The sequence below is a fragment of the Sinohyriopsis cumingii genome, chromosome 8, assembly GCF_028554795.1.
Source record: "Sinohyriopsis cumingii isolate HCF-2022 chromosome 8, ASM2855479v2, whole genome shotgun sequence".
Taxonomy (NCBI): Eukaryota; Metazoa; Mollusca; class Bivalvia; order Unionida; family Unionidae; genus Sinohyriopsis; species Sinohyriopsis cumingii.
The window spans coordinates 104,139,325-104,277,540 of record NC_142968.1 but is presented as its reverse complement, the minus strand read 5'-3'; the positions used below and the strand labels follow the sequence as shown (position 1 = coordinate 104,277,540).

General features: G+C 37.0%; 2 protein-coding genes and 2 long non-coding RNA genes across 9 annotated transcripts; 2 read left to right on the top strand and 2 right to left on the bottom strand.

The window, feature by feature from the left end:
• Window positions 1-17,936: 17,936 nt before the first annotated feature.
• On the bottom strand, window positions 17,937-128,884 carry LOC149794287 (ammonium transporter Rh type A-like). Of its 3 annotated transcripts, XM_089968442.1 has the most exons (12): window positions 128,803-128,884; window positions 125,959-126,133; window positions 56,266-56,458; window positions 54,148-54,298; window positions 52,800-52,944; window positions 48,240-48,400; window positions 36,747-36,884; window positions 33,832-33,965; window positions 31,220-31,392; window positions 29,237-29,360; window positions 25,278-25,371; window positions 17,937-19,197 (listed from the first exon to the last, which is right to left on the bottom strand). In XM_089968442.1, the coding sequence occupies exons 2-11, from the start codon at window positions 126,104-126,106 to the stop codon at window positions 25,311-25,313; spliced, it is 1,428 nt and encodes a 475-aa protein (XP_089824568.1). In that variant the 5' UTR covers window positions 126,107-126,133; window positions 128,803-128,884; the 3' UTR covers window positions 17,937-19,197; window positions 25,278-25,310. The 3 variants fall into 3 exon arrangements, with proteins under 3 accessions (XP_089824568.1, XP_089824569.1, XP_089824567.1); XM_089968443.1 differs by lacking the exon at window positions 128,803-128,884 and having other exon boundaries at window positions 25,334-25,371; window positions 125,959-126,537; XM_089968441.1 differs by lacking the exon at window positions 128,803-128,884 and having other exon boundaries at window positions 125,959-126,536.
• LOC149794290 (uncharacterized) lies at window positions 71,845-77,490 on the top strand. The gene is made up of 3 exons (XR_016422621.1): window positions 71,845-72,096; window positions 72,667-73,397; window positions 77,202-77,490. It is a non-coding gene; the product is annotated as an uncharacterized LOC149794290 (long non-coding RNA).
• LOC149794289 (P2X purinoceptor 7-like) lies at window positions 88,282-96,101 on the top strand. Its single transcript, XM_089968440.1, has 3 exons — window positions 88,282-88,603; window positions 89,486-89,640; window positions 94,268-96,101. Exons 2-3 carry the CDS (start codon window positions 89,635-89,637, stop codon window positions 94,523-94,525), a joined length of 264 nt encoding a protein of 87 aa, XP_089824566.1. The 5' UTR covers window positions 88,282-88,603; window positions 89,486-89,634; the 3' UTR covers window positions 94,526-96,101.
• Window positions 95,640-101,376, bottom strand: LOC149794288 (uncharacterized). Of its 4 annotated transcripts, none has more exons than XR_016422989.1 (4): window positions 98,708-101,376; window positions 96,821-97,877; window positions 96,157-96,399; window positions 95,640-95,776 (listed from the first exon to the last, which is right to left on the bottom strand). It is a non-coding gene; the product is annotated as an uncharacterized LOC149794288 (long non-coding RNA). The 4 variants fall into 4 exon arrangements; XR_016422991.1 differs by having other exon boundaries at window positions 96,821-97,869; XR_016422992.1 differs by having other exon boundaries at window positions 96,821-96,922.
• Window positions 128,885-138,216: the final 9,332 nt, after the last annotated feature.

Here is a 138,216-nt window from a genome sequence, read left to right as displayed (position 1 = left end):
GAAGAGAAGCTAACTGTCATATGTACGTGTATAACAATGTCTGAGCAGCAGGGAGGGCGAACAAGCTCTAATTGGTTCACCTGTATTTCGCCAAAATAAGCCTTCCTACGAGATCACAAAAATCGTTTTAAAAAAAAATGCGATATCCAGCGTAAGACAACTCCGTCGATGAAAAATTGGCTTACCTGTTATCGCCGATATGTTATTTTTTTCTTTGCGATAACCCGAAAGAAAATGCGCGATCGTGTCGGTGTCAAGTTGAGAGCGTCGCCCTCCCTACTGCTCAATTAAAAATTGTTGTATAATAATATGGTGCATTCGGAATCTTACACAGCTAGACTAGCCAGAGAGCGAGAAGAAGCACTTAAGAAATATATCCCTGTAAAAGATGAGTTCAAAAAAAACTTGCAATCGCGGCAACAAGCACAAGTTGAATTCGCGGCTGGCACAGAACAATTATTTAAACCCGTTACAACAGCTACTGAAAAGGCCGCGGCGGTCACTGAAAGAGCTATATTGGGAGATATTGAGGTCGAGGAAAGAAAAAAAAGGTATTCTTTCAATATTAAAACAGACCGCTGAGCAAACTGAAAAAATAGCAGCAAGAACCAAAAATACAAGAAAGATTTTACGAGATCTTCCAGCTGACAGCTGCAGCAAGACCGCCCGGAGAGGTTTTTATAGATGCGTCAGAAACTCCACTTGAAGTCGATCCGTCGGAATACGAACCTGGTAAAGCAGAAATCAAGGAGGAGGTGGCAAAAAATATTAGGTTGAAAAATTACGAAAACGCGGTTGATCTTGTAGGTGAGTTTAATAATTATGAAAACTACCTGAAGCCGGGTTCACCGTCGTTAGAGTATGACCAATGGGAACGGTTGGTGTTTACTACACATAAAGGTATCCAGCGGGTCTCAAAAAAGTAAAAGGATGAGTTTGAACTATTTAAGAAAAAGGTTCAAGAAAGGATCGTTGCAAGCCCTGTTGTGACCGCAGATCTGTCAAAGCCGTTAAAAACAACACCGATAACAACACAGCCGACTAGCATAAAAAAACACATCTGGCAAAGGTTTGGGGAGTGGTTTTATTCCCTGCCCTGATTACAATTCAATAACGTTTCGCGGTTATAAGTTCTCATAGGAGGAAAACGAGCTGGAAATAACTTACCAGAAATAATTAATGAAGTAGCTGATATCTGTCGGCGATTGTTTCAAGGCGGTGTCATGGATGCTAGTATTTACCAAGAACTCGTTGATGAACTCGTTGATGATTACAGCGATTAAACAGTAGCAAATAACATAACATGGTCATATACAACATACATTATACACCCGTGCAGGTCAGAGCAGTAAACTCACGATTATCAGTCTATAGAGCAACCTACGGAGACGGACTCGGCGATGTGGTTCAGGGTTTATTTGTGGGGTTAGCGCCAAAAGTTGGCCCTATAGCAAAACAATTATCAGTAAAAGCCATTAATGTTGTTGGTGAAAAAGCTCCTGGTGCAATTGTTAGTTCTGCTGGTAAGGCATTCTCGGCAATCAAAGAAAGACTAGCACGGTTAATAAGACGAAAATCACCACCGGTGAAATTACCAAGCACCGCATTTATGTCCGCGGATGTCAGTAAGGTGATAAATCAAGCTGCAAATCAGAAACTAGCAGCGTTAATAGATCATGAATCTGACGCACAAAGAAATATAACAGCGAATTTGATAGCAGGAAGTGGACTTCACGTGCGACGATAATGATTACCATTTGAAAAATAGGCAATTGTATAACATGTTCAAACGTATATCCGACCCAGCATTTGACATAGATGCGCCGGTTCAGCGAGATAATTCAGTGCGTGATTATCAATTTTATTCCTATGATGCAGTTAAACCAGGTCAACGAGGACGTATTGAACTTCAGGTTCATGATACGAGTCGATATTTCCTGCCCGCTGAGGCGTTTATTGAAGTAGAAGGTGAACTTGTCAGGGCAAATGGTGCTGTATACGATCCCAATACACGAGTTGGTTTTGTCAATAATGGAATTATGGCACTGTTTAGTAGCGCCACATATATGATTGATGGAAAAATCATCGAATCGATTCAGAATGATGTCGATGTTGCTACAACAATAATTGGTCTAGCAAGATATTCTGATGATTACACAAGATCAGCTGGTCCATCAGTGATGTTTGCCAAAGATATTACCGACAACGCCGATCATATTCAGTATATTAAGTTACGGACACCACGAAATAATGCATCTGATCCACAACCAGCTGACCCTGGATACGAAGCTAGACCAGGTGATGTTTTTGATATTATAAAAGGTATTAGTGCGACTTACAACGTGGGATTTTTAATACGCCAAGCAATGTTGTCAGGAACACGAAGAAGTTTTTCGTGCGCGATTTCACTTTCTCACATCTTCGGATTTTGCAAAGATGTTAGAAAGGTCATCTTTGGAGCTAAACACACAGCTGTGCTTCATAGAAAAGGTGATGATAATGATGCGATCTGGCGAGGGGCTGGTGTCGATGGTGGTATGGTAAACATAACAAAACTTTCATTGTGGATGCCGGTATTAACTCCATCGGTCACAGAAGAACCGCGATTACTCTCTTTTATTAATCAAGGCGGTAAATCACTGTTATCGTGGTTAATAGTAACCACAGACGCCATCCAAAGTTCCGTCAGAGATATATTTACTTGGCATATAGCATCACAACAAAGGGTTTCTGCGCCACGGCATATTTTTATTGCGTTGCAAGATAATCGACGGGTGAATAACCAGGAATATTCGCATATGATATTTGACAAACTCGACGTTACCGAGGTTTCGTTGAGGATAAACGGGCAACAAGAACCGTCTGAGGATATATCATTAAGTTTTACACAAAATCATGTGGCGCGCGCATATAATCCTGGCTGACGTTTCTGTCGCGTAATATAAATATATATACTGGGACTCAAATATCACAGTTTGATTTTACAAATTTGTACCCGATTTATTACTTTTCGCTGGAGCATCTTGATTTATCCAAACAATCTGTCGTTGATATACACTTCCGAGCTCGCGTAGGTGCATTACCTAAAATTGCAGATGATCCGGCAATTGTTTATGGCCCCTATAGAGCAATCGCGGTCATCCCCAGTGACAAAGCAATGTTACTTGAAGCCATTAGTGGTCCAATGAGAGTCGTTGATGTACCGGTGGAAAACATGTAGACAATTAGATCAATCGCGTTTATTATAAAATGTCATACAGTCACGTTAATGTCACTCTGACTCCTGGTCAGGCGAAAAAATTACAATAAAAAACGCGGGTGTATGTGGGGCAACGATAACACTAAAACAAGATCAAATTGCTAATGGTGGCCCAAACAAGCTATCGTTGACTAAAACCCAACTAAAATATTTCAATAAAGCGAAGCAAGCTAAAACTGGAACTCAACTTGATTTCGCTCCAAAAGCCATCAAGGATATGGTTAAAACCGGTGGTATATTTCCTCTCCTCGCAGCGTTACCAGCAATAATAGCTGCTGATGCCCCAGCTGTCGCAAAAGCAGCCGCGTTAGTAGCTGTTGGAACAGCTCTGGAATGGCATTAAAGAAAGCAACTGGTGGATCCCGCGGATCTGGATACAAATAAAGGAGCGGGTCTAAGACTTCCAGGAACTCCTCCTCATGGTATCCCAAACACCGTTATTGAAAACACAGAGTGTTTTAACACCGATGTCAAATTTGATTTGCTCGATGCCGCTAAACAATTAAATATAAAAAATTTCAGAGGCGTCTTTATGCGAGATAAGTTACCGAGACAACCGAATAATCCAGAAACTGGAATTATTAATTTTGATAACAGCGATGGTCCAGGAACTCACTGGGTTGCTTACGCGATACATCCACGTGGAATTATTTATTTCGATTCGTATGGGTTAGCACCGCTAGTTGAATTTCTCAAATACGCACACAAAGTGAAAAGCACTTTCGTATGAAGTACTCCAACTTCCATTCCAGTTTGGTACTCAACTCTGCCAACACGAACACTAACTGATCCGCCAATATGTGGCCGTGACGTATTAAATGTACTTGACGCGATACCAAAATCAACCAAACCACCTCACAAAGTCGTGCACGAGTATACAGCGGGTCGATTTAAACAATCCCTAAAGAATAATGGTAGATATTTACGGAAGATCTCGTGATGATATATATATATATATATATATATATATATATATATATATATATATATATATATATATATATATATATATATATATATATATATATATATATATATATATATATATATATATATATAAACACGCGACGATGTGGATTTATCAAAAGATGCGACTAAAGATGACGTTAACAATCTTTTAAACTTATCCGGGGTAGGGCCAGATGAGGTTGTTATTTTTCAGGACCAGTACGGAAAACTAAAAACCAGCGATATCAAATGGCATGAAATAATTCGTAGGGTTATTGGAGCTACTCCGGGTAACATCCCTGTGTTCATTGACAGCGGACAAATCAGGGATTCACTGATATCAATTGCGGTGTTAAGAGATGATACGCAGAGAGTTGCAGGGGAACGCGTAAAAAAAAGTCCGGCGATACAATAACAGGTGAACTCAGCATGAACGGAAACAAAATAGTGGTTTTAAGAGATCCAACATCCCAGGAAGATGCCGCGACAAAAAAGTATGTTGACGCGCTATTTACAACCGTCGGAACCATATTTGCTACTCTTTTAAAAAATACCGGCGACACAATGACAGGTGAATTCAACATGAACGGAAACAAAATAGTGGTTTTAAGAGATCCAACATCCGACGAAGATGCCGCGACGAAAAAGTATGTTGACGTCGTTGACGGTAAATTATCCACGTTGCGGGCCGAGTATGACGTTCACTTAAACGCGTTTGCAAATCTCCGTAGAAACTTTAGAAAAATTAATGAAACCGCGGAGGAATTCTTTGGTACTCCGCACACCGTTGACATAAAACTTGCTGCTATCAAAACTAACATCAAAACAATCAAACAAACACAGCAAGATGTCGTAAGTGGAATTCCTGAGATCGTTAACAAAACCAATTTGATTAAAATACCACCTGGAGTTACTCCCGGGCATATTACCAACATAGCATACACAGTATCACATGGTCTAAACAAAATAATACTATCAAATATACCGCAACAGTCACTGGAGTGTATAGACTGTGTTCAGTGCTGCAAAATTTGAGATATTTACAACGTATCCCTGGCGACATTCCACCGACAAGTTTTCCGGGCTTGTGACTATCATATTAAATAGCGGGACCGAAGAAACATTTATACTGGAAGCAGCTAACAAGAAATTAACCGCAACATCTTACTGGTGGTGTTTGGAATTTGTAGCTGAAACACCTCAATTAGTTACTGCGTAAAATAATAAATGGCGTTGACAGCATCAACGACAACATTAAATGCGCAACAATATAGATACGATCAAGTGCGCGAATGGCAGTCAGAGTTAAAAATACCATCAACGAGTATACGCTGAAAGTAAAAAAAATACAAGCGGCGTGTAATTGTGTTAGATGCGTTAGTGTACTCGGTATCCGCGTTAGTTGCATCCACCAGAGTAGTATTATCAGCGCTAACGCCAGTAACAACTGCAATCGCAGTAACAACTGCAATCGCAGTAACAATATGCGTTTCATCATCAGCGGCAATTGCAGGTTTTTTTAATATAATCGCGAAAAAAATATCTTCATGCACGAGCACAAAATTGCACGATTATATCATACAACTAAACACAGCAACAATCGCATATTCAAAATTATCGTCGCTGATATCATCAAGTATCAACGACAAAACAATATCAGATTCCGAACCCTCCATTTGAAAACAACAAAGATAAATAATGACGGAATTACTTCATCGAGCTCTGCTCGACATAGTCGAAAATACAAACCCGAAGAAAACTTCGATGATAACAGTAAGCTCGACTAAACCAGAATTTAGTATTAATTTTCCAACTGCAATTCACGCAAACGAGATCGCGTTAGCACAATTACGAGTATATCACAGTTGGTCCAATATCAGATCAAAATCATTTGGTGGATTACCAGCGAATAATTCGTTTGTGTTTGCAAATAAAAATAAACAAGATGGCACTCCCGACTGGAACGTCATTGGGATACCAACTGGGTCTTATTATATTGATGAAATCAATGAGGAATTACAACGTCGAATAAAAATTATCACAGGAAAAGAATCCAAGATAACAATAACTGCTCATGAACCAACGCTGTCTTCTACCATCGAGATAAACTCTCCAGACTATGCCGTGGATATATATCAATCTTCGGTCAGAACAGTGTTAGGATGGCCTCAAATTCCACCCGAAGCACCACCGATACCACCTGAACCGAAAAAGTCCGATTATATCACAGCCAAACAATCATACCATGAAGTTGAACCACGTTACAAAGAAGGTATGGATTACATGAAAAGATCAAAATTGGGTGATATATTTATATTTTACGGAAAAGATAATATGATATGGAATTTTACTTCTGAAAAAGATCCCACAGGAGGATCAGCAAGTATTTCGGTTGTTTTAGCTCAAAATGATAATTTTTTAAAAGTCTTTTATCAAGAACACAAAACACAACTGCAACAACTACGGGATCGCTTCCAAGAACATCTTTTTGATATAACAAGTTCACGCAGCGAAATCATTAAACACATAGAAGTATTAAATCAGATTGTATCCGACGTAGAACATAATCACCGGCGATTACTTTGGGCAATAATTAATGACAAAAGTGGCAATAAACAACGATTTTTGGAAGCATACTCGCTGACAGAATCTACATTGCCAGATTTTAAACTCCCCGGGTATAACGCAATCGAACTTAAAAAATCCGTCAATGATGTCATCGATGAGTTCTTTTCTGATATACTCGCACAGTACAAAAAAACACTACCACCGGCAACTATTCTCCGGCACAACAATGACCTAACAGGCCAAGGCCGACATGTATCCCCGGAAATCGTAAATATAACCGGGTGGTCGCGGTCAATCTCGTGTGTGATGTAATCGATGGCAGCTACAGCACAGACACGACAGTATCGAATCAAGCCTAGCAAGGATTTGTTCTTTATTCATTCATGCCAAAAGAACCACCTGGATATCTGATTGTGCAAGAGCCGATCAATCCGGTTTATCTGCGGTGACATAATCCGCTGTTATCAAGAATAAATTTCAAACTGACAGACCATTCAGGTCACTTGCTGGATTTACGAGGTGAAACGTTAAGTATAAATCTGTTAGTAAAGTCTTAAGACTTTCATCCTAAGGATTTCTCGATTCGGAAAGGTAATTAAATAGTCAAAATCATGCGAAAGTAAAAAGCCAAAAATCTGCAAGAAATTTATTTTTTACTGACAGACCCTGATTTCTAATTAATCAAGCGAGTAATTATATAATGTACCAGCACGTGAAGGTTTTCATACACGACAAGCAAGTACTTGAAAACTACATCAAAAAAATATTTACACAGTTTCTAGTCGGCCCAGTTGATCTGGTTATTGATGTGTACGGTAACGAAGATTTTTTATTGACACAATCGCAGTTGGATAAACTACAGCAAGAACGTATTTGTATGGTCACGTGTGATAAAGATCAGGTTCTAAATTACGCGCATTCCTGCATGAAATCTGATAGGCTTAAGGAAATATTATCTGTATCAGATTGATACAAGTAAAAAAAAATATTATCTATATCAGATTGATGCAGGTAAAAAATATTTTTTGTTTACTTTCGATTTCATTTCCACGTACTTGACTTCCATTTCCCAATCACCTAACTTTCGATCGTTTCACAATCTGACATAAAAATTTTTAGTTGCCTTACGCGAGTACTAATTATTCTTTTTGATTCGTATTCCTGAGACAATGCTGATCTAATTTCGATCTTGACAGACTAACCCCTGACTCGCGGAGACGAGCCCTGACTGATCTGATTGATATTATCAGGGATGCCAAAAAAGAATTTCGTGATGATGGGGCATCTCAAGTGTGGTCTACATTCAAAATTGTACGCGTTGACAGAGTCAAGGACGATGTCAACGTCGACGAAGTTATTGGTGCCACAATGAGCGATGCACGAGCGAAAACGATCATCGATTACCTTGATATTCATCAAAGTGATCAGAAATATCATTTCAGAATAAAGTTTATTGTGCAAGCAGATTCCGATACGTGGATTATCCGTGACAAACGTGACCCTGTCCTTGCTAATGAAAAAACCGAATGTTGACTGGGACTGACAGACCATATTACGCTCGATCGTATCCTGGAATTTATGGAATTTATCAGCTAAATGATAGACCCAACATTAATGATCTTGCCCCGATGAGATTTTCATCCTTGACTTTGTCAAGGTTGAATTGTGTAGCCGAGCGAATAATGGAACATTTTAAAAATGCGGTTTAACTGATTTGCGACGTGAAAAAATAGCGAAATGGGCTGAATCGGTCAAGGATTCAGGAGCGTCAATAAACGATGTCACTAAGTTATCAAGTAAATTAAAATTTCCGATGGTAGTAAAAACATTAACCGGAGAGGTCTTATATGAATCAGCGAATAAGGGAAATGGAACACCAATTGAAATTATTGATCATAACGCTCACGCTTGGACCAACGCAGTAACAATATTTCCACGAAATCGTGTTGTGAGATATTACTCGTCGGGTGGAATGTTCGATGCTATCAGCCGGATAAGCAAAAACGACCCCGTGTCGGTGTGGTTGTTTAAAAGTTCCGAAGATTGCGAGTATGATCAGTTTGTAAGACCCAACGGCGATTTATATCGTAAAGAATCTCTCCACGAAGAAATGAGAAAACTCGCACAGAGATACACAGAAAATACTGAGCAGTTATTAACTACTTGTTTTACAGTTCCGTCAGTTGCTGCCCACGCCGCGAGAGAGAGAAATTCATGGAGACCAACACGCGCTGAGTTCCTTGAAGATGTCCAGGATAGTTGTATCGAGTACGGACATGGCGGTTTGTGGAACACCGAGTATAACCACAAGGATATCATTTCTGTGGACATGGTTGCATGTTATCCGGGAAGTTTTCTCGGGATGGGCGAGTGTGCTGGATATTTTAAAAGATTTGGTCATCGTTGTCATGAGATGGCAAGGGTATCAATTAATGGTCCATTACCCGATTTTGATCTGACAGGATTTGCTCGTGTAGTGTCGTTTGAATTCGCTGAAAATCTTCATCCTTGCTGTTATGTTTGGTTTGGCAGACACTTCTCGGAGAAACGTTGGACGCCAATAGTGTTATTACGATATATGCTTGACAGTAAAATATTGATATCGTTGGTTGTCAGTGAAGCAATTATATCATATCGGCCGCAGACTTCGGTTTGGTTACCAACACCGGAGCGTATCAGTCTCGATGAAGTCATTGAAGAATATGCGCGAGAATGTCCAAACGTTTCTGCTGATGTCATTGTTAATGATGCTCCTAATATTCTTAAGATTAAACTCAACAACAGTGAAAAAACAGCAAAAGATCTTGGTAGAAGAATAATCGGTAAATTTACTCAAGGTGGTGCATTATGATCATAAACGGCATCACTCACGATTGATTGTGGATGATGTTGAATTAGATTTTATAATGATGCCGCTGCGAGAAATATATTTTGTAATCGGGAAGACGCTTACTTGTCTGACGGAACACGGTTGGGCACAATTGTTAGTTACATTAATGGAGAATCACCTCAGTACACACATCTAAGATCTTCGATGCTGGCTTATGTTTGTATAAATTTGCTATCGGTGATAAACAGATTTCCTGACACTGCAGTTAGAGTTGCTACGGATTCATTTTATATCGATAAAAGATATTCAGAATTACTAGCTCGTTTCACAAGCAATGATGAATCATGGGGTTCGTGGAGAATAAAAAAGGAAATGTTACATTGTTATTGTGAATCCGCTGATGTTGCGATTAAAGATAGTTATTGCAAATCAGAATTATTAGAATTGTCGTTGGCGCCATCTGTGTATGATCCAGTGTCCAGACACAAAACCGTTTATTTGAACGGGCCGGGAGGTTCTGGTAAGACGACTCGAGCGATTGAATTATTTCTGAATTCAGATATGATCATGTTAACACAAACACACAGACTTGCCAGGGAGATGAAACAACGAGGAGTCAATTCTTGTACTTATCACAGCTTTTTCAAATACAGCGGTGGTGTGTGGACTCCAGATCGAATGGGAGAGAAATATATTCCAAAAATTATTATTTGGGATGAAGTGTGCACAGTGCCGTTAGAAACATTAAAACATTTCTTGATTGGCTATTAACAAAAAATACTGCAGTAGTTATGTGCGGCGATCACGGTCAGCCACCTCCGTTTGTTGGACCATCTCCACACGATTGGTTGAAGAATTTTGTTGATTATTACGAAGTAGTGACTGATGATCACAGATCTCTTGATGCAGAATTAAAGGAATTTAAAACGTTAATCAGACTACAACCGAATAAAATTAAATGTGAAATTATGCGTAAAATAATTTCAGAAACTTCAGTGAACGACTTTTGGAAAACGTGGAAACCAAACGATTTGATAGTGGCAAGTAGAAAGATAGTCAGGGACACACTTCAACAGCAGTTATTTCAATTACACAAGAAAAATTTCCAACACTGCCAGTGCCATTGTGTTATAGACCAGCTGATTCGCGGTTACAGAATATTGACGTTGATATACCAGGACAGTCAATGAGGAAGCAGAATCCCGTATTAGATGATATTCTTGCGGTTGATGTCAATGTTGTTGAAGATGCACTGCGCGCTGGTAAATCCCCGTGGACGCTAGGATACGCAATGACGATACATTCATCACAAGGAATGACTATCTCTGATACAGTTGTTTGGATCGTTGATGATCGAGTAGTCAAACTTAGTTTATTTGGTTGTGTCCAGAGCCAGAAGAATATCTCAACTACGGAGAATTGTCATGGGCTCGTCAGAAACCATTAATGATGATATTGACAACGATATAATAAGAAAATTATTAACTTGTTACAGAGTGACAAAAAAAATAATCGAGAATTTGACCTTGATGTTGAATTTATCATGACACTGAAGCAACAGCAGAATAATCACTGTGAGAGCTGTAATTGTATAATGTTGTGGCAGTATTCGAGTAATAATCCAATACAATTCACCGTAGATAGAAAAGATAATAGTCGCGGTCATACACAAGAAAATGTGATGCTGACCTGTCTTGAATGTAATCGACGTCGGGGTGCTGGCACCCTTGGTGCTAGTTAAGTGATCTGGGCGGTGATTGTGTGTCCTCGGGAATTACTTGTAATTGTTCACGTGTGAATCCACGTTGAGGAGCAGTTGAATCCAGCCTGTAGATTGCTGGTGTACCAGTAGATCTAGTTATGTTAGATATCTTGTGTGTCGTGATGTTCCAGGTAGGATCAGTCGCTCTTTTTTTACCATCTTCGAGTTCACCTGCTTCATATAAATATCTCACGGTGACATTGCCCAGTAATGGCTGTGCTGAAAAATCACGTCGCTGTGGTATATGTTTTTTGGTAATTGCGTTAATAGGTTTCATGTTGGTTGTTCGAGTAATTTCATTATTTAATGCAGCTATCACACCTGGTAATCTTGCAACCCATTCGCGTGATCTCTTGTCCTGAATGAATTCCTTCGCGTATTGATATCCAAATAACCGCTCAGCAAGTGTTCGATTAAATCACTCAACAATTGCCTGATCACGGTGAATTTCAGTATGTCCTCGTCTGATGTTGACATTATGTTGCTTCATCAGCGATGATACTGCACCCTGAAATTCTTTGCCAGGATCAACTTGTAACAGCTGTGGCCATTGTACAGGACCTCGTTGATAAATTTGTTCAAAAGCAGAAGCAACCTCAGATGCTGTTTTAGTCGTTAACGGTTCTGCATCTTTGTATCTACTTGCAACATCAACTACAGTTAGCGCTTATTTGTATGTAATTTGACGTCTTTGGATTTTAACGGTATCATGTGGTAAAAATAATATATCAGCTTGATGAACTTCATTAGGAACACTAGCACTGAAATGTGCAAAGTGAATTTGTTTAGGCGGTGGTTGGTAAATTTACCATATTGCCTGTTTGGATAACCACATTTTGGCAGTAACGCGCGTAACTTTTGCTGCTTCAGCGAGTTTACTAATCGCTGCGCTACCCCTCCAGTATCCTCTTGGGGAATAATAAATCGACTCCATTATAATTAATTACCAGCACCTAGCGCTAATTTACCTTTCATTGCGGATTTTATTAACCAACTAGCTAACCTCTCCTTGAAAGATTTATCAGTGATGGAATTTAACGCGTGAATTAATTTCACATCTGCGAGATGCCTATCTTGTAGATTTTTACTTTTATAAGTTACATCATGAACATGACACGCCTTATCAATATCGTTTATCGGATACTCACCTGGTTTTGGTTGATCTTGGTCATCAAGTCCGATATCAAGTCGGGTTCCAGGACGACAGTAATTATATCCTGGAAGATGTTTTTCTCCTGGGTATTTAGCCCACAGAGTTCCAGGTAGTTTTGTTAAGTTTGCTGCGATGTCACCTCCGTGCTGCTTTTTTTTACTCGACGCTGGTTTTGACTTTGGCTTTGGTTTTTCACCTGACTGCACTGACTTGTCAGTGGAGATAAATTTAAATTTCTTTGTACCGCATCGTTCACACTTGCCCGTAAGCGCTGATCTGTTATTTTTTGTTGTAATAGTTGTTAGATCACCTGTTGGGGTACGCGTCCTGCATTTCGCACAATATAAATCCATATTATTTTATACTATATCTAATGGAAATCAATGACTTTTCTGCTACAAGGAAACAAGAACCAGTTAAGCATCACGCAGCGCTACCAAATTCTGTTCGTATGATTATAATTGGACCATCTGGGAGTGGTAAGACGCAGTTGTTACTTAATTTAATAATGAAGTGGATGAAGTGGGACAATATGTATTTGCGTAGCACCTTCAGTTGATGATCAACGATGCTATGAAATGTTAAAAGATTTTAATGAAAGCGCAAACTTTTTAAATGAAAACGGTGATGATGTTGTTGAATTTATAACTGACATTGATGAAGCACCAAGTATTGATGATATTGATGGATTTATTAATAATTTAGTTGTTTACGATGATGTGATGCTGGACAAACAGTCCAATCCTGCTAGGATATTTTCCAGGGGCAGACACAAAAACACTGATGTGATTTATGTAACACAAAGATACACTCAAATACCAAAAGTGATCAGAGATAATTGTAATATTCTTGCTGTGTTTAACGGAGTTGATACTCACACGTTATAAAATATTCGTCAGACTTGGTGCAGCGGTGATATGGATATAATTAAGTTTAGAAATTTATTTAGTCGTACACAATTAACTCCACACGGATTTATAACAATAAATTTACATGATCCTCGAACACGATATCGAGTAGGTCTTAATACGATTTTTGGATAATAGCAGCAGAGGGGGCGACGATCTCAACTTGACACCGACACGATCGCGCATTTTCCTTCGGGGTATCGCAAAGAAAAGAAAACATATCGGCGATAACAGGTAAGCCAATTTTTCATCGACGGAGTTGTCTTACGCTGGATGTCGCATTTTTTTTAAACGATTTTTGTGATCTCGCAGGAAGGCTTATTTTGGCGAAATACAGGTGAACCAATTAGAGCTTGTTCTGCTGCTGTCTGTATTGACGTGCGACTTCTAAATAGATTTGATGAAAAAATAATTCAACATTTCACCTCTATGAGTGAGTTTGAGTCTCAGGCTCGACTAATGTGGCAAGTGAAAAGGCTTGGAAGTAGCTTCCCGTGGGTCGGTATTTCTTACCTGGGTCTTTCCAGGTTCTTCGTCCATCAAATATATTGGCCGCCATATATAGAAAGAGACCAGGGTGTTCCGAATGGCTTACGTTGCTGTTAATGATAATGTGTCATGTGGTAATGCATGTGAAGTTATTATGATGTTATTACAACCATAGGCTTGAGGGCAGATTAAAACGACCATTGTTTATAGCCGATGATTCTTCCAGCATGAGATGGAAGAAGCCAAAGACGTTCTTATTGGTAAATGATTTTTTTAAAATACAAAATATGATATATATATGCATGTATATATATTAACGTAAATAAGTAGTGATGTGCTAAAACTTTGTATTTTTCTAAACGAGAATATCAAATAAAAATACAGAATTGTGATTTAAAAAAAACACAAATGCCGAAAATTCTGTGCATCTAGTTTCGCATTTAATTTATACTTCTTCGCTTATAGAAGACCCAAGAATTTGCAGGATTTTTTAATTAGAACTAAACAGACAGAAAATAAAAAAGACACTTTTCGTCATCTAAATATAACAGACACCGGTCCTCTCAATGTGCAAACAAAAGAAAAAGTACTTCTTTCAGTAGTGCTAAAACAAAACAAAAAAATATTTTCTCTACGTGATAACACTAACTGCATATCAACTGATGTGATTTATTTAATACCCTGTAAAAATGTAGCATGCAATATATTGGACAAACACTTCAACACGTTTCTAAGAGAATGAATAATCATCGCTTTCATATAAAAAAATTATAGAGATCCTCAGTTTTCCTCTAATATTTCAACACACTTTAACACGAATAATCACTCTCTACTAGATTTTTCTTTCATGCCAATATATATTGTGCATGGTGACATGAATAGACTCATAAAAGAAACTTATTGGATTCATAAGTTATATACTTTGTATCCTAATGGACTTAATGCCAATGCACTATATAAAATTGTATAATTTAAATTGATATATTGTATATCCTTTATAACAATATGGTTATATGTATGACTGTTTGTCTCTATTTTATTATATTATTTTTCGATAAAACACACGACATCTTTGGTGCATTTTTCTGGTCGACTTTCCATTCGTCTCTAGACGTTTTTGAATGTATGTGCACGATGAACTTTATCCGGTATTAACGCATTTAACATTTCTTAATATTATTTATTATATACCAGAATATATTATTTATTATATACCAGACTATATTATTTATTATATACCAGACGTGCTTATGGATCAAAGCTCTGAAGATCTCATTTACTCTTCAGCACAAAACCCCTTTTTCCTAAGTTGATCTCAATTTTAATTGTATTTATTCCCCCTGTTGTTTTTTTAGATAGAGAGAACGGTCAATTTGGATGGACATAATAATTGTAAAAAAAAAAATAATATTTGACATTTTTTTAAACTATGTGACATCCAAAGTACGCCCAGTTGAAAGATGCAATACAACCGGTTTCTCAAATAGAACATGTGTATTTTCCGTCAATTGGAGAAAGAAACCTAGGACGTAATTCTTCGCCGTTGAGGACTATATTCGGAACTACTTTTCTTGTGGCGTCAGTCGAAGCAACCTTGGCATTTTCGATCAAGTCGAGAAAAAAAACCATCAGATATAATTCGTTGCCATTGAAAACTATATTCTCAGCTACTTTTGTTCACACGAAACCATATGGCAGAGGAAAGAGACTAAATCAAAATTGGAAAATGGTTGGCCTCTGCTGTCGTAATATATGTGATGCACACTCTCATAGGCGAATCTAACACATTATATATATATATATATATATATATATATATATATATATATATATATATATATATATATATATATATATATATATATATATATATATATATATATATATATTCCTACAACTACTTCTGGAGTTATTGCACCAACTTGACGGAAATGTCGGAGCGATGTTCCGATCCAAAATTGGCGGAAAAATGAGACATAGTCACAATCGGAGCGTTGTCGGACTTTTTCTGTCGCATCATACGTGATGCACTCCAGCGGAGGCGAATGACCAAACCCATCAAGCCGCCAATATGCAATCCTACGACCACTGCTAATGTCATCTTTCCGACCTGAAGTTTAACATTGCTGTCAAGGTTATTAAAGACACATAATTTCCTCAGACGCAAACAGTGGCGAGTCAGATATCTTCGGCAAAAATAATTTCTATGCAAGGTCATGCGGTTTGTATTTATTGCTCAACCTCGCAAATTGCTCGCTTTATGTTGCTGCGAGTATACTTTCTAGTGGTATATCCAAACGAGCGTCGCATGATACCGTGAGAAATTTGGATTTTCACATGTGAAGATATAGGAATGAAGAGTTCGGCCAAATAGTTAGTCAAATATGTTCTATATTTTACACTCAAGTACATACCATATATAGATTACGGGAAAAAAATATGCACCTTCCTCGGAATTTTGCGTTGAAATTTGCCAAGTCCTTTGTTGCCTTTTCTACAGAGCGAAAAATAAGCGATACTTGGTATTTGTTACTCTCAATGAGCGCCATGACACTTTTGATCTTGATTGTTTTCAAACTCGAAATGAGATTTAAAACACAGCTCCTTTACTTCAGCTAAATATTTGTATGATACTAAACACTCATCAAGCACTCACACTTACTTAGAACCCACGTTGATATCTAGGCGTTGTTGTTCTCTTTTTGTGTCTTTCCTTTCCTATGAATAACGCGATTGGTCTAGTATTTTATGAAACATTTACGGACAAAGTCCGTCTACGTATTGACAAATATTTTCTTTTAACAAAATAGTTTTACAACTCCCTTCATAATGGTTGATAACAAATCCCATTATTTCACATATACACCAAACAAATATGGATTCCAATTGCGTATCCCAGAGTAGTAAAGTCATCAACATTTCAACATTTTGTGTTTTGCACTGATGATGAAATACGTTCGAAAATAATACGCAGTGAATTTTAAACAATTTATTTGTTCGTTTATTTTTTTATTTTTATTTAACAACATTTATTATTCCGGGCTTGCAGGTTCGAATATCGGAACTAATTGACATTTTACCCCTCTTATTATGTAGAAGAGTTTCGAAAGACAGCTATCTCAAAAACTAACACTTGAAAGGAAAATGCTTTACTAGTTTGGAAGCATTTGTCATCATATTTCGTAGATAAATCCTGATGAATAATGACAATAATATAAAGTTTGAGGTAAAATTTTATTTATGGTTTACAAGTGAATTCGCATAAAAATAAAACTCCTAATATAGCACGTTGTATTACATGCTATGTACATTTAACTTTTTGTATTGTTACTTAAACCCTGTGAATTCTGTTTATGATATCTGGTATATACTGCTCAATTCTTTAGTAATACATGAATGCGTCTTATGAGCACGTATATGATCGTTTTAATGGGACAGTGGTGGTTGTGGGTATAGGGACAGGGATGGCTAAAATCTGGGACATACAGATTTAGATGTACCCCGTTATATCGTTTATTATTTATGGAGCAGAGAACAAAATGGTTATATTTTCATGAGGTGCTTGCTCTCTTTTTAAGGAGGCAAAATGGTGAAGGTAACTTCATATCGTTGAAAATTGTAAAGTATTTTTGTTTTCAAGTTCTTTGTAAACAATTGTAGACAAAAAAATTAGACCAACAAATAAACCATACACGGAAAAAAGAGCGCGAGTGTGTGCATTCCGATAAGGAAAGATCTTCCATTCTTGTGGGAAAGAAAGAGAGTGTGTGCATTCCGATTAGGAAAGATCTTCCATTCTTGTGGCAAAAAAAAGAGTGTGTGCATTCATTGTTAGGAAAGACCTTCCATTATTGTGGCAAAGGAAGAGAGTGTGTGCATTCAGATTAGGAAAAATCTTCCATTCTCGTGGCAAAGAAAGACAGGAGATATAACTCGTACTTTAGCAGATTTTATTTTTAAAAATAACCACAACCATCTACTAATTAAGTATCATAAAGACAAAAAAGAAATAATACAACTGTTTTATTGCTATCGTTTTATTGTATTCCACTAAAAATATAATTTGATACAAAAGTGTGTGCAGTGTACAAAGATTAGCAGATATTTTGATTTATATTGTTCGTATTAACACAACATTTTCATAGCGGTTCACTTACTGTTGATAACAGAAGGAATCAGAATGACATCTTACTGTTGTGAACAGTTTGATAACAATCAGCATTTTGTCTTGAGCCATTTCTGATCACCACTCGCCACGATACAAAAAAATATAGACAAGCAATATATCATAAACGTATTATAAATTCAAACAAAGTTTATAAACAAAGTACGCATTACAAATTCAGATTAGTTATATATTCTCTGCAGTATACTTATTTTTCTTTTCTTTTTTGAGGTAGGGTAATACATTTATGACGAGATACAAATCAAAACAGAACATTTCTATGTATTATACTCATCGATCCTTTAAGTGACCTATCGGAAAAATAATAATGATGATCCTGCAACTTATTAGCATATTCCTATTTTTAGAAGCGTTTATCTTTTCCTGATAGATAACAGCCTTTGGAAATCGGAAATGAAAAATTCGATACTATGAAGATTTTATATCATTTATGTTATTTTATGAAAATTGACTGGGTGATCCAATATCGATCTTGTCCGACCGTCAATACTGTCACTCAGGTCCTACTGGGTAACAACTTGTACTGGTCAGCGGTCAAAAGGAACAAGAAGCTTGTTTTAACCTTTCTTTAAAGGATTGATTAAAACAAAACCCGTATGACTGTACTGCAATTACTTTCTTTTTTACTCACGTGATTGACTCTTTACGTTTAGCTTATAAAGTGATTAATGTTGACATATAAGAAAAAGTATGTGCATACATAGCGTCCCCATTCTGCCTGGAATTCCTGAATTATTTTCAAATTTGTCATGAAATGTTTGAATCCTCTGTCCACAGGATGCCAGCTCATTCTCTTTTTATATTGTAAATACCAAGAACACACACACACACACACACACACACACACACACACACACAATATTTAGCATAGCAGTATATAATTATGCAGTCACAATATCATTTTGTCATTTATCTTCTAAATCATACATAAAATAATATTTTCAATACACATATCGTATAATAATAATGTATTTATCAATGGGAGTTGAACGAAATTGAATATGATGATTTAAATGTTAGCTTTGATTATCACGTGATCACTTTGCTATGATGTGAACTTTTTCCATTCGGTCGCTCCTGAGAGAACTAGAGAACTGAAATAAACAAAAGCAGATGAAAATGTGAGTGATTTGATTTCATGGCAAATATATATATTCAAAGGAAGATAAACAAGCACTCTTGTTACAATATCACCTGTCTCTGTCCCTGTTACCTACTTTGTCCCGAGGTATAGGAGAGCCACTTTAACTGAACATGATTTATACATGATATCGATGACATCAAAACATACAAAATCTACCAACATACCCAAGAATAAGATCACTAAGCAGTTGCTGATTGTTTGATAGATCTGAATGCATGGGAAATATAAACTCTGAGGCTAACATAAACTATGAATATATATTTAACCCGATAAATCTTTGGTAAAATTGCTACTATTAGTGTAGGGAATCGGCTGATATGTAAAGATCAATGTCTGGTTCATCATAAGCGATCAACCAACAGTTTCAATATTTCTGTACTTTTCTCATGAATGTCATAGTTATATTGCCCGTGTCCATTAAAGTCGAACGGTTTTACCTGCACCTTCTATTAGAATGCATGTCATAGAAGAAGTTTTGATATTTCTTAATGCAGACCAGACTGACATCGCGTCCATTCGTAAGTATGTAAATCAGCATTGAAGGCTTCTTGATGTATAACAAAAATGCAAAGGTAAAACTTATTTCTATACCAGTGTGCGATTGACATTAGTTAATTGAATGTTTATTCTGTTAATGGATACAACGTTTTATATGTTACGTTTGACTATACTTTTCTTGGCTAAATTCTTATAACTGTGTTTTTCATTGGCTTTGTTATAACGACCCTTTGTCACGAGATTTAAGTGGTTAGATTGTGTGATGTTTGTGGTCCACCTGAGAAAAATCGTTCAATTATAACGTTTCATCGCCTGACGCGATAAAGTCAGATAAACAATGGCGATTATTTCAAAATCAAAACGTCATAATCAGACTTCATCTACAATTGGTAAATACCAAAGGCATCACAAAGACAATGGGTAACAAAGGCGTGATAAACCTACCTTACTCGTAATTGGTACTTTAGAATCACAGATTACTGGTTTGATGCAATCAAAGTATGAAAATAAATCTTTTTGCTTTGCTTTTTCTTGACTAAATAATTCAGAAATATTTCTCTACTTCTAGTTCTATATCTACATGCTGACTAGACGAATATACTCAGAAATAAATCTCTTGTATTCATTTTGAATTTTAAGTGTTGTGAAAATGACCGAAAATTCGCGCGTCTAGTTACAAATAAAATGTACGAGGAGTACAGTTCAAAGAACCGAAGTTCCTATTCCACGCAACAGTTTCGTATTTTGCACAAGTGAATCCTAACCATTTCGAACAATAGGATCATATGTCATTTAAAATAGGACCCAGGAAAGCTTATGTTAGTGCGAATCACTTTTGTTCGATAAGTTCAGTATAAACCAAATGATGCAGCTATAGCTCAGTATGATTGCCACATAAATAGAATGTGAAACTATGCGCTCAAAGTGAATGCCCAGGTTTAAAGTGACAAATGTGTATCAAATATTTGCAGATGAAATTGCAAACGTTTAACCTGTTAGATTTTCTTACACTTTTGTACGTATAAAGGCAAATTCAGGGACATCTTCTTGCACGTGTAGTTGCAAGAAAATGATCTGTCAGAACAGGGACAATTGTTATAAGTTCACAGGCTGAATATCGACAGGTTTGGAATAGTTCGGACTTACAATATGAAAAAAAAAACTTAATATAGACAGACATTAAAACTATTTTGAATCATTGTATGTGAAAAAGGTCCCGGTTTTTGGACAGATGGATTAAACATTATCTAGATTATATACGTGTGAGAAGGTGACATTGGCAAAAACTGTGAAACATAACCTAAAATACTTTATTAATTAATATACTTATCGCCTTGATGCGGAACAATCAGGCGGCCTACTTGTTTTAAAAATTGTATTACTGTATTATAGAGTTCTTAATATTACAAGCTGGCAAATTAATATTTTGGAAAGGTGTCAGTGTTTGGTTAAAGGAAATGTGGAAAGACTTATATAGAGATCAATATGATAGTATTACCAATACTTTAATCTGATACTTGTTATTTATATTTAATTTATATTTTTGTTATTAATTTTTTATAAAAAAAAAATTCATTACATTCTATTGCAATGTAGCATTATATGTTGGACTTAACCTTGTCCAAAATTTAAATTACTAGGATCTGTGTCTGTTATTCTTGGATTATTTTGGGATTTAATTCGCAATACCGTAAGTTCTTTTTTTAAAAAAATTTCACTTTATATTTTAGAGAAATAAATTACTTGTTGAAGTTACAAAGCTTGCTGCCTTTTACTCTTTTCTGTTGCATATTTTAATAGCAAAGACTCGTAACATTATGATAAGGTATATACAGAGATTATGATACTAATATTGCCAATAATAAAATCTGGATAAATATGGATTAGAGTTATATGTTAAAAAGCAAGCAAATAAAGATATATACAACTAGGACAAGAAGATCAAAGACTGGAGAAATACACCGTGAACCCCTTTTAGTCAAACTATTAGGTACATAATTTCGTCAACAAAGCTACAAGACACAGACCAATAACAGAACAAATTTTGTCGAGTGAGGCCACACGATAGTGAAATTCATTTAGAGGGAAGAAAAATAGGGACCAGGAACGATGATTATTTTCCTATCCTGCTAAAAAAAATGGGGAGGATTCTATTTTTCAGCAAGAGCCAATCATTCTTGTTCATGTTAGCTTCCACTACATGAAAGCCAGTTGCATCTCAACGCCAAGAATGTCAACTGAAGGCGTGGTTCAAGGAATAGCTGTATAACGTGCTATTTTTGGCATCATCTCGTACACGAAATTATTACACTAAAGTATTTGGTTTGGGTAACTTTGGTGTTTTATGGCACATAAACTCAAACGGGTTATTAAGTACCAAGGCTATTGGAATAAATTGCTTTGCCCAATGACACACGACAAGAGCCGAGCCTGCCTGATCCAATGGCAGGATTCTTGACGGCATATTTTTTTGTGGCGAGTCCGGCACGATAGCCACTAAGCAACCGCGACTCCCTATCTAAAAGAGTGTGTGTGGTTGAAGTTAGCTTGCACGCGAACATTTCTACCATTAGATTGAGAGAGAGAGAGAGAGAGAGAGAGAGAGCGTTATCAAACTCACAGTCAAAATCAGTTTAATAGAATCTTTCGTATGTATCTGTGTAGGGTCGGAAACTTCCACCCGAGGGTCAGAATTTAGCTCCAGAGACTCGGCAAAACTTAAGCGTCGTAGTACAGATTCTGTTCCCGTGGAAGAATATTCCTTTCTTACACCAATGCATACTGAATGATATTGTTTTTACATTCCTATCCGATAAGTTAGTTCAATGTCAAAATGGCTATTGTGAATATAGATGCAACTCTAAAATAACAGATTCCCCATAAAAAAATTGCATCACCTTACGAAAGCATGTAAAATGTTGTTGTTGTTGTAGGGTTTAACGCCATTTTTCAGCACACGATACATGGCGGCCAGTATTAACGGTGGAGGAAGAGCCCGGGAAAACCCCGGAAAGAACCACCGACCCACGAGAAACTACTAGCAAGCTTTCTCACATATCCACATTAGCCGAATCCGAGACTCGAACCCACGCAGACAGAGGTGAGATGGCAGTGATCCGTAACGAAGAGCGCTTTAGACCACTCGGCCACTCGGGGCCCCCATGTAAAATGTAAGGTATCAATTAAGTGTAAACTTTCAATTATCTTTATCAAGACAAAGTAACGACAATACTCAGCATCCGAGCTTAGTATTAAACGATAGCGAACGCAGTGTTGGAAATGTAAATGCATAAACAAAAATGTCCATACAAAAATAATGATATATAGTTCTCAAGCCAAAAATATGAGAAAATTATTTTAAAAACAAAACGAAACAATCTGTAGCCAGAACGCTCAGTGCAAAATGTCCTGTTTGCGGATTCTTACTTCATCTTACTACGAATGTTTAGGATTTAAATGTGTTGTAAAGATTTGTCTTGATTATCCTGACAGAATGCTTCAACTGATGATGAAAATCTGAGAGTTATTGTCAGTGTTTGTGTGATTGCAGCTGGAAGTTATATGACGAAAGTTACAGATATATTTCATATCGTGTTTCTCCACTGGAAAATAAACATACGCAGGACTGCGAGAAAACGGTCTGGTGGGTGAGAACATTTTATCGCTCGAACCCTGATTAGGACTTGTAATATCGAAAATTGAATGAAATCATTAAAGCTTTTATTATTTTATATTTAGAATAATCTGTGTTAGTATTAAGTGGCAAATCGCTAAGTTCCACCTATCTGCCAATATCTGTCTATTAATCAATGTTAGATCGAAATAATAAAAGACTGCAACAAAAATGACGAATCCCATAACTACAACTATCTAATACTTGATGTTTGTCAATTGTAGATTCCAGTTGTCCTTTAGTCACTCTTGTCCCATGCAGACTGAAAACAAAATCACGTTATGGCAATGTTCTCCTCCTGTCCGTCTAAGACGATGCAAGCCACCCAAACCTGGCCCAAATGTCACTGATATAAGTTTTGAAATTTAAACTCTAGACTTTAATAAGTCGTTTAATTTGTCTATTTTGGGTCAGATTTAAATTTAATCAAAGCACCTGTTTGAAAAATGAACTAAGTTTAAGTTTGGTGAAAATATGCTTGGATTGCTTCCGTTATAAAACATTTAAATTCAAATTTATTAATTCCATCCATTTTCCGTGAAATTTGCATTATAAACTGAATACGTCCCTAAGAAAGATATAATTTTCAAATTAGAAACATCCGTTGTTACTGAAAACATTATCTGAATCAGCAGGAATGGCTATCTCGACTGTGGCGACTTTGTCCATCAAGATCATGGCTAATCATTTTTGCTAATCTCACACCTTAAGCCGCTTGAATCATCATGGTCCCATAATCGTTAGATATCTATGCATTTTTCACTAAATAGATATGCACAATGTCAATAATAGTACGATCTAACATAGAATTTTCGTGAAATTCGAACTAAGAAAGAACATTTGTCCTTAATATATACAGGTCAGCCAACGATTTTCCGGCAACAGATGGTCCGGCACCTCTTTTAATCCGGACAAAATTACGAGACGCCATTTGAAATTCCCAACACCGCTAAATTAGTTTACTGTGCTCGCACTCACTTTGATTGTGTTTGCACTTAAGTTGTTGGTGGTGATACTTGTATTTTGTGCGATTCTTAGCTTGTTTCACTTACATTTAACCCAAGCTATGGCTTCTTAAGAAAGATGCAAGTGTCAGTTATGGTGTCAAGCGTAATCACCAGTCAATATCGAAACAAGATAAAGTAAAACTGTTGAAAAAAGTGGACCGTGGTGTTTCCGTGCGAAAGCTGTGTGACACATGGTATTTGTTTCAACTGTTTACGATATGAAGAAGCACAGGGACAGACTATTGAAGTTCTATTCAAACAGTGATTCCAGTAAGCAAATGAATATTAGATAAACTATCAAAGATGGTAAGAGTACTGAGTATGACCGAGTGATGATGGAATGGTTTCGACAATGTCTGAGTGACGGAGTGGACTTGTCTGGCAGGATGGTAATGGGCCAGGCTCAGTTGTTTCATAAAGGAATTAAATTAGAACATGGGTGTGACTATAGTGAAGGATGGCTTCAAAGGTTCAAGAAGCGTCATAGAATTTCCATGCATAAAGTGTGGGGAAAAAACGGTCTAAAAACCTGGAAGGAGTTGCCGAGTTTTTGGACAAATTTCAGAAGCTTGTAGTTGATGAGCACCTCAGTCCTGAGCAGGTATGTAATGCAGGTGAAACTGCATTATACTGTCGATGCGTGACCTCGGTTGGTCAGGCAAAACTCTCAATCCGGCAAGGCTTTGGAACCAAGGGTGCCGGGAAATTGGTGGTTTACTTTTAGTGGTTTTCATTTTAAAAATAACTAAAAAATATACTAAAATAAATAACGGCAATGAAAAAGAGTGGCTGTGTCACTTCTAGATATTCGTCAATTTTTCTTTTTATGCCTTGGATATAGAAATATATTACCATGCAATGTTAGTACATTCATCAAGGTTGCCGTTATAATCTGACGTCCACCCTACCATTGGGTTCTTCCGCTTTCTTGAAATGTTTCATCTCCCTGCGTAATACACAAGTAAACATATCTTTAAAAAAGATGTAGCTATCGTAATAATAATAATAATAATAATAATAATAATAATAATAATAATAATAATAATAATATATTTAAAAAACAGTTGCTATCGTAATGATAATATAACAATAAAAACAGCAATGCTAATGGTAATAATAATGATAATAATAATAATAATAATAATAAGTACCTGAGTACTTCTGACACGGGAATGGATACACTGGACAACAAATTTTTACAAAAGTCATGTTACTGAAATAAAATTAGTCAATTCTTATCAATTTTTATGTGCTGAACACGAATATGACAGTCAAATTGCAAAATTGGCTCTAGTTTTTTTGTAATCTGCAAGAAATTAATGTTTACATAACGAAATGCATTCCAATAGTAAAAGGTCAACTGTAATAGCCTACCTATAAAAAATCAAGTCATTGACTACATCTTAGATTTCTTCGCCTGTCTCTTGTACAGCTGTTCGGGAGCATCACTGAGGAGTGTCCAGCAGTAGTCAGCCAGCATTGTAGTGGACCATTTTCCCTGGTATCTTTGTTCCATTGTTGCGATATCTTGATGAAAACGTTCGCCGTGTTCATCACTAACAATACCACAGTTGGAAAGAAATCCAAATGGGAATGAAGGAAGTGAATCTTTAGAGACATATTGCAGCCAAGTTTCTTATACTTCATCAACATGTCTTCTACTAGTTCCTTATAGTTTTCTGCCCTAACATTTCCGAGGAAGTTTGTAGAAACTAGGCGAAAAGCATTCCATGCTTGTTTCGCGTCACCTTCCAGCAAGTTGTTGAACCGGTCATCTTTGAAAAGCTCTCGAATCTGAGGACCCACAAAAACTCCCTCTTTAATCTTTGCTTCGCTGAGTCGAGGGAATTTTTCATGCAGGTATCGGAATGCTGGCAAAGTCCGGTCAATGGCTTTCACGAAGTTCTTCATCAAACCTAGTTTGATGTGAAGGGGTGGTAGCAAGATTTTCTGAACCTCAACCAGAGCTGGGTGTTGGATATTCTTCTCTCCAATGGCTACATTCTGCCTGTGAGTCCATTCCTTCCTCATGTAGTGCATTTCCCTTGCTCGGCTATCCCACTCGCATAAGAAACACATGTATTTTGTATATCCTTGCTGCAGTCCCATTAAAAGGGCAACTACCTTCAAATCACCACAGAGGTGCCAGCTGTACTTGTTATACTCAATGGAATTCAGTAGCTGCCTTAAGTTATCGTATGTCTCTTTCATGTGGACAGCATACGCTACTGGAATAGATGGAAGAATGTTTCCATTGTGCAAAAGCACAGCCTTGAGACTCAGTTTCGAAGAGTCCACAAATAGTCTCCATTCTTGTGGGTCATGAGTGATTTTTAAAGCATTCATGAGGCCCTCAATATCGGAACAGAATATCAGATTACTTTCCTTTCTGAAGAAAGGCTCCAAATGCTGGTGGCGCTTTCGATATGCAGTAATTGTGACATCTTCTTCTAGAAGATTCCATTGTTGGAATCTTGATCCTAGCAATTCTGCCTTGTTCTTTGATAAGTCCAAATCACGAATCAGGTCATTTAGTTCTTCCTGTGTTATTCTGTGTGGGGTTGATGATGCACCACAGTGAAAATCTGGATCACTGCATGCTGATGGACCAGGAGAAGAACAGGTCGACTCACCTTTGTCTTCGTCAGATGAATCAAGAGAATATTCTGCTGGAGGTTCTGGAATAGGAAGTCCCTCACCATGTGGAACTGGTCTCAATGCAGACGGAATGTTTGGGTAGACTATTCTCGACTTCTTTCGCTTCGTTATTCCGCCGGAAAGAGGAGGAACCAAGCAGAAGTAACAGTCATTTAGGTGGTTGCTTGGCTCTCTCCACACCATTGGGACTGCAAACGGCATTGATGACCTTTTGCAATTCAACCACTGTGAAAGCTGTGTTGTACATGTAGCACAGCATATATGCGGAGCCCAAGGCTTGTCTTGGTCACCAACATTGCATCCGAAGTAAAGATGATATGCCTTCTTCACTTGAGAATTGATACTTTTCTTCTGGTTGGCAAATGTCACTTCCCCACAAATATAGCAAAAATTGTCCGCGGTATTAACACACTTTTGAGGCATTACTGTTCTTTATTGTACGTAAATGGATAAAATAATAAGTTTTATGTAACAGTAGCTTGAACTGTCTCGCACAACGTCTAAAATATTTTAAATGCTGAACCTATCTGATTGGGCTTTATATAGTACACTGCTTACGTCAGCTTCAGCAGCCGCCTGGCATTAGTATAATAGGCCTACACATGTATAGTACACTGCTGACGTCAACTTACTTCAGCAGCCGCATGGCATTAGTATTGCATTGCATCAGAAAATGATGCAATCAACTGTGGATGATGTGAGCATGATGGTATTATGCAATGTTACATCATTATTCCGGATGTTGCTGCAGTCCTACTGGAGAAATTTACACAGTGAAACATAGAAAATGAGGTATATGAATATCTTCAAAACGAGAGCCAATACAAATTTTTCACGGTTATATTCGTGTTCGGCACACCAAAATACTACAGATTAGGGCCTTTTCAAGTCAGTAATGATTTCACTGTTGACCAGTGATATTGTTTAGATTCAGACATTATTGATGAAAATTATTTTCAACACCTCCTGACACCTAAGTACCTAAATATATTTCTGACAATAGCTCAAGACTGAAAAATAATTCAACCTTGCAAATGTTAGCGACCCCGGTGAAATAAGCCGAGAATTTTATGTAAGCACCACTCTTTGAAGTAAATAGCAGTGAAAAGTTGTGTTCCTTTAGTCTGAATGCGTGATGTTGGACACGTGTAAGATAGGATTGTTATTGATATTTTACCGATTTTGCTGCGATTCTTCCTCAACTTGATGAAAAATGAAATCATTCAAATGAAGGAAATGTGTAAGTGTTATTTTTCCATATTTATCCAATAAAATATACATGCAAGAACGTGTTAACTTTAAATTTAAAGATATAACTCCCTCAACCGTGTAAACGGAGCTTTTCTAGTTAATTATTGTGGTCTTGCTTGTGCGAAGGATTAATCTAAATACAGTGTATAAATTGTCCTAACATATCAACTAGTTATTCTTCCATTTTAAATACAGTGCCTAAATTGTCCTAACATATCAACTAGTTATTCTTCCATTCTAAATACAGTGCCTAAATTGTCCTAACATATCAACTAGTCATTCTGCCATTCTAAATACAGTGCCTAAATTGTCCTAACATATCAACTAGTTATTCTTCCATTTTAAATACAGTGCCTAAATTGTCCTAACATATCAACTAGTTATTCTTCCATTCTAAATACAGTGCCTAAATTGTCCTAACATATCAACTAGTCATTCTGCCATTCTAAATACAGTGCCTAAATTGTCCTAACATATCAACTAGTTATTCTTCTTTTCTATATAAAGTGGCTAAATTGTCCTAACATATCAACTAGTTATTCTTCCATTCTAAATACAGTGCCTAAATTGTCCTAACATATCAACTAGTTATTCTTCCATTCTAAATACAGTGCCTAAATTGTCCTAACATATCAACTAGTTATTCTTCCATTCTAAATACAGTGCCTAAATTGTCCTAACATATCAACTAATTATTCTTCTTTTCTAAATAAAGTGGCTAAATTGTCCTAACATATCAACTAATTATTCTTCCTTTCTAAATACGGATTTCAGCTGTAGATCGGAAATGTAAACAATATGGTTGGCCTACTTTAGTCCTTCCTTCTGGTACCAGAACAGATATAAAATGTTTTCAAAAATTAAAAAGCATCCGACTGCAAGAAAGCACATTGATAGCTCACATATTGTCTGCGTTAGTCTCTCCTTCGTCTCCAGGAATGCCAGCCGGCACGTTCCACCAGTGATGATCATCAAAGAGTTCGTGTTCTTGGGGCTCGTCAAAAATTGGTATCTTAAGAACGAGACCTGGGGTTAAACAAACACGTTAAGTTAATGGTTCTCGTGTTTTAAAATATAACAATTCGACAACTCAACAGGTACTCATACGGTTCCGTTATTTTGCATGTAGAAATGGCGATGTAAATAAAAATAAACAAGGAAATGTCAGCATATATATAAACAGATCTTAGTAGTGCAGCAGTTTGTACTAGAAATTTACGGAAGTTTGACTAATCCACATTGAAAATATCGTTCTTCAATCGAGTATGACTATGTTGAAAACGTAACTCAGAGTATATCCCCTTAGCATTTCATAAGGAGAAGTGCGTAGTAAGTTGTGACCCAACAATCTCAAGACAGCTGAGGACTTCGACGTAATTATTTATTTATTTACACAGATTTCAAGATGGCATTGTGTTTGCGTATTAGAAACAGTAAACTGACGTATCAGCAAATGAATAGACATTGTGGAACATTACATTAGTAAAAATAATATTTTCTATTAGCGGTCATTGCTTACCATAGGTAACATTTTAACCAATTCAAAAGAAGTACAAATATACGGAATAATAATTGTGTCATACAACACGATGTGTCTCCAATTCAGATTCGTCTGGAAGTAAAATATCTTTAAGACAGAAAGACCTCTAACAGCTTCACGCGAACTAAGAGCATTAACTTTAGCAGTTGTTATAGTATGAAAATAAATTTGCCAGAATAGAAACAACTAGCTTATGAAAGTGAAATAAATGAATTATAAAATATAAAAATCAAAAAGGTTTTCAGCAAGTGATTTTCTTTTCAATTTTCCTCTGAAATCCACGAAGTTAAAATGACCAAACGGAGATAGCAATTTGTTTTAAATGCGTAACAAAACCAAGGCCATCCTGAACGCTGTATGACCCGAATTACACCCATCAATCATACGCCAATGTAAAGGGAGTTAAAAGTTGGTATAACAATACCTAAGATAAGCAAGGTCTTTTTTAAGTAACAAGAATTACCAGTGAGAAAAATCTCGAATTACTTTTCCTTACAAATCATACCCTGCGATAAGTACGAGACTGTAGAGCGGAATCATGCACTTCCTCAAATAAACGAACAAAATAACTGTTCTTTTTAAATTCAACTGTGCTTTGTTTTAAGCACGAAGATTTTAATTTCAGAATAAAATAAAAGGACAATGTTGTGATCACTGGTATTATCACATGAGAACAAATTAATCATGCTAATCGTGAATCGAAAATAAAGCTTACCGGTTAATATTTTAGCTCCAACATCAGGAATGACTAACTAGTAAGCAAGTATGTTCGATATGTAAGTTGCAAGTTACAACTGTGTGATGTAACTAGCAGTTTCTAATGGCAAAATATCCTTTCAGGTGTGAAGATTATATAAAAACAGGTATTATACAATATTTAATATTTAAAAAAATGTAACACGGAATATCTCTTTAAATGGACATCAAATGAGTTTATTTCAATTATAACTTAATGAAATGCTTAAAGTTACAGTTTTGGGTTCAAATTAACTCGAACATATAATCTGTGGAATATATTCATCCGTCTATCTATAATTAGATATATTCGTGAGGAGAATTTTTGCGCTGTGGAAGTACGCGATCGATTGATTGGAAAAAAAATAAAGTTTAACTTTAATCTTCAAAAAATCAATAATATTTTAATGGTGAATTTAATTTTATAGACATTCATTACTCATTAAGAACAACATTTAATTCTAAACGAATACTTATTATGTTACAGAATCAACCAATCAGTGAACAAAGGCGACATATTTCCCTATCTCTCTACATACCTAAGTTCGAAAGCATTATGCTGTACTTGTGTTAAGTATGTACAACCTTGCCACGAAACTAATTGCCCCACCTGTAAAAATCCCGCTCCCAATCGCCATGGCCAACGTGACGCCCAATGCGGCTATCTGGTAAGCGCCCTGTTCCCCAGCACTTCGCCCTAATCCCGGCTGGTAAGTGTTGTTCAAGCTCAAGAATTCTGTTGTGTTTGCTGGAGGAACCATTTGGGAGAACACATCGAACCGGCTATAATAAGTATACAGTTAAAACAAATATGAACCAGTAAAAACGTTATCTTCAGAAACACGTAATCGCGCAGTAAAGTTGAAGAAAACAAAATGTTAGATGGAGAGTTTTACTACATTATGTCCCAATGAGGGCTACTGCTGTGCTTTGCTCTAGTTTTATTAAATATCTCAAATCGTCTTCATTCTCTTTACATTTCTTTAATATTACGCTTTGAAACATTACCTGTCGATGTCACCAGATAACCACCAGTGTGCTGATGTGCCATGAATGCTACTAAATGTAGAGACATATTTCCTTGACGTACTGGTAACAATGATGTTTTTATATGTTTATTCAAGAGTTAGTAGCCATCAAGGAGTGTTTTCTATCATACATGTAATCTTTCTATTTGATAATAACCTCAATATGATCTAGAGTATCCAAAGGAACGAAATATAAAAATAATTTCAATCTGAGATAACATTAAGAGAAAGTAGTGATTGATCTTGCAGACAAAGCCTAAAAAAGAGACCTTTACAAGCTGCTAGAGTCGTTTTTTACTGATTATATTGTAAGGAAAAGTGTTAGACCTAAACAGCCAATAACGGTACATCACAGTGAACTGACTCTCTCTCTCTCTCTCTCTCACACACACACACACACACACACACACACACACACACACACACACACATATATATATATATATATATATATATATATATATATATATATATATATATATATATATATATATATATATATATATATATATATATATATATATATATCCATCCATCCATCCACCGACCCTCAAACCCACCCATCCATCCATCCATCCATCCATGCATCTATGTATCCAATCAAAATATTTATCATTATTATATGCTCACTTTTTTCTCCGTTAACTTTGCATTGTCAGAATCGTTCAGTATTTTACGATATTGCACACCTTCATATTGCATTCACGTGCATAAAGGAACTACTTTATATTGTAAACAAACAATGGATGCAGACGCCAGCACTTTTGATTTGTAAACAAATCATGTACACTCACGTAGTAGGCGCTTTACGTTTTGGTCGATGAAATTTGTTTCTGAATGAACTAAAGCAGATATTTCGTGGACTGCCATTCCGCATGAACTTTTTTTTATACAATGTTTAGGATTTAGGCTAGGTATACAGTAGACGCCATACTGGGTCCTTACAAATAACATGCAAATGACAAGGCATAAACTTTTCTTTAGCTGGTAACAAGAATGGCAAAAAATATACTTACAGTTTTACATCCTGAATTTCCTCAAAATGTACTCTCTTAGTTCTGGAAATCCGAATTACATGAGCCATGTCATGAGTTCTCAAGCTTGATTACACATTTCGAAATTTTACTGTAATTTCGACTATATTCCAAGTGCAATTACATCCCCCTTACTGCACTCAAAATGAAATAAACATTAAATTCAATAGCGTCTTTTTTGATAATTGCAATTGAAGGACTTCATATTTTTCCCACATTATGATTTCAAATAGTCAATGACAGAACAAACACACCTGCAGATGTCAACACGCTTCTCCCGCGCTGCTTCAGTCCGATGTATTTCACGTACAATTTGCGCCGATCAATCCAGTCCATAATCACGAAATTTCGTATAATCGACAAAAATGCCAAAATCTATTCATTCCAGATCAAATGGAAAAACTTGTTGCAATGCGCATTCATTCACAATATGACTCCAAATTTCAATTTTAAGTAGACAAATACGCCATTTTTTTAAAAAAATCTTATGTCTAGCGCGCGACAAGTTCAAATTTATCTGGGCGGAATTATGTGCGCCTTAATAATGTTGTTGTTGTGTAATGATGAATCTGCGCTTGTATATTTACTTTGGAATAAGGCATAAATTTATTTACTTTGTTTCTTGAAGTGTATTTTATTTATATAATTAAGCCTTAGGTAGAATAAGAAAATGAGCATATAGTAAAAAGGTTACTGCATTTGTATGGGAAAATATGAACTCGTTTTGTCGGATGGATATCCTGCACTCCCAAGGTCGTGCAGTATTCCATCCGAAAAACTCGTTCATATTTTCCCATACAAATGCAGCAACCTATAAATATTTGTTTCGTTTTGAGGGATATTGTAATGCTTGATGTACTGTACATATTTACCAGTAAGGACAATATTTATGCTCAACCAATCAGACCGAAGACATTGACAAAGGATTCAGTAGCATATATCTACGGGGAGTAATTCCAAGTGGTCTCAACATCACCAATTGATATAACCAATATTTACTTATCCTATAACTTGAAAATATATTTTTGAAACAAAATATTTCGGATATATTAAGATGGCATATATATGGCTTGCAAATAAAATAATTAATGCATAACGTACGACTGTAAATGGTCAGTCTCCTTAACAAATCGGATCTACAAGAAAGAGCTTTCACTTACCTATTGCCCCACACGTCCTCACTAACCAAAGCGGCAACAATGGAACCTGCGACTCCCGCCAATATTCCGGGCATTCCATGAAGATTATTGACGCCACACGTGTCGTGGATCCTCAGATACTTCAGAAGGAATGGCTGCAATGGAACAAGTTGGTATAGTTCCTCCAAACGTTTAGTCTGCACAGACACCAAACGTTTAGTCCGCACATATTCCAAAAGGTTAGTCCGCACATACAGCAAATGTTTAGTCCGCACATATTCCAAACGTTTAGTCCGCAAGACCACAAATGTGTATTCAACACAGACTCGAAAGGCGTGTATTATTACGGATATGTGATATAAACTTAAGTAACAGAAATAATTTAAACCAGCAAGTTTATAAAAGTCAACAAATAAAATTTCTCTAACTTACAAAGTGAAAATGTTAGAGGAAGTTACGGTATTGTGAATCCAATCCCAAATAATCCTAAAACTTCTATTACAATTACACAAGTAAAGAGTGTCCTGAATTATTTTCAGTAATGAATGTGCTGATGTAATAATTGTCCTGGATAGAGTGATGTACCAACAGCCTAGATATTCTAAACCCAAATTAAATGACTCTAAAGACTGATCTTATGATATGAATGAATATTCGTTCTACCACAACCTTATATAAAAACCAAATACACAATAATAAGACAAGGATGTAGGCCACAATTACAAGAAACGGAGAAGGAGCTGAACTAATATACACTTCCAAGTGTTGCAGAGCCAATATCCAAGCCAAACTTCCTTCTCTCGATTGTGGGATTAATTTCTCTGGTGCTTGCTTAGATTGTTCTTTACAGAAAAATGACAAACTGGATAATCCACATCATTTGTTTCTTCTTGAATCAGTACTCCATCAACACCTATATCACTTGTATCAACATACATTTTAAGTAATTCACTTAAATTTGGAGTTGAAAGAACTGGTGAACTCTTAATAATAATCAATAATTTATCAGAGTCTCACGACATTTATGAAACCAATGGAACTTGCATTTCTTACTCAACAAACTGGTTCAGCAATTATGGAATGAACTGAGCAAACTTTCCGATAATATCCAGTCATATCCAAATATCGCTCCAGTTGCATTCGACTACAAGGAACCAGGAATTCAGAGATAGCCTTGACCGTAACTTCTAATGATTTAACTTGACCGTGCAAAACAATATGGTCAAATAGATTAATCATGGAATCTTCATTTTAATTAAGTTTTCTTTGAAAAACTTCAATGGTCCACGGACTGTATATCCAGAAACTAGTTGAAAAGGACCAAACCGTACATAGTCTTGAACTGATTCTCTAACAACAAATAGCAGCCAATGAACACCCTCATCCCAATGGTTTCCTTTATCAAAAATAATGTAACCGACTAATATTCTTCCAAATTTGATGAAATTATTAAAAAAGTCCTTAACTTTCAGGGCGATAGAAGATTTAAAGTGAAGGAAGCCTAATTCGTGCATAACTTTATGGAAAATTCCAGACATAAAATTGGACCCCTGATCAGACTGGACAGACTTGTGAAGACCAAGAAATTTAAAAAAAAAAATTTTATCGTAGCTTTTACTATGGTTTTAGTTTTAATATTTATCTCTATTTGCCTGACTTGGTCTTAGGCAAGAGACCGACACGGTCTATCATTATTCTGCTAAATGGTTCGTCAAATGCAGGAATATATTGCAGATTAGCCGTAGGTATATTCTGATAGGGTTTTCCTACCACTTTACAACTGTGTCAAGATCTATAGTATTTAGAAACATCATTATTAATGTTCGGCCAATAAAAATGTTTCAAGATTTTGTGATGAGTTTTAATGACCAGTCAAGGTAGTTTCGTGGGCTAGACTAAGAATTCCCATCTAATATGACTTAGGAAAAACAATCTGTTTGCACACTGACCACTGGTCAACAGCGGGTACCTTAGATGGTCCCCATTTTCTCATAATGACCCCATTTTCCACAAAATAACAAACTAGTACTTTTGTGGGTTCAAGCTCGCTAACAGCACTCCGAAACAAATAAGAGATCATATGATCTTGTTCGACAACGAGCGATTGTCTTTTGTCACCCTCATTAGAATGGAGAGAATGAGTAGTATAAAGAGAATAACTATAGTCAATGTCTATTAACTGATCAATACCAAGAGCCAAAGTGTCCTCGTCAAAAAAAAGAACATACCAAAAACCCCAAGTTTCATTGTATGCATCTATCGGATTTATAGGAACATCAACTGCTTTCTCGACAGAATTTCGTGTTCTGTGCATTCCTATAGTATTCCAGTATGAGTCATTCTATAGCTTTCGAACCCATCAAACCTTTTACATGTTTCCTATGGAATTTTACTTTAGGTGGATTTGCGATGACAAAATCGGACTAAACTTTCTATCTCTTCAGTTTCAGAAAAGTTGATCTCCCACTGCAGCGTAGTTGTTTCAAAAATATCGAATTACTGTGAACGGCAGTTGAGAAGTAAATCTTTTTCTAACTGAAATTCCCGGGGCCCCGAGTCGCCGAGTGGTCTAAAACGCTCTCCGTTACGGATCACTGCCTTCTCACCTCTGTCTGCGTGGGTTCGAGTCTTGGAATCGGCCAATGTGGGTATGTGAGAAAGCTTGCCAGTAGCTTCTCGTGGGTCGGTGGTTCTTTACGGGGTTTTCCCGGGTTCTTCCTCCATCATTAATGCTGGCCGCCATGTATAGCCTATCGTTTGCTGAAATGACTCAAATACCGAAGCTCATGGGACTATATATCATATGTGTATTATTAGTTGTAACTGATTTCTGCATTTTTCTTACGGATAATCCCTCTTTCTTCGTGTGTAAAGGGTAAATACGACACGGTAGTTCTGGGCCTATGACGTATGATATATGCAACCAAAAAGAGCACCTGAATGAAATGGAATCCCAGGGTAGACAGCATTCCGGCAGCTAACCCCATCAAAAGTGCACCCCATGGATGAAGGACCATATGTGCTGAGGTCCCTACGGCAACTCCTCCAGCCAACGTAGCATTCTGCACGTGAACCTGCAAAATTATTTTACATGTAGACGGATATGGCTATCTGTTCACAACATAACGTTTTTAAAGTCAATGATTTTCTTATGGAACTTTGCATTCGTACTGCTGAGAATCTACTGAAAGTTTTGACAAACTTTAGGAGAAAAAAACATAAAATAGTTACAATAATATAAATTTGCAAAAAGTTGTAAGGGTAAAACTACACAGGAGTCTGAATGACGTCGGTGTTTGATAGTACGGTCTGGTTAGAAAAAGTTTATAAAGAGTTTCCGAAACAACTACTATTTCTGTTTTGGTTTTGGTATTGGTGTATATGTCTACCGTCATTTTATGTTAGAAATATTCTGAAGAATATATATCAGTAAACATCTTGCTAAACCATTATGTCAGTTTTATAAAAGAAAGTCGTTTTTGATTCAGTCAATCACATTGCCGGATTAAACACTTAAATATAAAATTAGCTTCTCTTACAAAATCGTGGGCAGCTTTTCATGCATACGAATCATTTCGACGATACTCTAGTGAAACTTTACTTTTATAATGGCACGCATTTCTATTGTACTGAGTGTTGACAAGTTCTTATGAGAAATATTCGGAACTGAAAACTGAGTAAAAGTCTAACGCATTGGGAAGTATGTGACTTTTGGGTGGAACTCAAAATATAGCTGCAAAGAAAATAGTACTTATATAAATTACAGGTTTTTCTAATATACGTGCAAACTTGCTCTGTAATCTGTTCATGCATTCTTTAGACATACGCCAATGCTGTTGAAATTAAAAACGTGCATTGACCAATTACGGCTAACCATGCGTATTTATACATATTAACTGCACGTGCTGTTATGCATTTTCAGAATCAGTTGGTTAAAGACAGTTTTAGAGTCATATACATCCATATATTTATGTACATAAATCGATCAAACAAACAACTTTACAATCGGCTAAACAAATTTAGGCAACAGAGAATATGCATCATTTCGAGGCAAAGGAGTGGCCCTGCAACGGGCCTGTTTGGGTTTCTCCTTCTTCTTCTACTACTGTTTCTTTTCTTCTTCTTTTCCATCCGTTCCTTATCTTCTTCACTTCATTTTTCGTCTTCTTCTTCTCTTTCCCCCTCTTCCTACTTCTCCTCCTCTTTTTTGTCTTTTAATTTTCTTCCTCTTTCATTATTTTTCATTGTACTCTTTAATCTGTTCTTTCTCCTCCAGATCCTACTTTTCTTCTTTTTCCTGTCTGATGAGTTCCTCCAGTCTATCCTTGGCCTTCCTCAAATTGTGGATTTCCATTTTCACTCTGTGAGGGCTATAACATCCATACTCCGCTTTCACTAACAGTTCGTCCATCATCCCCAAATCATCGATTACTTCTTGTAGCTTTTCAAGGTTGTTCGTTGCCGTCTTGGTTTATTCAGTGTTGAATGGCGCAAGTGGCCAACGCTATATTTTATATACCTTTCACCAACTACCCATATCACATACCCAAAAATCCCATAATAATTTGAGTGCTAATCAATAATAAATTTTATACAATTCAACACACTTATACTAACAAATAAATTTATATTTTCTACCATTACAAAGTGGAGAAGGTAAGCTTTTATTGTTTTAAAAACACACCACTACCTACAATCACACCAGCAAATTAGCCAGTGTTTATAGTCACACTACTTCACATTCTACCAAAACAAACACTCATTCGAGTAGGGACAAGGGTTTTTGTTATGGGGAGAAAAGACACACACACATACGCGAACGCACACATACACTATCAAAGCAGTAAAGGAGTCAGTGATTCTAGTCACACTACTCCACATTCACACAAAACAATCACTCATGAGTGTAGTGGTTTTTGTGTTAAGGGAAAGACATATACACTGACAAATACAAACACTACTAACAAACACAAACAGGTGATTGGCAGCTTGTTGTTATTGTTGTTATAGGGTTTAACGCCATTTTTCAGCACAAGATAGGCTATGCATGGCGGGCAGTATTAATGGTGGAGGAAGAACCGGGAAAACCCTGGAAAGAACCACCGACCCACGAGAAGCTACCGGCAAGCTTTCTCACATATCCACATTTGCCGAGCCCGAGACTCGAACCCATGCAGACAGAGGTGAGATGGCAGTGATCCGTGACGGACAGCGCTTTAGACCACTCGGCCACTCGGGGCCCCGATTGGCAGCTTGATCAGTCTCTCTTTTCTAGATATCTGGCTAGCACTTAGAATGGCTGGGTTTTAAACTCCAAATACACATGTTAATGCCTGCACCTTCCAGGTCTTGCCCCACACACGTAACGGTGGCTCCAATCATTTTTCCATTTGACTGTTGCTTGAGTGTCCTCATCATCCCAATTTTCACTTTGAGGGATAGTGAAGATTTTTTCTTCCCTCCTTCTTCTATTCCAAACCAGTGGATGATGTTGTCTTCGTTTTTTCTGAGGACGCTGAGGCACTCACTCTTGCCTCTGCCTCTCCAATTCTTCGTCCCAATTTTCTATTTGAAGGACAGCAGGCATCTTTGGTGGTGGTACTGGTTGTGGCTGTGGCTGACGCTGTGGTGGTGATGGAGTCCTCAATTCTGATTTGACCTCACAGTAGGCGGCTACCCAGTGGGTTCCTTATAGATGACTTTCGTCCGTGCTGAGAACATAAACTTGATGGTCTTCAGGTTTGCGATGAGGAAGTTCATCTTTAGCGCACATGACATGATTCCAAGAAGCGGTACACGAAGTATTGTTTTTCTTCCAAAAGATAATAAAGTTCCCAGGTATCCATTTTGTTTTCTTTTTTCTTTTTTCCACAGGTGATAATAAGTCATCAATATAATTCTGACTCTTTGCTTGAAAATCTCTTGGCTTTGTTTACCTACTCTGTGCCAAGAGAGTTTCAATGCGATGGATCTCCAGATCAGTCACTGAAGGGGAGGAATGGCCACGCAAAGCTTTCAACCACTGATGGAACAATGCTTCTTACGAGATCAGACCCCAAGCGTCCTCCAGATACTCGTCCAATTTTTCTTCTTGACTCATCATCATACATTTATCTTGTCGAAGTTGATTGGAATTATCGTTTTGACATCCATAGCAATCTTTCTAGGTCAATTCCATAATTGTATCCGACGGGTGTTTAGCAAAACAGGAAACTAAATAGTCTCCTTGTTCTGGACATCTGGACATCACCATGTCTTCTTCGACTTTGTCTTTTTTGGTGGGTGGTTCTGCTTCCAAGATATCATCCCATTCCATTTCCAAAGAGGCTCCACCAGTCAAAGAGGAATGAGAGTTTTTCATAACTTCTAATAGTTTAGAAAGACTTCTCCCAAACTGTTGATTTTAGAGTGTTATCATATTCAGCAAAGAGGATGACGTTCAACGTCTCGGGCAGATGTTCTATAAACTGAAGTTCCATACGCAGCTGCCCGGATTGCATAGGGTGGAAATGTCCCTCGTCGCTGACTTGGTCTGGGGTGATATCAAAAGCCCACAGGGCATAACCTCCTGCATAATCGTCGTACTAAATACCGTGACTGGTGTTGGTCCCCTAGCGGTCCAGTACCTTCGTACAGGGACAAGTACGATCTCAAGTAATTCTTCTATGCAAAGATAGGTTCGAAGGGTCTGGTAGACACGGTCTTGCCATCAAGACGGACTTCAATCTTGGACACATTGATGTTTTGAAACTCGAAAGGATTTTGATTGCGGACTCCATTGAAGGCTGCATTGCGAACGATACCAATGATTACACGTTTGGGTACATATGATCTTCAATCATCGATCGCTGGTTAACGGGAATGGAGAAGGTTTTCACTTCCACTCGTAGTATGGGATACTTGGCGTTAGTTCTGCTCATAGTGTGACTGATGTCGTTTTCCACTTTAGTTAACACTTTCCAAGTGTCGTAGGTAGAGTCGGGCTTCTTGGATCATGGTTTTGTAATGGGTAATATCAGCCATCCAGTGGAAAACGGTACTGATGAAATTCAGTCTTAGGCGGACTTTTACGCCGTTCAGCAAATACTTCTCTTGCAACCGCATGTCCAAATGCAAACGACCCATCAGTTCTAAACTTCAGCTTAGCTCGATTTTCTTTTGACGTTCATCGAATCCTTTATGGGTGCAATCTTTAACTGACAGGTTTCCATAACACGCAGGCTTCCATATGGGTGCTTTTGGCTTCTCTTCCGCACGTTAAGAGATTTTCGAGGTAAGCTTGATAAGGGTAAGTATCCATGCTGCTGCTGCTGACCAGTTTGTTATTCAGGTAGAAATCCACTTCTTTGAACAAAGAATGCATGATATCGTTGACGGGCCCTAATGCTTCATCCGCGTCTAGTTTTCAGTCGTCTCAGATTGATGCAATATTCGGGCTGTAATTTGATTGCAAATTCGATGGGAGCTGAGTCCTTTACAGAGGAGATCAGATGAAATTCTACCCATTGAGGTTCTTGCATTGTCATCATAGTGGGTGGAATTGCAAAGAGATCCAGTTCCGATTTGGAACAAGCGCAAGACTATCTGTGTATAATTTTTCTGTTTGATAATCAAAAACGTCTAATTATCTGACGGTTCTTCTTTACTTTGTCTTTCTAGCTCAGTGTGTGCGAGGTCCTCCGGAGTAGTGTCCTCGTCGTCTTTTTCTATCTTGATTTTGCTGTGGCGTCAGAGAAGCATGATTGCCTGACCGGGCAGCGTCCAGGGCATGTATAGGAGTTTCTCGTCGGCCCACAAATGTCTTTTCCGGTTTGAAACAAGACATATTTGTCTGCTCTCAAGACGGCTTCTTTGGGGTTTTGTTTGTCGTTGATGTGGTTTTGGATAAATTCTTTGCCTTGTGTCAAAGCGGCATCTTTTAAGGCGTGCAAGCCTTGTGTCACTATCGGTTTCAAAACTGGGGCAACCGAACGAAACGCAGATTTCAGCATATCTCCCAAACCATGACCTCGCTGTCGAGCGATTCTTCGATACACAAGATACATGACTAACAAGTCGTTAGAGAATCGTTTTCAAAAATGGAGTTCCACTGTGACTTTCCCATTGCTGAATATAGTATTTTTCCCAGATCTCCTTTTTTCATGTTGACACTTTCGAAATAGGAATTACTGACAGATAAATAATGAGGCTGTATAAATTCGCGGTGAACGTGATAGATGTTTCCACATTCCTCGTTAATGGTCGTGGCAGAATCCACTTTGACAGGAATGACTCGCAGTAACGGTGTGGACGTGTGTCCCACAACGTTGTACTCCATCACATCAGAGTACGAAAATATCAAATTTAGTATTTGGGTTAGTTCTACAGGGGATCGAAACACTTTGCTACATTCAAGTTGTTGGCGATGGGAGGTGTGGAACCCTTTACCATATTGAGGTCTCCACCCAAAATGTCAAACAATTTGGAACAATATGTAATAGACAACATTTTGGCATCCGAAATTTTCATAAACAGGCGACGAGCCACTTTATGATACTCGAGGATATTCTTCGTTTCGTTTTGTCAATCGTGTCCAACAGATGTTGACCATTAAAATAATAGCATGCAGGGATTTTCAACAGATAGATGTACCGTGGAGTGTCGGGTGATACTGTTCGTTTCACAGAGGAATCTACAGTTTCGTTTTCATTCAAGTATTGTTGCACTTGGCTATTCAAAACCTCGATCTCAAACATGTTTTGATTTTCAGTGATGTTTCTAATTTGTGTGGGGTGAATGATTTCGACCAAAGCCACATCCCAATGGGCTTCGTGATCCAATTGGATGGCATAAAGTAATTTGGCCGTGAAACAACACAAAGTGTTTGGTATTGTAAAAGTGCCGAAAATAACTTTTGTCCATTTCTGTCATTCCAAACGTTTTAAGCATTCGACTGAAAGGAATGGCCAAGTAATTCATCAAATCTTTAAAATGCACTTTCCCCACCTGTGCGGAAATGAGCTTGGCTCCGTTCTAAGTGAAAATATGACGTTCGTTGCTTTGTGCCGTGTAGTATTTGAGAAGGAATTGTCCAGCGTATCCCGAGCAATTGTGAGCCATCACCGTGTCATAGCGTCTCCATAACGTTCGATGTCCTCTTGTCCTTTCGTCGATACGGTGCAAGAATCATTGGGCAAATTTGGTCAGCGTGTTAGGTCCTAGGAAGATTTTGTTCACGTCCTCCAGGAATCTTGCTATAGCAAGGACAACTGACTAATAATATGCTCTCTGATTCACTTCTCGCACGCTCGATAAGACACGCAGAAATTAGGAATGTGAATGACGGTCTCTTGCATGCATTCGAAATCGGAAAAGACAAATTGCTTTTCTTCTGGTCATTTTCCTCCTCCTTCTGTTTTGAATGGTATTTTTGAATGTAGCATTTGTGTTCCAAGTCCACGATTTGGTAACAAATTTGACATCGTTTCTTTCCTGAAAATACGGGTTCCTTCGTACTGTTGCCACGTATAACTTTTCCACAGGTCGGGCATAATCGGAGGAGTTGACAAGCACTTCTCTTCTGTGAACCATGCGTCTTCCGATGTTGCTGGTAACAGGTTGGACTGACAAATGTTCGCTAACAAGCTGAGCAATGCACTCATTTTTGTCCTTCACCAAGAAAGAGTTTACAGGCCGAACATCCCTCACATTTCGATTCACAGCGCTTGTTTTGCTCTCGATTGTTATAGCCATAGTCACATTTCTCACAACAGTAAACGTATCCCATGATTGCGGTGATACTGATAATGACATCGAAATGTTCATCGTGATGATGAACGTGAATGTATTTTCCGTCTTTGAAATATTTTCCTCGAAACACCAGAAGTCCGCGCACTTTTTGAGGGTGCACGTGCAAGGTGTATCGTGGAGTCAATACATCTTGTAATGTTTGCATTTTAGGAATGCCACGGGTGTGTCTTTAGACAGGCCCGTTTTCTGTAACAGGAGTTCTGTTTCTCTTCGTTGTTTGGCTTGGTTCGATTTTCGAATAGTTTGCCAGGCTCTTTTCCAATCTGCTGTGGCGTTTTTGACAGCATACGTTCCTCCCACCAGGATATTACGGGCTAAACACATCTTGTCTTTAGGGTTGTTAATTCGGGCGAGACTGTGTTTGACTCTACGAAGGACGTCTACCAGTACCACGTGGGCCATGTACAGTGTCGCTTTTCCATCAGTGATGTGAAACTTGTCGTTGGACACATGAACGTGTTGAATCTTGTCGATGAGTTTGGAGGCTGTCAATTCTGATGGTCTGATTAACTCGATCCAAACGGGGGACTTTAAACTGTCGTGATAAATGGAAAGTGTCAAGTGATCGTCTTTGTTGGCTCGATATTGCCTTTTCAGTGTGGTTAGCAAAGAATCCTACAAATCGGTGATGAACCCCTCTGTTTTCCGTAGCGGTACGTCTGACTTTTAAATCTTTATATTTCACCGTGTACATGTAGGCTTTGGTTCAAAATTGCCTAGAGGAGAGTTTATCCGTCTCTCGCACGTGGTAGTAGTAATCAGGTGTTATTTGTGGTGGACTTTGGTTTTGACGAAGACTCTCTGGGTCTGGATTCTGGCTCACACATGTCATCTTCAAAATCGCTGCCATGAATTTCAGCCAAGATTTCAGCTACTGTGTGAGGCGAACGGTCACGTTCTGCCTCTTACTTTATTCTTCTTTCTTCAAGAAATGGTGCGACAGTTTGATCTTAATTGCAAAATGTCATATGACTACATTTTAAATGTCATGGTCTCCTATCTATCAATGTAAGGTGAGTGTCTTCCCTATATAAAGGGTCAGTGTCTTCTCAAAGTATTAATTTCACTCTCAATCCTACAAGAAAGATGGAAGAGCCAACACAGATTAAACTTCTGATCAGAGCGTTGCGAGGTGTCATGCGAAGATTTTCTTCAGAGAAGCCAACGGACTACTCCCCCCCCCCCTTTTTTTGATATAGCAGATACTTGCTATATCTGTCAAAAGAAAAAGCAATGTTCTTCTGAATGTCCACAACATCAAAGTAAGACAAGCGTCAAAAGAGACAACGGTCAAGATACATGTTATCACTGTCACGAGAATGGATATTGGTCTTCTGACTGCCCTAAAGAAAGGGAACCGATCCAAGAAACAAGAAGAGCAGGAGGAGAGGACTTCAGAGCATTAAGAAGAACCCTGCGAAAAGGAGGATGAACCCAGACCCACCCAGAAAGAGAAGAAAAGAAATCGAGAAGAAAGTGAGGAAGAAGAATATGAGGAAAACCAATGAAAGTAAAGAAATTAAAAACACGAGAGAGTGAAAGGCAAAGAAGAAGCTAATGAACTTTTTAAAGTGATGTTTTGTGCAGTTGGATTGTAAAGTTTTGCAGAGAATATACCAGAAATAAAAAACATAAGTGTCTCTTGGTTTTGACTTGTATAATCATAATAAGAACCTACACTAACGCACTCATATACGTCCATCATGGGGAAAAAGGGATTTGAGTTTTATTTGACTCTGGCAAACATTGAGTAGTCTCTTTTCGAGAGAGGTGAGTGGCCCTGAAAAGGACCGTTGGGTGTTGTTTTTTGTTTTTGTTTTTTTGGGGTGGGGGTCTTGTTTGTTTTTGTTATATATAAAAAAACAAGAACGGGAAATGATGCTCTTTAACAGCCTTATCCCTTTGCCTCAGCCAAGACCTACTTCTAGATCTGCTACTGTCAATAATTTGGTAGAAATCACTAGTGTTGGTATCTCAGCGTAGTGGGAGTGTGGATGAACTTGAACTGTTAGGCCCGGGAAGGTCTTTTTCTCTTGGGTCATATTAAAGATGTCTGATACATTTGTTTCAGACTCCTTAATTCTGCCAAAATTTCTAAGGGTACAGTGACCGTCTGACTTTCACTGTCCTTCTTCTCTACTAGAACTTGTTTCTTCTCTGCTTTTTCTTCTTCCTGTCGTATCTTTCTTGCCACTTTTTCTTCTCGCTGGTGCTGTTAAATGAGAAAGCCTTGTTCTGCTTCTCTCTGCTGTTGCAAAATTTCTGCAATTCTTCTCTCTGCTTCTGTTTAAAATCCTCGACGTACGGTAAGGAAGGAGAAGGCGGCGAATGTACCGGAACAAATTCTTGTGAAGAGAGGAAATTCGCTGAATACCAATTATAATCGTTCTCTTCTGGAAGTAGGACTTTGTTTGCTTTGGTAGCTGTGTTATGCCATCAATTCTCGTCTCCAAAGTCGGTGCACCCCAAATCATCGTCTTCGTAGTTTACGTCATGTTTTAACTACGTTGCATTGATTTACTGCGCACAGACGCTAGCGCACTTATATAGGAAATGTGACGTCACAGGTTGCTGTCTTCGGATTGGAAGACAAACTCCGCACTGTAACTGATTTTTGTAACGTGTATTACATCACAAGATGTGGACAACGTATAATCGTCTACCCCATAGTCGATGCTGTTCAACCCGGACTATCCCATGTATGTCAAATCATCATGGGCTATCACCCGGATCACCGACACGTCCCTTTGGAAACAAAGGATCTATGTGGAGAGGCAAGACTGTCTGAAGCGAGTCATAATCTACGGTACATATGTCAGACGAAGTTTGAGGAAGAGAAGAAGATCCGTGCCATTTTTTCTATGTTAACTGAATGGTGTTAATAGCAAAAAACAAAGGCTCTTTTCAGGGCCCCTCTACTGTCTCGAAAATATGCATATTCTCTCTTGCCTAAAAATTTCTTTAGTTGATTGTATAGTTATTTATTTGATAGTACATAAATCTATGTATGTCTTTGTCTCTGTCTATGTCTCTAAAGCTGTATCTAACCAAGTCACTATGTCCATTTCTCTATTTGTCCCTAAAGTAACGCGTCTTTAGGTCAGCCCCTTGCAACACTGTTCCGCCCGATTGAGGTCAGCCCCTTATAACATTGATGCCGTTGTTGTCCTAGTTTCCAGTATCGTGACGTCGCCCATGTTAAATTTATCCCTTGTCCGTATATCGTCCCAGGGTGTATTGTAATGGTAATTCCCATTGTCCGTATAAAGCTTGTCCGTATATCATCCTAGAGTGTTTTTTAATGGTAAGTCTAACTGTCCGAATTAGTCCCCATTCACTACTTTTATGCATCAGTATATAATGCGGCGTACTTCTGTTATACACGGTTTCCAATGTTTTTCTCTTAAGCTTTGCCAGTATCAGCTCATTCCAACATCACAATAACACCAACTCAACTCTCCTTTACCCCACTGTGATTTCAGCTCAAATTTGCAACATCCGACAAAATTTCCGAGTAGAAGTCCAAAACATTGCGGCTGAAAGCGACCGGTAGCCAAAGTGGTTTGAGCGGTAGCCTCGGACTCGGGAGGGCGTGGGTTCGAACCACGGTAGAGTCATACCAAAGACTTACAAAAATAGTACTAGCAGGTACCTCGCTTGGCGATCAGCATTAAAAGGTTAGTGTTAGGACTGGTCGGCCTGATGCCAGGATAATGTGACTGGGTGCGACATATTGCTATGTCTGCGGCATGATACCCCGGTGCTAGACATCACTATAAACTACCACACTATAGACATCGTAGCAATATGACCTACAAAACTGCTAAAATTACGTTAAAAATCCAAATCACATACAAACACACGCAGTTGCAAGCCCTAACTGTACCCGAACATTCGTCCTTGTAATCCAACAAAACACATGGTAAGCTTAAAGTGTACATGTACCTTCAGCACGGCAGTTTTGTTTGCCATCGTGTTACTTAGGGTCATGGTCATATCACGTAAGAGCAGAGGATCTCACTAAACAATGGAACCAAAATTTGGGAAATAAAGGTCGAGCTGCATAGAAAGCAATAACAACGAATGCTGAACTCAAATTATATTTGCTCAATTAAAGATAACCCATATCTAGCGAAAATGAGGCTATGTATTCTGGCACAATACGAATGGGCCAATAAAAGAACAAATATACTAGGCTAATAAAATAACAAATAGACTAGACAAATAAAAGAAACGTAAAAGCTACCTAAATTTGAATGCGATGCTAATAGAATATGCTGATATGACTATCAAGGCGAAGGAAAATTTACTTAAAACGATAGAATGATCAAGGCTGTTTATATTTCGAAGCGTACATTTTTACATAATCACTCACGAAGAATGAAGACAAAATGTTGATACAAGACCTACTAAAAATCACCTTTTAGTAGCATTCCCTAACCCCAGTATTGTTATTTTATCAAAACATCGCACCGTGATGACGGGGGGGGGGGGGGGGGGGGGCGGGGAATGGAGGTGTTCAAGTTTGCAACTACTGAAGCATGGGATTGAAGCTTTCTCTACGGAGTTTTATGTATTTTTAATGTCCATCATAACTTCGAAATACTGTTATTTGAGATAAATTTATATCGTTAACTTACCATTTCAAATTTTCCTTTGTGTAACAACCCCGAAAATGCAAACGTAACCACTGTACATGCTGTAAGACTCAGGTAAGTATTTATTATTGCACGGTGATGCTCGTCACCTTCGAACGGTCCAGAATTAAAACTTGGCCAGTACATCCATAGAAAGATAGTACCTAAGAAAATAAATACATGGGAATTAATCCAAGAGAATACATTATTCGTGGTTTGCTTCTTATTTTCTTTATTAGTCATTTGTTTTGTTCGTATGGTGAATAAAACAGAACGGATAGTTTTAAGCTAATTTTATTTGCCTTGCCCTACGTGGGCCATCTTTATCCGCCATCTTGTCAACATTTTATAACATTGCCATTGACGGACATGTATATCATTAAAATGTGATATGACAATATTATCAAATATTTACATGAATAAAGTTTAAATGTGCAACTTATAACTTTACAATTTCGAAACTTTCATGGAGAAAACTAAACTTCTGCTAATGACTGATTATCCCTAAACTTTACCCCTCAAGCTGGCAATGGAGACAATAATGAACGGATATGACGTCATACTGACGTAAACATGGCTTCTTTATCGAACTTCTTACTCATCAAGTACATGTGCATATAGCATCATGATAACAATGCTTGGAGATAATACATAATCAGTTTTTGTATGTACAGGTATTTAACATTGTTATTATTCTTGTCATTTTAACATGTTTTAATTACAACTTCCTGTTATATACTTAGTTCAATATATATATATATATATATATATATATATATATATATATATATATATATATATATATATATATATATACACACACACACACACACTCATGGTTTGACGTTCTGATTTTAATTTGTTTGATTATTTGTTTATTTTGTGCTATTACAACGTAATTAATAAATGGAATCATTAACATGCATGGAAAATCCATTGTTTTGCTGTCACTTGAAAGCATTGGAGAGGCAAATTCAATTATGAAGGTTTGGCCTGTCCATCTATTCCATTTGTATTTGACCTTGACCCCTGGCATGCATGACAAATGCAGATACATTTGTCAGCAGTTGATGTAATTCTTTTTGCAAATGTGTTCAGTACTGGAATAACTTTATGTCGTCGATAATACATATACAGCCCAAACTCACGTTGTTTTGGACTCTGTGTGAATGCTAGAAACACTATTAATTTCGGTCCAAGATCAGATATGTGTCGGATTTCGGACCTGTAAATTAGTCTAACCTAAGCGAAATGTATGTATAGTATCCGACTATCTTGGGGAATGGGTGACGGCACTATCTATCATGAGAAAAGTCAATCCGAAAAAAGGCAACTTTCTTTGTAATGTAAGATAAGACGATAGACGCAGGATAAAGAGTTAAATGCATAGAGCATATATGCATATATTTTTGTTTTGAGAAAGATTCAAACACAAACAATAACCTTTAATATATATATATATATATATATATATATATATATATATATATATATATATATATATATATATATATATATATATATATATATATATATATATATATATATATATATATATATATATATATAAGGACTTGTACATTATCATTTGATTTCTGATTTCTCAAATATATGACTTGAGTAAATATATTGGCTTATGTGTCACGAAATTGTTTTCAATTTCACTGATATTTGTAATCTATTTTTAAAAGACATGCAAGATTTCTTTTTTATTAGGGAAATACTGAAAATAAATTTGGTACAACACACACATTAGTTAGCCAGTGTGATTCACCATATTGATTTTCAGTTATTGATACTGTATGAAAATACTGGAAACAGACTCATATAGAAGGTGATAGGATGCATACGTGACTAACCTGTAAATAGTTTCCCAGTTACTGGAAAATCACAGGCCACAGATGACTATGATTTGATTATACAAAATGTATGTGAAAATATTCAGCTCCTATCTAGATTTTTTTTAATACTCTTTTTCTTTGATGCGCAGTGCCATTTTCCACTTCTGAAATACTAGATTATTTACCTTGTTATTGGATCCAAGGTGATGCTGCTTAATGATATGAAGTACGTGATCATATTCCTACGTATCACGTCGTGCTTAATGATATGAAGTACGTGATCATATTCCTACGTATCAAGTCGTGTGCAAGACATACACAGTTTGGAATAGAATAGACCCTGACTTGCCGTCATAGAATATATATGCTTGAGCAGACCAGGATGTATACAATTAGATTATAAGTTACTGCTCAGTCAATCACAGGCTAGGTCTGCAAACATTTTTATCTTTATTGTTTATATGACTATAAATATTAAATGCCGACAATCCACGATCACATATCCAAGTAAGTTACAAAAAATAAGCCAAGAAAAGTTCAAAACAGAGGATTCTACTAAAATAAAAGTATAAATGTCACAAGTCAACAACATGGCACATTGTAAATCCAATATCTGTTTAAGTCTGAAAAACCTTACCATATCCTGAAAAAAATATTTAGGTATTTGTTCGAAACAAAGATACTGGTACAATGTTTGACCGTCTTACGACATAAACTCACTACACCTCTCATTCGATAACTCGCGCACAACGTGGTCCACAAACACAGACTTCACTATAAGCGAGGGCGCGACTTACCAAGGATCCTCAAAAACAACTGAAAAAATTCGCTTAGACATCGCGTAGGCGGTGTTAGGGAACTGGGCTGTTTAATGACTGAATCCGCATTTTACAATCACGTCAATAATAATTTTTAATAACGCGCCTTTTCTAATGAAGTTGTTCGTTATTCTGTTTAAATAACATTTATTTTCAAAATGTTCAACATGTCAAAGATCGTTGCAGCTGGTTTCAACAACCATCATATGTACGCGAAAAATCCGTATATTATGTCACTGGTTTTCGTTCTCTTGATGAGTCTGGTTCCAGGAATTTAATCGTATCCTGCTCAATAGAGAATCAAAAGAGCAGGGAACTAGACTAACTGTTGATAAACCACCAAACAAGATTCCCTTTTTTCAAAAACTAGCGACAATTATTTCGTAAGACAATCCTCTACGTCGAAACTCAATTTTTGTATTGTTCAGTTAGTACAATAATGATGTCGTGATTTCATTGGAAGTAATAATGAAACTTCTTATCATCCTTGAGGATATCTCTAAGTGCCAGTTCAATAATTCTCTGAATCTCGCTTGCCCACAATGGTAGGTATCTGTGAAACCATGCTCTTTATTTTACAAGGTATTCATTTCGCTTGGTTGCCTTTGATCACTGCTATCTTTGATCACAGTTATGAATAAGTAGTTTATGTTACATACACAATAACATGTATAACAGAGTTCGATTGATCAAGTGGTGTGAGTTCACCCGACATACGACACAGGCCGCTAGATTTTAAATTTGTAGGATTTTCGTGACTTTTAACTTTTCTTTTACAGTATTCAATCTACGTTATTTGATTCAAAAGAAATAAAAACCGTGATAATACAAAGGAGGTCAGCTTTTAATTCAGTGCAACAATATAATAAATACTTCCTCAAGTCAGTTATCAATACACGGTCGGCACTTAATTAGGTTCTCAGAAAAACACTCGCGAACATAGCTGTTACGGTAGATTATAAGAGGGCACATTGCATTTATGATGATTACGTTTAAAAGGAACTAAAAGATAAAACTTTGAACTCAAATTTCAATTGATTAAAAAAAAATTAAATTTGTATTCATTTATTAAAGTACTGCCTCCACTCGGCGTAAGTGACATTTTCATTGATCGAAAATTCTTTACACATCGTTAATTGCAGTGTACTTAAAATATCATTGGGAAAGAAAATGTAAAAAAAATGTATAACCTATTTTTAAATGTGATATTTTATATGTTGAATAAAATTTCCAGGTCCTAGCTACCGTTTTAGATAATCAAAGGAGCAATATATCAAAGATTCCGTTACCAATTTTGATCGCGATTTTCTTCAAGTTCAACAAATAGGGATACATTTTTGGGGTATTTTCTGCTTTAAAAAAATAAGATCCAGGCCTGACCCCGCGTTACAAGGGGGTTCGCGAGTTATCAGGGCGCGAGTTATCGAGGAAGTGGTATATTATGTCGATTGTTTATTCAGATTTCAAAAGATTTACCATACTGGAAAAATTCTTGCGAGTTTTTGGATGGCCATTTGGAAAGACAAACGGACGATTACCACTTGAAAAGACAAACAGACGTACTGATGCGACGAATCAACAAATTCCCCAGCTAGAGAAATCATAACTATGATTGAGTGCATCACTATTAAATTTTTTACATGATGCATGATTTGAAAAATCTTTGTAAAACGTATTGTTAAAATATTTTGCTTTAAGAAAGCAGGTATCCGAACAAGAATGTAAATGAACATTTTATATTATACTGAACATAATTTCCTCGTTGAAGAACCAGTTTTTGTTTGGGGTGGGGGGTAAATGGTTGCAGTAGTTAGAGAATAGCTTATGACAGCTTTAATTGATCCTGACTACAATTAATTGTTAAAGTGCGATAAAACGAAAGACAGACACACATACATACATACCAATAATGGAGAAAAGATCTGAATTATAAACAGGACCGTTTTTCTCGCACTCTTTAGCGTCTTTCCTGTACATTACTGTGGCAGTCGCTAATCCGAAATAGGCCCCGAATGCATGGATGTACATCGACTCCCCGGCATCAGCAGCCTGAAATTGAAACGATACAAAACAAACATGCTTGTATGTATGTATGTATGTATAGATGGATGGATGGATGGATGGATGTATGTATGTATGTATGTATGTATGTATGTATGTATGTATGTATGTATGTATGTATGCATGCATGTATGTATGTATGTATGTATGTATGTATGTATGTATGTATGTATGTATGTATGTATGTATGTATGTATCTGTAGGTAGGTACTCATATATTTGTATTACACGAGATGACGAATACTTTATACTTCAGTGGGACGCAGTTCTGACTATTATATCAGTATTTTTGTAAATATAATCCACTTACAACTGAATAGCATGTACTTGTATTAGTCATATGATTAAACATTAAAATTAGCTAAAATAATGACAGCTTCCCTGATAGGTTCTTCTTTAGTGTACCTTTATTGTTGGATGTGTGTGTGTGTGTGTGTGTGTGATTTAGACTATTAACCTAGTTTTAAAAAATTTTCAGTCATATTGCTATGATATCGGCAGCGTGGCAGTTTATTTGCTGTTGTTGTTGTTGTTGTAGGGTTTAACGCCATTTTTCAGCACACGATAGGCTATACATGGCGGCCAGTATTAATGGTGGAGGAAGAACCCGGGAAAACCCCGAGAAGAAGCACCGACCCACGAGAAGCTACTGACAAGCTTTCTTACATACCCACGTTAGCCGAATCCTAGACTCGAACCCATGCAGACAGAGGTGAGATGGCAGTGATCCGTAACCGATAGCGCTTTAGACCACTCGGCCACTCGGGGCCCCCGTGGCAGTTTATAGTGATATCGAGTACCGTGGCATCATGTCGTAGACATGTAGCATCATGGCCCATCTCAGTCACATTATCCTGACACCTCCGACCAGTCCTAACATTAACCTCTTAATGCTGAGCGCATAGCGAGACAGCGTTAGTGTCATTGTTATAAGTCTTTGTTATGACTCGGCCGGGGTTCGAACTCACAACTTTCCGCATTTGAGGCGGACGGTCTAAACACTATGCCACCGGAGCGGCCCATTCTGGACGTAAAAATAGTTATGAAAATGGCAAAGGTGAAGATAGCAGATAATAGTTATTGTGTTTAATATTGAGAGAGAGAGAGAGAGAGAGAGAGAGAGAGAGAGAGAGAGAGAGAGTCAGACAGACAACAGACAGACAGACAGAGACGGAGAGAGACGGAGCTTACATGAAGAATGTCCTCACAGATGTATTTGTTCGTTTGAGCCAGGGCGACCTCTATCAGTGCCATGACAAGTAGTTGTAAAGGACTCGTTTTTCCAAGAACCGCTCCGAAGGAGATTAGGCACGTGGCGGAGGCAAAATCTGCAGCCAGCATCCTACAGCACACAGTGAGTCATTTAACATGAAAATGTAACAAGTGTTAACCCTCCATGAACTTCCATTTCTTTAAACAAAGATTGCTATCAATCAACCTGGCTAATTATGCAATTAATATCAAACGATTTTTCATTTCTACAGGTATCATTGCAAAAGTAAGCGTAAGTGACCAAACTTATATTTGGGGTGAGGATTTGTTTTGCAAATGCACACCATATGTTATGCTCTATTCCTTATTTATGTATTTGGTTTCACAAAAAATGAAAATGTTCGTCACAGATTAGACATGATGGGTATTTGAAAGTTTAAATGGAAAATTAACTGAAATACAGATATCTAAAATTGTATTGCAGGCCCTCGATACAATGGTGATTGCCCTTATATTTAGACTAAGTCGAGTTAGGAGAAAAATAATCGTTTTTTTTATTTTATTGTATGATTGGTTATATGATAAGATGAATAAATTAGTCGTCTCATGGTCAGTGGACAAGCTGAGTAAGGGCGATATAGGGTTATTTCAATGGTATCAGTACTGGCATTAAAACGGCCTAGCCATCGAGATAACAGACCAAATGCGGTACTATAGAATTATCGAGCAAAAAAGAATCCTAAACAAACCACTCATGGCGTGGGAGAGCAGCTATGACCACTCCTGTCAGAAGATGTACTGTCTCTGCAAGTTTGCGCAAAAGGGGTAGAAACTTTGGATTGTGTACGCACGAATACGCCACACATATCCGTTCGGATCAAAAATATAATGACATATAAACAAAACTTTGCAAATCGGACTTAAAAATACTTTCCTATTAATAAATATTACATCGGGTTTCATGTATTGCTAACAACAGGGAATTTACAGCCTATTACATCTCGTCAGACAGAACAGTCTGACCGCTAATAGTATGACAACGTTTCTCGTGCTGAATAGTATGACAAAGTTTCTCGTGTTGAAAAGCTTGGATAGGTTACGCTTTGCACAAATGTCAGCTAATGATTTTTAACTTGCTTCATCGTTTCTCAACATTAGAATGTACGTTTTGTGTATGCTGAGCAATGGACATGCATGCGCATAACATGCAGATGCGTACGTTGCTTTTTATGCCTAAATTAAAAAGAAACATGGCCAGTGTTGGATGATGGGAATGACTCAGGTGACTGAGTCATCGCATAAACATATAATTTAATTTCAAGTCTTGACATGATCTTAATTTTATGACGATATCCAGCAAACAAAGGATTGTTCGATCGGAACATAATAAAACATCATTCTGTAATATTTTTGTAAAGATTGCTTACCTCATCACATACCGACGTGAACAACGCCATTTTCAAGTTAATGTTGGCTCTTTTGTGACTTTCGCTACAAACAAATATTCCCGTCATAGTCATATAGTGATTTGATCAAAATAAAGTCATCTATTGTAACATTATTGTAAATATAACCCTTGTCTTATTTCCACTACCACATACACATTTTAACTCATCACTGGACACCACGACGTCACTAATATCCACTTTTTATTACCTTATTGACCACTTGTCACTTCTACGACAGATTTGAAATCACCTGCAGATACTGGAGTCTCAGAAACAAGACGCAGATCTTTTCTGTAGGGGTTGTGTTACTTCATGATGACGTGGCGGACCTGGTTCCTTGTCTAACTTGAATTTGTACATTTTGTTTCTAAATTCGACACAAGAACAATATGGGAGACCCACATCTATACGTTGCGTAGAGAAAGGCAAACATTTAGAGCAAAAGTAAATGGAATCGGTGATTCAATAACGTGAAATACAAATCTTATTGGAACATTCAATTCTCTCTCTCTCTCTCTCTCTCTCTCTCTCTCTCTCTCTCATTTCAATTTTGCTTTTGTGTTTCAAGTCCTCAGATAAAGTGGTTTAAAAAAACAAGATGACGTCATAAAACCTCTCGTTCCTTTCCTTCCTTATACTGGCTACCTACTCGTTAACATTTAAATGGAATTTCGCGCCCTCCAGGACTTTGTTGTGTATAAGGCCTCTCACTATTAACGCCCACTGGATGACGAAGCTACCAATTAGCATGTTAACACCGACCGCTGTGTAGCCATAGCGCTTCAAAAACGTCATCAGGAATCCGAAGCCAATAAATATCATCACGTGGACATCTTGGAAAGCTGAAAAGATAATTAAATGAAACTGTTAAACATTTATTTACTGACAATAATTATGAATTTTGCTTCTTACCAGAAGTGAAGACAATAATCGATAAGTCATTGCCAAACGAGACAGTTGTTCGATAAATATGTCAATCAATTCAATTAATTTGTAGCGGTGCTACTGGTGGTTTGGTATTATGAGGTTGTACCTTCTTACAAGGTATCCACTTTATTTGGCTAACGTTCTCTAGAGGGTGCTTGCCCTCGGTATTGCTGCCTAGATCGAACAAAATATTAAAATGAAGTGTGAAACTTATAGATGGTATAAACAGAGATCTGAACAGATATATAGAACAGAATGACACGAGCTCCCGTACATGGAAAAAACTTTTTTTTAATCAGTTACATAACCAACTGTGATAATACATTACATTAGGAAGACACACTTCTTTCTGAAATAAATCTTTCACCGAATTTCAAATACAAATAGATTTATATCAATATCCAATCTGTTTTAAATGATATAATTAGTTCATCATAGAATCGAGTGAACGATCGAAGTCATTGCCTTGTACAACTTCATAACCTGCTTATTCCGGTCCACTCCAACTTCGCTATGGTGGTTCCTCTAGGTCCTTTCGCTTATTTTCCTTTTCCGACCTCCTTACATTCTCGCCTCTTTTCGGCCCTCAAACTTTGTGTCGGTAGGTGGATAAGTAAGTACGTAAATAAGTAGATACTTGGATAAGTAGGTACTTGGATACGTCAGTGGATACATCCGTGGATGCTTCTTTGGATACGTCCATGGATACGTCCCTGGAGCTTTCTCCCCATGTCCTTTCAACCTTTGTTCGCTTCTACCGCCAAAATTGTGTCCATTGACTTTCCAGACATCCGGTCGTTTTGACCAATGTTTTACGAGAGTATTTCTTCCAAATTCAATCTCGGAGTCCCTTAAATTTTCACTCTTGCAGGAAATATGCAGACTAACTATATTTATTTCGATGAGGGCAATTTAACCCCAAGAAATTCCGTGTGGGAACTAAGCCCGTTGTTTAGCGTAACCAGTCAGGATTAAATATATTTACCGCCTTTTATAAAAATGCACCAAAATTGTGGTCAGAATGACTTACAGAATTCTAAACAACAGATCTGGAAAAACTCCGTTTCTGGCAGTTCTGATATAAAATCGAAGTTAACCTTCCCTTTCTAGTCGTCTAAACGTTAAATAAACGAAGGCTTAATCAAGAATCACTTCCTCTGCCGACACAGACATTAGAAATCATTGCAGTATAGCGATTTAACAAGCACCTGTCCCCATAAATCTAAGTAATTGTTCTCTGGCCCCAATTAATGTGCCCTTCATAGATCGACCGCAATTTACATCCTTATATAATTATTAATTATCCTCAATTAAGACAATTATATGTATGCTGTCTTTGGCACCATTTAAATCTCCTCTTGGTACTCGAACAAAATGAAGAACTCCAGTATGTTATAGAAAACGTATACTTAAAGCCATGACTAAATCGAATTTTAGATAGCTTATTTCCAGTTTTATCAGCCAGTGCGGGATTAAGTGGGGACGCAAGAGGCTCGTGCCCAGCCGCCGCCTCCACTCCTCAATCATGAGCCTCCAACCCCAGTCCCGGTTGCTGTGATAAAGTTACATGATTTTAAATAAACCATATATTATATAAATGGTCTAATACTTTACCTAATATAGCTATAATAATTTTACACTATTTAAGGACTACTTGCAAGGTGTATTTGTACATCTATATCTTAATTGCCCTGGACCTAAAGCTTAAGTGCCTCCATCCACCCCCACCCCGCCTTAATCCGCTCCATGTTGTCAGCATTCTAAATTTAACATTTTTACTGTACACGAATATCATCTTCTAATTCCGTATTGAATTTTCCTTTCTTATTTCCACGTACAAATACTTAGCAGCCATGTAGTAAAATAGAAAATAGTACATAATTGCTTTGCCCTTCTCAACAAATTTTTTGTTGTTGTGGTATAACTGATTTGCCCTTCTCAACACAATTTTTGTTGTTGTTGTTGTTGTTGTAGGGTTTAACGCCATTCTTCAGCACAATATAGGCTATGCATGGCGGTCAGAATAAATGGTGGAGGAACAACACAGGAAAGAACCACCATCCCACGAGAAGCTACTGGCAAGCTTTCGCACATATCCACATCGGCCGAGTACTAGGCTAAGCCCCACGCAGACAGATGTGAGATGGCAGTGATCCGTAACGGCGAGAGCTTTAGACCACTCAGGCACACACAAATGTTGTAAGAGAAATTGTAAACTAAATTATGAATAAGAGATTAAACGTGAATATGATTTAAAATGTTTTCTTTCATAAACTTAAAAAAATTACACTGCTTAATTTGGATAAATATTTCGTTGTAAATCGAAAATGATAGTGACATTTTCTTAGCTGCAATGTCGCTTTAAGCTTTGTACTTCATATCTCATGAAAACACATACTCCATATTTTTTTCGTTAATGGAATAATATATCCAAATGAACTGATAATGTTTCTATGATCTGGGATCTTCATTATGGCGAACATTGCCACTCTAGGTCGGTGTACGTGTAGTTTTCGTTGATGTTCCAAGGGTGGTGTGATAGCATAATTTATTTTTCTGTATTATGGCTTTGACCCTATTCGGATATCACCGTTTGTCAAACGACTAAATTTTCCTAATTTGCATACATCTGAGGAAGAAAAAATTACTTTCTATTATAACAAACGATAGGCTGTTTGTGGGACCTAGGTTTCAAAGGAATGTTTAATTCTTTCGAAGTGAAAACTGATATATCAAGTATTTGTTCGTTTGAAATTATATGCTAAAAAACTGAATTATGTATACAAAAAGAAAAGAAAGAGGACGCCGGAGCGTAACCAAATATGCATTTTTTTCTTCATTTAATATGATACGTAAAACCAACTACTTTGCTCGCAGACGGTCAGAAGGCAATGGACATTTTTCATTATACTGTGTCACCGGGTGGAATCTATATTAATGAACCGGAGAACGAACCTTCCAGGCTACACAAACACAACACATAAAGCCACCCTAACTCTGCGGGAGAGAATACAAAAAGTTTCAACTGCTGTCTACTATTGTTACGTTGAAGAGAGGAAACTTGAGTGACAACAGCCAATACCGCGAATGTGGCGCACCCAGTTGTAAATGATGTACAGTCTGTCGTCACATAGTTCTCTGGTAGATCAAGGTTTATGATATTCGTGTGAACCATTAATAAGAAGGGTAGATCGTGATATACGTTTGGTCTATGCTGTTTGTATTTTGGCATATTCGGCCAACATGGGTATGAGAAGTCTTGCCAGTAGCTTCTCGTTGGTCTGTGGTTCTTTCCGGGGTTTTCCGGGGTTATTCCTCCACCGGCCGCGATGTATAGCCAATTTTGTGCTGAAAAATGGCGTTAAACCCTGCGACTACAACAGCAACAACTTAACATAGCAAACACGAGGCAATGGCTAAATATTGGTCTCACTTAAATATATTTGCAATAAAAAAATCGTACATGTATTGCTGGAGGATGTTATATGTAAGATAGGGATTCTGGAGTTACCAAGGAATAAAAAGAGTAGAGTCAAAGACCTTAAAATAATTTGATGACAAGTCGAAATACGTCCGACAGAGGAAAACTGACACTGCTGTGATTTACGGGATAATCAACTATTCACCGAGATACAAAGTAATGAAATTATCACAAAACCGACAAAATCCGCACAGGACATAGTACGAGTCTTTAATACAGCTTGCGTCCTCTGTGTAAATTTAGTGTTTTATAACTTCAAGCAAGATAAAAACAAAACAATTCAAACAATATCTATCACACAAGCTCACCCAAACATAAAATCTCTCTCTCTCTCTCTCTCTCTCTCTCTCTCTCTCACACACACACACACACACACACACACACGTAGAACCACGGTGGCTCAGTGATTAGCGTGGCAGGCTCACAATCAGTGGGTAGCGGCAATGAATCGTACCAGGACGAGTCATGCCCCTTCAGAGGTTAAGAGACGCCAGGGCCACTTCGAGAGTTTGCGGCCCATAGGTCCTAGTTATATTTCAATCTGGAAATGAATCTAATGTCAAAACAAGCCCATATAATTTACTAATATAAAGATTTAAAAGACAACTAAGTACGCAAAGAAAGTATTTAAGAGATATAAAACTAACTGGTAAAAACCGAAGCCTCTTAAGAGTTGAGGCCCTGGCAATATCCCTCCCCCCCCCCCCGGTCAGTTGGGCCTGGAATCAGCTTTGGTCGGTAGCAGAGGTGTCTCTCTGTAAAGCAACTTACTCCTTACCCATCTGTTCTAAATAGCATGTCATGTGATGATATGCTATGAAACTCCACACAATAAATCAATTAACATAGACATATAATTAAACACGTCATGTCCAGCTTATTTTCTGAATTATTTACATATTGCCTTGCTTGTTTGTCTGTAGGTATTATCTCTTTGTACTATATCTTTTTTATTTCTGTCCTTTTTCTGTACACTTCAACTACGAATTTGTGGCAGAGTACCGTGTCTATGCAATTTATTTCTTCAGTGTTTATTTACTAATAATTCTCCATACACGTGATCTCAGCACCATAAAACATCTGCCTTGCCTCTATGGAGCTGAATCCGATCTTGAGGGGCCCAGGTCCTAGGTACTAATCTCCTAAGACATATCGAAATGTTTCAAGAATCATTCGCAAATGGTATGAGAGAGTTGTGGTACACACAAACTAATGTTCTAGCATTCATATGCACAAACAAAGTTACAGATCTCCTTTCTTAAAAAAGAACAAATACTAAAATGAAAAAGGATCAAAATATACTAATATTTATTCCCTATTCCAAACAGGCATCGATGCTATTTTGAGAAAAGGCACAATGGCAACGGGATAATAAACCACATGAGGTGAACTTCAGAACTTGAATAAACATAAACAAATCATGTTTAAACTTTGCAAAGTTCGTTGCAATCATACGTTCATTTTAAAATTTTAATCTTCTAAGAGCTGTCGTATATAAGACACATTTCAAATGCAGTAGAAGGAAGACTGAATGAAAAATTTAATTTTTGTTAGTATATTTTTATACTTTTATTCACAAAAATAATTTTTTTAAAAAATTATATGCATGCTTCTTATGTGGTTGAAATAGTGTAACGTGATGTATGAATTACATGCATGTATCCGTTATATAAACATTTTTATTTACCACCCGTGTGTTATCCGATAATGACAGAAACACACTCATAACTTAGAACATATCATTACAGTAACAATGTCTTTGATGCCTATGTCATCTGAAAACCATCATTACTATTTCCAAAGATCATTCAATACATCCTTGACCCGGTCCTACATTTTGATTTTGTAGCGCATATAAAAATCATAACAAGGACGAGAACAAAGAACCAGACTAAACTGTGGTAGCCCTCACGCGCTACAATACTATGTCGGTAGTTTCTTCAAGTATATTTACATTCTACCTTCCCAAGTTTGTAAGCCATGTGGTTCTCTTCAAGTAAAGAAATACGGAAATGGTTCATCTGTCCTTTTCCATAAAATAGTATCGTTCTGAACCAAAGCAACGCACGTGAAAACGTCAAAGGAGCTTAGATTTAATATGAAAACATTGATGAGGAGTACAGTTTGTTGGCACTTTCATTTGGAATACTATGGACTAATTTTTTCCATGGTGTTTAAATATTCATAAGTGATTACTACACACCAGGAATTTTATGACCGAGCGAACAATGAGTCTTGGAAACAAAAAGACCTTTGCCACACTATATGTTAGACAAAAATGTTATCCTTTCGTTCAAGCAACAAACCACTTACATGAATTAATTCACAATATTATGTAAAAAACAGAATAAAGGAAAAATTAAACAAGGTGCTCATACTGCAATAAGGATAGTCAATAACAACGAACGCTTCGTGCCCTGACGTGATAGACACCATTGTATGTATTTTCTACGTCATAGTAGAAATTGGTTCCCAACCGCCTCATGACCTCGTTTTCACATTTTGACAAGTTTTGCCATCCTCCAATGAAATTACTGGCGAATCTCCGCGAGCCTCCAGAACGTCCTCGCGATCTGATTTGGGTCGCAGCCTGGAGCTGGGAACCACCTTTAGTAGATGGTTAATTTAACATTAACAAATTACATAGGGGCCCCGAGTGGCTCAGGTGGTCTAAAGCGCTCATCGTTACGGATAATTGACATCTCACCTGTGTCTGCGTGGGTTCGAGTCTTGGGTTAGGCCAATATGGGTATGTGAGAAAGCTGCTTGCCAGTAGCTTCTCATGGGTCGGTGGTTCTTTCTGGGGGTCTCCTGGTTCTTCCTCAACCATTTATTACTGACCGCCATGTATAGCCTTTCTTGTGCTGAAAATGGTGCTAAACCCAACAACATCAACAACAACAAATTACAGAGATCTGCACTTTATTTTGGTGATAACCAGTCTTCTTTAAACCGGAAGAAAATATCGGCAATAAAGGTATAAAATCAAGAAAATAAATATTTATGTAAAATAGAACAAACTTAGAAAAGTTGCATCTGACGCCTTTTTCATGTTGCATAAATCCCTCATTTTTCGAAATGTCAAAGGCTTCAGCTTTGATTATCTTCCCTTGAATATCTTTTCTGCGCCGGTCAAAATAAAACTGATCTACTGCACTTTTACTTACAGGAACCACTCATATTGTGATTTAAATGGTACGATACAGACTGTAAATTACTAAATTTAAAACTTTATAACCCTGAAGCCTTTGATGTTACAAAGAAAGTAAAAACCCAGAGGAATTTTGCCACATGAACAGGCACCAGGTGCAACATTTTCGGAGCTTGTTCTATGCTACATTTGTCGCATCCGTCTGAAACAATTTTTGTTCAGGTTCATTGTCTTGAAAAGCACTTCAATATCTGATTAATTTATTATTATCTGATGGTAGGTTGCAGGTTGGGTGAGGAATTTAGGCGTAATAATTTAAAACACCTTCATCTTTTAACTGGACCGACTGATCACGTGTAGTTTTTTTTCTTCACGATTAGTTCCATGTAGTTCTAAATAAAGATCTATATTCATACACAACGAATGGATATCTATCTATCTATCTATCTATCTGTCTGTCTGTCTGTCTGTCTGTCTATGTATCTATCTATCTAAACCTACCACCTACCTACCTACCTACCTATCTATCTATCTATCTATCTATCTGTCTATCTATGCCTATGCCTGTTTACAAAGAAATCTACCAATGAGACAACTTTGTTTACGATATAGTGATGATGTGAGCAGTGCTACAGAATTTATGAAAAGCTTTCCAACGGAGTTAAGAAAAACAGCAATATGATCCTAACACAGTCATAGGTCATGTTACAATTTGATTTATGTTGGGGATTGGTGGCAAGTTAAGGTAGTAGCGTTTCACAAATGCTAATTTAGTGCCAGTAGTATTGAAGATAGAACCTGTCAAATTCCCATCGCCAGTATCTCCAACAATACGAGAATGTAAGGCCTTGAACTGCTTACTACAGTGTTGGTACGTGAAATATAAAAACGGTATAGTATAGATTACATAATGTGATTGTGTTAAACGCACGTGTTTCCACCGCGCATTAGAAAAAACGTTGGAGCTGAAATCAAACACCTTATTGACGTCATGGTAATTTCCAATGTATGAAAGTGTGTCTCGACAATATGCTCACGGTTGTCACATTTATAAGCTGAGATTCTAGATCCTAAACAAAATATATGAGTGATCAAAGAAAATTTTAACAACAGACTTTTTGTGTGTTTGACTATTAACTTACTAGTTTGAAAATAATTTCACAAACTGAGACCAGTATTCCGCTTAACGCTTTCTCGCCAGCAAACCGTGCTATGATGTACGCTCCATGTAAATGAGTTTGGATTAATTTTACTCAGGTCTTCTTAACAATCATACCGTTGTAAAACAAAATATTAATGCTGATGAAAAAAATAAATAAAAACCAATCAAAAGAAAAACAACAAGAATCCAAACAACAAAATGAACAGTAATGCCGCTCATATAATTTGTCTTCTACTTCTCTATTTTCTCACACTTCGGTGGGTGGAGTTTTGCTGCCATTTCACTTCGAGGACTGACGGCGGCCATATATCACAAGCAACTATATCCTCTGACTGAGGGAACCAGTCTTCTTCTCACACACCACCACATTAGAACCTCCTACTCACACCCATAAGATACCGGGTGCGATTCAAATTCAGGTGTCTGGGGGTAGTTTCGCAAATTGGCCCCTCTCATATTTCTTAAATTAAGGCTATTATTTGACTTTTTGATGTACTATTGTTGAGTACTTTAAGATATGGATATATTTATGTATTAGGTGTGTCAGGCTTGCATTGTTCTAGAAAGTGATGTGAGGCACGTACACCTGCTGTAGTCACTTCACAGAATGTAGCCACTGAAATACCTATGGTCGGCTAGGATGTAGAGCTAGCCCCTCGTAGCAGTAGGCACGTGGGTTCGAGGCCAGTAGAATATCTCAAACAACTGCGTAGATGACAACTATTTTGAATTGCATCAAGGTATAAAGTACACAATGCTTATCAAAATTATCACACAAAGATCTTATGTTTCCACTGTGAGCATCGCATGCTGTCAGAATTGGCCCTGAAAAATACATGTATAAATTTGGGATTGGTGTGGATAATCTTTTCATGCTATGATTTTCAGTTGACTTGTCAGGTCAAGTGAATGGTAGGCTATTCCTAAGTTTTGCTTTTTTACCTGTCCAAAAGTAACGACCTTATTGGCCTCACTCATGCAGAACAACTGTCCCTTGCGTCCTCATTAGTGTTACCTCTTATACGTCTGTAGAATGGTTTTCTACACGAAAAATATACCTCATTTAGAGGTCTTGTGTCCTATGCCAGCAGAACATTACATTTCTTACAGGATGAATTTTAACACAAGATGAGTGATTTTTGAAAATTAGCCCTGCCTATTGCCACGAATGGCATATTTATTCAGTGAATGTACTTCATATGTCTGCAATCAGGGCCTAAATTATTCTTTTAAAGGATTCTTCCTAGTTTTATTTATGTCGTTGATGCACTGAGATCTATGGAGTGTATAAAAAAAGCTTCCTTCGCTATGGAAGAGTGAGCAATACTTGCATATTTAATTCCAAAATAGACGTGCATGTTGTTACACGCAAAAGGTCCAGTACCGAGGGAATCAAACACCTGCAAGGACCTCAAGACAACAGTAGTTAGCAACTGAAAGGTTCTAAACCGCACAAATACTACAGTAATTTCAATCCAATCACCTAATGATCATACGTAACGAAACTCTAATTTCACGCTCACAAGATTCTTTTGCTTCACATCGACTGATTCATTAGTACGCCTTTCTGAGCCGAAAATTAATATTTTATATCATGCAATACAAAACATGACCTAAACACCCAATACAAAGGAATATTTCTATATCAAATAAATAAACACGCTAATCTAAAATTATTCAGAGCATTCCATAATTTAAGAAACCGTGGATGGTCTATTTTACGAAATCCGCGCTGCCATAATGTCTCGTGAATACTGTACATTATGATCCGCCCCGGTGGTCAGAGCGTCCGCTGTACATTATGGGTAATTACTCTGGTTCAGAAATATCTTCTCAACTCCGATTCCCCATAAGCGACATATAATAACTAGAATCTGACAACGCTCTAACGTAAATACAAATAGTACACACCCTAGGTTTATTACGATATATCATAAAGTATACAGCTAAAAATTGTATGCAAATGAATTGCATCGTCATGATTTTCCACACCATACATTCAACAATTTTATTTTTTGTTAAACATCGTACGATGTGGAATCTGATGATATTCTTCTCCGTTTTCAGGAATCCGATACTATCAGCACCATATTCACATTGAGAGAGTTTCTTTTTTGATATAATTTTGGTAACATTACACTACACCATTGCGTAAATTAAATTGCTGCACAACCTGTGAATGATTGTTTCTGACTACAGCCCTCTTTACTTTCTTGAAAATGTATTATGAATTTACCAAGTATTGTCGTGCCTCCACTGGTTTCATACATTTGACAAAAGAAGATTTATGTAGGAAGGAAATAAAGAAAAATATCCATTCATTTGTATGGAGTGTATTATGTAATGAGACTTTTGCTCATTAGTGTTTATGGAACTAATTGGCCACTTTTAGTTAAATGTAGTTGTAAAACAGTTTAGTGTTAAAAGTTATGCAAATTATAGCTATTGCACCTAAATTTACCAATATCAATTTTGGGACATAAGAGACCACATTGGTACAAATATTGATAATTTTTATTAGCTTTTTCTGTTTTCCTGTATCAGTTTTGTTTGATTCTTTCATTACAATTAGCGGTTTTTCAACGTATTTCCGCAAATGTTAAAAACGCGCACACACACGTGCCATGCACATCGAAAAAAGTTCCTATCACATTTGATTATCAATTAAAACGGTTATCTGACGATGGTTGTATAGCAAATTGATTGTGTAAGAGACATTTGCATGGCATAGTTATGCTGTAATAAAATCTAACTTACATATTTGTTGGAAAGAAAAATGGCTTTTTGGTCAGTAGCGTATCAACTGCTACTGGTACGCCAGCAATTGCTGGAGGGGACGCCCATGCCCAGTGGGGGCCATAATTCTCATCAAACATGCGAAATATTCTTCGAGAAGGCACCATAATTAAGTGATGTGGGGAAGGGGTAGATACGTTCTTGTTACGCTACTGTATGTGAAATTTCAATGCCTTACCCGTTCTGTGAGAATCATTTATTATTTTTTAAGTTGAAATAAAAGCTCTGAATATTCTTGGTTTCCAAAAGAGTGAAACGTTATCTGATCCCTTTCTATTTGTATGGTGAAACAAGGTTATTCTAGTAGGTCCCATTCCGTTGAAAATTAATAAATCTAACGACAAAAGAGGCTTACTCATTTCTCTTGTGTATAAAATAAAATTATTTTTTCAAAAGGTGAAATAACAGCAACTCTTACCACAATGACGTATTAACATCATTATCACTCCACCCTCAATTTGGAATGGGTTTTATTTTTTTAAATTAGAGAAATCTTGATTCTATACAGTTCCTCCGTTTTCAGTTTTAGAGCATTATTCTGGAGGTTCTAAATTTTAGCCTCTATTAACTGCGATCAGATAAAAATACAAATGAAACATTAGTTTGTTATGCAATTTAGTACTCAGAAACTACCTCAAAGGAATGCATTCGATCCATTAGTTTCATTCTTGACAAAAATACTGTATTAGTTGATTTAATTTCTATTAAAATGCATTATAACATTTCTGATTATTATACAAGTGTGTTGGTTATCCAGACATTCCATGCCAACGAAAATGACAATGCTAAAAATGGAGTGGTGGGTGGTCTATGAATTTGTTAGTAATAAAAGTTATTCTTTATCAGGTGACCACTAATTGTATGCAAGAATCATAACTGATATCCAACAGCAGGTATACGTACAAGTAAAGTGTAACCTTTTCACCTGCTTCACAGAAATCTGAGATAAATTTCAAGGCAGAGTGAGGAATGGACTGAGACAGGAAATTTAACACTTGTACATGCTTTTAACTGAATCTTGACAAAAAGAAGATGCACTGACTGCATTTTCCTCTTTGCCATTAGAAGAACTTTAGTGTTTTATGTACGGTTTTGTGTATGTATGTATGTATGTATGTATGTATGTACGTATTGTATGTATGTATGTATGTATGTATGTACGAATGTATGTGCTTGAAAACAGACTGGTACAATCTTGGAAGAAAATAAATAAAATTAACCCAGGAAAATGTTATTTATGAAAAAATTTAAAATCTATGTACAGTTTTAGTAACTATGCTAAAATTAATTGTGTAAATTATGTACCTTACAATGGCTTCCTGTTTTAAGTACTTTTGTAATTCGTTTTTGCGTTATAATGTATTTATTATATTTTTTTTAAGTGCACACAGAGGTGGGTGGGTGGAAGATCCATGGACTAAATAAACAAACAGAAATTAACCTTTCCAGAACGAAGTTTTATAACTGCTTAAATAACTGTACATAACAAGACCATGCTGGAAATAGGAGTGCTCTTATCCCTATCAAGTAAAAAATCTGTAAGGCACTCAGCAAGCTGGAAACGGAAGTGCTTCTCACTCTATATCAAGTTAAATAACTCTATGGCACTCCAGCAAGCTGGAAATAAATGTGCTCCTTTCTCTATCTTCACTCAGATTCAGACCTATTTTCATCTTTTCCCCGTTCGTTATTTGGAACATTATATTTAATCTGCTCTATATAGAAATGATGGTGCTGTTCAAAGTATCGTTAACCCTCAAATTCCTAAGCTTTCATCCAACACCATATAGCCATGAGTGTGCACAGGATCGTAGAGAGCGATCACGGGCCCTGGGCTAAGAGACACGCGGGCCTCTCCTAGTTCTTAATCAGACAACTGTTTTAAAAATAAAATTAAAAAGTGTTGTTCGGCCCGGACACCCTTAAGGTTCAGGGTCCCGGGTCCCGGGGATATATCTCCGCTTGCCCCCCCCCCCCGTCTTGTCAGACATGACCTAACCTTTATTTTCTACATCATCAGTTTCCAACGGTTCGGTGTTGGAAACAATTCTGAAATAGGTTTTCAATGGAAGAAAGCAACACGTCTGTTTTTATATTCTAAGCTTATGCGGGAAATACATTTTGAATTCATTTGTGCTTCCTGCATGTACATGCGAAACATTTGACATGGACTCATAAAAGGAATGAGCACCTCGCTTCATACACTACATGTCCTTAAACAGACTGGGATAGGTGGCTTGTGTGTTTACTTAACAGGAACCCAGTGGTAACATTGATCCTTCACATTTCACAATTTTTAGTGCATTCCCAGGTTTCTGTACTTGATCTGTACCTGGCCACCCGATACGTCTATTTTTTCAACCTGCAAGCCTCATAGTGTTTCTAACTGACAACGCCTTCGACACTCAACGACGTATTGTTTCGTACAGTGCAGTATACATTATGTCGTTGTCGAACCATACAATTGTTTTAGAATGTTTTTAGAAAGTTATTGTTATTGCTTCTAGGCGTGCTCCATTTAAGTTTGCTTGTTACGAGTGTTGACATCGTAAGTATAGCTTTATTCCGTTTCAGCACATGGCAAGAAATTATTTTTCATATAACGTTTCAAGTGTGTTAAGGAAATATTAGGATAATAAAAATACCAGCATAGTATAAGCTGCCCTATGGGCTTGACACGCATATTCTCCATTTCCAATGCGTAACACACTGCTAGTGTCTACTCTCACTTTGCAATCTGACAGTGGATACATGTGGAATAGACATTGACGTGCGTGAGCATTGAAAGCATTAACTAGTTCAAGAATTTCGGGCTTGTATGCTGAAACAATAGACGGATCGGCAGACCCGACAGCCCACATAGTTCTGTTCATTTTTTGAGGAATGGGTGATCCTATTACCTTCAGGTCGGCTAGCGTGGGTATGTGGGAAAGCCTGCCAGTAGCTTCTCGTGGGTCGGTGGTTCTTCCCTGGGTTTTCCAGGGTGCTTCTCCACCAGTTATACTGGCCGCCATGTATAGCCTATCTTGTCCTGAAAAATGGCGTTAAACCCTAGAACAACAACAACTACCTTCAGGTCAATGGCTACCTGATATCTCCGCTTGCAACAGAAGAGGTATTTAGGATATGTTGTAAGAATTTGTAAAATCAAAGGAAATTAAATCAGGTACCGACACTACTATTACTGCTGTTGCTGCTGCTGCTGCTGCTGTTGCCTGTACTCCTACAATTACAACTGCTACTTGTTTTACTGCAACTACTCTTTTGTGTTGATAGTTATGCCAATGATGATATGTACCGATAGGATTATACGTTTATGTTTAGTTATATTACATCATTTACGGTACTTGCAAACAATGTCTTTGAAAGGTTATGAAGATGGGAGCCAGGAAGGTGGCACTATAGCTTTGTAACTTGGCAAGGTTAAATGTTTTCTAAGTTTTAACACATACTGATGTCAGTTTTCTTGGTGCCCTTTCCATCTAATCACTGCTCTAGACATGTCAATATATTTCCCCATGGTGACCTTTCTATCGAGTCACTACTTAATACTTGTCAGGATATTTCCCCATGGTGACCTTTCCATCGAGTCACTACTTAATACATGTCAATATATTTCCCCATGGTGACCTTTCCATCGAGTCACTACGTTGTTATTGTTGTTGTTGTAGGGTTTAACGCCATTTTTCAGCACAAGATAGGCTATACATGGCGGCCAGTATAATTGGTGGAGGAAGAACCCTGGAAAACCCCGGGAAGAACCACCGACCCACGATAAGCTACTGGCAGGCTTTCTCACGTACCAACGTTAGCCGAGGCTGAGACTCGAACTCACGCAGACATAGGTGAGATGGCAGTGATCCGTAACGGTGAGCGCTTTAGACCACTCGGCCACTCGGGGCCCCGAGTCACTACGTAAGACATGTCAATATATTTCCCATGGTGTCTTTTCCATCTAATTCCTGTGTTAAACATGTCAGTGTAACATTCTTCTTATCAAAAGTATTTTTGCCACGTGCTTATTTCAAATCCCAAACATTTTCATATGACCTAATTTGAAATCATCTATTTATCGACTATATACACCCCAACAATTATATAAGAGGTGAGTTTTTAATACCATCACAGGGAACCTCTTTGATATGAGTTCACCACAGATACTCAGTTTTAAGGTTGGGTTACATGCAGGGTCTGTAAGTAGTTATGGTAATGGTCAGATGAAAGAATTGGCAGATTGGATTGGTTTAGTTGGGTTGGGCTTTCGTCACTTTTCAGCACATGATACATGGCGGCCAGTAAATTCTTGAGGCTGAAGAACTCGGAAAGATCCCGGAATGAACCACCGACCCACAGCAGGCAACTGGTAAGCTTTCTCACATACGCACGTTTGATAGATTTGGGGTATTATAATGACCGTAAAGTCATCCGAAACATCATAGAAATATTACTGACAATGATGAGTATGATGAAGATTACGGTTTGTTGGTCCTGGTGACGTTGACGATAGCATCTATCATCATCGTCGTCGTCATCATCATCGACAATATTGTCGGCGTCAGCATAATCGTGATTAAGTATTCATGAGAACAACACAACTGTACGATATTAAAAATATTATTGTAGACACAAATGATGATGATGATGATGCTGTTGTTGTAGGGTGTAACGCCATTTTGCAGCACAGTATAGGCTATACATAGTGGCCAGTATAAACGGTGGAGGAAGAACCCTGGAAAACAAAGGAAAGAATCACCGACCCACGTGAAGCTACTGGCCAGCTTTCTCACATAACCACACTAGCAGAACCCGATACTCGAACACACGCAGACAGAAGTGAGATGGCAATGATCCGAAACGGTGAGCGCTTTAGAACACTCGGATGGGATGCTCGGGGACCCGTAGACATAAATGAAGTGAGCTATGTGATGAAACTATACCTTTCAAGATGTGTAGGTACAACAAGGTCAGTGTGTGTGTGTGTGTGTGTACACTGTAAGTTGCTTGGGCACATATTTATTTATTTATTTATTTATTTATTTTATTATTGCGAGCCTTATTATTGAATTTCTTTAAAATTAGTAAGTTTTGGTGGAAAGACAAAACGAAACAGGTTTGTGAATGATAGGCCAACATACACATTTTCTGAAGAAGATATATGAGTTACGTCCCTTTGCAACAGGTCCGATGTCCTTTGCAAAATTGCATTGTGCAGTGTTCATTCAAATGCAAAAAAAGTCATTATCGTACAAAAACTGCAAAATTTTGGTCTCATTTCATAGTAAACATAAACTTTTACACAACATATCTAATAGTCTGCATTATTTCAAGGTATAATTACCGAAATTGCTTTCTGACGTAAACCGTCTAAACATTGATCTCCTAAGCCAGATAGTATTTCCGTTCGTCAACATAAATACAAAGGAGCTCCAATAGGAATAATTTACTGATACAGACGTGTATGGCCAAATTAACCTAAATTGCTCGCCGGCAGAATGACAACAGTGGTGTAGCTACTCTTTCTCCTCTTTTTCAGCCTGTGAGTCAGGCGATACAGAAAGAGAAACCAAGAAAATGAAAAGCTGAATAATAGAAAGAAACATGCAGAAGTTGTGAAACAGAAGCAAAGCCAACTTTCGTTGCAGCAACACCAATCAGAATGCAATATTATCGTTCCAGCAAAAATAATTGTAACAAACGTATGCAACTGTAAACGGAATATTATTATTTCGATGCCGACAACCCTCTTCTGGTACTAAACATGCACATTTATTTTGTGTGCATTATCTCTTTACATGATATAAAACGTTTCTTATTAAATTACTTTGATCCTGACTGTCAGAAGAAGTTATCTGGATCAAGGCTGTCAGAAGACGTTAATTTTATACAGATTGTCAGAGGATATTACTTTGATCTAAACTGTAAGAGGATGTTACTTTGGATCTAGACTGTCAGAGGATGTTATTTGGATCTAGACTGTAAGAGGATGTTACTTGGATTAGACTGTCAGAGGATGTTACTTTGATCTAGGCTGTCAGAGGATGTTACTTTTATATAGATTGTCAGAGGATATTACTTTGATCCTGACTGTCAGAAGAAGTTATCTGGATCAAGGCTGTCAGAAGACGTTAATTTTATATAGACTGTCAGAGGGTGTTAGTTTGATCTAGACTGTAAGAGGATGTTATTTGGATCTAGACTGTCAGAGGATGTTACTTGGATTAGGCTGTCAGAGTATGTTACTTTGATCTAGACTGTCAGAGAATAGTACGTAAACATCTTAGTTTCCAAAAATTTATACTTAAAGTTTTGAAATTTAGACGAATAATTACGATAGTATTAGACATGAAACAAATATTTATATTTCTTATTTATTCTCCTCATTTAAAATTGCTCCTTTTACGACAAGTCCTCTAAATTGAGGGATATTCTGTACAATTACTGATTCGTTAATACGATTAGATGCCTGTAAACGAGTTTAGTCACTATAGAAAGTTGACTGTCTTACATTTACGGTTGGCTTTCTTTGTTTCTTTGACCTGACATCAAAGATGTATCCTTGTAAGGTAAAACCTAGGTAGCTGTCGTCTTGATTTCACCTGATTTATTTTTGTCCAACCATACTCGACTCCTTGACATTGTTTTCGTTAAAAGAAAACTAATAATCCAACCGAGATCTGTCTATGGCTATTGGCCCGAAAGCTGATATCGTAAGTGTACAATGGACTCGGAACTGTGAACTCTTATATAAACATATTTCTTTTATCAGAAAAACGGATTTCGTTATTCCTAATTTAAAATGTAAGTTATTTCAAAGTCATCTGTCTATATTTAAATGTTTCCAACACCTCACTACAATGTACTCTGAATCGGTGTAATGTAATAAATTATTCACCATCCTCCATAAATGTATTGTGTTCATTCATGTACGATTGAAAATTTATACCATCATAAATATACAAGGGGCATTTTAAAAGATCTTAATATTTTTCTGTTGTTCAACAAAGTATGTTATAAATAAGCTGTGCATCAGCGCACCCCAATGTGCGCCGATGCATTGTCTTGGAGGAGTACATTGATATTTCGGGTACCATTCTATTTATGGGAGGCAAAATTTTACCTCTGATGTATGTCGGCGCAGTAATTTACTGAAAATAAACAAATTTGTTCGCGGAAATTTATTCGCAAAAGAAAAGATCGCAATCTATTCTGAACACATTGGGTATTTCTACAACTGAATTGACCGTATGATTCACCGAGAAGTTCCAAATGAAAATTTAGTTGGATGCCATTCGCAACTTCTCGGGCAATCCTTGTTTCGTAAATAATAAAGGCTGTCCGAATGGCAGCAGTAGGTACACGATCCATAAGACTGACCTCGAATTTGCGAATAATCGGGTGCACGTGCGCGAACGCGCGCTTCGATAGTGCTCCACAACTTTTCAAAACACTTGGGAGGCATATAAATGCCAAGTGACACTGACATAATCAGCCACATGTACGTGGACGACCTGGCCTTTTTGCATTGAAAACATGCGCATAAAACTATCTCTACAGTTCAGTAATTTGGGGGTTTGCTAGTTTACTCCAATCCAAACTTTATATTTTCCCTTGGGTATGGTTAAGAAAAGTAAATCCATGTTTCATCACGTGTGACAATCTCATACAAACGTCTTTGGTCACTCTTTTCATATATTACAGGTAACTGTTTTGCGTTTTCAACCTAAGTCTGCTTTTTATCAGCCGTCAACAAATGCGGGACACATCCTGCACAAAGCTTTATGGGTTTTAAATGATTCTTTAATATATTAAAAGTTAGACAGAACTGACGAATAATAGTAAAATATAATCTGCTACGTGCTGAGTATCTTAACCAATTACATCCCTCGCTGCGTCCACTTTCCGCTCATGAATCGAAAACGACGGTCTGCCCGAACGTGGGACATCTACCATGGATTCGCGACCATCGTTAAAACGATGAAAGCGCCTCAGAGTTGATTGATATGACAGAGAATTACATCCATAAACTTCATTCAAGTCGACCTTAAAATGAGTCGGAGTGTGCCTTAAGAGCCTCAGGATTTTGCAGCATCCTATTTGCTCGGTATCGTAATCTTTCTCCTTCTCCGACATTTGTACGTCACTGTCATTTACCTATGTTATGTCACACGCATAAAGCTGCAGGTGTTTGGCGTGTTGCACGTGAATATAATGATCATTTTCAACAACGTTATTTGTTTTTCGATCCGTGCTAAATTTACGGACAAGTTAAAAGAGGCAAAAGAAAAGTTATAGAAAAAATATTCAAATCTTTTTAAATACTGTTCGTATCTTTGTTTCCAGCCAGTGTCAACTGAATTAGCTATGATTTATTTACAAGTAACAAAATTAAATCTCGGCACACCTTACTGTATAACATTTACACATCGATGACGCACACTCATGCAGTTTCAATAGAATGATGCAAAAGTCGGGGAGTCATATGAGTGCAATTTTACTTGAGCATTGTCCGTCTATGATACAAAAACGAATAGCTTACACCTTAAGTGGAAAATTATGCTAAAGAGAAATATACCGCGTGCCTATTTTACAAATTAATGGACCGTGTAGTCTTTTGAAAAATGGCAATCACATAAACATTTATGAAAAACGATGTCATAAAATTACGCATGTATGTTCCTTTACAACAACATAAAACATTATGAAGAAAGGAATGTCCATGACATGTATAATTAAATGCAAATCAGACCATGGCATTGCGGCAAATTATGAGCGACACCATCTCGTATCACGAAAGATAAGAGACAGCGTGTTGAGTACGATAAGCAAAGTCTAATATGAGGGGGCAAATACAATCAGACAATTCGTGAGACTTCTTTGTCAAATGATCAATATTAGAGGAAACTTTGACTGAATAGTTTAAAATTTCAGTCGGGAAAAAATGCAAGAAAATTAACTAATCGCTTTGCAATCGACCGGATAGAGCCATTTTCTTAAAACAATTTTTCATACATATTTTATCGTACTTCTGGCGTTCATTTTGAGTCACATTCTATTAGTATAAACAAAATTTTGGTCGGGGATGAAACATTTTAAACTATGTTCGGAGCAACGTTCCCTCTAAGCTGCGCGTACGCGTGGCCGCGCAGCTGCTCAGACATCTCCGCGCAGCTGAATTGTTCTCCGCACAGCAGATCAAAATTACCAAATATTCTATTCAACATTAATGCTCAAGTCACCGTAATGCTTCCACTATGCAACGCGCATAGCGCGCACATCTACCATTCACTTAGAGGGAACGTTTGTTCGGAGCTGTCGTTGCATTATCGTTCATGGTAAATAACTGAATATCGACGTTGTTCCGCGACTATTATATACAGGAGCTAATTAAAAAAAGTTTAGAAAAAAATTCAACATTCTTGAATAACATATTCCATACAAACAGTTCATAAAATTAACAATCTGGAAAAGCTAGGTTTGGTTGGACTATACCACGTTTCTTATAGTTTACGCGAAAAGCAAATGATTACAGCTCGCATCCATATTGGACAGCAATGGGTGTTCAGTTCCACTCCACGAGTTGGTCTCGCTACTTATTGGAGCAGCCCATGCAATCGTAAATTACCATCTGAACTGATAGCCATTTTTGTGCCAGAGGCCAATGCAATGTACTTTTCTAATTATGGATACTCTTTCTTACTGCGGTCATCATATCGGAAAATACTAATTTGAGGGTTCATACCATTTTTTTACAACTGGAATTACTGTAGGTAAACATGTTTATTGCATCTGAGTTTAGGAATTTAATTTTTCAATAGGAAATTCCTGATCTTGTTTGCAACTTCGAAAGCTCTATAAATGATTTATTTTACTTTAATCCTATTGTCACTTAGGTTTTTATATAAGAGAGAACTAAACAGAATTATTCACTCATATTTAACATAAGACTTTTACTTGTGTTTCGGTTAATTTTTGAGAGGATTTATTTATTAAAATTATTCACTGGCATTAAAAGTGCTCAATATTTTCGGACTAAATCACTATTTTGAGATTATTGTGAATTCCTTTCAGAATACTGTGGATTATATCATTGTGATGCGTCAAGACTGCTGGCACACTATCACCTTCAAGACTACTGGCATATCAGCACATTCAATATTGGAATTCATTCAGAACACCATTATAATTCATTTGTTTGGACTTGTGGTGGAATTTTTAGGATTGTCTGGGATTTGATTGATAACACTGTAAGTTCATTTGGTGGAATTTTTAGGACTATCTGGGATTTGATTCATAATACTGTAAGTTCATTATAATTTTTCACTTTGTAACCTTGGGAAATAAATTAATTGTTTCACTTTACAAAGCTTGTTGATTTTTGCTCTTTTCCGTTACTTAGTTTAAGACCACAGAGTCGTAAAGAAAATTGCGGGCTCGTCCCAGGATACGATTTTTTAAAAATATTTAACAACGCTTCAATTTATTTTTAGCAATTTAAACAGACGCAATTAGACTTAAGATAACTTCAGTTTCAGAATCAAATGATGCACATGAAGAGAGAGAAATAGAAATGCAGAGAGAATAATACCAATGCACAAAGAGAGAGAGAGAGAGAGTCTAAGGCAGAGAGAAAAAGAAGCAAAGGAAATGGAGTTGAAATTAAAGGGATTAGAACTGACACGATCTTCCACTTTACACACAAGTTCAGGCTTTGATGTTATCAGAAATATCAAGTTAGTACCCCTTTTCATGAAAAAGAAGTTGATAAATTTGTCTTCATTTGGAGAAAATTGCTGAAAATTTGAAATGCCCAAGAACGCAATGGATTTTGTTATTACAAAGTGTAATTATTGGCAGAACTCGTGATAACTACATTTCACTATCATTCCAACAGCGTGCTGATTATGATGTGGTTAAGGGATATTGAAGGATTATGAGCTGGTGCCTGAAGCATATCGACAAAAGTTTAGGAATTGCAGAAAAGAAACTGACCAAACCTAAGTCAAATTTTCATGGGGGAAAAGGGTGACTATATTGCTAGGTGGCGCCCAGCCAAGACAGTTAATAACCTCAGACAGCTCGCATTAGTTGAAGAGTTCAAGAATTCCATCCATTACGTCAAGACCTATTTTAACAAGAAAAAGGTCGAAACATTAGAAAACGCTGCTCAATATTCCTTGGCACACAAAGTTTCATTTGTCAATATGTCTTACTCTCAGCAGACCGCTACATGTCTGCGGCATGATGCCCCAGTGCTAGACATCACTATAAACAGCCACACTGCAGACATCGTAGCGATATGACTAAAAAATTGTTAAAGCTACGTTAAAAATCCAAATCACACACACACACACACACACACTCTTACTCTCAGCATATATTTTTGTAAGCCGCAATCTCAGGCTCATGCGAGGACTTCCAAATCTCAGTCTGGGATACTCAAACTGATAATAAGATTGACACAATAATCGTAATCTCTTCATACGTGCACTTACTGCAAAATGAAAGGACACATCAATTCTGATTGCTACAGACTGACAAAAAGACAACATATTGCAGACAGAGCTATTCCAGATCCAAAATAAATGGCAACAGTGGTCACATGCCCCAGGTTCCACTAAGTGATTACGTGTAAACTACCATTCAGTAGCAAAAAAGATTACAAAGGCATCGATAAACAACTTTATCCCCATACACCTTCAACATCACCAAAAATAAGATTATTGTATACGTATATTTGTTATAAAAATGTAGACTTTTAAACTTCAACTGACACCAATTATTGCTGACAAAGTAGATCTCTTTCTTTAGCTCAGTATGCTCATGAGAAAAAGTGATAAAATGATCTACGGCAGCTTCGAATATATCAACCTAAACCCAAGCCCAGACGGTGGACGAAGCTGCGGTAACTCAGTTATAAATAACGTAATTTCGATTGTGAACCGAGTTTTGCAAATTTAAAATAACCACTCCAGACGGCATTGTAGATGGCGTGCGGTGACCCCTGAAATACGGCCTGTGCATGGCCACTAAAGTCGCAATACAAATACGAATTACGACACAAATGTTGTGAAAGTGCGAAAGACGATACACGTCTAGTACTAATTTCAATACAGACTGCCTAACTGACTTTACTCTCCTGTCTTCAAAATATATTCCTATTGAAGCCCTTGCATTGGATCACTCTGAATAATTTTAACGTGTATTTCGTTATCAAAACAGGAACCCCGGCTGACCGAGTGGTCTAAAGATCTAGCTTTATCTCTCACTGCCATCTCACCTATGTCCGCAAGGTTCCCAATCTCGGGCTCGGCCAATGTGGGTATGCGAGAAAGTTGCCAGTAGCTTAACGTGGGTCGGTGGTAATTGAGAAATAGCATTAAACCCAAAACAACAACATTACCAAAACAGTCCATATATAATAAAACCTTTTGGAAATGATATGGAATGACATAATATAACTAGTTTGCAAATCCTGTAAAGTTCTTCTTTGTATGTGTCAGCCATTTTGCAAAATTGCATAACTGCAGATTGTTCTCGTGTAGTATCCGTACTGAGAGGGTATGGATCTGTCCAATGGACGCCCGCACATAGGGACAAGGGGGAGGGGCAAGTGCCGCTCCACAGCACCCCGATTTAAACATGATACTATTTATATTCACAATGGTGTCATCAGCTTTTGAGATTAGTTCCGAAATTCAAAAGCGCCTTTTATGAACGCTTTTAAACGTTTACAACAGTTCTATATTTATGGACCGTTCCGGTGGCCTAGTGGTTAGAGCGTCCGCCCCGGATGCGGGAGGTCGTGGGTTCGAACCCCGGCCGAGTCATATCAAAGACTTCTAAAAATGGTACTAACAGGTGCCTCGCTAGGCGCTCAGCTTTAAGAGGTTAGTGTTAGGACTGGTCGGCCTGGTGTCAGCATAATGTGACTGGGTGGGTCATCATGCTACATGTCTGCGGCATGATGCCCCAGTGATAGACATCACTTTAAACTGCCACACTGCAGATATCTTAGCGATATGACTGGAAAATTGTTAAAGCTACGTTAAAAATATAAATCATACACTAAATCATTTATAGTTATGTTCAGGCCAATTGTGGAAATAAATACCAGTAATAAAGTCCTAATGTGCTGGTTATGCTACGATGCTGTGATAATTAGTGGTTTGGAATTCTTTGCTGAGGTGGGTTGACATTTGTCTGGTGGTCTAAAGCGCTCTTCGTTACGGATCACTGCCATCTCACCTCTGTCTGCGGCGGTTCGAGTCTAAGATTCAGCCAATGTGGGTATATGAGAAAGCTTGCCAGTAGCTTCTCGAGGGTCGGTGGTTCTTTCCGGGGTTTTCCCGGGTTCTTCCTCCACCATTAATACTGGCCGCCATGTATAGCCTATCGTGTGCTGAAAAATGGCGTTAAACCCCACAACAACAACAACAACAACGACATTTGTCTGCAAGACTGGCAACTTGAACATATTCAATATTGGACGTATATCTATGCAAACATGTAGAAAATTAATCCAAACACCTTATCTGAGCGTTCTGTTATGCAATGAACGTTTCAGGTTGGATACAATCTAACCTGACCCAAGTTATCGGATAGCCTCGTAGCCAAGAACACTTAATAAAGTAATTAGCATGTACTTTAATTTCAGCTGTATTTAACTATTAGTGGAGAAACTGTCCTTTCTTTGTAAGGATCAATGGTTACAAACAGCATGAACCTCTCACTGTGTACATTACATGTATTCAATGTCACAAAGAGATTCCGAGATAAAAGATCTACAATTATAATGGTTATCGGTTATCGTCTCCAGCCTATTATGTCCCAAACAGAACAGGACACAATACCAATATTTGTCTGCTAACCAAAGTGGCAAGTATTTACCATAGGACTATTCAATTTACCGTAAGACTGGTATATTTCAATTATTCGAAGTTTGGAAACCATTCCCATGATGGTCTGTAGTGATCTGTCATTGTAACTCAAAGACAAAGTTTTTTACTTTTCTATGATTCAGTATAGATGCCCATTTCTTAAACAAGTTGTACATCATTTATTGGTATGAATTAGTGTGTCACTGTAATCATGGGCGCCCGCACATACGAGCAAGAATTTCTCTTCTAAACATGGTTTGGCCTACATCCGTGAAACTTAATAGCTGACCACTACATGTCTCCCCCTCCACCCCACCCACCCCTTGGCTGTAATGTTAATCCACTTTTTGAGAAAACTAGTAAACGTATGGCGGACAATTCGATTTTGAAATTAGCTCGTGCGGCAACCAAATATTTATGTAAAATTAAGCATTGATAATGAGTACATTTGTTGACGTTGTCTATTGAACGAGGGGTCTTATTAAAACGCACATTTGGCAAATTAAAAAGTTTCTTTTAAGAATTTATATAGGAATTGTTGCCATGTATGAAACAAAAGTGAATGTTTGACAATACAATAAAGCGTGCCCAACTGATGTTATATCAGCTATAGAGAATATAAAAGGAAATTTTAATAATTTAACATTAACCCATGAAACGTTTCTGATAATGCCAAGCTAAATTTTTAGACAGTTATGGATTATATCACGAATAATGGAAAAACAAACTGAATTTACAAATGATCAAACAAACACAATTCTTCTTTAGAAAATTAAAAGGTATGCTTTGATAAAATTCATTGCAAAACCAAAATGAAAATTACACAAAGAAAATTATAAATAATTATTAAATCCTATTGTTTTTTATGTGCGACTATTTTGATTTTATAATGATGCCGTTAGAGTAAATACGTGATGTCACCTTAGATCAGGGGTCTCATAGTCAAACAATCCAGAGGGCCGCATGAGTGCATTTTCTGTAGCCAAAGGGCCGCATCACCTTTGTTATCTCTCATGACACCTTGTGACGCTAATCATTTTGTGGGCCACAGGATACGGCTTGGCGGGCCACATGCGGCCCGTGGACCGTGTGCTTGAGACCCCTGCCTTTGATCAGATGTTGCGATTATGATAACACAAACCGAAAGATCTGACATTGCAGGAATGAATTTTTTACAGTCTTTTGTAACATTCATTTTAGATTACTTAAAATTACATCGTATGACGCAGAAAAACTGAATGTTAATATTTCATGACCTCAGAAAGAAACCACTTAAATATTCATGTGTGCTTCAACAATAATTGTAAATAACGGTTAAACATATACTTATTTTATTTTCGCTTTTGAGATTCGTTATTATTGTTATAACTAATTTTAAGAACTGAACTTCACACTTTACATGATTCATGAGACACGAAGCTTAAAAATTGAGCACACACTATGCATGATTTGTCGTAGAAAAGCAGAGACTGTTCATGCATGGTGTGTAGTCGATTACACAATGCATGAATTGCCGTATAAAAGCGGATTATGTTCTTGCATAGTGTGTAGTCGATTACACAATGCATGATTTGCCCTAGAAAAGCGGAGACTGTTCATGGATGGATTATAGTCGATTCCACTATGCACGAATTGCCGTGGAAAAGTGGAGACTGTTCGTGCATGGTGTGTAATCGATTACACAATGCATGAATTTCCGTAGAAAAGGGCACTCTTCATACGCAGTGTCTAGTCGATTACACTATGCATGAATTGCCGTAGAAAAGGGCACTCTTCATACGCAGTGTGTAGTCAATTACACTATGCATGAATTGCCGTAGAAAAGCGGAGACTGTTCATGCATGGTGTGTAGTCGATTACACGATGGAGTGAATTGCCGAAGAAAAGCAGAGATTGTTCATGAGTAGTGTGTAGTCGATTACACTATGTATGAATTGCTGTTGGAATGTGGAGACTGTTCATGGATGGAGTGTAGCCAATTACAATATGCATGAATTGTCGTAGAAAAGCGGGGATTGTTCATGAGTAGTGTGTAGTCGATTACACTATATATGAATTGCCGTATGAAAGCAGAGACTGTTCATGCGTAATGTCTAGCCGAGTACACTATTAATAATTAGCCGTAGAAAAACAAAGACTGTTCATGCGTAATGTGTATGTAGTATGTTAGTAGTAGTAAGTCCATTGCACTCTAAATCAATTACATTAGAAAATCAAAGACTGTTCATGCGTAGCGTGTAGTCGGTTACACTATGCATGCATTGCCGTAGAAAAGCGAAGACTGTTCATGCGTAGTGTGTAGTCGATTACACAATGCATGATTTGTCCTAGAAAAGTGGAAACTGTTCATGGATGGTGTATTACACTATGCATGAATTGCTGTACAAAAGCGCTAACTGTTCATGCATAGTGTGTAGTTCATTTTCAAGCTTCAAGACTTCCTGATACCTGAAGAATATGAACTTCAGTTCCTAGTTGAATATTCACTGAACTCAGGACTGAAAACAATTGAATGGTGGAGATATTGTGAACACGCCTAATTTACATTTTGAAGTGTAAAATTTACATAATTAGGGCAATGATTTCATGAAGTGTTTACCATCTGCCACTTACAGAAAAGTCAAACAGGTGATTTTTTTACTTTGATTGTAAAGGCTGCATGCAAGTACTACTGTCATAATTCTTTCCATGTATATTGTATTCTTCGTTGATGCAAATTGTACGTGGCAGTTTGCAAGTGCTACTTTTCGTCTGCATTATTGTCAATGGTTGCTTGCAAGTGCTTAGATCTAATGTCCTTAGACCTCACTGTATCTTGCAATTTGCCAATTAATGTACTGAATTGATTCTGTGTGTGTGTGTGTGTGTGTGATTTGGATTTTTAACGTAGCTTTAAAACTTTTTCAGTTATATCGCTACGATGTCTGCAGTGTGACAGTTTATAGTGATGTCTAGCACTGGAGCATCATGCCGCAGACATGTAGCATGATGTCCCACCCAGTCACATTATCCTGACACCAGGCCGACCAGTCCTAACACTAACCTCCTAATGCTGAGCGCCAAGCGAGGCAGCTGTTAGTACCATTTTTGTAAGTCTTTGGTATGACTCGGCCGGGGCTCCAACCCGCGACCTACCGCATCCGAGGCGGACGCTCTAACCAGTAGGCCACCGGAGCGGTCTGAACTGATTCGGTTTATAAACTTGCCATATTACAATTACATTATTCCAACTGCTGTTTTCACACAGATTTGGCCTTGCAACCATTATCAGTATCGTCTTTGTTGTCCAACTCGTGTCGCCATCTGTTGTCATAATGGCGTACTTGCGATTAGCGTGTCATGATGACAACAAACGGCGCTATAAATTTTTAAATTTTAACTTTACCAGAAATAATTAATACTCCCCATGGAACTTTACGGCATTCATTTTACATCGATAAACAGTGACTCTTTCTGTCCCTTTTTAAGGTCTACGTTAGCAACGAAATTTTAATAGTTCTCTAAAACCATGCGCTTTCTCGAAGATCCAAGTGATTTATAGCACGCTACAAAAACAAAAACGTTACGGATCACTGCCATCTCACCTCTGTCTGCGTGGGTTCGAGTCTTGGATTCGGCCAATGTCGGTAAGTGCGAAAGCTTGCCAGTAACTTCTCGTGGGTAGGTGGTTCTTTCCGGGGTTTTCCAGGGTTCTTCCTCCACCATTAATACTGGCCGCCATGTATAGCCTATCGTGTGCTGGAAAATGGCGTTAAACCCCACAACAACAACAACAAAAACAAAAACGCATACATTACATTTGGGTGGTCCATCAACCCCAGTTTTGACGCACTTAATTACTTTCACCGTGCAAGAAACCTACTTCTTAGTGATGTATCTCATTACTTTGGAAACATTTATTTTAGCAAAGTAAGGATCAGAAATGACAATGATATATTCCCTCGTACTCTTCTTAACGAGCTTTCGTCTGACGACCCCTGGTTGTAAGGATCGTATTGTACGTCACCCATTTTGACGCACCTCACTGACGTCTATCTTTACCTGTCATGCTATTGTACATAAGCTCCTGGCAAAAATAATATATTTCAGAACAACATCAATGGCAGATAAAAAATTATAGGCAAAATTACATTAAAATATTAAGCATTCCTAAAGGTTTTCTTATTCTTGTCACAATCTTTATTTTGTCGCAAAAGATGAAATAACCAAATTGTGGAAAATCATGTTCGTATCACACGATAAAAATGTTTACTGGCGATTAGAATTATTAGATTTAGTGTACGATTGTTTCTCCAATACGTAATTTTAATTGTTAATGTACAGAGTCTCAACCTTTGAATGTACTTTTTTTTTTAAATCTTTAAAACTGGCTGGCATCCATTAAAACTTTGCCTCTAAAAGTGGAAATAATCAGAGACAAAGGACATAATCTTACAGGGGATTTAACTTTTATTGATTGTAATTCTTACCATTATCCAACCAATTAAAATTAATAATTTGGTTCAAGAATTTTAAAAATATAAATATAGAACCCTTAGGTTCTAATTATTTAGCTGCTCTTTTTTTTTGTAATATGAATGTAGTGACGCATGAATCCGACTTATTAAGTGTGCTGAGCTTTGCAATATAAAAGTAGTTGAGGGAATTATCTGTTCTCAGAGAGAGAGAGAGAGAGAGAGAGAGAGAGAATGCACCAAAACAGCCTATTTCATGGTGGATGAGCATGTTTTGGGATATTTTTTGTGTCTTTCCTTCAGTAAGTATCAACAAGAAAAAAAAACTCTACTTATCTTATTCGATAATTATACAGGGTCACTGATCACTGTCCTTTTATTTGGTTTGATTTTATTTAATAGCCTACATGTATAGAAGAGTGTTTTTGGGACAGTGTTTTGCTGTTTTAGGATAGTCATGGGGTCTTTCATTTGGTGATAATTACTAACATGGGGAAAAAGCTCTTCTGATCTTACTCGATAATTATATACAATGTAGGAGTTTACTGGTCACTGTCTTTTTCAAGGCTTGATTCATTATTATTGTATACATGTATCCTGGGTAGGTGAGAGTGTTTTCGGACAGGAATAGGTTGCAGATGTGCCTTAGCCTCGTTTCCTTTAAATGAAACATTCATACATCTAGTGGTATATCATTTGTACATCCCCTCCCCCCACCCCCCCATATATATATATATATATATATATATATATATATATATATATATATATATATATATATATATATATATATATATATATATATGCCATATAAACATTAAAAGATAATATCATAGGGATGAGAGATTAAACAGTCCTCATTTCTGTAATTTACTCTCTCTCTCTCTCTCTCTCTCTCTTTTGAATAAAAAAGAAAGAGAAAGTATGGTCTTTAGGTGAAATTATCTGCAATTTGCTCAAACCCTATGAGGTCTTTACTGATACAAAAGCAGAATTTGCACTGTACTCTAAAATAATAAACATGCTCTAAATTGACAACATTGTGAATGAGAATATATAAACAAATTAGGACCTTAAACCTTGCTTTGTAAGCGGCTACCCTATTTTGCCACAGCGCGGCAGTGGTAAATTCAACCCACAAAATGTCCAAATAAAAATGGAGTGGGAAGGGTCAGCGGAAATATAACGCCGTGTAAATACATCTAATTGTATATAATTTGATACATTTAATTTGTTTTGTGCTTTTTGCATGCCACATCTCTTCCGAATGTTAATACTCTGAGAAATCAGCTGACTGTAATGCGGTAATATAATTCGAATGAAATTTTAAATACGATGCCCCAAACATGCCGTAAAGCGATATAACCTATTGTTGCTAGGATCAGGGGAGTAGTCGTATTTTAAGAAATTGACGTGTCACAGCACCATCTGTTGTCATAATGAGGCATTATGCTAACTTCCGTGATACTAACTTGCAACGTGCTTGATTCTACATTAAAGGTGCAATGTGTGTAACTTGTGATATAGCAAGTTTTTACTAGAATAGTAAAACTTGTAATAACTGAAAAGCATTTGCCATAGAAAAAACCACAGAATCAATTCAGTAGCTGGCAAATTGCAAGATACAATGAGGCAGAAGGAAAGTAGATCTAAGCATTTGTAAGCAGCCGTTTACAGCTTGCATCAATGAAGAATAGAAAATTCATGACTAGAAGTATGAATGTAGCACTTGCAAGCAGCCATTGACAATAATGCAGAAGGAAAGTAGCACTTGCAAACTGCCAAGTACAATTTGCATTCATGAATAATAAAATATACATGGATAGAATCATAGGAAAAAAGCAATACTGGCACGGAGGCACCACAACTTTTATTGCCAATCATGGAACTAAATATGCCCTCATATATGTTATTAAGACTTGTACTTATATAATTAGGCTTGATTAGTTTTTATTTTTCTCTGGTCCTTTTCTACCCTCACACGCCTCTATCCCATCTTCGCTTGTCAAAGTCCCGATATGGTAACCCTATCTACACCTTGACGGATCGAGCAGATATTTTAGTGCTTTGTCCTGGAGAAGTCTATTGAATTTCACGAGTTGCCTACCTTAGTATGTAATGCCAACTAACCAAGACCGTGTGACAGCCGTGCATTATACGTCGGCAGAAAATGATTGAGGCAATTGACTTCAAAAGCATACTTTGTAAATTTAACATCAAAAGTATTTCTTTCTTTACCAGAGAGAAGCCATTACAGGAGTATTATCTTATGTACGAGTCCATTCAAATTATGTATTCCCTTGTCTCGATTATCTAGGAATATTGTTTAAATTAGAACAACTTAATTTTAATTGGATGCGGTGGCTTGCCATGAAATTCACAGACCCGAAGCACAGAAAGATCTGCTTGATCAGCACAAGGTGTAGACAGGGTCAACATTCCAAGACATTGGCTAGCGAAGATGGCCTCTCTCCAGAATAAAAATAAAAATTATACGTTTGTAGGCTCTTTAGTGTGTAATCAGCGAGGAGGTGTCATCAAAAATGAACTATAAACAACTAAAGTAGGCTTCAAGTATAACTCCGTAACAACAAAATATTTTTCAACACGAATCACGCAAATTATCAGCGACTGAACTTTCATAACCGGTTTCTAGTCGCTTTTCAGTGTTAGCCATACAATATCGTATGGTTGTTACACTATACAATAAACGGTACAAGCTTTCAGGGAAAACTCGTGATTATATGTAGTCATAAAATTGTTTACCATGCGATTTTAACTCCCATCACAGTCTTAAAGGCACAATAGTGCAGCTGAGAGTGAATTTTCTTGCAAAAATGTTGGGACATTTATGTATATCAACTGATTAAATACTATTTAAAAGGCAATTCTGGGGTAATATCAAGTACGTAGGGGTTCTCGTTATGAAATACGAGCTGTCTGAAATCTTCGTACGTAGAGTAACGAATCTATCGTCTCCATGTTGAAATCCCGCTCGGCAGTGATCGGCAGATCCCGAATGAATAACACACATATTCCGGTGACCGAAATTTGCATAATTATAGGCCACATTGTAAACACTGAAGATGATGACGTAAAACACAACCACGCTACGAGACCGCCCAAAATGTCAACAACGGTGAGTACGATCTTCTTCTGATCTCGTTCTTTCTTCTTATCCTTTTCCTTTCTAATTTTAATTTTGAGAGGAAACAATGAAATGTATGTAGAACTACTTTTATAGTTATATTTCAAAGCTTTTTGTGGTACGAGAATAATTTAAATCGACGTGCTCTGTACAGTATTGCAAAAACCCACAGGTACTCACTCTATTTCTTGCCCAGTAGAATTCATACTCCCTCACGTCCCCACCACTCAATTTTATAAATGAAAAGCATCAGGGATATTTAAAAATGCTCAAAAGTGAGTAATTTCATTAATCAATTTATAAATTCTAACCACATTGTCACCAGTGGACCCCTAACACCCATCTTTCTGACGTTTTAAACAAAGCGGAAAAGAATTTGTGTGCTTCTCCAAGTTAATACTTTACATACACAAGGTTTTAAATAAGCTTTTTTCTTTTTAAATCTGTGACTAGAATATGGAATCCAGGTTCAAAACTCGGTGACAGATCATAAAAAGTACACACACACAAACGTACAGTCACTTGTCAGCTGAAGTTTGACCACAGCTTTATTCTTGCACATGTTTATTGGGTATTGTGCACACTGAGTAAATAGACATTTAGACTTTGCTTTGGTGCCCATTAGAGGAAAGTAGGGGCCATTTTTAAATTTTGGATCCCCACCCCACCCAACACTTGACCTGATCCAGCCCCAAAAAACTTCCATCAAATCACAACCTCTCATGTATTAATTTCTGATCCAAAGTTAGCACTATATTCCTATAAGTTTGATAAGTAATCATGAATATATTAGTTGTCAAATTATGAAATACATTTACATATTAAAATTCATTAGACAGACTTAAATCAGCTCACTTTCAAGCTCAATTCTAGAGCGGCCTTTAAGAGGAAGAGGGAGAGGAAGGATGAGGCATGGAGCAAGAAGTTGAAAAACCAGATGGGGGAGAGGAGGAAGACATGCTGTGCAGCCTAAAAACTGAGCTGACCAAGCTCTACACAGAGTTCAGACAAGGCAGACAAGAATGAGGGTAATTGTTTAGTTATATCTTGCAAAACAAGTATTGATAGATATTGAAAACTGTTTGGTACTAAGTAACTTGGCAAAGACTCTAATATCTATGTCAGTAGTGTTTTGCACAACTTAGAAAATGCATACTTGTATTAAAGGATTAGTTATTTTACCAAACAATGTATGTTTAAACTGCTTTACTTTTTGTTTCTACTCAACACCCCACCCCAATATGATTTGATAAAGGAAGACCATGCACATAAACCATAGAAAATACAGAGGCCACCTCATTTATATGGCCACCTTATATAATACCAAAATGGTAAAAGTATTATGGAGACAATCTCATAGAGTACCCCATTGCATGATGAAATACATATAATTGATATGAAACTAAATACAAAAGGTTTTAACATGGGTCACTTAAATGTACAAGGTATAGTGGAAAAAATAGAACAGATTAAGTTAATGTTGTCTTCCAAGGAAAATAATATGCATGTTTTAGGACTCACTGAAACCAAATTAAATGCTAACCACAATGATAATCTATTTCACTGTCAAGGCTACAATAAACCATTACGCAGGGACAGAGACAGCGGGGTGGGGTCTTGTATACATTACAAGATGTAAATGCAGAAAGGCGACCTGACTTGGGGTCACATGAAATTGAGAGTATTTGGGTGGAAATTTCTCAAAATAATGCAGAATCATTCCTAGTTGGTTTCATTTATAGGCCACCTTCCTCCAAAGCAATTTGGAATGATAACTCTTTGAAACAAATAGAAAATGTTCTTGCACAGGAGAAAGAAACATATATACTCAGCAGTGTAAATAAGGACCTACTCAATACTCAGATAAGGAGTAACTGGATGGAATTTATTGAATCATTTGTCCTAGTCCAGCTGGTAAATGAGCCCACAAGTGTAACATAAATATCAAGCATTCTTATTAATCACATTTATACCAACCTACCAAACAATGTGGCTTATATTAATGTACCAAATGTTGGTATTAGTGACCACTATCCTACTTTTTTTACAACAAAGGTTAAATGCAACAAAAATAGGAAAAATACACACAAAACTATCACTTACAGATCTTTCCAAAATTGAAGTAAATAACAATTTCAAGATGACCTATATAAAGTTCCATGGAATATTATCCAAAATTTTGATGACATAATGTGAAGCTCTAAAAGTGTGGACTGATTTATGAATGTAGTCTCTAAGCATGCACCACTAAAAGTACATGGAGTAAAGTATGAAATCCAACCTAACTGATTTACTACTGAAATCCTAGATACTATGAAGACACGAGACCAATTGAAGGCCATGGGAAACCATGCACAATATCAAATATGGGGAAATAACATAACAAGTATGATTGAAAAGGCTAAAAAAAACTTTTTATCAATCAATGCTTGAAAACACAAAGAGCAACACAAACTCCATTTGGAAAGTCTTCAGTGAACTCATTGGGGTAACACACAAAGATCAGACAAATAAAATTCACTCACTTCTGGTAAATGACACAAAAGTCACTGATGACACTGACATTGCAAATGTTTTGAGTGATTTTTTTTCACTAACGTTACCACTAAGTTAAAAGAACCAGTGATAGAAAACAACTATAATGAACTGAAAAAATCCATAAAAAGGTATGTTTCTCTATACCACAAGTATAAAAAGACTGCTAAAAAATGTCTCAGTAAACTTGATATCAAGAAAGGTACAGGACTTGATCAGATTGGTCCACCACTCATTAAAACTTCTGCCTCAGCTATTTCAGATAACATAACATTCATAATCAATTTAAATATTGCAACCTCATCTGTCCCCAAAATATGGAAAACTGCAAAAGTAATGCCTATGCACAAATCTGGTTATAAGAATGATGCCAATTTCAATACAACCAAAACTTGTCAAAATTGATTGAAAAACATGTCCATGACTCGTTCATGTCATATTTAACGAAACAGTTGCTGTTACACCCTATTCAATCAGGCTTTAGACAGAAACAGTCATGTGAGACTGACTTGATCTCTCTAACTGATAAATGGCTTCAACCACTTGATCAAAGTTGAATAATAGGATCTGTATTTGTAGATTTTCAGGAAAGTTTATGGGTTGGTGTACATGAAATTCTTTTGAAGAAACTGAAAATCAACCAATGTGATGAAAGCACAGTTAGATGGTTTACTTCAAACTTAAGTGAGAGAACACAACATGTTTATATAAATAATGTTCTGTCGGAACCTGGAACAATTAGATATGGAGTACCACAAGGTTCAATTTTAGGTCCATTACTATTGATACTATTTATTAATGGCCTACCACTTTTTACTAAGGGACTCAATTTCATCTAAAGATCTCTATGCAGATGACACAACATTGTCAGACATCCAAAACACAAATCACAAACTAGAAATTTATTTACAGGATGCCCTAAACAAACTGGACAACTGGTGCACATGCAATGGCATAGTGGTAAATACTGGAAGAACTAAAATATTACTTATCTCAACATGGCAAAAAAGAACAAATCTTGGTAGTGATCAATTATGTCTGACATGGAAGGATACAAATTTGCAAATGGTTTGTCATGATAGACTACTTGGTGTTTTGGTAGACAATAACCTATCATGGACTGAACATGTCAGTAAAAAGGTTAATTCAAGTTTATGGTTTTTCAGTAGGATAAGGTACAGAAAACTATTTTATAACAGTTACATACAACCCTATTTAGACTACTGTAACACAGTGTGGAGTAATTCAAATGATAAAATCATAGCAAAGCTGGCACATCTTAAAACAAGTGCATTCAGGCTACATCAATCCAGAAAGTAAGCAAGGAAAATTTTAGCTGGTAAGTTAAAATTATTACCTATTAAAGACTGAATCCGGTTGAGAAAAGTCAAATTAATGTACATGATATACAATAATAGTGCTCCTGAATATTTACAATCACTATTCCAGTATAGGCTACCTGGTAATACTCCACACTTGTGATCCATGTCTACCAAACAGTATAAAATTCCCAAACCAAATAAGGAATTATTCAAAATATGTTTCCAGTACTCTGTAACTTTGTTCTGGAATAGTATTCCAGTTGACATTAGAAATGCCAATTCTATTTCCTTCTTCCAAACCAATATATACAGCGGCTTCAGAGATATACTTAAAATAGATAAATTCCTTTGTATGAGGGCCTAAAGGTAGATTAGCTAAAATCATTTCATATATAGGTATTAGTGATCTACGTCTGTGGCATACAAACATTCAATACTATTAAGGTCAACTTGCTCTTTTTTTAATTTAATTAATAAACCAACTTAAGTAATACATTTATTAATTTTATTTTTAAAAAATACAAAATGGTAACAAAAAGTCTATGCAATCTTACTTTGGAGTTCAACAATTAGACCTGACTAGATTGCAGTCTTTTTTTAAAAAATGAGACATGTACAGAATTCATATAGCCATTTAAGTCTTGTAAAATAAATGCTACACTTTTATTCTCCTGTCTTAAATATGATGCATGCCTTAATGTGTATTTCTAAAGCCCCAAAATATGTTAAGATAATACTATATATGCAATATCATGATAAACATAAGGACTTAATAATCCTAAATTGTTTTATTTATCCAGAATTTAGACTGACATGAAGGCTTGCAAGAAACTTTTTTTCTTCATATCTGATCTAACATTTTTGGGTAAGAATTTTAATTGCCCAGTCTGCTTGGCATTCAATGTTTCCACCTTTGAACTGGTGATTACTGCAAAAGGGTTTCTGTATTACAAATTTACTCGATTCAATGGCAATTTTGAAACTTCTTTAATTCTTTCAATAAATTTTATATATTCCTTGAGCGTGTTATTGCCACAGCTTAAAATTTTTATGTACAAAATGTATATCACAAAAGGTATGAATAACTTGACAGGTATGTTGGCTACATTACAGAAAACCTCTTTCTGTATACAGGATATGTGTAGCACATGCCTATGAATGTACAACTTGCACTTTGTACCAATAAAATCAAAATACTGCATCAATTTACACACAGAATTAAAACTTTGATAGTTACTCTTACAATACAACATTTACAATGAATTCCATTTCCAAGGTGGACTCTCAAAGATTGATAATTGATGTACATACATGATTGTTGTAAATGCTATTTCTTTGCAACCACTGTGAAAGAATTTTAAAATTGTAAGCCGTCCAAAAACAGACATGCATACATATGCAAATGATAAGGACTTTGTTTTAATTTACAACTGATACTCATCGAGTAGATTCTTTTCATTACCTGATTTCAATGTGGGTACCTCACTATACTAAACAAATCTAAGCTGCAATCAGCCATTCCTATTTGATCCCAATGCAGGAGTCTCTGACTTCTAGAAATGCTCCCCAAAAACTTTGAGCTGTCCGTCTTAACATAAACTATCAGTTCTAGTTGCGATGGAACTCTCAGTGTTCATGTCAAAATAAAAACCATGTGCAGTTTTGATCCACGTGTATTTCACAGTGGAATTTGCTGATCGATGAAAAACATTTGAATAAGCGCATGTTCCTATTATTTCTTAAAATATATTTGTTTACATTTTAGAAATAGCATATTACAATTGGAATAATTTTTCAGATTTTTCAAGATCTAATCCTTAATGAGGCTGTACTTGCCTTGTCCAGGATGTACAGACGAAATGTTCTTGTCCTCAACGAAAAAGTTGGCTTGATGAGTGCCAACAGTCATGCTACCTATAGGCAGTTCATACTACGGCAACATGGAAAGCTTGGGTCTGGACGGAGACATGTAATTCCCTCTTGCTGTTTCTGGCAGATACATGACAAATATCCAGATGGACAATACACTGGCTTCATCCCCTCTAGGCTTGCATGAACTTAAACACTTTCTTGCATGTATGAGTTAGTATATAAATGAATACAATTGATTTTATTCACTGTTTTCTTATAAATGCACATAATATTGCATCAAACAATAATGCTTTCAGATTTTTTTAAACTCCAGTCTATTTCTGCCTGTAAACAATGTGGGCACGAAGATCATAAATAATCAAAATAAAACGTTTTCAGCAACTGCAGATACAATATTATACATTATTTTATTTTCAACTACTGATATTTCAGGATATTATATAAAGTGTAACCTGCCTTAGATGAAACCAGTTACCTCCATATATCAGACACTATTTCATACTTTACATAACTAAAATCAAGAGATCTCCTTCACCACACCAAAACTAGAGTTGATGGTGGTTCTTGGGGTGCCAGGTTTCTACAAATTCTCCTGGAATCATCTTCCTTTAGTTCTCTTCTCCTCTGCATTCCCTCAAATTGACAGATGAGGGCTTTCTATATAAGCTCCCTGATGTGGGGATGTTTTCTTTTCCTTGCAAGGGCAGATGGACCATCTGCCGCTTTTTTTGTCGTAACATCGATGCCAGTTTTAAAGAAAATTTTATTTTCTTAACATGTGTGACAAGCATCCCCATGCTAACCCAAAATACTATGTGAGACAGGATGCATCTTTGCCCATTCCTTCAGAAAGCAACATGTTTTCATGAACAGGTATTAGCTAGTAATCATCATGATGACAGCATCTACCCCAAACGTCCTGAGGATATTCCATAAACCCCATATATCCTTAATAAAGTGTGTCAGTCCCCTGGGAAAGTGCTATACATATCACTGGATCTAATTATTAGACTTGCATTGCTCAAATCAAAATAAATATCCACTAGAATGATAACAATACTAATTATAAGATCTGTATGCATGAAAATATTAAGATTCCTTACCACAAATATGAATGTGTGCCGATTGTTGCAAAATGACTTGTATCTAATACAAAGTTTTCATGACTTGTACATGTGAATAATATTCCATTCGTCTGATCTCCAGGCAGGGATCATAATGTACAATCAATATATAAAATTATTTCTAATTTCCTGTAGTGAAACAAGCTTACACTATCTCCCCTTCTTTGTTTCTCATTACACCTCAGCCACTATGGATATTGTAATCCAAAAGCAGCTCATTCCTAATCCTGTACACAGGAGGGATGTATGAAAATCTCTTGGCACTGTACATCATGATCTGCTGATGAAAAACTTCAAGCTCAGCAGTGCTTCTGCAATTATCAAAAAAATGTATCTTGTAACATGTGTTATTTCTAATCTGCTAACAGATTAATACAATTATTAAATAATCATTACTGTTGGTAATTTTTGCATACATAAAATCTTTACTGAGGTGTTTATTGATAGAGTGTAATGGAATTGTTTATACCTGATGTGCATGTATTATACCTGAAATTACCAAAGACTTGAGAAGGAGAGTCACTATACATGTATCGTGTGCACACATCTTATGAATTCTAACTTATTCGGATCTTCAAATGGTAAATATATACAGTAATTTATTACTTAGTTGAGAATAAAAACATTTAAAGTGGTCTTCACGTTTTTCTTTTAAATACCATGCAATTGTTGCAATCCTGAAATGGCATACCTGAAATTTAAGTAATACTCCACTCTCTTTAGGAACCTTTGGTCCAAGAGCACCTGTGCCAAGGTTTTCAGCACTTTGGCTTCCTTCTTGGGATCAACTTCATCAAGCCAAGGCTTTGTTCGCTCTTCATTCTCCAGGTAAAGTTCATGAAGACATTTATTAATGCCTTGGCCATGAGAGAGGATCTACTCATGTGCATTGGTGATGTGATGTGATGTGATGTAGGACACTCCTCAAGATACTCTGAAAGAATGCCACAATCAATACCTTTAGCACCCAAAGCTGGTCTCTTTTGTTATGGTGACCCCATATTGATAAGACAACTTGATTTATATCATAAAGCGAAAGCTACATTGTAGAACTGGCTAATAGTTAACGTAGCAGGATTCAAATTTTCCTCAGATCATTGTTCTTTCAATATTCCACATTACTCTGACATTTCAGATAAATTACTTTTAATAAACTACATACCTAGAAGATTTGGTGATGAATATATATATATATATATATATATATATATATATATATATATATATATATATATATATATACATTAAAAGAAATCAGAAGATAAGGATTATGCACTGCAATTTTGATTTCATACAAAAGTATACAATAGCAAATGTTTACATATATGTTTCAAATAAAAGGACTGAAAACTCACAAAAACTTGTCCATAACTGCTAGCAGTCTTGCATGAAAACCAAAACTGGTTCATGTCTTGGGACCATTGTAATAAAGCCATATTATCGATTTGTTTGGCAACCTTGAAAAGTAGGTAGATAAAATAAAATTAAAAATGCATGAAGAGCAATCATCAAAACAGAAACAGCTTTTTAATTCCAAAGGTTTTATAACAGTAAAGAGTGAAAACCAACAAGTCCTTAAATTCCCAAGAATAAAAAATGAAATTTAAAAAGAACTTACAGTATTGTAAACTAAATCCCAAATAAGTTATATCACCAGTCCTAATGAATAAAGTTCTAATGAACTGCCAGTGGTATCAAAAAACAAACTTCAACTCTTATCTCAGTATTTTGTTTTTAAATTAAATATGTCTTATGTGCATTCATCATGAGCTAAGTGGATAGATGGGAAGAGGGTGTTAGCAAGAACTGCATGTGGGACATAGATACATGTATAAATGGGAAACGGCATAAAGAAAGCATATGAGACATGTAAACACAATTTCAATATACAATCACTGGTCCTCTAAGTATTGAGTGGGGAAAAAAACAACAGCTGGGTTAGCCAGTACAGTATACTGGAACTTTTCTGCATAACCAAAACAATGACAGTTCAAATTATGCCTTTTTCTATGCATCAAGTGGCACAGTTGAAATACCCAACCCTACTTCTGAGAAAGCTAAATTCAAGGTTTTTTTTCGAACTCAAACTAAAAAAAGCATGAAGTGGGAACTCAACCTGCTAGCAGTTATAATAATGTCCTTTATCAGCATTGCATTTGTTACCTCATTGTTTTCAGCAGAATGACAATTGTAAGACAACTCCCACCCACACAAACAAAAAATCTGCAAGAAATTTGTCATTTTTAAATTCTTGATTCAATAGCAAATACTTCAGATACTGAAGGTGTCTTCATTCTCTCAGTATGTTGCAAAAGCACTTGGCCAGGTGTTGATGTGAAGCATGAAGATCTATTGGCCATCGGTTCTGTATGCTTGGGTTCATCTTTTGCTATATTCTTTGTAACTTTGTAACTAAAAATATGAATTAAATATTCATTTGTATTATAATTTATGTTTTAAATCTGTTTCTTTGTGCACTGTGTTAAACACTTGGAACTGAAATACTTCATTTAAGCAAGAATACATAATAATAGATCTAAAAAAAATTCACATCAATAAAACTAACTTGACTGCAGCTCAAAACTTTAACTGATAACAATCTGCCAGCCATATATTCTGGTAGCACTACAACATCCTTTCCTATCATGACTAGAGATCCTTTTGTAATTGTAGTCAATACAGTGCTTTATAAAAGATTTACTAGTAGTTGAAAGATGTACAATAAAATCTTATTATTTGTTCCATCACGTTTACATGATAAGGTTATTAAACTTTTATGCAAGTAATGTGCATGTCACATTAACCTAAGGTGTGTGTGTGTGTGTGTGTGTGTGTGTGTGTAAGAGAGAGGGATAGAGATGATATAAATAATGATAACGCTTGTAAATGTATCTAAGTTCCCTCGCCGAATTTAAAAAAACCTGTCTCACGAAGATAATTGACAGGTGTACAAAATGACCTTTATGAGCACGCTGTTATAAAAAATAAAAAATATATTCCACCCCAACATACAATACATACAATGCAGTCACCGAGTGAAATATTGATCAGCCGATCACATCTATTTTGGGCATATTACAAAGCAAGTCCTTGTGCAAACATTGTATTAATAAAACTGTGCTTTCAAACATACAGTAGGAACAAGATATTGAAAAATGGAGAACACTTATACATAGACATCACAGGCACTTGATTCTGGGGAAACTAATGTGTATCACCATATAACACAGACATTGACCTACCTGTCCAACAACAACTTCGCCATTTCAGTGTCTGATGCCAGTCCTAACTCTTACATCAATGCTCTCCATCGAACAAACTGGTCCCCAAGACGAATCCTTGATAAGTCCCGTTCGGTTTCTCTGACAGTTTTTCGACGTTTCTTCTCGGAAAGCGACAAGCGCGGACGACCTTTACGTTTCTGACTAACACGTGTGTCCGCCATGTTTGTTTATAGTAGATATTTAAATTACAACCACGTGACTCATAACCCGCCCACTGGACGAAGATGACGTATACATTTTTGTGGTCACGTGAGGCTTCCGTAACAGTTCGTGACCTACAAGTTTCAATTAAAGCGGGCCCCCACAAAATTCATTTTCTCTCGTTTATTTATCTATTGCCCAGTTTAATCTTCTCAAACTCTAGTTTTTTTAAAATTATTTCAGCTTATAAGTCGACACATTTCACTAGTTACATGATCTGTAACATTCACAAAATTACAGACACTCGGCACTATTGTGCCTTTAAATAATTTTGAAAACGATGGAAATATCGGAAATTGATGAGTGTTGAGTGCAACCGAAACTCAAGTAACAAAATAAAATTTGGGTGCGGAGTCTGTTACCGAACTAAACTACAAGCTTGCCTACGCCATACAATTCGCATCTGAATGCAGAAATAAAAAAATAAAGAACAATGATCCCTAGAGGTAAACTCACAATCATTCTTTTGTTTAAAGATTCTACGCTGTCTGTCGGGGACGACCGCATTGTTGATTCTATAGTACCCCACCCCAAAACCAGTGCCCCACCCCAAAAATTCTCACTGTATCAGTCCGCGCAAGAAAAGTGTTAGCGACAAAATCTCTATTTTCAATTTCGTGTGAATAACAGACACTAATTTGACAAAATGCAAAATTTCAAGCATTTTATGTTGAATAGTCTCTGTCGTAATATTATCGTAAAAGTTTGGAACTTGTTTTTATTTATGTAGTAATGCAACCATTTAATCACACTGGCACACAATGGATGGGAAATCTATGGAAAGCGACAATTTTTGCCTTAAAACTTTATAAAATAAACAGAAAAATCTACGTTTTCTTGAGAAGACATGATAACAAATCTCAGTCGTGAAATGGAATCATTTGTTTGTATTGTCACCCGTGGCTTTGACAATCGTGAGAATACCATGTTACCAATTCACTCGTGAATTGTTTCGTTTTATCCACTCAAAGAACGTAAATATTCTCTATATGTGTTACGACCCAACGGTCCGAAACTATGTAACTGAAACAAAGCAAAACCAACAAGCTTTGTAAAATTCAATCAACTTATTTCCCTAGAATACAAAGTGAAAATTTAGAAGGGGCTTACATTATTGTGAATTAAATCCCAAATAATCCTAAAAGTTACATCACAAGTTTAAAAAAGTATAGAATATTCTGAATGAATTCCAATAGAACTGAATGTGCTGATGTACCAACAGTCTTGATGTACCCCAATGATTTAATCCAGAATATATTTGAGTTTACAATAATCCAAAAATAGTGTTTTTGTCCAAATAGTCAGTTGACACTTTGTAATTCCCACGAATAATTCAAATAAATGATTAATCTCAAATTAAAACTGAACACAATAGTAAATGATTCCAGCTGATATTAAAATTGAATTGAATGAATATTTTGTTTACTTGATCCTTATATAAATAGAACCAAAAAAAATAATACAATCAACAGGATATGGATCACAAGTTTGATTCCAGAACATTTTAAGTTGTAAATAAAGCTAGACCTTGAACGCAAATATCGATATACAACCTTTTTATAACTTACAAATATGACAAGAAACTTTTCAACGGTCAGGTAGGCCAAACCTCTCCCGTCAATTACAGGCAAAGTCAACAAGCAAACAATGCAAATTAAATATACATAACATACGGAAATAGGACATACTACAAGAAAAATATAGTTCCTAAATATGAAGCAAAGTAGTTCTATTGGCGATATGCCACAGTGGAGATGCTGCTGCTGCACCTTGCTAACTGTTCCGGAAGAGACTTTGAGTTAATGTCATTTGTGGCTATATCGAATTTATTCGCATGATGTATTTCAATATCACATTATTAAATATATAACATCATTTGATGGTTTTAATTATATTCTCGTGCCATGGAATTTTCACGAGTCATACTGGTTCATTTTGAATCCGTCGGTGCAGAAATAATGCACATAATCTTCCACACATCTGCATATTTAGCTAAATCACATGCTTTATGTTCATCTCAGGTGTAAATACCACAATGCAACTACCATAAAAAAGATCTCAGTAATGTATTCAACTTATTAATGCAAGGCAACATTGATTCGAGTCCTTGACAGGTGTTCGCCAATATTCTGTCTCTTGGCATGTTTATGGTTCGGTAAATACATGTTCTTAAATTTTCATTCAATTCATTTTTGAAGGGTTTGGTGCGGGTGGATGAGTGTCATACATAGGACATAAATGAATGACAAATGTCCGGAAAGATGAGCTGGCATGCAAGCAGTGTTTCTCGTGTGATTTAAAATGTCTCGCACTAGATTTGGGAGTGTTATCTGTTCAATCTTTTTGCATGAATCATAGTATCAGTAAGTACAGAAAACATTTTTTTTAACCGGTTTCTCACTGTAGTTGGGAAGTGTGTGTGTGTGTGTGTGTGATTTGGATTTGTAAAATAGCACTAAAAGTTTTTCAGTCATATCGCTACGATGTCTGCAGTGTGGCAGTTTATGGTGATATCTAGCAGTGGGGCATCATTCCACAAACATGTCCCAAAACAGTCACATTATCCTCAAACCAGACCGACCAGTCCTAACACTAACATCTTAATGGTGGGCTCCAAGATAGGCAGCTGTTAGTATCATTTTTATAAGTCTTTGGTATGACTCGGCTGGGGTTCCAACCCACGACCTCGCGCATTCGAGGAGGACGCTCTGACCACTTACGCCACTGGAGCGGTCCGTAGTTGGGAGGTAAAGAGGGTTTGCATACCACTGGGCACTATAACTACTGGGATAAATAAATATACTAATCTCCGCTTCTTGCATTTCAAAAGTTCTGCAACATTTATCTCAACTAAAACAAGACAGAACCAGGTGTTTGGATAAAGAAATTGCCTCTACCTAGCTTACATGGATTTAGAGCGTTATCAACATTGATCGAAAGACTCTCGTTATAGCTTGTATTTGCATTTTCACATTAGTCTTCTTATTCGGGTAGCATGTTTGATAAAATAATGCCCCGTGGGAATTACAAGATGAAAGCAAACCATTAGTCTAGATGTTGTAAGGGGACCCCCAAGAGAAGAATAAAAGACTTGGAAGCCTGGGAATCTGCTTGGATCATAGTGATGAGTCAGTGCAGGAATCATTTCATTTTAAGTTTGTTGCGTAGTATTTTATACCAACTTATCATCAGAAATTCTTCCATTTGCTCTATATGTGTCAGGTTTTATCTAGTGTCATCTCTGCTCTGCTCAATATATGCAGTCTACATCTGTGTAAATAGTGTATTTTAGTTCGTGTACATTGTTGAGCGGCATCATAAGACAACGTATTCCTTGCATAATGCAGGTAAGTGCGATTGTAGTAGGATCACATGCATGATCCAATGTACACAGCATAAAAAGTACAGAAATCAATCCGAACAGCATAGACTTGATCCTCATAGACTAGATACTCGTAATGTAGGGTTTTCTCTTCAAAAACTAACATTCTGTTTTGTACAAATATTCTGCCGCAATGGCATGTACAGTCGACTCCGGTTAACTGCACAGCCTCGGGCCCGTCACGAGACTGTGCAGTTAAACGGAGTGTGCAGTTAACCGAAGTACGGTATAGTACAGATTTAAATCAGCATGGCACGAATATACTGAAGAATAACGTATAAAGATGATAAAAATCCACTCTTTCAACGTTTACTTAAATGAAACAAGAGTCTACAATGAACAACACTAACGTAATATTGTTAAATCAAACACAATGAAATTGACGATTTCCGAAAGAAATCGGCAATTGATGTCTGCACACAAGTTTTACTAATAAGTTGGTGAATTGCCGACTCTATTTTGTAAAACGGTTCAAATAGCTCACATTCTGTCTGTTCCATGACTCTGCGTAAATTCTGGAGTGACTGAATAGCGACTTTAGATGAAACCTGGTCATCTACTGCGTCGTCGTCATCACTTCTTTCATCATTTTCTACTGAGTTGTCGATTTTACCTTCTGTCTGAAGATCGTCATCTATTGCAACATATGATTGTTACCTCGCTATTGCCCCCTGGTGGGCAGGAATATACATGTATCTACCACCTATGGCGTCCTTTACACGTCAATCATTTACAAAGTTGCCTTTACCGGCTTAATTGTCAGCTTTTTTGAAGCGCTACAGCAGTGGACTGGCAATAACTGATCCTGACTATACATTGTGCAGTTAACCGGAGTAAAATTGTATTGAATAATGTGCCACGGGCAGAACATTTATCCTGCTATTATCCGGAGTGTGCATTTAAGCGAAGTGCAGTTATCCGAAGTTTGTTATCATTGAAAAGCATTGGGGAAAAACGGGACCGGCGTGACTACGTGCAGTTATCCGGAGTGTGCAGTTAACCGATGTGCAGTTAAGTGGAGTCGACTGCATCAACTACCTTTCATGGAGACAAGTAGCTCAAGTTTAAGTGCCAGCTGCAAAAGTTGCATGGGATGACACACCAAAAACCCGCTATGCATCATCTGCCAGAGACCTGTGAGACAATCGTGGAAGAGACAAAGTGTCCACGAGAAAGTACTAAATGAACTTCATCAGAGAGCGTGCACACTATTGCGATAAAGACTTGAGATAACCAGACGCCTAGGAGTTATCACCTTTCAGTATCTTGAATTAAGACGTGCAAGTGCCATCTAAGAAAATGTTGGACTTTTAAGGGTAAACGCGTTATAAACACATAACTGCGTTTTAGCATTTTACACGTTTTACCTTTATCTTTTATTTTTATATACATTTTACAGAATATTAACATTTTAACGTTTTATTTTTATATTGTATCTTGTTGTACCTAATACTTACGTTTATTTTGGACGTTCTCGCCAGGATTCTTTTTGTCAAATGTGGACAAATTCCGGTGAGAGGTTTTTGACAAAAAGTTTTAAAATCCTTACTACTTATAGTAACGTAGGCATTTCTGATGGCGCATCGGCATCAATTTAACACCTTTGAAAATACTTCTGACCAGGATTATTTTCTTCAAAACTGGAGAATGTTATTTTTGATACAGCTTTTTTCCAGATGCATGAACTGAAAGTTACGATATTCCTTTATAAAAGAACGGTAGCAAGAGATCCATGCTCGTCCGAGATCGCTTACTTGGTTGACATCTATCTAAACCCCAAAAAACAAGATCATTAGGTCAAGATGTCGGTGTCAGCAGGACGCTTTCTGGTGAAATTTTATTCAGTGTTGTTGATTGCTTTGTGTGTGTGATTTAGGTTTTTAACGTAGCTTTATAAAAATTTCAGTCATATCCCTACGATGTCTGCAGTGTGGCAGTTTTGAGGCATCATGTCGCAGATATGTAGCATGACGTCCCACCCAGTCATAATATACTGACACCAGGCCGTCCGCTATTAACATTTACCTTATAATGCTGATCGCCTAGCGAGGCAGCTGTTAGCAAAATTTGTATAAGTCTTTAGTATGACTCGGTTTGGGTTCGAACCCGCGACCTCCCGCATCCGAGGTAGACACTCTAACCACTTGGCCAACTAAGCGGTATGATTGCTGGTTGTGAAAACCGCTGTTCCAATATTTATTTTATAGTTTTTATATCTTTATCGGATAGCACATCTACATCTTCTGGATATTTCGTGTTGAAATTACTCAGATTCTGTTCTGTATGTTTTTTTTCAGATAAAACTGTGCAAATAGGTTTTCTTCTACTTTTAGAAACGTTAAAATTATTTGACGGTGGAAAGGCATCATCTGCATAAGTTTGAAAGGTGTTCGAGATGGGACTCTTTCTTTCAGATTTGGTCAAATGATGTTACCGGGTTTCTGAGAAGTTTTTACAGGTCATTCTATATTCTGTAAAATATCCTGAAATTCTGTTAAGTGTTTTTAGAAGGATTTATTGAATGGATTTTACTATTTTTAGCAACAGTAGCCATATTTGACGATGATTAGTTATCATTGGTATAAATATGAAAGCCTATTATACCAGAAAGTTTACACTGAAATCTGTTCAATTTCTGATGAGCCGTTTTGAGAAGTCGTTTAAAGTTTTACTGCAACTTTTGGCAACGGCGGCCATATTTGAAAGTGGATTAACATTGTAAACATTCAAAGTCCATTATGCCCAAAAACATTCTGTAAACTTATATAAACTTGAATGGTCTTCGTGCCATGATGCTTTCTGTCAAATTTGACCAAATTATATTTAGCGGTTTTGGAGACGAAGCTTTTAAATGTTTTAATAAGTCTTATGTTACTTTTTTTAGGATCGAATAAACAGTTACAAAAGAGTGAAAACAACAAGCTTTGACAAATTTAACAAATAATTTATTTCCCTGGAAAAACTCTGTAAAAATGAAAAATTAAGGACTTACGGTTTTAACAATCAAATCCAAAAATAATCCAAGAATAATCGACGAATCAAATTTTAGAAGTCCTAATAATGAAATGTTCTAATGAATTCAAGTTCGAGTCCCGACGAAAAATCCAAGATGGAAGACGATGATTGTAAATCCAGTGATATTGATAAATAAATTTTCTCAACATTTCTTATCTTGGTATTGTTTTTACGACTGGAGGATCTTTCAAAGAACTGCATAATACCCTAGAGGGGGATTATGGACGTTTCGCCCCATGGACGTTTCGGCCCAGGACGTTTCGCCCCACTTCAATGGACATTTCGCCCCACTTCAATGGACATTTCGCCCCACATGGTACATGGACGTTTCGGCCCATGGACGTTTCGCCCCACATCATTGGAAATATCGGACATTTATAGAAATTCACAAGCATTACACCATTATCTTCATTTTACTTTAGGGGCCTGCCGTTATGATTTAATTTCATGCCCCATAATCCCATCACTCTCATCCATTTCAATTACATTCAGCGTGCCGTTATATCAGACAATATTTTCCTTTTTTTTTCTTCATTTATGTAATAAGATCTGTCGTTAAACTTTTTTTAAATGTTGAACTTTACTCATTTTTTTTCAAGCTCGGGTTAATTAACTTTTTATCTCCTGCCATTTATTGGCATTGTTACTTTGAATTTTGTAAAACTAGCTATAAATCGGGTCCTAATTACTCGACTGAATTGCTGACAGAAACAGTCCAAATTAATGTATTTCATTTCTATAGCCCGATCGTTATACATTACATCTTTTCAAAGCTGTGCACAGAATAGCCCGACATATCGCGAGCAATGAAAAGACAGGAGGAGGGGCGAGGAATGTTAATTGTAATTAACAATAAAGAGATATAAAAATGGTTTCAGAGATTTATATTTTTGAAATATGAAGCATGTATTTGCATTTTTAAATAAAAACACATCACTAATCAAAATTACATCTCATGACAAGGTATAGGTGTCAAATTATGATGTGCAAAAGTATACTTCTAAACAGCAACTATCTATGATTTCTTTTTTAATGCATGAAGTTACCTGGATGTAATTAAGTCATATTAACACTTGCTGGGAGCAATAGTGAACGCCAGAACATTTGTTTTCTTTATGGCACCAGACAGATACACCCCTCCTTATAAAAAAAAAATAAAGTTGTTTTATATGTGTATGTTTTCCCCAAAGGTATGAGATTTGTTTGCTTTATAAAAGATTTCTGAACAAAAAAATTCAAAATTTTGTCGGGGTATTTATGTATTTCCCTAGTGTAATATATAGGGTTGTTAATCCTAGTCCGGTTTTTATTTTAAATTTAGTTTAGAATTTGGGTGAATAAATAGTGTATTATATTTAAACGACAAATAAACCATATTGTTTTGTATGATTGATGATGTGTGTCGTTTCTCGCATTACCATTATACTGAGACAGGCTGTACTCGAGTGAGGGTTCATACTTTATTTAATGTGGGGCGAAACGTCCATGGGGCGAAATGTCCATGTACCATGTGGGGCGAAATGTCCATTGAAGTGGGGCGAAATGTCCATTGAAGTGGGGCGAAATGTCTTGGGCCGAAACGTCCATGGGGCGAAACGTCCAGGTACCCCTAGAGGGTCAAGGATAAAAGACTATTATTCAGTTAAACAAATATCTCTATCAATTTACAAGTATGCCTGTACATGTACACATGGCATTTTGGACAAATTAGTTAAGTCAGTATTATTGTTTGTCTTATATAGTGAGTCTGAAGAAACAACATTGTTGACCCAAAGGCATCAAAATATTATGAAGTACTGGCTTGTGATTTTGAATACGGAACATATGAAATATATTAAATGTACCTATAATGTGTTGCATGAAAACATAGATCGTTTCCAACCAAGCAAAACTTGTCTTTGCTTGTTTGTGTTTGATCGGATGTTATCCTTGTGTGACGTTCTGTCGTATTGGGGTGGGGTTCTCCCAATATAATTTAATTACATTAAATTGAAAGTTACCCCCCTGGCTCGTTAGGTTAGAAAGTTAAATTAGTGATGATGTAGATTTACAGCTCTGATCCCCCAGTCAGCAATGCCGACGGTTAAATTATAGAGAACACGAAGATGAAATTCAATCAATAACAATTTAATAAATGTGATAATTTAAAAACGATAACTTTCAATCACTCGTCTTTCCCTCGACCAAGTGACAGCCTAATTCATCCCGTGATTTACAGTGTGAGTTCGATTTTCCCCCGTCCTTGCATCTACTCATCTATTTCTTCCCGCTGATTCTTCCTTCTTTCCGTTCCTCTAACTCCTTCTTTGTCTCTGTTTCCTCTCTACTATCTCCTCCAGCTTCGCTCCAGACTTCAACTTCTCCTTTCCTCTCATTTCCCTCTCTATTATCTCCTCCTCCAATTTCCGCTCCCAGACTTTAACTTCTCCTTTCTTCTCCTTCCCTCCTTTCCTCCGTCTCTCTATCCGAGACAACGGGACCAAACTTTAACTGGTCTGTCCCTCAAAGCTTCCTTTTGAAGCTTTCTGTACTTAGAATTTCCCGCTCTAAGATTTTCCCGCCAATAACGAATGGCTATTCGGAGTTACGCTAACCTCTACTCTGGGTAATTTCTCTCAGCGAACTAACTTTTGCCGGAAAACGCAGGGATATCATTCTACCCAAATCAAGGTCTCCCCCCATCTCGATTCTGATTGGGTGGCGCTGTGCCCCTGTCCAATCGTCTTAGCGGCCAGTTCAACCTGTCTGTCTGTTTGCAGGGGAAAGAAGTTAGGACACTCCCACTTCTTCATGCAATTTCTTTTGATCTGGGAACATTTCGACACCTAGGTGATAACTGGCTATCGGGCGCCTCGCAACTCCGATGTCCGGTTTTTCGATTCTAGCCTCAACAGTCTTACGTAACGGATTAGTGCTAGCCTTCGGCAATGTTCGACATCAAACAATGACCCGTCAGAATTACCTTGATTATACATGTTTCAAACTGGGCTACTCTGGGTCGGGGTAAACATGACACCTTGGGATTTTATCAAATTTGGTTTAATCAATGTTCATGCTGTTAGATGATCATTTTTGTGTTTTAAAACAAAAACTCACTGATAATGTTGTACACACTGTAATTCAAGACTGACAAAATAATCTAGACCTGTATAATATAAAGAAATTGCAGCTTTATGTCAACTCTACCTTGTTATTAGTCATAATATGACTTGTGCTTCTTTTCAGAATTTGATTGCATGTTGATGACGATGCATATAATTGTCAAAATGACTTACTTGATATAATATTTCTCTTTTATTATTTCCTAAATAAGATTAGGTTTTGGATTTGAATATTGTCTGCACCTCCATCATAAAACTTGTAACTGTATATGCATGCACAAGGGCCAAATCGCTTAATGGCACATCCAATTATAGTGTCCTACCATCTCTAAATAATAAAAATCACTGAAGTGTAGTTGAACAAATGTTTGGTTAGGCTTTCCAATTTTCAAGTTTTGACGGTCCAAGATAAGAGTGTGTGATATGGACAGATGGAACAAGAAATTCGATTGTTTCCTTGGGCAGATGCATTAAAGTTTTACGGAGCAAGTTGTCTTTACAGTTAGATGCTTAAATATATGCCCTGAAAACACTTAAAATGCATGAGCTTCTGGAATCATCGCTTCCTAGGCTCCACTAGGTGTACCGTCCGCCAGTAAAACTACATTCGTTTTTACATTACTATAAATATAACTTTGGCACGTGTTCTTTACATTTCTGATAACGTATGGGGAAATAAGGAAGTCACTGACATTTCTATTCCTTGCTAACTATTTCCAGTTTCTCTACCATCATGGTTTTTCTTGCTCTATGTGTGTTTTATATCACATTCAATATTCTTGCATTTGTCGATCATCCATTAACAATACCCGCTGAAGGCACACGGTTGTTAAACATGGGGCATTTAAACAAGAAATGTGCAGGAGGGAGGTGTTAAAATGACCGTTGTCAACAAGTGACCGTTAGGACAGGCCAGTTTATATAAGAACATTGTGATCCCAACCTTATTATACGTCTACAAACTTTGTAATCAGTTTCAAAAAGGAGATTTAATGGATCTCAATAAGTTGCAACTTCTTATAGCAAAATGAATTATGTGATTCCCTTAACAAATACAGTTAGAATAGCGTGAATCACTGCTGGGGCTGACACAAATCGCTACCGAAACTGATTCGCGTAAACTTCTCTTCCCAGAAGTACGAACTTTTATATGTTCTCTTGAACTTCTTTACCCAAATCAATTTCCCAAACAGATCTCAGTGGAAACAATTGGTCAACATGACTTTACTTTTAAAGGAAGAGACTGCTTGGCGTGACAGAATCAATGTACATCATGATTTCTCTAGATTTCTACACTTACAAGAACCAGTTAGCCTGTCCACTCTGTACTGCATCGCGAAGACCAATTATGAACGCAGATTAATCAGGTTTGTCGCATCTATGTGAGTATTAACGCCAGGCAGCGATGTTACTGTCAAAAATGTGGTCAGCAATACATTTACTTTCTTCAGCTCGTGGTCACATAATATTAACAAGACAAATTACTAATGACTTTCACTGGCATGTGCTTGACAAGTCTGGCCTTGAACTACACACAGAACTTAACCACAGCAACGACGAGTCATATCTACTAAATCTCTCAGGGACTGACCTTGAATGTAGACTTTAAAAAAAACTAACTATTTTGTATAACTGTTTATTCCAGTTTCTCGTCCTTGTAGCACGAGTGTATGTCTTACCCAAAAGACCAAATATATGTCAAAAGCAGACCTTATTAGTTAAGTGCCTACCAACTTGTATATATATAAGACCCCATTTTGAAAGCAATACCATTAATGGACCCGTGCGGTAATAATAATTTTTTTGTTTTCATTTTCCTAAGTATTGATATTCCATTTGTTCCTTCGTCACCCGTATTAGTCTTGTATGTATCATGACCTTCTGGAATGATTCCACAATAATCAATGTAAACAACGTAAATTGCTTTCTCTCTCTCTCTCTCTCTCTCTCTCTCTCTCTCTCTCTCTCACACACACACACACACACACATGTAATGATTGGTTTCAACCACATTCAATTACTAATTGATCAAGCATAAAATAACAAAGTATCATCAATTTCACGATAAAATTAACAGGGGAAGTACAGTACAATAAATCACAAGCTATGTGCACATCCTTTGATAAATATCCATCAAAGTTAAACTATATTTTTCTCGTCGGCAGCTTAGATGTCTCCAATTGCAATAATTATAATACGATAAACAATGTTGTTGATTTGATCTGGCAATATTATTCATAAATAGGGCTGTAACGATTAACCGAATAACCATGGATGGTTCGAGTATTAGCGGTAACCTGGTTAACCGAACAATGTCCCTCATTCCCACCCAACGCCTTGAAACACCAAGTGTATTAAGTAAGCCGAATAAGCATATAAATAATTCGTAAATGTGAACAACCTCTTAGCCTTTTTTTAACAAAAGCCTTAATAATGAATCGAAACATTGTAACACACATGACTGTCAAGCAACTTAGTTTTATTTCATGCACCATACTAGGCTTTTCAGATATGTAATACGCAATTGTTATACAATTAATGCTAACAATTTATCAGAAATATGAACAGTATCATGCCTACGATGCCCCCCCCCCCCCCGTGTGTTCTTTGTCGATATGTCGTTGATATTTTCAATAGTGTGGAATCTAAATAATATAACCGATTTCTCCAGTGACTTTGAGATTAATCTAAAATAATCTTACAAGGTTTCACTAAGATCGTAATTAATTCAGCTTGACACAGTTCTAAAAGAAATGGACGCATTATTTAATAACGATTACCCTGTTATGGATTCTACGAATTTCAAAGGATTACATCAGAGGAGAATTACAGCTACGTAACATGTTTGAAGTTATCCATAGTTACTTTGAGATCGTACGTAAAAGACTAATGTATGCTGGTCCTTGCATCAACTATCTTTTGGCAGGGACAAATTCGTTGTGAATAAACCGGGGGGTAGGTGTTGGGGTTGGGGTTACAATCGATTATAACAATGTTGCATTGTACTGAAATAATCAGAATTTTGAAAGTTTCCACCAGCAAAAGAGCCAAATTCCAAAAGCTTGTTACGAAAGGTATGTTATATTCTTTGTTCCCTCGTTCGTCATTCATTCATTTATTCACTAACGCAAGCTATTTTATCGTATTAATCCTTGTTCGATACTGTGATACTAATATCAAACAAGTACACTTTACGGCAAATCATTTCAAAAATTTCTTCAAAAGTTTATGGACATTGTAGGAAGACTAAAATTTGACTTCCTATAATGTTATTGTGTAGTTTATTAAATTCGGCAGCGGTAATTTCATCAAATCTCTTTAGAAAATCATATGTCGAAGTGCAAACTTTCATATAAATGTTGACTTGTATTGTGGGACGATGAATGTCAGCAACATATAAAAATGGATTTAACACGAGTGTGGCAGTTGGGGCGTTTTAAACGTTTATCGTTCAGACATTATATAATAAATTTGTGAAATGTACTGAATTATCATCGAATAGATCTTTCTCTGAGCATGACGGATCAAAATCCAGTCAGCCAGTCCAGGAAATAAGCTCATTAGTAGCTAAAATAAGATTTCTGACAACTGGATAGCACATACCTAAGGTCTGTGATTGGAATATATCATTCACCAAAGAAAAAGGAAAAATTCCTGGAGCCAATGGATAAAAATAATGCTAATACTGTCTCAATTGACTCGTCGTCACTTTACAGTTGGGATACAGAATTTCAGCGGCAACCATCAGCAGCATTTGAACCTGTCTCTATGGATTACGTACGTACACTCCTGATGAAGAGTGCGCCAAAGTCATGTGAACTTGATCCAATTCCAACATCACTGCTGCTTGAGTGCTTAGATCCAGTATTGCCGTCACTAACTGGTGTTATTAATACCTCTCCCTCATCAGGGGAATTCCCATCATTTTTCAAAACTGCCATTGTAAAGCCTCTTCTGAAGAAACCAACACTAGACCGTAACCATTTAAAGAACTACCGCCCAGTTTCTAATCTCCCATTCATATAAATTTTTTTAGAAAAGGTTATTCTATGCCAGCTTGTATCTCATCTGAATTCAAACAGTCTTTTTAGCAACGTACAATCTGCATATCGCCCTTACCACAGTATTGAAGCTACTCTTCTAAATGTAGTTAATGAAATTCTCTCTGCTTTGGATAGCGGAAAGATTACAGTCATCACCCTCCTTGATTTGTCTGCAGCATTTGACACAATAGACCATGATATATTACTTCACCGTCTCCAGCATGTATTTGGCATTCATGATACTTTCTTACTGTGGTTCAAGTCGTACTTGGTCAACAGAACACAAATTGTGTCTGCAAATGGAATACACTCCAGCCCAGTTGATCTATGTTGTGGTGTTCCACAGGGGTCTGTTCTTAGACCTGTTTTCTTCATTCTATACATTCAGCCATTCTAAGTGTCATATATCATCATCCAGTGTCTCACCAATTGTACGCTGATGACACCCAAATATACAAATCTAGCCACCCAACTGAAGTTGATGCTACCATCCAAGGTGAAAAGAGGTGCATTTCTGATGTGAAATCATGGATGACATGTAACAAGCTACAGATGAATGATGATAAAACTGAGACCATTCTGATTACAACAGAAAGACTTTCTCATTCACATCCTTTACCTCAAACAATAAATATCAGCAAAACCAACATTAAATTCACACAATCAGTATGAAACCTAGGTGTTACTCTGGACAGTACTCACACATTGCACCAATATGTCATGAACATATGCAAGGCTGCATATCTTGAGCTGAGACGCATCAGCTCAATTCGCAAATAACTTTCAGTTGATGCCACTAAAACACTTGTGTGTTCATTAGTACTTTCAAGACTGGACTATTGTAACTCAATTCTGTCTGGTTCATCTCAATATCTACTCCAAAAACTTCAAAAAGTTCAAAACACAGCTGCTCGGATCATACTTAGAGTACCACGATCAGAACACACCTCCCCGCTGCTCTGTACCCTACACTGGCTAACCATTCGAGCCAGAATCAAACACAAATTTTTTCTCTGTGCTACGTTTCACTGACGGACTCTAGTCCAACATACCTATCTGACCTCACCCATGTGCACACACCAGCAAGATACTTACTCTCCTCTTCTGACAATCGTATACTCATTATTCCCACTTCGAAAACAAAGTCATATGAACAGCGTTCTTTTGCATACCAGGGCCCAGCAACGTGGAATGAATTGCCCACTGAACGTAGACACAAAAGACACAGTGATCACATTCAAGAGTGCTCTCAAAAATCACTATTTCGACTGCAAGAACAAACTTAAAGACCTAATAATGTTTCCTACCTTAAATATTCTCAGCATGTTTTTTCTGTTTTCTAATTTCATGGTGTTTGTGTTTGTAATCATATCATTTTATGTGTTTTTTTAAATCTTATATGTGTTGTCTAATGTTGTAAAGCGTTTAGAGCTTCTAAAGATTAGACGCTGTACAAAGTCCTCATTAGTATTATTATTATTATTATGTTCATGAATTTAATGCTGGATGGTGTTACTTTACAACTATTACCTAGTTGTTATAATAGTGGAATTTGTTTTATACCCGTGTACCATTCTGGCATCGATTGCAGCAGAGTTTACGTAATTTGTATGTCCTATCAGATGAGGTTACTTCGGCATTATCGTTGATCTTTCACAGCTGAGGGGCCGACTGTACGGAGCGTATATAATTAATCACCGTATCCCAGCTGACTGCAGTACTATCAGGTGACATAAATCGTAAGACCACATCGTTTAACTCGCTGGTGACCTTTCTATAGCATTCATTTAGGATAATAGTACGAATTTTTCCGAGAGACGGAAAAAAAGAACTTCATGGTCACATATTCATTCGCTTACAATCACTAATACATAGGTAAGTGGATAGGTAAATAGGTAAGTGGATAGGTAGGTAGGTAAGCAGATATATACATACATTTATCTCCAGAGCTGGAGACATCTACCTAGCAGTTCACATCAGATTGTTTGTTCTGTTCTTTATTTTTTTATTTTTTTATATTTTATTTTAAACGAATCAATACCTTAATGAAGGATGGAAATGTAGAAGTGGCCAAGACTGAATCATGGACAGGAAACACTATCCCTGACGTTTTGAAATATTTGCATAATCTGCTTTAAGATCCGACCTCTTAAGTAGATGTCAAAGCGATTGAATGTGCCTTATTATGCACACTGTGGGCAAGAAAAACAGACGAAAATGGAAAAACAGTGATTAGAAGAAATATGAGCCTTGAACCGCGAGAAATCTTTAAAGTGGCTGCGGCATTGTATAACATGCACAAACAGAGATATAATATGGAAAAAGCGTTATTTTAAATATAAATTTATTTCAAGGCTGAAACGTAAGCAGGGCTTAATTGATTAGATTACTGGAACGAGTTTTATCATCCCAGAGTCAATTGGATATAAATTAATGCGGTAACGTATGATAGGCTACGTAAAAGTCCTTAAATTTATTTCTAATGCAGAATACTGTCAGCTCAACTAAAAAACTTGTCGATTATCACATTTTGCACAACCCAAAAAGTATTTAAAGGTTATCCAAGCGTCAGTTGGATTTTATTTTGATCTATATGTTTTGTCGTTGGCATTATCTAGAAAGGTCATGCCACGATGATAAGATATGTCATTGTCTTTAATCAAGGTTACATCGTTTCTTCGCTTTGCGGGATACTTGGATCTTCACTGTCTGAGTTCTCTCTCTCTCTCTCTCTCTCTCTCTCGCTCCGGTGGTCTAGTGGTTAGAGCGTCTGCCTCGGATGTGGGAGGTCGTTGGTTCGATCCTCTGTTGAGTCATACCAAAGACTTATAAAAATGGTACTAACAGCTCCCTCGTTTGGCGCTCCGCATTAAGAGGTTAGTGTTTAGGGTTAGGACTGGTCGGCCTGGTGTCAGGATAATGTGAGTGGATGGAACATCATGCTACATGTCTGCGGCATGATGCTCCAGTGCTAGACATCACTATAAACTGCACTGCAGACATCGTAGCGATATGACTGAAAAATCGCTAAAGCTACGTTAAAAATCCAAAACACACACACACACACACACACACATACTCCCTCCCTCCCTCCCTCTCTCTCTCTCTCTCATCTGTATAAATATGTTGCATAAATACAGAATTAAATATTGTTTCCCTGGAGTGTGTGTTTCAAAATAATACTGTCAGACTCAGATAAATACCTTTGAAATACGACACGTTAAGTTAGGTAAACAATATTCAACTGCGCAAGATTAAAGAAATGCAACCATCCGTTCAAGTGAAAATGCGACCAATCTGGTTGAAAGTCGAACTTAAATAAACTAGGTGTTACGAAAGGACATGGTACCAGCCCTCTCGTACATGTCCATCAATGGTGTAAGCGGCTTTATCCTGGTTCTTAAGTTCCTTTCACCATGCTCCTTTGCAACTGGCTCAAGATACGGGGATTAAACAGAGGTCGTTCACTGAGAGAAGGTGATTAATGATCCCTCGCTCCTCTACAATAACAGCCAGCTGGAAATACCTAATTAAAAATAGATCCGCTGCAACAGTGACCAGATTAAGATAATGGGTGTCACAATGCCATGTTCCTGTTTTATAAAAGCCAGCTTGAAATGCAAGCTGGATGAAATAGCGATCATACTGAGATACGGTCATTCAAGATACCATCAGACGGTTAGCTTGAGTTGCAGGAGTCTAATACAGATCTACTGTGACAGCAAAAAGCTTGTGACACAAAGATTTCAATTAGTAGCTCTACATTAACAGCTCATGATACACAGATTCAAAATGGCTGTTTTGAAAGACGGGCGCCCAGAGTTGGAGTCTTGTCAAGCCATATAAATTTACACTTATGATGTACACTTATTGTCAATTCCTGGGTAGAAAATAAAGTTGGCACAAAATATATGAATATGTTTTTGCATGGTCTACATATTTTAATCGTGTGATTATCTCAGGTGTCAATACTATCACGCGACTTGAATGTAAGCAGCTCGGAAAACATCCGACAGCAAGGTAATAATGGATTTGCCACCCATCCTGGTAGTGCTTCGAAAAATGAATGACTTGGCAAATAATTGCTACAATGAGTCAGTCTCACGTTACTAATTGTAAACTGAGAATAAGCACTTAGTAGAATAAATTAATGAATTCAAAAGAGATTAGGAAGAAGTAGGAAGATGGGTGTCTTTCTGGAATAGTTAACTTTACTTCGATTCTTGTGGATACTTAGGATATAAAATAAATTAAAACAGGACCGAAACAACAGTCTGTATTAATGGTACAGGCTTGCTGTTATTAAATAAAACGCAGCAGTCCTGACGAACTATTGTCATAGGTTTGCCAAGCCTGTAATAGACGCAATAATGAATTATTTAAATACGGAGAAGAACGAGATACCGCCTTAAATATTGCATGTATACTGACCATTTAGTCATTGGGCGGGAGAAGGGTAAATAATTTTCTGGAAAGAAAAATATGATGAATTTCAAAACGGAAGTGTATTGTATATTTAAATAAATATATTTATGCGTTACACGTGCGCGTCCCTTGTCCGATGACTACGACGACGACCGGACTGATAAGGTCCAGATCAAATATACCGTATATCTCCACACCAGCACAACGCAATTAAACTTTAATAAAAATAAAAAAGGGTTGCCAGTAAGGTTTTGAAACAAACGATGAGCTGTGTCTGACGCTATTAATTTTATATCAACACTTCTCTCACGCGTGTTGTCTCTCAGTACACTATATATTCTAATCATTATCATATATATGCTATTTTTTTTAAGAAATTGTTTAAAACTATCCCTACCTACCTATCCTAATTTTAAAACCAGTACCATACGAAACACGCATATTTTAGCCAGAAAATAATCAAAAAGACCACTATAAGTTTGAGAAATCATTATTAGCATCACAGTATAAACCTGATACTAGCCAAAATGCATTTGTATCTATAGAGCTACAAATGTTAAAGTACTGACGGTCTTAGCAGTGTATCTACTTATTTTACAAAAATAAATCTAATAAAACATATGTATACATTTGTGTGTGCGTTATTCGTACGCAAAACAAATTTACAAGTAATTTTGTCATCACTTCTGTTAAGCACAATCAGTTTTATCATGGTGCCATCGATCAGTATTAGACGTGAGAAAGTACCGGATATCCTTACAGTTTTGAAATTATGTATTCTATGACTGTGGCAACACTTTTGTGATTGAAAGCAACGTTAGTCATTCGTCTTCACTAAGCCATTTGATGCATTCTTTAAAGCATGATAAAACATCGTGATGTTTAAGACTTATCCTGGTATCATCATAAATGTTTTGTGTGATTCTCATAAAATACCCGTCAATACCTTTTTAAGTTAATAATAACAACAACAACAACAACAATTATTCATTAACTAAAACACACAATTAATTAAAATAGTATCTAGAACTCTCTGTGTCTTGCTTTCTTGAACTATCTAGACGGGTATTTGCTTGAAAGCAAGTTTAGAATGGGTGACTGTTTATATCGACGTGATGATTATACGATCATTATGGGTGCAAGGACTGATTTTCCACAGACAAGAAGATAGCATTCACATTTTTATCTTGTAAACTTGTAAAATTTCCTCTTTTCTACGATTTTACAAACCACATGGAACACAGAATAGTAAAGTAATTTAGCCATGTCCTTGAACCATAGATATAATATAAATAGAACTGAACAAAGCCATAAATTGTAAACGCATTGTATAGAATTATACTGAACAACTGCTTTAATGAGATTAGTATAAGGGTACAGTAGATACAGTTAGAAACTGTACAGGTAAATATATACAGTGGATTAAGATAATGACGCAATCACATAACGAAATATAATAGCAATAATGTGTGCACGGAAGCATTGGTGTGTTTAATTTTTTTTAAATACATAAATTAATATATTGTAATAAATCTGGAGTATGCACATTTTGTTATAGCGCCCCTTTGTAGGGAATTCTTAGATGTGTATGATTACTTGGTTTGATTATTGGAACTGGGTGCAGTGGAAATACTCCTTAGCCCGAAATAATTAGCCAATGACTACGAGCAAACGTCACGGAGTTTGGTTTACTTTTAGTGAATTCAAGTCAGAACGGCATGAGTGTCCCTGTCGTTCCATAGTCTCTATTAAAATCTAGCGGTCTACATTGGTTATGCGACTGCAGGTACAGAATTTACGGTAGAAGACTGGCGAATTACACAATGGAATAAACAAGAAGGGACTCGGCAGATACCGTTCATGTCGCCTAGGTGTCAAATGTGATGTAATTTTACAGGCGAAATGTAAACCGAAACCATGATTCGACTAGCCTAAGATGGTGTTGCAGAATTAGTTCCCTGTGTTAGGGGATAGTTGTATAGTTTCTGCGGCGTGAACTGCTGACGGTACAGAAAGAGAAACCATGCAGATGTGCGGTTCATATACAATTGGAACGTTGTGAGATCTGTGGTCTTGACTAGGGTAAAATTTATGTATAGAATGGACACGTTGTGCTTTCTAATTTACAACTGAAGATGCATGGAAGTCTTTGGAAATTTGGGGTAAATTTATGACTTCTAGCGGAATAGCGCCAGGGTTTGACGCCGCTGGGTCAAGCGAATACCCCTGGCTTGTAACAATATTTTAAAAGGGTGATATTTATTCCGCCTTCAAAACAGCTTCATATATTTAAAATGTTTTAACAGATATTCGATAAATGTCCATAAAGTCAATATTACAAAACTTTGTCATACAGAATGTATATCGACCTCAAGTATGATTGATCGAGAGGCTGTTGCATCTGTTTTCGGAACGGGTTTGCCCAAAGAAGCGGTTTAACAAAGACAAGTAGTATTGTTGAGAAGTTTCTCATGAAACACAAGTATGTACCTAATTAGTAGCTGTTTATAACGTTTATCATACGCGGATTAATCTAACTCTGACGAAAGGTGCTAAATGTAAATGTGTGTGTGCAAAAAATCATACGGCAAAACAGTCTATCGATGTTGTTGTTGTTGTTGCTACTGTTGTGGGGTTTAACGCCATTTTTCAGCACATGATACGCTATGCATGGCGGCCAGTATTAATGGTGGAGGAAGAACCCGGGAAAACCCCGGGAAGAACCACCGACCCACAAGAAACTACTGGCAAGCTTTCTCACATACTCACATTGGCCAAAATCCTAGACTCGAACCCACGCAGACAGAGGTGAGATGGCAGTGATCCGTAACGAAGAGCGCTTTGGACCACTCGGCCACTCGGGGCCACTTCTATCGATGTTGTAAAGAATCATAAAAACGCGTGTTTTCATGAATGAGATAAAATCTGGCAAACAACAGTGCAAAATAGGTGTAAAACCAGCTCAAGCGTATTAGAAATCTACCGATTCCTTCCCCAAGGATACCACGCTACAAAGGATGATTACACAAACCAAACAAGAACTAAAGGCAAAAAGAAGTAACTGCTTTAAAGAATATACATGACGTTTGGCTTTAGATACATACAGAAAGCATACAATTAGAACCACAAAACAATAATGACGTAAGCGTGGTTGTCGCAGAATAAAATCGATAGGTAGTTTACATATTTTTATATAAAAAAAAATTTAGAATTCTTTTTCAATATTTAACCCTTTGGTTTTGACTTCCTGTATGTATGCATGCAATTTTCATACATATATATTTTTACGGCCAAATGTATTGCCAGAATGGCCAATAAGTGTCCCTGATCCGAAATAAAGTCTTTAATAATATGCAATCCGATTAAAATCGACGTCTCATTACTGATACCGTTGTTGGGGTCATGTTTCGTTGTACTTTAGAGTCACCAAATAAAATACAGCTTTCACATTTAGGAAACTGGAAAACGTAATTTGAAACAAATACCTTCTAATAATGAATCTCCCTAATACGAGAACCGTTATTTTATGTGATAGATTAAACAAAAATAAACAGATTAAGCAGACCGGGAATTCCCAAGGTTGGCAGAACAAAAACTTTAATATGTGTCTCTCAGATTTGCTTACTACACTTGTCTCGTAAAACCGAAACATATCCATCATACAGCGCAAAAATTGCAACGTACAACTAATATTTACCTTGAACGAGAATAAATAAATGTGAAAATGTGCGGACACAGCCTATTATAAACACCGGTCAGGAATGTGTTACAAAATATATGCGGCAATCATTCCAGGCACAAACTTGTTTCTTCTTATATGTCTTAAGGACAAAATTTTCTTGAAATAGAATCACAAACGACATAAAGATCTGAAACAACATCTTGTGGTAGCCAAGGATCACCAATTTTCCTTCCGTACGCTCGCGCCACCTAGCGAACGGGATAGTGGATACAACTTTTCGTGGCGGATTAGTATAACTGCAAATTAAGTAATGACAATTGCATAAACAACGATTTCACTGTGGTAACGTACAAGGCCTAATTGCCACAATGAATGTGGATGATCGACTGTAAACTTAGACATAGCACTTCAAACAGATTGCATTTGTCTTGGAAATTTAGCGATTTTAATAAATACCGTGCCATACTATACAACTGACTTTTCCATTATGATTCTAATGGACACTGTCATATACGTATCACGTGACATTCCGCCATAACAGTACTGATATCATCAGGAATCGGGTCACAGTTCAGTACCCACGAATGTAGTTCTAGTCTATTTTTAGAACATTTTTTCTTCTCTCGTTTTGGTGGTGATATAAGAGTTATATTTATGCATTTTTTGTAGGGATTTAAAGGTAATTGTTTGTTCTTGAGAATATGTACTCAGGGTGTAGTTTTCCATGTGTGTTTCGGCGACAGTGCACAGTGAGTAATAAGGCCTTGGTGATTATCCGGAAGTGAAATCTGTGTTCTGTCTATATGCTGCTCTTTTGACAGTCCAGCCTCTCAAAAAAATGCAGGTCAACCTTTGACAAGAACTTCACCGTGAAGTTATCTTTGAAGGTATTTTAAATTAACATATGATTTGTATTGATTGTCACACAGTGGAAAGGTCAGTATTGAGAAACAGCTGTAGAGAACATATAGTAAAATTAATTGTGTTCTATGTCCTGTCAGTGCAGTATTGGAGTAAAGTTTAAATTGGTATAAAATCTTTATTATTAATGATAGACAAATGAAATTTAAATGTTATGTATATTGACTTTGGAAATGTAAGAATGAAATAAAAAATAAAAACTTAATTTTTATTTTAAAATTTTAAATAAATTAAAAATATAAAAAATCCCCCTAAAATACACATATTTTTTAAAAATGATATCAGCATGTATATATTCCTACACCGTATACAAGCTCTAATGTTGGATATTTGTCACATTTTGTCAGAGAAAATATCTTTTAAGTCAAAATGAGACCTTTATTTAAAATACACGAAGACAACATTCTATTTTGTTTTGGCCATTCAAACCATTTATGAGGGGTCCAAGTAGTTAATTTATGTGTTTATGATGGGGTCACTTCCTGAGTAACACATATCTGCTTGTATAGCCTTCAGAAATTGTTTATAAACATAGTTATAAGGTATTTAGTGAGAGGACAGCGATGAAAGCGTTATACTAGAACCTACTCAAGTTCTCTACTAAATCATTTTAATCATTGACCTAAATCTTACTGTTTTCTAGAATTAAGTAAAACATATTGTATCTTTTCAGGTGAAACCTTGTATCTGGAACAAAGTGTTAGAGCTGGATCAGCTTGGAAGCTCTCTAGTAGTCCGGTAGTGATAGCAAGGTTTCATAAGGGCATGTGCAGTGTACTGCCATAAGTGAACAAGATTAGTTCATATCACCACACTGATATATAGCACTTCAAAGACATGGCTTAGGTCTAAATGAGAGAGATTATCACAATTTTTCAGTAAGGTAGAGCCTCCCTATAAACTATTTTCCTATCCCATTGTCACCTTTTGTAGTTATCGACATTGAATTGGAATGCCCTTTTGCTATAAAACACAGTAATGGTCACATCAGAACTTTAAACCTGAGTGCGCTATTAGTTATACAAACAACTGCCTAAGTACCTGACACAATAAATGTGGAACATAACACCTGTCATTCTTTCTTTAGTGAGTACACCTATATGCAGGCATATTGCGGTTTGCTGCCAAAATCACTATGAGCTATGTTGCTTCATTATCCGTGGGAAAAATGTTTTCAGTTGTATAGACCCAAACTACCATTTGTTTTAAATACCATTCATTAGTCAACTTTGCTGTCTAAAATTTGTGAAACTGAGTTTAAAACATTTTTGAAAATTTATTTTTTCAATAAAATTTAGTTTTTAAAATTTAAATGTTTATTTAAATTGCCATTAAAATTTATTTTATCAATATGTTTAAATTTTAAACATATTTTCAGACAGGCCTCATCTTGTGTTACAATTAAGTGTTTACTGCATTGAAAAATTCCTATAATTAAGAAAGACATAGCAAATTTAGTTTTGGTTTCTCAAGAGCACTTGGACCAAAACTTGCACCCTGTGGAACACCAGCACTACATACTTTCTACTATACTATATTTCACATTTTTGCATTTTTATGTTCAAACTTTCTTTTAAACTAACTCATCCCAATTTTTTTTTTGTTTTCATTTTTCCAATTTCAGAATTCCTCTGTAAGTTAAAATTGGACAACTTCTTTTAAATAAAATTTCTTCCTTCATTTAAATTAAATTGACAGTAATTGCACAATTTGTTTGCTCAAAATATATCAGAATTTAAGACCTTAATTTTGTGAACATACATGTTCTGATTGATGCTTTGTTGGTTTTTTTTCCTTGCCTTCTGACACAGCTGTTTTCCATAGTATTTGAGAGTATGCATTCGATGATTTGTGCCGGAGTAAATTTGATTTATAATAATAGAAAATGGAAGAGTCTGCGGCATTTTTGGGGGTCTTTCTCTAGATATATAATTATATGCAAAATCAGTTGTTTCATAGCGAATACATGTATTGACACGTAGCGGTAAGGAAGAACTGACGAGTGGATGAGAGATGTCATGGCCATTTTATACTGCTTTCGAGAAATAATATGCATACTTATATATCCTTTATCATTCTTTTACTGTAAACTTTCTTAGACATTCACATTTGAAGCCTATACATTAAATGGTTACAACGTTCACCTCGGTTGCTGGAGGTCACGGGTTCGAACTCAGGCCGAGTCATACCAACCATTTTTTAAAAAAAATGGTACAAGCAGCCATGGGCGCCAGCAGGATTTCTTGCAGGAGGTGGGGCTTAGTCAGTCACGGCCGGGAGAGTTAGTTGCATAGTTAGTATAGTAAGCAGTCTGAAACTAAAGCTACTATTTACTAAGCGTTTCAACAGAATCTGGTGACATATTTTCAGCTTCATTTGCATGATTAAACTTGTCCGAATATATATATATATATATATATATATATATATATATATATATATATATATATATATATATATATATATGCAGTATGATATCCAGGGGGTCACGTGACCCACTGACCTATGCTGCGGGCGCCCATGCAAGCAGTTACATCACTTAGCGCTCAGCATTAAGAGGTTAGTGTTAGGACTGGTCAGGGTAATATGACTGGGTGGAACATCATGCCACATGCCTGCGACATGATGCCCCAATGCTGGGCATGACTTTAAACTGTCACACTGCAGATATCGTAGCGTTATGACTGGAAAATTGTTAAAGCTACATTAAAAATCCAATCACACACGCACACACACACACACACAACAAAAATAATCTGACCGGTACATAATCTCTCTGCCATGACAAAAATGATTTATATATACATTGTGAACATAATAGTATTCTTTGGAATCTGAGTAATTTCCTGTACATCCTAAATAATTTGTAGTTTTAAAGACTTAGTCTTAAAGTCTGATGTAATGCTTGTTAGGCAGTGTAACAACTCTTATACTGTAGATTTATGTCGAATTTTAAATTATATATATGACACCACCCATTTCTATACATATTGCAAAATTGTTTACCCTGTGTGTAAATATAAATAATGCTTGTCATCAACAAGCGTCCCTATCTAAAATTATTTTCATACAAGGAAATATTTATCGTTACATTTACATACACATACACACCTGACTAAAATCTAACTGGAACCCCTGGTATCAGAACGACAGGTATCATATCTAAATACATGTACACAAGATTTACCTATGCAGGCACTGTTCATAAGAGAACAAAAATATCGAATACCCCATTTTACCGTGTATAGCGTGAACTCAACTGCCAACCGCGCAGCCGAACAGCTTTCATCACAAAATGTCCTGGCAGATGTCGGGATCCGTAGCTTTTGCTGTGTACGAGTTTGAATAAGCAGCGTAGATGATTATCTACCGGCACATTCTACGAAGGCATGTTTAGGATTTCGGCGTGTCATTTTTGAGATTGCGCATTTTACGCAGGTAGTTACGATGATTAAAATCTTATCAACTTGATTTATCATCCTGACTTGCTTAAATATCAGACATAGGGATTATGCCGTGAGAAACGACACAACGTTCTGTGAAGACGTATTAGTTAAAATGCACCAGAAATAATATATATATATATATATATATATATATATATATATATATATATATATATATATATATATATATATATATATATATATATACACAGGCAGAATAATTTATCAGGGTAATTCTATTAATTGCAACTCGTCAACGAATCCAAAGTAAAACATAATGAAATTAAGCGCATGTGAGATGTCTTTTCTGGCTCTTCCGTGTTGAAAACTTTGTCTTATCTATATTTATAAAGTCTGTCACAATATTGCCTGTTTTGCCGTGCTGGGTTCTTTTTATTGCTTCAGGCTCCAAATTAGGTAAAGAAGAAACTATGCTGTAATTAACGAGACCAAACAGTATACCACACCTTCTTATGAATAAATTATAATATCAAACGCAAATGGACGTATACAGCGTTTCACACTTGTTGAATATTTTAGGAAATGCCATAATTTACGTAAGTAAAATAATTATTACCCTGACATCGTACTTAAGAAATTGTTCAAAAGGGTTTAGCGATTCTACAAATTATGAAGATGAGACCTATTTCAAAGAGAAAAATGACTTTAAAACAAATCTATTAAAGCTGGAGATTTAAGGGAATAATGGAGAATTAGACAAAAATAAATGCATAAATTTAGAAAGTCTGGCCTTTGCACTCTTCTTGCGTAAAAGAGACACTTGCGTAAAGAAGACACTTACTTTATAAAATGCACCAAACACATGCAGCGACAAAAATCTTGTACAATGGTTTGAAATATCTCATTTACTACTGCAAAGTTTGCGCAGAAATTGTACTCAGTTTTATTAAAGGTAGGCCTAATAGAAAATAAGGAAGCAAAATAAAGAAATAGTCTTTTTCTATTAAGAATCAGAATACATTGTCAACTTACATGGATATATATGGTCTACCTTGGATACATCTGGAGCTATGGGTCTGGCGGTTGCGTCATAATCTGCAAGCCTGGCGAAGATGACAATGAAAGCCGCTTCCAGAAGCATACAGAACACGAAAAACTTTCCTCCTGTTAGGTAAGACATTCTGTATTGTGCCAAGGTCTTCACAAACTGTTTGTTAATTTTTAAAAAAATAATTAAAAATGCTACTTGTTCTACGAACGAATATAAAAGATCCGAGTTCTTCGTATTAAACTTCCTATTTCACACACGTTATTTCCTAGAAACAACTTTTCGAAAACGTCCAATAAACTATGCTATTTATCAATTAAAAGTCCCATGTATTTAATTCCTTCTTTCCACATAAAATGATAAAGTCAAGTTTATTTAACGACTAAAAAAATATTCCAGCGAAACGTTGTAACAGTTCTCCTCCTATAGAATAGAAGCGGTCTTAACATTTGTTTGAAATCTTGTCATAGTTCTTTATCCTTAAAATGCACAAGCGTTTAACTGGGAACAATTCCCTGAAGAAATGAAACTTTGCAACTTGTTTAGTGACTAAAAATAAGTATGGAATAACACCCGCAAATAGATACATAGCCCTTTTGTGATTTTCCGTTCTGCTTGGTGGCCTGAGGAGGTGTGTCTTTCTTCAACCAATCAATCTCCGTTGTTGGGACACACAATGGGACGCGAGCTCTGTAAGGCCATTGCTGAACATAATTGTTTTTCTTCAGATTATTTGTCTTTCTTCCGACAAAGTACATGTCAATACAACCTTTAGTATTATATTTCAATGCCAGTGCGAACTAGATACATGTATACGACTGCTCAATTGATACGCCAATCGGCTCATGACTTTTACGCAATGTTTGTAACTTTTTAATGAAATACACAAACCATATAGAGAAAGCTAACCTGAGTATAGAATGTTACTCCCATATTGTTTTCCTTGGGTCTTTCTTGGTAACAAGCGTATTTTTCCCACCTATTTTGGGGCCGGACATATTTTTGCATCAGACTTGCTTCCACGGCTGCCTTACTCTCACCCCCATTCTAAAATCTTAGCGTAACTGAACTGGTTTAATTGTACTGTGATAGCGTCATAAAACTTACAATAATGGTGAAACCTTCTTCTGGAATGAGTACTGTCCATTGAATTATGTACAATACCGAAAACATGATCAAGTATGAAATAAAAGACGTATCGCTGATTCGTTTTAACAGAGTGTATTACTTTCGTTTTTCAATTTCGAAAGCGTTTTCACAAAATATGGTCAATATTTACGCAGCTATACTCTTTATCTGGAAAATTGACTAGTGGATAATTTGAATAAAGATTAGTATAAATAAGTGCATTTTTTAAAACGAAATAAACAAGATGATCCTAAAATGGACTGGTTATTTACATGATCGGTTTTGACACACGTCTATTATGTAGATGCATTCATGTAGGATTTTCGTGATGCTTTCAGTTATTGCTAATTGACAGTTTTGTGCTTCAAACAAGCTGAAAGAATGTTGTGCATACTTATTTTGTTGTTGTTAACGTTTCTTATGGCTGAAGTTAAGGATAGTATGCACAAACATTTAACAACCCTTTGACAAAAATAACCAATAATGTTCTTTGTGTCTGAAACTTTAATAATAAATGAGAAAGTTCCGAGCTTTTCAAAGGTATTTAAAACAAGCCCTGTACATGTACATATGAACATAACGCCATGTATCGTCATGCCAGAGTGGCCATCTATTCAAGCCATAGTGGTCACTGATGTTACGAGTGAGTAATCTCGTCTTAACAACTACATGTTTAAGGGGTCAAAGCACATATGAATGCTAAGTGTTTGGACGTCATTGTGTTTTGAAACCTAAGCAAGAAAAATTAATTGTTCTAAAGGCAGTCGATTAAATATTTTTGTCACATATTTGTAATTCCAATGAAGTGGTCATGAGACTCCTGTCAGTTAGAATTAATTAGAGTGAATATTTTTGCCGTGCTTCTATCAAAAGCAGGGCGAAAGTGCACGGTGTAATGACCAAAGTGTGCACATAAACCAGAATACGACACGGATCAATGGATATTACTTCTGTTGCAAAGTTGGTGTCCGACTTTCTGTTTCCAAACAACTAAATAAAAAAATGATTCAAACATTGTATTGTTCTTATAGTTTTGTCAAATTGATCCCGACAAATGATATCATAAACTAAGTGCAACATACACTAACGAAATGCTATACATGCAATTTCTTTGAAGATAAAACAGAATTACACATAACGGACAAAACGTTTAGTAAAATTACAGGAATAGCGTATAGTTTTGTGTAAACTGTGTGTACTACAACACACACACACACACAGATACATACATACGTACATACGTATGCATGTGTAGCCTTTTATGTTTTCTTATTAAAAACAGCGAGCGTGCACACACATGTATACGATTGACAGTCTAGAAACAGTGCAGACCGAAAAGCTACACGATAAGGGATCGACCATTTAATTTTAGGCACAAGACGACTGCACTATTTTTTCCAGTCAGGATATTTTTTAAATTCTTGAATATCAAGACAATTATTCAACGCATTTGATGAATATACTTAATTAGTTATTGTCCTCTTAAATTCAGAGAAAGACTATACTTTTCAAGCTCTTTTGGTTCAGAAAGTGTTTTTTGTGTTTTCTCTCTTAAGAATCCCGTCCCCTTCCGCACCCAATAAAAAAAACTAATGGTCGGTCCCTAACATAATTGGTGTTGAAATTAAATTTGAGTTTTACTGATTTTCTATTAATTGATTCAAGTTCATTGTTCTGATATTTATCATATTTTTCCTTACCTTAAGTGCAAACTTGATCTTGTAGTTTCATCATAGAGAAAAATGTCTGGCATAAGGTAATGCACAGTCTAAACCATCGTCACTAGGCGCATCTGTTATCTGGCGACGCACTAGGCTGTTTTATATATTATCACCGTGTAAACTGGCTGGACATGTATATCAAAAGTTTAACAACTGCACATGCTCGACCCCTTTACTTTGTTTCTTGGGATTATTTGCCAGAGACAGTTTAATACAAGTCTTGATTGTAAGAGACATATCATTTTACTGGAGGGGAGGCTCACATTTTATCTCCAACCATGATAATCTTTTTTTTTTTTTTAACCACAGGATTATTTTTGAAAACTCGGCGACAATGATTTATAGATATAGCTCTTTAACAAATCAGAGCAAGACTTTTTTCAATCTGTACCTTAACAAAACCCCAGCCTCCCTCCTCTTTTCCCGAAAATTAAATGGTTCGTGCCAAATTTAAATGAAGTAAATTCTTCGTAAAAATGAAGCAACGTGTTTTATCAAAGCGTAAAATTGGCCATGTTCATTGGAGTACTTGAGTTGTTAGTCTTAATTAATATTTGTACTACATTTTAAACACTGTGTCACTGTATTGTAGAAGCGATGTGATAAAGCGTCCAAGAATAGTAGCAAAATGCTGATTTGGCCTCGCCTCGCATCACACTGTGCTAAGGCAAGGAGGACCAAAGTTTGAAAACAGCGGCTTGGCCCCGCCTTTCCTAATTTTGTACGGAGAGACAACATTTTTACTGGACCCCGTGAAAAACTGGTGGGTTGGTGGATTTGGAAAGAGGGTGGGTTTAAGGCAGGCCTCTGGCGGTTATGGTATCATAGTTGCAAGGCTAACAGCCCCAAGCGTCCGGATTCTACTACGCCTCCAATCATACGCTCTCGATCGTCTACCTCTCTCATCTTACGATGAATTCTCACGGGTGTCTTTCTCAGAGCCAAACCCAAAGAGAGTGATTGAGAAAGCATAGCCCCATACACCCCCCAATCGCTACATATCAGAGGTTGACTTAGAGTTAAATGATGTTCCTAATGACTTTCAATTAGCCATTGAGTCTGTGATTACACCAAAGTAGATGATTTCCTCCTTACCAGTATGGCCTGGTGGACAATGTTGGAGGTAACAACACCGGATGCACAAATAATGTACGCAGCCTATTGACAAAGGAGCGATACGCCAGTTACCTAAAAGGCCTACAAGTCTGCACTAGCTTAGGGCAATTTGAGCAGAGCCCGTGGATGACGACACCCTGCTTCATGAAAACACAGACCGGCTTGCTGAGACCGAGAATAGTTTCGACAAGTACTTTTAGGCTACTCAACAATCCCGCCTTTAGCAAGATTATGGAAAATCTGCGTAAGTGCATCATCGTCGATTTGGTCCAGCTTGAAGGGCCATAGGGACAAGCTGTGACTGCTAACCGACGACCCATCCTTTCGGTCTCGTAAGACATTTGAGGATGACCTCGTAGAGTTACATTCCACCAAAGCTAGACTCAATCGTATCCGCTCCATTTACATCTGCCAAAGCGTCATTGACCTATCGAAATATTTATATATGGCTTTTGTTACTGTTACGTATACCGATATTGTGCCTTTTACTTTTGGCACGTATCTGAAGATTTTATATGGTCTAAAATAGGCGTTTACAATTCTACAGCTAATCCTAATAATGAACTGTTTACAAGGTCCGAGTAATATCACATTGGATAATACAGTCAGGTGGTTTCTATTGCGAAGTGAGGTATTGTGAAATACGCCACGAGGGAAGTATTGCGACAGAGATCGAGTCGGAAGATATTGCGATGTAGAGCCATAATGTGTATGTAGGGCGAAGAAGTGGACAACTAACTCACTCGTCTTTTCTTATTTCCTATATTCTTGTTTTAATATTGTCTGCAGATGTGTTTGATGTTGTGTTTAGATCTAATCTGAGAGGAAACCATTTGTTTGGGTTATTCATTGGAATCACAAAGTGCTCTTTTACTCTGAACTAAATTATTATTCTGGAGCTATTATGAATTCATTTAAAGAAGTTCTGGACAATACCATTGTGATGCATCAAGACTGTTGGCACATCAGCACTTTCGAGGATCTGGGACTCATTTGAAAATCTCTATTCTTTTAGATTTGTATATACAGTTTGAAGATTATTTAGATTTAATTCATAATACTATAAGTTCTTCTTAAATGTTAAGTTTATAATTTAAACAAATTAAATTATTTATTAAGTTTTACAAAACTTATTGGTTTTGCTTCTTTCTGTTATTTAGTTTATAACCATAGAGTCGTAACGTTAAACCATACAAAGGAGTGTTAAGGTGCTACATTCTTGCTGCTCTACACCGATACAGACAACCTGACGATGGAAGTCAAGGCGGAACACAGCCCGATCTACACGATGGAAGGCAATCTTTTGCTTACTTATCAAGAAACTGGTAGGAAAGTTGAAGGACCAATATAATGGAATCCCTATCGCTGATATCGTGGATATACACCCCAAAGATGTACTCTATTCTGCGATCAGACAGTGTACAACCCAAAATGGCCAAGGGTGTAGCGAGATCAACGGTCAAGGCTGACCTCAAGCATGAGCTATACATTGAGTGCCTCTCCCAGTGAAAGGGATTTCGCCACATCAATGCAAGCATATGAGCCACAAAAAACAACATATAGGGGCATGTAGCCTGCTAAAGACAAGCCTCTATCCGATGAACAGGATAAAACGAATCGTGCCCGATGGATTCAGGGCCAGAGACTATGGACACTTTCAAACAAAGTTGGAGGCGGAGAAAGAGTTAGAAGAATTCTGAACTCCTTATTTAAAACATAATCTCGCGATCTCATTGTTTAGCAAGTACTCTGAAGACTTGGCGTCGTTATATAGCTTGCGTCCACCAATTCGATTAAATGAGATTTTCGCCCATTGAAAATACACATATGAAGAGGCTGGGTATCTTCCGCCGCCACTAACCTACAGAGAGAGAGAGAGAGAGACAGAGAGAGACAGAGAGACAGAGAGAGAGAGAGAGAGAAACACCTACCCCTTTGGGAGACGTATCAATTGGTGTATGATGGGTTGACAAGAGATTTGCCATCGGTTAAGTATAATGTACGTGTCAGCAATCATACCGGGAAAATGGAGAGGTAGATTCCACGCTCCCGCTCAACAGGTATATAAAAGTACAACGCCAGGGGGGACCGCAATGATGGCTTTCCAGGTCGAGTCAAAGGTTGTCCGTATGCTGTCGGCCGGATCCACGCTGTTAACAAGAGGGTTCAGCGGCAGAACAGGGCTCCGGGAGGGGAGGTAATACCAAGGTAAACATCCATCAAGGATTCGACCCTTTCGCGTCCATATAGGTCATCACAGGATGCTACAGCGTGGGTGTCGCTCACTCCATCATGTGGATAATGCTGAGCTTGTAGTAGGAGGTCTACCCACTCATTTGGCTTGGCTATAGCGTCGCGCCATACGTTGTGCATATCATATCCATAATCTCGGTGTATCTTGCGTGCGACACCATGAGTAGTTCCTACGTAGATTTCAATACCAGAAATCGAGCCCGACGATAAAACGTGCTCTAGAACTTTATCCCTGACACGAATCCAGGTTGATCGTGACGTTCGTACCGACACTGTCTGTTTAGCTGCCTTGCTGAAACTCTCTCGTCAAAACCTACGCTTTACATTGACCGATCAGGAGGGTCACCTGAAAAACCTCCCGATCAAGATGTAAACTCTCGGTTTCTACATCTGGGACCACACCGCGTTTGCTCAATGTACGTATAGGTTACTGCATTTGCATGGGAAAATATGAACGAGACTTTTTGATGATATATTGCACGACATTGGGAGTGCAGTGAATCCATCCGACAAAACGAGTTCATCTTTTTCCCATACAAATCCAGTAATCTTTTTATTATATGCTAATTTTCTTATTCTACCTAAGGCTTTATTATATAAACAAAAACACTTCAAGCAATGAAATAATTGAATTATGCTGTATTCCAACTAGATACACAAGCGTAGATTCATCGGTACACAAGAACAGCATTATTAATGCGCACCAAACTTCGCCAAAATAAATTTGCAACAACTATTCCGTTTGGACTGGAATGAACAGATTTTGGTATTTTTGTAGATTCTACTAAATTTCGTGATTATGGACTGGATTTATTTGTGCCAATTCTACATGAAGTACATATGATTTCATCAGCGGATCAGCTTTTCGACATCTGGAAGTGTGTTTCTGTTCTCTCATTGAATGTTTGAAATAATGTGCGAAAAATAGGAATTCTTTCAATTGTAATTATCAAAAATGCGCTATGGAATATAATGTTCATTTCATTTGGAGTGCAGTAAGGAGGATTCAGTTGCATATGGAATACTGTAGAAATTACATTACAATTTCGAAATGTGTAATCAAGCTTTAGAACCCATGACATGGTTTATGTGATTCGGATTTGCAGAACCAACAGTGTTTATTTTGAGGATGTAAAACTGTAAATATATTTTTTGCCATTCTCATTACCAGCTAAAGAAGACAGTTTGTGCCTTGTCACTTGCATGTAATTTGTAGGGACCCTGTCTGGCGTCTATCGCTAGCCTAAATCCAAAACATTGTATCAAAAAATTAACGCGTAATGTGACAAAGCAGCTAGTATGTGGAAGTCCACGAAACATCTGCTTTAGTTCATTCAGAAACAAATTTCATCAACCAAAACGTAAAGCGTCTACTACGCGAGTGTATATAATGTGTTTACAAGGTAGTTCCTAATACACTATTAGGCACACGTGAGTGCAATTTGAAGTGCACGCGAGTGCCATGGCGTACAATACTGAACAATTCTGACAATGTAAAGTTAACGGAGAAAAAAAATGAGCATATACTAATGGAAGTAATAGTTCGAGTACTTAAGTTATGAAAGACCAGAGCAATCAATCCGGATATGGGTTGTCAGCTCCCGACTAACGATGTACCAAGTGCATTACGGTGATGAGATTGATGACATCTTCCGAGCAATCGTCAGATCACCCCACAAGGTGGCGGTGGGGCTAGCAATAAATGCTACACCATTGGCCAAGGCTGTTGCCTCGCGAGTCATCCAATCAATCAAGGCGAACACTTTCAACGAAGGGCTTCTGGTTCTCGCCGCTAAAGGTGGTTAGAAGGTTGTGGAAAAGATTATTGGGGCCATGCGTAAGCGGCTTAGTAGTCGTAAATTACAGGCGACTAAATACGTGTCTCCCGACGTGCGAGACGAACTCAACGAGGTCTATCGACGAAGCGCCGCACACCTGGTAGCTCTGGTAGGTGCGGGACGACGTTGTCTTGTCGTTAACTTACCGATGGTCTCTTCTAATTTGGTTTGACCCTGGGTGGCATATGCAATTGTTTCTTGTTCGAACGTGCTAGAATATGCCCTCGGCTTGGGGGCGCCCAATTTGCATGACCTTAAATCTGCTGGTTTATGATACATGCTGATACTTTCTTCCCGCCGATTCATACCTTGAGGTTGCGGGTCGGATCTCAAAGGACGCTTAAAAAAGCTACTACGCTGTGGCGGACAACTTTATTGGCATACACATTAATATATATATATATATATATATATATATATATATATATATATATATATATATATATATATATATATATATATATAATATTGCAGTCGATGTTTTATATTCAAGAAAATATACTTAATGTTTAATTGATCAGAGTAATGCATCTCAGAAATTTGAATACATTCAGATATATAGTCTAAAATAAATATCACCTGGAATGACTCTTTTAATATCATACATATTTGTTTCCTTTTCTATGAAGGAGTTATATTCCAATGGTAGGTAGTTTGGTCATAATGGGCACTGTTCAAGTTTATCTTATTTAATGATGTATACCGTTTAAAAGGGCTACGTTTTCCGTAATGTTTCTTTGGTTATTAAAGAGATCACCTGGACGATTTAAAAATGTCCATTTTTAAATCATAATGTATCCCACGATTCCCAGTGTGACTCCGAAAAGAACCCACACAACTACCGCCATAAAGGATTCGCGATATTGATACTCAGCTCAAGGCCATGATTGAGAAGCGACGCTCTCCCTGTAAAAGGGTGTATACAAGTGGTCAGAATTGTTGAATGTATGATGGCAGTGACGAGCATCGTAGACTTGGGGTCGCTGAGAACTCTGGCAACTGCCCTTGTTACTTTTCCCTTGGAAGGCGCGACACTTGTGTGCGGTCTCTTCGCGCTGATTGTACGGTTTACTGACCACAAAACAGCATCGGATAATACCATCAAACATATATATATGTACGAAAATAGATTAAAATACGCGAAAATTGGTTACTCGCGTGCCTGGACAATAACGATTCGACCAAGTCACAATGAACTCATGATGGTATCAGATCCAAGAGCCATTTGTATGTCAAACAAAACAACACATCCTTTGCTTTTAATATTGAACTTCTACTCATATCACATATGCCAGTTTCAATTAAAGATTAAGACCATGCTGTCGAATGTTCAAAACGTTAGATTGTCTTCCATTGGTAAAATGTTTTGTTTGATATTGACGATCTATTACAATGCAGATGGAGAATCATATCCCCTGTTCTATAAATAGCTACGTAGCATGCGCATCAACATGTATTCTTACGCTTAAACATTCTCTAAAACTAATAGGAAGTATCTTAAAAAAATTACAACAAAATAAAACATTATAAATACTTGTAATTATAAACGTTTATCGTTATTTTATTCTGAGTTTATCGTGGTATAAAATATCAGTTGCCGAGTAAGACAGCGTACATAATGCTATTTGCTGTGTGAATCGGCAGCTGACAGTTTATACCACGATGAACTCAGAAAAAAAACAACATTAAACTTTAAACATCCGCAGTTAAAGATTGCTTCTAAACCCTAGCTCTGTTAGGCAATTCACACTCCCATTTTATGTTCCTGTAAACTGGGTTATTGTCAATACAACCCTGAGTATTATTTTTCAAAACCCAGTGCGAACTAGATACATGCATCTATTCAATCCATATGACCTTCGGCATTTGTCTTTATTTCTTATATGCAATGTTACACCCAAAGTGTCTTCCTTGATAGCAAGCGTACAGTATTCAAGTTGTTTCGAAGCCGGAGATATTTTTCAACAAATTAGCTTCCACCTTTGTCTTTCTTCCACCCCATTCAAGGAAATTATATGGTTTAAGCCTAAAATCCCAACTGAAGTGGTTTAGTTGTACTGCAGAAGTGTCATGAAACTATGAAAACAAAACCGGCTATTGGAATCATCTTACGGAATGAGTTCATTCTATTGAATTATATACAATACCGAAAATATGACCAAGTATGAAATGAAATGCGTATCGCTTATTGATTTCAAAAGAGTGTATTACTTCCGTTTTTCAGATTCGAATGCGTTTTTCAAAATAAATAAAGAATATTTTTTGAGCAAATTTACACCTTATCTGGAAATATATCTGGTGTACTGTTTTACTGAATTATATTATGATTAGATGCATTATTTAGAACTAAATAAAAAGATGATTACAAAATTTACTGGCTTTTTACATCACCTTCTTGTTCGGTTTGGCAGGCCACATACACGCGTGTACATGCAATATTCTTTATTTATTTTCATGCTGTCTGTCAATACTAATGGATAGGCTTGTTTTGGGAGGCGTGTGTGTGTGTGTGTGTGTGTGTGTGTGTGTGTGTGATATAGATGTTTAGCTTTAACAATTTTTCAGACATATAGCTACGATGTCGGAAGAGTGGCATTTTACAATGATGTTGTTGTTGTTGTGGGGTTTAACGCCATTTTTCAGCACGATAGGCTATACATGGCGGCCAGTATTAATGGTGGAGGAAGAACCCGGAAAACCCCGGAAAGAACCACCGACCCACGAGAAGCTACTGGCAAGCTTTCTCACATGCCCACATTGGCTGAATCTTAGACTCGAACCGCCGCAGACAGAGGTGAGATGGCAGTGATCCGTAACGAAGAGCGCTTTAGACCACTCGGCCACTCGGGGCCCCTTTTACAATGATGTCTACCACTTGGGGAATTATGCCAGATACATGTAGCATCATGTCCGTGCCAGTCCAATTATGCTGACACCAAGACGACCATTCCTAACGCTAACATCTTAATGCTGAACGCCAAGCAGGTAGCTGCTAGTATCATTTGTATAAGTCTTTGATATGATTAGGCCGGGATACGAACCCGCGACCTCTGTCATCAGAGGCGGAGTTTCAATCACTTAGGCCACCGGAACAATCCTTTTGCAGTTGTTGGTTTAAAAGTTGAGGTTTCTGTATGGCTGAAATTAAACCTAATATGTACAAATATGTAATCACCTGTCATGAGAACAAACAATTTATTCTTTGTTTCAACCGCCATGGTAGTCACTGATGTTACGATTGAGTAATTTCAACTTGACAACTACATGTTTAAGGAATGAAGACATATATGAAAGTCAAAGTTTTGAACGTCAATTAGGGCAGGATATGAATTTTCCGTGTTGCTATAAAATAATATTTACCCACAAGACCTGAAGTGCGTTGCCATACTGTTTATGGACAAAAAGAACAAAACTATGAACGATCAGAACAAACCTGGAATGTACACAGTATGTTGCTTACGCTGAACAACACTCTACTCATATCAGCTAAACTGACAGGGGACAGTTTTGTAAATTGGCCCTTTAACTTAATGCCATGGTGTGACTTTCTGAGCTATTATTGTGCAATAATATTTGATGTGGATATATTTGTGAATTTCGTCTTTCTGGTGCCAGTGGCCAGCTGTCCATATCCTTTGGTAGCCTTACATCCTCCATTACGTTTCACGTGTCTCAGCTATTGAAGGTGGTGTTTGCTCAGCAGGGAGTACATGCTGAGGATACCTGCACGCTGAAGGATCTCACTGTGTGTGGCGCAGTATTGGCAGCTGATTTTTAGGATGCGTTTTAGGCATCGTATATGGAAGGAGTTGAGCCCAGTGCTCTTGTCTCATGTAGGTTCTCCAGGTCTCAATTCCGTATAGAATGGTGCTGGGAACGCAGATCTGGTCGACTTGGATCTTGGTATGCTCTGTCAGCGCATTGTTTTTTCCACACCCTCTTCTTTAGTCGTTCCATGTTGGTGTTTGTCTTTCCAAGCCTTCTGTCCAGCTCCACACCAAGCAAGAAATTGTTGCTGATGGTTGACCCAAGATAGGTAAAGTTGTTGCCTGATTCTAGGGTGACACCGTCGATATTGATAGAAGGGGCAATGATAGTATATTTCACACTGCAGATCCTGTCTGTCGTCGGCCTGCCTACTCTGAAGACGCACTGGGATTCAGGATACACAAGGTTCGTCAACAGC

Excerpts from the sequence above, each read along its gene's own strand:
- LOC149794287 (XM_089968442.1), bottom strand. The coding sequence starts at position 126,106 with ATGTCTTACCTAACAGGAGGAAAGTTTTTCGTGTTCTGTATGCTTCTG. Across the intron at positions 33,966-36,746 it reads TGGGATTCCATTTCATTCAG|CCATTCCTTCTGAAGTATCT; the intron begins GTGCTCTTTTTG and ends GTTCCATTGCAG. Across the intron at positions 31,393-33,831 it reads GAGGACGTGTGGGGCAATAG|CCGGTTCGATGTGTTCTCCC; the intron begins GTAAGTGAAAGC and ends TACTTATTATAG.